Source organism: Mastigoproctus giganteus, chromosome 5 (assembly GCF_048544385.1).
Source record: "Mastigoproctus giganteus isolate SK-2022 chromosome 5, ASM4854438v1, whole genome shotgun sequence".
Lineage (NCBI taxonomy): Eukaryota > Metazoa > Arthropoda > Arachnida > Uropygi > Thelyphonidae > Mastigoproctus > Mastigoproctus giganteus.
Window position 1 is genome coordinate 94062651 of NC_143579.1, and position 144179 is coordinate 94206829.

At 39.3% G+C, this 144179-nt stretch overlaps 1 protein-coding gene across 1 annotated transcript; it reads left to right on the forward strand.

Moving 5' to 3' along the window:
• Positions 1–1937: 1937 nt before the first annotated feature.
• On the forward strand, positions 1938–108247 carry LOC150085572 (uncharacterized). The gene is made up of 2 exons (XM_090373352.1): positions 1938–2454; positions 107271–108247. The coding sequence occupies exons 1-2, from the start codon at positions 2022–2024 to the stop codon at positions 107858–107860; spliced, it is 1023 nt and encodes a 340-aa protein (XP_090229478.1). The 5' UTR covers positions 1938–2021; the 3' UTR covers positions 107861–108247.
• Positions 108248–144179: the final 35932 nt, after the last annotated feature.

Genomic DNA, 144179 nt, shown 5'->3' on the forward strand with positions numbered 1-144179 from the left:
TTTCTATGTAGTCTCACATCTGTACTCCAAAATATACTGGAGTTTCCCCATCAACGCTGCAATCACAGAACACTGATCCTGGGAACTCAGGCTGTTCGCCAGCGCTTGCGGAGCAAGCCTGAGTTCGAGAAATGTTTGAATTCAAACAGTCTCGGAGCGGATATGGATCATATGGAATGACGTCGTCAATTGCACCCAATGTGTTAATGTCCCCGTCGTATTTGATGTCGTTCCGTGTGTAATGCGAATCGCCACTGATAGACTTATTTTGCGTATTGTTCACTTTTAGAAAAGCGTTCCATTCTAAATCAGTTTTACAATTCCACTTGCATCCTAGCATTGACATCCTATAATAAACCTCTACCGACCACACTTTCTTTTTTTGTTCAGGAATCGAAGATAAGGATAAAGGTCAATGTACATTGTCTTATTCTTCAAAAAGTAAAACGTTATGAGGGCGCTAAATTTCATGCGTCATGAAAAGGGGAGTGGAGACAGGGTTTAACAGTAAGACTCGCAATGGCGACAACCTCACCTGTCCTTGATCAGTAATTTAAGAGGCAGTAGTCATGAGATGATATCCACACTTATATTTTTCCCTGCCACTTTTTCAAAGTTTATTTTGCGGAAGATAATGCCATCCCTCCAGGGTTCAAATCTAGTCCTGACGAAATGAACAATTTTTTTTTCAAACAAGCGTGTTTGAATTGACCGTGGGTCAATCTCGCGTGACTACTAAATACAGCGATGTTCTTGTATTCTATACATCTTGTTAATTATATACCGATGCCTCATGCCATTAGTTGCCTGCGCACGCATTCTTAATTTAGTGCTCGGGTGACGAAACTGTATATACAGAGCGAGGACACATCGAGCAGCGATTGGACCTTTATTTATTATAACCTTAATCAATAAATAAAAACTATTAAAAGGAGATAAAGAGACCTGCTGAAATTTTAAATGGGATGATCAATTTGAAGAATGGTTTTAATTAACGTATCTAATCCAGTTTTTCTATTTTAAAGTCACTGGAGAAGTTCATTTACTAATAGACTAAATAATATACATCAGTTTACTGGTGAGAAACTCTCACTGTTTGTTTATTTTTATTTTAAACTAGAAACGAATCGTCTACTCCTGTGCATGTCTATGACGTCATATCAATAGCAATGAGCAGTTATGAAATGAGATTAACGTGTGGGCCTCATTTATTGGTTTGAAACGCTATAAAGTGCCGCAGCAGCGCACTATTCCAACGCACTTATACACCTCCGCCCTTCGCATACATGTGCACAAAACCGACTATCTTTAATTGACGTTTAAATGGCATCGCGGGTCTGTGCGTTTATACTCCTTCAAGAGACCCGTAGTAAGACACACTTCCACTGCTCGCGAACAACCCTAACCACAAATAAAAACAACCCGCCGATTGCCTTAAGACGCAAACACGAATTCGATGGCGTCTATTTAAAGTTCGTCGAATATGCACGCGCAAAAGAAAACAGCAAAACATCTTTTAAGCGAATGTCGAGCAGAAGGAGCTGCACCAGTGAGCAAACAGAGCGTCTATGGGAACCTGGCGAGTGTTTTGTGTGAGAACGCAAGTTTCTCTGCCAACAGATGTGCCATTTAGGGGACTGTGTCTGCGCATCCTACACCCTTCCCCCCTCCTCCCGAAGCAGCGACGGAGGTGAACAATTAAAGCATCTTTTCCGTGGAAGGAGGCATCGCAGCCTGCGAAGTGCTAATTGCTGTAATTAGCAAAGCCCACTCATTGAGTTGTGGCAATGATTTAATTTAATGACCAATTACTAGTGTCGGAGCGTACCTCGGAGACGGCGTCATCACATTAGCTGCTCGCTCTGTCATTACGTATGCGGCGATGCGCGGCAGCTCTTCTCCACAACCAACCAGGAGTGGGCCGCCTCTCCCGCTGCAGTCAAAACGCTAGCGGTCATCTTCCGCAAGGGGCCACAGGCCAGTGGGCGGAGGGGATCCATTCTGTGACAACATCCGAAGCCATGCAGAGTGAGTGTTTCAAGATAGAAGCCCTCGTGCCGAGTTCTGGCTGCTGGAAAGGAAGTTCGCGACCTCTGGACTGCAACAGCGCCGTTCGCTACGGCCTCGACTCTGACTCCGACCCGGAGACGGACGCGGAACTGTCGGGGCAGGAGATGAATCCCGAAGACGCTGCTGGCCCCCGTGGTGGCAGCGGGTGCCCGTCAGCTCGGCATCATCCGGCGGCGGGAAAGAACTTGGAAAGAGACAGTGACGACGGAGATTCGAACAAAAGAAATGGCCCGGACCTGCACACGCCAAATTCGCACACCTCGTTCTCAGTGGATGACATTCTCGATCCTTCCAAATTTACGGGATCTTCTCGAATCCGGACGAGTTGGTCATCTCATCAAAGATGCTTAAGTGGTTCGGCGAAGTCCAAGGACTTGGAGAAGGGTGAGTACATCGACATCTTTCTTGTGCTCAGCCTTTGATAGTTGTATTGAGGAGTAAACACGTGGCTTTTAAGAGCCATATTAGCCGCTAACGCGCACATCTCCATAAAAGCACTCAAACATGTATTTGGAGATAGCAGCGTATTCATACAAATAAATGCGCGCATTTCCAGCAGAAGAATTCCAGTAGCTGACTTGGTTTGCATTGTATTTTCTGTTCAGGATTTAGTTGGTCATTCTTCCTCTTCTCTTTCAGACGTCAGATTATATCGGTGTGGGAAACAAAAGGGTGTGATGTACACAAGATGTAGTTGGGGTAGTTCATAGAAGCGCTGAATATGCGACTTGTCAATATTTCACATATCTCGGAAGAAAATAATGATACCAAAATGTTTTCTGAACACGATAATCAGAGGCTTAATCGATCGTCGTAGATTGCTTGAAACATGGCCACAGTAATTTCAACAAATATAGAAAGAAATCACTTTTTTTATTTCCTGGTTTAGCCTGTCCATGGTAGCAGAATCTTCAGCTGATTGTTGATAGTCTACAGGTAGGTTTTAATGAGATTAAGTGAAGACATATTGGAAGATTGAGTTTTGTAGAACTCAATGTCTCATAATGTGTATTTCAAGAAAATTTTAGTGGCAGAACAGAAACGCGATATTTCTAGGCGTTCTTGTTTGTTTACAGTCTTCTACAGACATCTACGATAACCCCAAAACAGGTGCACAGTACAGGGGGAGTGGCAGGTGATAAATGGAGAAGTGTCAAAGTCTCTCATGTTCTTAAAGCAACACAGACACACGGTCGTCAACCTTCATTAGAACTTCTTCAAATAGCAAATTCTTTCGGTGCATCCTCCCTGGTTAAGTGGAAATGTCTTAGTAATTTATCTACGGGATTGTCACAAGCGAGGACGCACACTTATATTTCAATAACTGACAGTATTTGAGGTACTGAGGAACATAATATTCAGCTTTCAGGGTTGAGAACAGTTGGCTTTTTGGTGCAAGAAGACCAATCAGCCGGGGACATTAAACACGTGTGTGACTTCTGTCATTTAAATGTGAGGGTTGACATCAACCTTCTCAATGTCTATAAAAACAGCTTTTAATTATTCTGGCCTGGAAAAATAACATCTTTTGCTTTATTAGTGAACAACAGCAGCCAGTGCGAAAATTTATTTAGTTTCGTTGGGTCAGTGAATCCAAGAATTTCTCTAAAGATTACAAGCTCCTTTGAGAGTTAATCTTCTAAAGTGAAACTCATCAAATATAAGGATTTCTGGTAGCTATGTACTCGAAATCATGATCACAAATATTTGACTTTAACTACATACGATCGTAGAAACAATTTCCAGAAACAACTGGTTGACAACAGGTCACACTGCTTTTAAATTGCGTGCATTGAATACAATACTTCGCAAAGATACACAGGCCAGAACAGTTCTATCCTAAATTGAAGTCTAGGTCTGCTTGTAGGAGTTTAACCATACCAAACTTCAGAGACTGAAGTGCTCAAAGCTATTTATCTGACAGGTATTAAATAATCAATCTGAAACAGATGAGCCCAAGTAATTTACAAGGTTTTCTGTTATGCATTCAAATTACTCCATTTAAGGTGGTTTGATATTAGGTATTTTTCACAACATCACAGCACGAAGACATTAATTTCACACCTCAAAAGGGACGCCTGTTTTATCCCTTTTGAAATTAATTAAGTGGGTCGATTTAAAGTTCCACAATGTTTAAATTTAAAAGTTTCCGATGTGTCTGTGTATTAGCTGTTGCTAAGGGACAACAAATGTTTATGTTGTCACTTAATAGCCGTGGTCTGAAGTAGTACGTTTGAGATAATCCTTTGGCGTCTTAATTCACATAATGTCAATGGATTAATAAGAAACTTATTTGAAAGAAAAGCATGTTTATATCATCAAGATCAATCAACAAAGTATGTTCAAAATTTTTCAGTGGTCCATTTTCCCACTCCAATTTATTTTCGTTGTTTATTCCTAATATAGTAGTTCTGAATGATTACAGTTTTCTGGTATGTAATAAAATAAAAGCAGAGGACAGAAAGCAAAGCTGATGACGTGATGTTTATAAAAAGTTATGGCAGTGGTCTCATTCCCTGTTTTGGAGTTCTTTTTTCGCTTTCCATATGTGCGCCCGCACAAATGGAACTGTGTAGGATGCGATTAGTGGCTGAAACGGATAAAAATAAAAATCAGAGAAATTGAATCTGCACGTAGTTATCTAGTTCAGGAAGCGTTGAAAAGAGACCGCAAAAATCACAAGCGAGTTCGACACGTAAATAAACAAAATATGCGAATGATCTACGAATGTTCGATTGTATCTGAAGAACAAAAAAACGAATCAAAGATCGCGCATAAAAGAAATGTTATGCACTTTGAAGCAATATCTATGGTAACAGTCGAATTAAATATCACACCGGATTTTCCGTAATATGCATGGAGACATAATTAAAGAGGAAATGATTGGGTATGAGGGACTTAAAAGATTCATCTCTCTTATCTTATTTGTGAAAGTTTAATGAAGCATATTTTTCATATCGGTTGTTTGATTTTGGTCTCCTCAAGCAGATCGGTGGTAGTGGCCAGAGGTGATCCTAGGATCTTCTAAAGGGAGGGCCTGAAGCAGCATTCCAAGGAATCATTAAGCTTTAAATCATGTATCAAGAAAGAAAATCCGCATTATTTTGATCATAGAGGACTTAGCCCCTACTTGGAACTGCCCCCCACTAGGGGGGGCCTGTCTCAGAACAAAGTCAAATTCAAGCCCTAGGAAATCTCACTAATTGCAGATTTGAAGATTACAGCAAAGGAAACTCAGGTCAGGAAGTAATGTGTTGAGTGTAACTGAATGAGCGTTATAAGACTGATTTCTCTATTTGAGGTATAATTAAATCAGACATATCCCTTAAGATTGGGAAAATACGAGGTGAATATGTAAATCTGGTTTAGTGGTACCAATATATTTAAAGATTCTATAATCAATAAATGAAACTAATTTGATGCGTAGTGGACCGTACCAAAATTTTTGATGAAATAGTCCCGGATAATGACACCTGTACATCTCGAGAAAAATAAATGAGTCCAATATTTCGAAATTCGAGAAGAATCGATGAACTGCTAGGATTTGGACGGCAGCTAATGAAACAAAGGTTGAAAACAGCAGAAAATATCTGAAGAAGAAACATGAAAAACAGAAGAAGAGAAACTGTCTTGTATATTCTTAATGATGTGCCTTGGTGTCTGTGTCCTTAATAGAAACTGTTCCTCTTTATCAGAATTAACTTCGTCGTGTCAGATCAACTGAACTACTACTTCGAAAACCATGGAATTCCTTGCGCCTTGAGAGGTCCGGACTAGTTTTTGTCTAAAAAGTTCAATTTTCAGACTTCAGTTCCAAAACTCACCGGACCATCTAAATCACAGAAAATAATAGAACATAGAACACCATATAATGAAGAGATCGTGCATTTCAGTTTATTTATTTGCTGAATTCACCATTCAAACACTGACTTCTAGAAAGGTGCCTCTTTACGCCCTTCCCTCAAAGAAACTTCACTTTCTTGAGATCCCATCATGACATTTTCATAAAATTGTCTGAGATTTAACTTGTTTTATTCAGCAGTTTTTCCTAGGCGAAGAACACGAGGAGGGTGCAATTTCAATTAATGTTTTTTAGACAAATTAGAAAGATTGTTTTTAATAATTTTAATTCTTATGCTGAATATGCACAGTACGCTTAAAATGTCAGCGACTTTTTTTCTGTAAATATATAACTCTGGAGGAAGTAATTGGTGTACTCCTCTGTACACATCAAATCACTTCTCTTCCTAAATATAATTAATTGTAGTCAGTTTCATGATTTCATCGGACTCAAAAAGCATCCACTCAACTTTTTGCTAATCGAACAAACCAAAACAATAACTGGTTGGCTCACTGATAACTGGCTTTGGTGCAACTGAAGTGACAAATCTAGCATCACAGTGATCATTTATCACTCAGTAAAAGTAGTTGGAAGTAGCAATATGAAACGGTTTGCCAGAATATACCTCTAAGTTTCTTATTACAGATGGCTGTTAAATGACACGATTTTTTTTAGCAGGTTCAAATAGTTCACTTCATAGGCTTCGTAAATGAATTATAAATACTTGTAACATTAGTACGTAACCTATCCAGTTCGGGTTATGAAGCTGTCAAATACCACATGAGTTCTGAGCGAGTAGTCAGTAAAGAATTAAAGCGAGAGTTCATATATTTACGAAGATTCACGTCCAAAACGAAATTCAAAACGTAGGAGTGTTTTATAAAGTTTTACATTATAAAGCACTCTCTTTTTCAAGCATACCACAGCGGTTGGTCACAGTCAGTTATCTGTTCGCAATTTCAACCATGGAAAATGTCTGAGAATGTGTGTTCTTCGTGAATTCAATTTTTCGCATGCGTTTCAAAACACGTTTTCGAATATTGGCAAATTCGTGGGCAGAAAGAGAATTTCAAAGATAAAGACCACCGCATATCCACTTCCTAATTAATACTTCACCACTTCTTCTAACAAAGTGTATCAAACAGCAAAAGAAAGTCGTGAGAACATTTTCTTTGATGATGTATCAGAATACCTCTACTAATGTGCAGCGAATGCAAACAAGAAGGACGTTTGAAATTTGAGTTGGACTATCTTAATTCAACTGCATCTCCGTCGCTCTGGCAAGAGCGGCTGATTGTCATTTTGACAGAAGCCCTGGGAAATCGCGTGTCATATAGAATTGATGTACAAACACTGGCAGCCTCGTTCCCAACATAACCGACAGGAAGCTCAGTTAGTTCCTTTTAACGGCATCATGTGCATCTGCAAGATGTGTCCATCTTGTGAACGACCCCGTTTGCACTTCTCACCTTCAACAAAACAAAAGGAGATACATCGTAAAACCACAGCTGAAGAAGTCTTAAACTTCTCTTTAATATGTTATCTTTTCCTGAGATAGTCATTTAAAAATGGCGCAATGGATTGGGGAATATTTATATGGTGACACAGGAAAGTTTAATTTATTTGGGGATAAACTCTAATCTGTTGAAATACTAATAAATGTACGATATATGGAGTGTTGTTCTATCGGCGAAAATAAATAGAGTGCCAATGACTTCGCTAATAGTTGCATAAATATTGGGACATTCAAGTACAAGCAGACAAAAGAGCTTAATCCGCAGTATTTCACTAAGGTTTGCCTAACAAAATCCTAGTTTACGCGGAGGAAAGACAAAATCCGTGTGGTGAAAATTTAGTTTATTTGATTCTTGCGTATTCTCATCGTCAGACCAATATTAGGGGCTAAATAATTCTTCAATATTCTTGTAAATAAATTGATAGTCATACATTTTAAAAACTTTATTTAATGAATACAAAGAAGGTTATTAACTTATATCCCCAATACCGTCCTCAGGAGGGATTTTGGATAGAATTCAAAAACGTAGCGAGAGTCAAAGTTAGTATTTTATGTACTTGATATTGCATTATATTGCTAAATTAGTCCTGAAATAAATTAAACTTTCATAAAGATGTGTACTTTAACCACACAATGATTGTGTTTTCCAAAAGGTGAAAACACAATCATTGTGTGGTTATCTGATCTGTATCAGAAGGAATTCAAATTATCCATTTGAAGCGCTAAAGAAGTTCACGGTTTGTTTGCTAACTAATATAATACCTGCTTGATTGTTCTAAAGATTTATAAGACGGGTGATAACTGGCATGCAACTGAATGAAGAATGAAAGACTGTGCCTACTGGTCCGCGAGTGTCACATTCTTAAGGTTTTTTACATCATCAGGCAGAAATGCCATTAAACCATTTGCAGAGATATGAATATAAGATTGGAATATCTCATCTTGACGCAAACTCCTTGAATCTCCGCAAACATATGGGTTTACATGCCATTATACTACGGCTTCTCCCTTTCATGATATATCGTGGTTTAAGGAAGGCTGAGGGTTCTTTGAGAATCAGTTCAGATTGTAGGTGAATTTAGATTCATCTGTGGATAGTAGACAATTCCATTTACTTTCAATTCGTGGTCGCTTATTAATCCTGGTCAGGTGCGCTTTTTTGATTTTATATTTTCACTGTTTTTAAAAGGAATAATAGGCTCCTCGTCGCTTTTCAAAGTTGTTAGGTTTAGACACTTCGGTTACTAAAACCATACTGAGCCGTTCTGCATCAGTGTCTGCTAAGGATGATTTGTATGTTGTATGCGCTGGAAAACCCAGAATAATCGAAGGCGGAACCCTACGCCCTTCGCCTCAAATTGGCTAGCTGCAATCTCCATTAAAGAGGACTTCAGAAATTAGTTGGCAGGAATCGAACACAAATCTCTCCAAGCGAATGATAAGTAGAGAAACCTCAATACTGTCACGAATGACATCTTTTATCAAAACTCCTGGTTTACATTAAATATCCAACGGTGTGCTCCTTGCGGGACGGGCAACTTTCAATACAAAGTGTTGCTCAATGTCATTGTGAGGTTTTTGCAATTAGGGTAATTTTTTGATGGGTGTCCTGTGACTAAGTGCACAAGACGGCTTTGAACAGATATTCGTGGCACATGTTTTCTTTTGGGATTGCAATCATAATATGTTTACCATGCTGTATCTGATATTTAATTCCAATAAATCTACTTCCATTTTCCCTAATGCTCTCCACTCCATTGAAGCGTAAACCGGAGATTTTTCGATAACTGTCGCATTTGTGAGCAGATTTCGAAGCGTTTTGATATGGCCACAGGCAGTCTCGGGAGGATGGAAGCCATTGGAGAACATTTCATTTTCAATATGTGAATCATCGACATAGAGATCATTCTGTCTCTGACAGGAGAATTCATTTCGAAAGGCAACCTCTAATACTTCAATTGCATAAGTTTCTTTATTTATTTATGAAAAGATAAGCTAAGGAAATAGCTTATCCTATACCAAATTTGAAATATGTGGTGTTTAATGGTAAGCCGAAATCCAAAAGGTTATTTGAACCTATAGTAAAATAAATTAATTTTTAGTTGACAGTCCCAAACGGCCAAATATGGTCAAAAGAGTTTAATGAAAAAAGTAAACAAGAATATTACCGTACTCAGCGGTCACGCAGGTTAGAACGGCGGTCAAATCAAATGCATATACTACTATACCCTCGCATTTGACTACTCGGCTAATGAAGACAAAATACTTTAAATTGTAATTTTTTGGAAATGCATGTGAAGGAACGTTATTGCACAGGACGAAAGTAGAAGGAATTAACGAGGAAGAGGAAAAGTTAGTTTTGTGTGTTTGAAATTTAAATTCGAACGGAAGTTGATTAGAAGAGGCATTCGAAATAGTTTGGAAGAGAGGTTGAATTTCAGAAGTTAATTCAGAGGAACAATACCCATGGAAATCTGTAGAAAAAAATTTCAGCAGAAACCCCTATGTCTATGAAGTGGAGTGAGTTCGTAATAGAAGGATTATTAACCAATTGTCTACTCTCTTTTGGAGAGAGCCGAGCAGATTTAGGTTTTTGGGACGCCATCCTACATGTGGGAACAGTCCATAGTAGGACGGATTTCTGATTTGTACAGTCAATAACTGCTTATGCAAAGAAAGAGTAGAAATTAGAGTTATCTAGTCTTTCTGAAGATGAGGTTGGTAGTAGCAGACTCTTCTTGCTAGAAATAAGACCAGGTCGAATTTTAAAACTAAAGTTAACTAAGAATTCTTCTCCCCATTGGACAAATGCCTGGAGATCAGCATTTAAGTAATTGGTCGCAGATATTCGAGAAATTGTAGCTGTTTGCGCAGAGCTGTATTTGACGAACTGTAAAGTAGTGTAAGGTGTAAAACTATGGATTTCCAATTAATGGGAGACGTTTATTAACATTCCGGAGTAAAAGAGTGGGTGAAAGAGTAGAACCTTGGGAACTTCCGCAGTAGTTGAGAGGTTAGAAGTTAAAACCATCATACACAGTGAGCAGTCAGAGACACAAACTGGCCAAGTTGCAAAAAGCAGAAGACAGACCATAAGATGGAAGCTTACGCAAATTTTTATGCCAAACATGATTGAAAGACTTAAACGTCGAGAGAAAATACTCGAGTTAATATAAAGCTTTCCATTCCACTAGTATCTCCAATGGATTGACACTAGGCAGATGTGGACAACTTCATTCTTTATATTTTAACGATAATCGAAAAACACGAAAGGTTGTTGATACTCCCAGCTCATTGAATAGAATGAAGGCCGGGGAATGAGAGAAGAAACGTCGTAACGTTCGATATTCAACTTCATCTAAAAGTTTTAGGTCATACCACATTCCCTCTCAACTTTTCAAGAAAAGTTAAACTAATCGACTGAGTTGAGATCTACAGTTTATAACTTTCGCCGAGGAACTAAGGCAAAGAGGCATAAATATATCGTGTTTAAGTTGCCTGTATTCTTCGTAATGTTTTGTCTTGAAAGATAAAAAAAAACCCATCTAAAATAATGCAAGATTATCTGAAACAATTTAAGCCTCAGAGAATTTTTTATTCACTTCAGAAATACACGCAGTCTCAATTCTAATCTGAAGAAGTCCATTTGCGCATACGAGAATCACTGAAGACGTTTCTTTTTCGATTATCGAGCAATTAAGATGATCTAATCCGTCTTTATTTTATACAGTGTTTGCTTGAAATTGTTTGCAAAATATTGACTGAACGAAAAAAAAAAAAAGTTTTTCTTCTGTTTCCCGAGAAGAAAAATCCCTTCCATCATCATGAATGAAACGTGATTTTTCTACTTTGGACCAAATGATAACACCTAGTTCACTTTGAATAATGAATTCTAGGAACAACGTGTTTTTAGTGGCATTTAAGCTTATTTCTTCGCATTAAAAATAAAACAAAATAACCGGATACAGTCTTTCGAACTCAAAATAAGAAATTTTAAAATGATTCTTGTGAAGTATTTTGTATCCTATTTTGATCAACCGCCAACTCATCTTACTTCTGCATAAGGCCGTTCTGATATTACTTGGGCAGAAGAAGATCGAAAGAACGATCTGTCTTTTTCAAGTCCCAATTCAAATGTAACTTCCATGTTGAATTTAATAATCAGAGTTCGCTTCTTTTTTCCAGAAGAATTCTGTCACCTCCGAAGGAAAAGAACGATGCAAGCTGAGGTACGCAGGCAAGAAATAGGTATAAAAGTGCGCAGGAAACAGAGATATTAGCAGCAGCTATTGACTCGTGGTAAAGAGGCCCAAGAAATATCATCTTCAGCTACATCAGACCACTTGGGCCTTTCAGAGTCAACAGGCCGGTATTACAAAAAGATGAAAGGCCGAGAATGATATAATAGTTAAATGGAGGTCCAGATTGAATATCGATCCATTATCAAATTCTTGTTTTTGCAAGGCAAACAGCCAAGGGCTATCCATGAAGAGATGTCTACGGTGTATGGTAATATCTATTTGTCGTAATACGTTTTAAAAGATTGGTGGAGACAGTTCAATTGCGGCCGAGAGCATGTCCATGAAGAGGAAAGAAGTGGGTTGTCATTACATCTCATACTACTGAATTCGGGGAGGAAACTAAAGAGCTGATTCGCAATGACTACCAGATAATTAAGCAGATAGTTGCTAAGAGCATAATTCACTATGATTTGAATAGGAATAAGGTGCCAGTACGATGGAATTCTCGCTTGCTGACATGTCTTAAGAAAGGGGGAGGAAAAGAAAAAAAAATAGAGGCCTGCTCTGCCGAATTGATCGCCATATGTGACAGCGATCCACACCTGTTTGTTGTGGTTTTTTCTGGTGACTATGGATGAATCGCGGGTAGATTCACATTGATTCAGAAACAAAGCAGGTATCAAACAATGGAAACATCCATCATCACCAAATTTCAAAAAGGACAGAGTGCAACCATCTGCAGGGAAGGTATTCTAGTCAGTTTTCCTGCATCAGTTGGGTACTATTCTCATAGATTATTCGAGAAGGGTAATCCACCATCACTGATCACCACCACAGAAATTTACTGAAGCAATTAGATGCGGCAATTAAGGAAAGCGATGCGGAATGATTAGCAAAGGCGTTCTGTTGCTTCGTGACAATACTGCTGTCGCACCTTCTGACTTCCTCTTTCCGCAGCTGAAATTGTTTTTGCGTGGAAAGCTTTTTTTTCTTTTGGCAATGCAGAGGTAATTTCTGAGACAGAAGCATGGTTTCAAAAGCAAAGTGAGAATTACAAAAAGGACATAAGCGAGCGCCGCAAAAGATGGTAGAAATGTGTCGCTTTGGGTGGCGATGACTACATAGAGAAGGAATAATATATATCAGATCTAATCCACCTGGGATATGTAGAACATGGTCACGGGAAAAACTTTTTGATAACCCCTGGTAGAAAGCAACAATCGCTATAGACCCACCAGCTCAACCAAGTTGTGAAAATAGCCCATAAAATTCCTCCCACAAGTGACGTGATTTCAACTAGGACCATTCCTATCCGATGTGGCAGGGCGGTGATTATAACCAATGTACGGCCTGAGAGGGTGTGGGAGTCTTAGATCACTAATTCATTCATGAATAAATGAAGCAGTGACCTAATGATTTAGTGAATGAATGAAGTTCGTTCGTCCATTGAATTCCATGTGGAAACGCTATTTTTCTACATGGTCTTCAGTGGACGACTTCCTTCGAAGTGAGGATAATCTTTGAATGGAGTGGAGCGGCCAGCAAGACCTTCTCACTTGACTGTATACGTTTAATATGCTTCGGAGAGAAAATCTGTTTGGCTCACAGGGGAATTATACTATTGTTTTTTTTTTTTTTCGCCAGAGATCGACTATGAAACTTCTCTATGAAACGTCTGAATAATGCAGGACTACCCTTGTATAGTCATAAATCCTCCAGGGGAAGCTCAGGTTTTGCATCCAGCAAAATGAACACTGATCACAGAATACACTAAATTTTTACTACAATAACTGTTTTTTTTTTAAGCTAAAGAAACTATGGCTCTAAAGCAAAACTGCACTCTTTCTGTAAATTGCGTGAATTTATGGTCAGTTTGCCTGTTGAAAAACAAATTTTCAGGAAAATGAGTGTCTAATTATAATGATCTCTCAGATTTTATGCTTGTAACTGAACGATTTTTTGTTCACCAATGTATTTTTCCTCCTTCATTTAATGTATGCTACAAGGTACTTGAAGGACACCATTAAATCATACATCATATTTCTCTTTCAGCTAAGACGTGCAAATTTAGTTGCAGGTTTCTTTTCGATCCGATCATTACCCAATTTGCAAAGGTTACTTTTTTTAAATTCTATAAGGTTCTCCAGCTGATGGGTTTTGTTAATGATATACAGGAATTTTTCCAGCAGAGAAAGTAACAGGTAATTTTTTCCGTTGTATAAGGGAATGGTAAAGAAACATCTTCAGTATTTCAAACTGGTTTCTAAGCCTTAGTTCAGGATGTATAGAACTGTTAGGTCTATACATCCCTTCGAAATAGATCAGTATAGATCTGTGGCAGAGAAGAGCAACAAGTTCTACACCCTTCCTGTTTTGGAGAAGGGTTTTAAATGATACATTGTGTGCGTGTGTTTGTGTGAGAGCGAGAATCTTTATTGGAAATGGGTTAAGTAAAGTTAATGCTGATGGTATCTTTATTTTTTTTCGACCGAATCACATAAGGAAAATTCACATAAGAGAACAAATTTAAATTGGAAAACGATGGCTGCAGGATTGATATGCGAAAGTTGGCTTTCAGCCGGAGAGCGTTTGATTGGAACAAACTTGCATCTGGTGTTGTGAAAGTGAGTAGTTTGAACTGGCTAAAGGAAGAATTAGATATATTATTAGAGGGAGGAACCAGCAAAGAGTGGGAATTTTTTTTCTTATGGCTGACGTTATATATAAGCGTGCTTCCTCTACTCTAACTCTCATACTTTTGTTAGTTTCTATTTTTAACTCCTAAAAACTATGAAAATGAACAGTATTTTGAATTATTGTACACCTCCCAGACCATCGTTGGCTTTCCAACAATTCTCACACCACTTTTTTTTCTGAACCGGATCGAAACTGATAAAGCAAGTGTGTACCCTCCCAATACTCAGCCGTCTTCTTACAACTATTAAGTCTGTGTATTCCAGTCCCTCTTCCAAAATCCTGCAATAAGGAACATCTAAACAATGTCCCAGGGAGAGTTTATTGCTGGATTTTGAAAAATAAGTGTCCCCAACTGCGCAGCCTCCCCGATTCTCTCTTTTTCTTACAAATCTTATGAAATAGATGTTTCACATTCCATTGGAACATTCTTATCTCATTGCAAGCAATAATTATGATATAGAACACTTAGCCCATCTTTTGCCCCACAAACAGTATGATCTCAGGGGAAATATCATGCCCCACAGTTTTCCAAAGAAATGTCTTTGGATTTCTGCCTCATTGGATATCTCAATATCTCTTTCCATGTATTGATTCTATGTTGGCCTAGCGGTTTCGTCATTCGTTTAGAACGATCTGAGTTCATATCCTGTGACGAATGGAGGAAATGACAAACTTGCATTTACTCTTTTTTTAGAGCCTACTCCCAAAAAGTCTGTCCACTCCCCGCATGAAAATAAGCCCACAAAAATGTCTGCTTTCATACACGGGACTCGAACCCTAGACCTTTTTCCATACTGTATAAAAGAGTAGTGATCTAACCACTGTACTAGCGGCGAGGAGATGGTACTATGGAACTACTCGTCAACTGCACTTACTCTATCACGAAGCGGAAAAACCCACATGAAAGTTCCCTTCGTAGAGAGAAGATTAGAACTCAGGTGTTTCTGTACATGGAGGGCGAGAACCGTCACCACTTTCCAACCACGAGAACTACAGAGGAAAGCAAATAGGAAAGTGAGAGCACCAATGTTGCAATTTAAAAACTAGATGTTGTGTAGAAATTACTGAACATTTAGAGAATGTGCTGATAAATTAGACGAAACTGATTTGATTTACTTCCTTCGGATGTGATTGTGTAGTATGTTGTGAAAGTGGCTAACCGCATGCGCGCGCACACACTAAAATTAAGTGAAGGAGAGAAACCAATAGGGATTTACAGAGAACTTTAATGGCTATACATTATAAAGCAGTAGTCTGCAAAAAATGTTTGCAAGTGATATCAACTGTTTAAGAAAAGGGAGAAGTAACTTGCAGGATGAAGAAGAAAAACATTTGCTTGATCGATTTCGCAAAACCTGGCTGCATTGTTAATGTCCAAACATATCTTGCCTAACTTTAAATGTATCAAGAAATGCCACGAGAAGAAAGCTTCTACTTCTTGATAATAGAATCATAAAGAAGAAAATCACCTTCATGGCAATACACGACCGGCGCAGTTGCCAGTAGATTTTGAGCAGATTGAAAGTAAAGTCCCACACAATACTTCAAACTCAAAGATGGGAACTGAACCCAGAGAAGAGATGGAATTCATTTCTGTTGTTCTAAAACCTGTGCTAGTCACAAAGACTATAATACCCTTGCCAAAACAGAACCCATTCCTATTTTGGGCAGCCGTTTTATGCTGCTTCTTCCACTGTATAGAGATCTTTCATCTCACTCGATTCCAAAGGAATCCTCTCCAATCAATTATCATCATATTGCTTCTTTTAACTTATTTTATCTAAAGTAATAGCGAAATCCATTGAGAGTCAACTTTCCAGGTAACGGGGAATATTTTGGCAAATCGCGGTTGTTCTTTTGCAACCAATCATTTGTTTTGTCGTTTAAGTTTGTACATAAACAGAAACCACTCTGTGCTATCACGCAGATGATTTTGATTAGGCAATGTGACACGCTGCTTCACTTACCGATGGACAAATGATCAAAACTGCATTCATACATGTTCGATTCCTTTCGAGAAATGGCATTATGACAAGATCTAAAACATCTCTACGTTCTATCCGTGAAAGGTAGCGTCACTGCTCTTCGACGCCAAACACTCGAGTTCAGGAATACTTCCAGAGAGGATGGGAAAAACATCTGTAGAAGATTTTTGTATTTCCCTTTCCACCACTGCCATTCTGTGGGTCTCAAGAGAAGAGTATTATTTTCTCTCGAAAACTATGGGGTTTCATCCCGCAAAATAGATAAAAGGGCAATAAAATACATGCAAATTTAGAAACAATATGATATTTCATGGCTGCCTCAGCTCAAATACTAAAACTTTAAAATGTGGTCTGCAGACTAATCTCTAAATAGCAAAGAGGAGCGCAATTAAAAGAGTATCTTGTTGTGCTGTTTGCTAATGGTGCAGTTTGAAAATATGTTGGGAGTCATTTGGTTACTCAGAGTTATTCGAATGCAGTTATATCTGTCGTTAGTAATTTGAAATCATCTCAAGTGTCAATTAATTAAATTCATGGCTCAAACTCAACCAAATCTTAGCATAGTGTTGTTGTCTAAAGACTAGATATCCTTTCGCATTTTCATAACGTACATAAATTTATTTTCAAATACGTTGAAGAATCAGTCTAATTACTTGCTACGTTCAAACAAAACTGAGTTTGGAGGTTAACTCCATTGACATCCTGACTTAAACTGAAATGCAGGGGTGAAATGGCGATTTATCGAATCAAAATTATTTCTTACATCTGTACCCATGACAGGATTGTAATTCTTATGGTAGAAGAACGTTCCATACAGTGGACGGACGCGATTTAAGGGGAAAAAATTGCACCAAGTAATTGTGGAGTTGATTTTTTTTTGCTTTGTTACATTCCTTCTAATACTCCAAAGGCAAACTGCAAAAATGCTTATTGAAAGGGTGTATTCTGGGATTAAAGTGAATGGAAAAGTCCATCCGGGTTTGGTTGCTAACTGCCATAGTTTCGTATTGGCAAACATTTGACCAGAGACGTATAATTTTTCTTCTTCAAGCCAGTGACCACAACCAGCCGCTGTTTGCAGGAGAATTATCTGTAGTAAGTAACCCTTATTTGCAGTTTGACGAAACAAAACTTCGTTATGATCCCTACAATAGCTATAAGAACTCGTTTTCGCCAGGTATCCGACATATGACCTGCGTTCACCCATGGAGTTTAGGTGAACGACTGAATATTGCTTTACTGCAATCTTTAAGTAAATATAATTTATTTGGGCGGTGTTCATTTAAAGCTTTTCCTTGTTAATACACTAAAGTGCATCTTATTATGCTCTTCGCTTTTATGCTGTCTCATTGAGAATACAAAGACAATTAATGGCTGTTTTTTTTAAGGTTTCATAAATTGATTTATTTATCAGTGAGGCGAAACGTAACTAAAGAAATAATAGACTTACAACAGTATAACTTCTCCATTACAGTTTGCACGCTTTCGTGGGAAAGAAACTCCGAGATTCAAATTGAATATCGTGAAAGGAATTACTATGAAAATGTAAAGTGTCTGGTTAAAAATGATCGTTGGGCATTTGTCCTCAGTTGCATTGTGGTCCAGCAACTTGTCACGCATTTGAAGAGCTCTGGGTTCAGGTTCGCCAGAGACTGAAGGGATTTTTAAAATCTTCCTTTCAGTGGGCTGAAAGGAAGAAACCCATAGGAATAGAGTTTCCCCGCGAGTTATTCTGCGTTTTGTTTATTTTTTTCGAGACTTACAACATCCAAATAGGCAAGACAGCACAAGCAATCTACAAATACGTTACATTGCGCCAAGTATATCGTTGGATTAGTCTTTCACTAACTATTGGTTCAGGTATTCCACTGAATAAACCAAACAAAAGCCTTAGGGCACCCCCTCCGATTGAAGGAAATTGTCTGACTACGATATATGCAAATACAAATAGAAATTATGTGTATATTCAAATAAAGCTATGGCGTACGCAATAACGAACATATATCTTACGTAGGGCGACTCTTGAATGTCAGTTCAACCCCGTCATAGATCTGTGTGATGTAAAAGGACCAAAATTGTGCAAAATTATGGATACCGCAGTTCCACGATCCTGCACTGTGCCAGCAAAAGTATCTGATGACATCTGAAGAAAAACAGCACAGATCAACATCGGGAATGAAACATCGAGGATGCAAAAGCAAGGCAACAGGAACTAGAAGAAGAAATCGAGTGTCAGGAACTCCAAGGCTCAAAAGATATGGCAGAACATAATAAGGACCAGAATTAGTAGGCATTGTTGGTTGTAGATTATCCGGGATCTCTGTTGCCACACATCAAACAAGAAAGTTCTAATACCTCTTCCTTTTCTTCGCAATGTCTGCAGAAATATAAACCAATAGAAGTCCTTCCTAAGGAAGAGTGTTCTGTAGCCTACAACTTAAGCTTATAAAGGACAAAGACGGTGCCTTGAGAAAGAGTTTAGCGAAATTTTTGAAAGGTGATAAAGATCTCTTCAGATGAAAGTAGTTGACTTTCGATTCTAGCAGAAAAGTTTGTTTTCACAGAGATGAGTCTCACGTGTTCCTAAAGTAGACAAACAGTAGGCGAGTTGATTCCTTTTCAGCGTTGCAAGTACATAATGAAGCGTAAAAATTAAGCGTAAACCATCTTCTAACAATTTTAATAGCGACATAATTGATGGCTGTAAGAATTTTTTGGTTACCGCTCCTTTAGAAGCAGCAGCTCGCCTCTGTTGCCAAACATCAAACAAGAAAGTTCCAATACTTCGACCTTTTCTTCCCAATGTTAATTTCAAACGCATCGCTATGTCTAATTTGGTAAGAGAATCCACGAAAAAGAACTAAAATCTAACGGACGAGTTCCTGCCAATACCTATAGAGCAGGGGTAGAAATAGAAAAGGGCTCTTGGTGTGATGAAAGTTCTACTTGAACAGTGAGAAGAGATTTAGCTCTTTTAAACCAGAGGCGGCCGCAAAAGTGAAATGGGAGCAATTATAGATCTGCAGGGCAATAAGGGATGTAAAGCTCTTAAATTTAGCCCCAGTCGAGTAATACGGAATAAGCATGGCTCTAATATTTTTTTCACTAACTGTTGAATATGAAGGCTGAAGGAAAAGCAGTAATCAGTGAGAACTGAAAGATAATTGATTAACATTATTGTCGGAAGGATTTCGCCATGTAATTTAATAATCGGAAGTCTGTTATATAAGTCAATCGGCATTTAAATATCATAAGTTGTTTTTAAGGGGATATTACGATCTTGTTTTCAAAAGACCAAGAAATGAGGCTGAACATTGTTGTATATGCGAGCAGCTCAAAGTCCACTCGCGAGTTCCCACTGACGAGGATGGTGAGATCGTCAATATATGCTAACTTTTGATTGTTATCGAAGTACTAGTCTTGGAAAGAGACCAATCAAGAACGAAGTTCCAGATCAAAGGGTCAAATATTAGCTCTTGAGGCAACCGCGAGTAACAGATCTTGAAATAGCTGATGTGTGAAATGAATAGCAAGAGAACGGTGGACAAAGTTACTACAAAGCAGAGTTGTTGTTGTAGGGTTTTAAGCACATAAGTGACTAAGATCATATTGCTCCGTGTATATATTCTGTAAATTGCATGTGTTCTGAGGTCAATTTTCTGTTTGCTAGAAGAAAAACTCGAATTTCCGGAAGAAAGAACAATGTTACTCTCGCATGAGACCAATTAACTCAGCCACGTTGTGAAAAAGTCCCATACAAATTCCTCCCATCTTCCACGTGACTTTTCCAAATGGTGTGGGGAGGACGGCGATCCTACCAACTGTGCTACCCACGAGGGAACAAAACAAAGAAAATAGATGCCAAGGTGTCCAAAATTTCAACCATAAGATATCAAAAACGCCCTCGAAATCTAGAAACAATACAAGAACGTACTTTGGAAGCAAAGTTGTAAAAAAGCTTTTGAAATTCTACAAGGACATCTTCACATCCTAAGTCGGGGACGAACTGTAATTTTGACAGCCTTTCTCAGTTAACAAGCTGTTGACGCGAAGAGCCACGAGAGGAAAGACATTGAGAAGAGCCACTGAAAGGAAAGATAACCATATGAAAGTTCTGTTTCTGTAAAAATCATTAAGCTGGCAATATCATATACTTAACAGGTTAAATTTGAATTTGTATTTCATGCTTTTACTGCATGCGTTCTGAATATCGTTGAGCAGAGAGAGAAAGAGAGAGAGAAAATAAAATTTAAGATGAACGCTGAAAGGGAAAATAGACAAGAAAATAAAACAGATAACGTACTGTTTCCAAGCAGAGCCTAGTGTAACAATGGAACGTTACGCTAGAGGGACCACAGAATCCTCAAATGGAAGAGACTTCTGTTTTGGATTCAACAAAGGAGAATACAATAAAATAGTTCAGTATAAGAATAAAGTAGCCAAACGTTCTCCGTGTTTGAATTAAGATCAGAAGTTGCTGATTAAAGTCAGAAATGATTATACCAACTATGCTACTCACGAGGACCAGACGCTATGAAACCCAGCTATACTGTAGGTTAGGGGAGAGTGATAACTTGAGAAGCAGTAAAGTAACGTAAATTTTTAGTGAACTTTGTAAAAGATGAAGTGTTGTAGTAAGAAAAGAGCATATATATAAAGGATCTAGTAAAGCCGAAAGTAATGAAGTAGACATCAGTGATGGCTCAGGTATGTCCGGAGTTGCGAGCCCTTTCATTTAGAGAGGACCTTGAACAGAATGTTCTGAGTACATAGCATGTAATCTTAAATGAGAGATATGGATGAACAATAAAAAAACACACAGAGCGTGTGTATACAGAACCTTAAATCCAAATATTATTAAAGTCAAAAAATGAGATAAAAATACAGTAGTCCCTCGATTTACGATCGTAATTGATTCCTCGAAAACGAAATTATCGTTAATCGAATATATCAGATTCGTGTTTAAGGCTTAATCCATTCCAAGACCACCAGAAGTTCACAGGAAAACCGTACTTCAAAATACAGTAGTTTATTTATTTCATATTATTAAATAAATATTTATGATAACATTGTTAAATGAGGACGAAATTAATTTTTCATGGCGTTAACACCGTTTTCGTATTTTGAAATAATTTCTTGCGTCGTTCGTATCAGGGCGCAGACTCCACGCTCTGATAAAAGCGGCCGCGTGACTTTAAAGAGTTGTGATTGGCCGAGAACGAAAGTGCGAACTTTAGAACTCGATTCGGGTTCATAATGCACGAGGAATATTGTTGCATTCGAAAGAGCGGGAGTAAAATATTTAACAGAAATATTTAGGAACTATGCAAATATTTAAATACAAGGACATCTTCACAGCAAACAAAAACAATATTCATTAATATACAAAAAAACGTTACAATGGAATATCAAATATTAGATGGTGAAGCTCGTGCACGAGGTTGGTGAACGTTATGGAGGCAGTTGTCAATAATTAATTGCATTTGTAGTGACGTAATTGCCTCGCGCTCTTCTCCCATTGGCTCGAATAACTATCACTAGGAGGAAAACTTTTTAACGTATAGAAATAATTTTATGGGTAGCTTACCTATATGGACAGAGCGTTGTCATTCATCTTTTAGATCCCTCAGGTGGAACAATCAGGATTTCAGAATAGAAAACTATTGTTTTCTTATCCACAAGCCGACCATTAGAATACTTAAAAATTATTCATTAAGACCAAAGTTTACTTTCTGATAATTCTACTCTACCAGTGAGCGAAAACTTCGTTAATGAACTTGAAATTTCATCATCAATAAAGGTTTCTTTTAGGATCTGGTCAATTTAGATCAAGGTAATGCTCAGAGTGCAGTCTATGCAGCCTATTCTATCGCCACCAAAATCTAAGCGAATCTTTCAATGCTTGATTTTAGTGAAGACATGTAGATTGGCCATAACATCAATAGTCTTGTAGATCAACGGTCAGCAGTCAGGTTGTTTGGTGTATACAATACCATGAAACGACCCCGTAAAATAAAATTCTCTAAAAGTTTATCTCTAAAATCCATAGCGCCATTATAAGTTTGTATGGCCCCAAAACTTTGTCAAGATAAACTGTGCAGGGTTCTAGTTAATTACATTAAAGTGACATTGTGTCCAGCTAAAATCACCAACAACATATGCACAAACTACGTGGGTAGTGCACAAGGCACTCGATACAATAACCTGAAGCTTCCTCACAACTATAGCGGCCAAACATTTCGCAACTTTAGTTTGTAGTGTCCAATAAAAGAGGGAAAACATTTCACCATTCCCCTAGAGTGGTATGGTGGCTGAATATATGCGGGATCCAAGCCTTTCTCTTCTATCTTTTCTGAGGATTTTGTCAGAGACAGGTAGGAATTCATGACTATTTATTGCAAGATTTTAAGGGGTGTAGTAGATAATGGACTGAATGTTAATTGTAACTAATTTGTAACCTTACCAACCGTTGAGCTCTTTTAAAGTCTGGGGAATCTTCACACAAAACCGAAGACGCAGTTTTTTTTTTCCCTCCCACAGTTGATACACTTTCAGAAAACCAACGATTTGAAGTCAACAAAAAGATGACGTGCACAAGCGCGGGGACCACAAATGGAATGTTCGAAATTGCGATTCACAGCAGAATGCTCGGAACTTGAAAATTTAACAACAGCTTTTGAAACAGTTCTAATTATTCTGGAGACTTCGAAAAGACATTTTGACTTAGATGCAGTGCAAAAGCGAAGTTATACCTCTGAAGGAATTTAATTTCAAGAGCGACCATGATACTTCAAAAGTTTATAATACAGTTCTCTATTAATTCATCTTTTCAAAATGTCCTTTGTGGCATCAAAAATCATTACTGTAGGCTCAGGTTTTTTTTTTTTTTTTTGGTGCATCCGGTTTTAATCCTCGGTCATTTAATTTGTAACATCTATTTTATCCAAATTACGAATGGAGGCAGTTTATATCAAAAATTCTTTTGATGTAACGTAATAAGGCTTTTGATATAAAAGCGAAACTTTTGGAATTTTTTTTTTTAATTCTAACCAATTTTAAGTCTGATTTAAGAGATTTGAGTATTTCATTTCTCACTGCCTCTCTAGAAGCCAATAAACTGTCTTGTTGCACTCTTATACTAATCGACTCAAGGGCTGAGGAGGGTTTCACATGAAATAAAGCAAATTGTATATTTCTGGGTTGGTTAAACCATCAATTTTTCATATTTAAGTTTTCGTTTCCAATTATTTGGGATGTAAATAACATCAAGCATATCTCAGCTGTTCCTAATCCGCTTTACACTGCTTCGTTAACTCTGCTTGCATTATTGCACAAAAATTCCTGTAATTCCTTTCAAAGATTCGAAGCTGCAGTTAAAGGGCCGAGATTCAGAGAGAATCTAGCATTGTCACCAGACAAAGTTTCCACAGTATCACTAGAGTGTGCACGTTTGGTACGTGATTTTGCGGGGCAATATCCTAAAGAAAACAACAGTGTCAAACATGATAGTGCTTAAAGCAATCTATAGACATTTTTCAGTCAAAACATTACGACCACCTACTTAACAGTGGGTATGTTCTCCTCTTGCTGCCAGTACTGCCGCCACACGGCGAGGCATGAACTCTACAACGCCTCTGAACGCTGCAGAGATATGTGGTATGATGTCACAGGATTGCGCCCATGATGCGATAGCCCGTGGTGGAGGATACAAACAATTGATCTATGGATTACTCAATCACAGAGATGTTCTGTGCGATTCATATCCGTCGAATTCGGTGACACCTCAAGTCACTTTCATGTTCGGCGAACCACTCTTGAACAATGCGGCAACATGGCACGGTGCATTATCCTGCTGGAACACACCTCTTTGTCATCCGGGAAGAGAGCCACCATGAAGGAGTATGACTGATCAGCCACAATGGACAGATAGTTTTGCCTATCTGTCGAATATTTCTGTCATTCAAAAAATATCCCCATTATTAAAAGTGTGCCGATACCTGCCTGTTTCTGTTGGACCAGGGCATCGGAGTAGTTCCTCTTGGAAGTTTATTGCCGTACTCCCCCATCTACCATCCACACGGCATAGCAGGAAATGTGATTCATCAATATGGCAACTTTTTCCCCCAGTCATCGATGGTCCAATCACGCCGTTCAGATGCAAATTTGAAGAGTCATTGGTGATGGGTGGCTGTAAGTATGGATAACCGTGACCGAACTCCTACTCCGGCGGCCCATACACAGGAGGTTTCATTGGATCGTGGTCTTGGAAGCCGCTAGTCGTCCCCTGGTAAGAATCCATTGTGTAAAAAAAAAAAAAAAAAAAAAAAAACTGTCGTATTAGGGCCACCAGAGAACCAACTCATCTGCCCACACGTAATATGTTCCATAAATTGCGTGTGTTCTCTGGTCGATTTGTCTGATTTGCTGGACGAAAAACTATAGTTTCTGGGGTGCTTGCTATCCACATCTAAGACCGACTAACTCAGCCACGGAACGAAAAAAAAAAACCTATTAAAGTTCCTCACATCACTGACGGGATTCGAACCCGGGCCTTTCCACTCGGTGCGGGGAGGACGGCGATTATAACTACTGTGCAAAGTCGATGGTATTGTATGTATGTGTATTTGCTAGGGCTGCACCTGCCTCCTCAACAAGTCATGTTGAGGGAATCGATCATAATCTGTCACGCTGGTCCAGTGCAGGTTGGCAGAACGACCGTATTTAGTAGTCAGGGGCTTGAATGCTCGGTATACTCAAAGGGAGTGTGCTAATGCATGCACTCCCGAGTCTGACGACTCGGCTACGGAGGTCACATGGTCTTAGATATTTATAATTACAGTATATACATATATATTACAACTGGGTACATTATCAACTATAAAGTATAAGTTCAGCAAATAATGGTTACAATATTTACAATCATTGGCAGCAATTTTTCTAAAAGACCAGCAGTCTTTTAGAAAAATAATCTTCTAGTCTTAACATTTTTCTTCCTGGAAGTTATCTTCAAATTTTTTTCATCTGCAGTCTGAACCATCAGGCATTCTTGGCCAGGAATGAAATCAATGAACTGTGATTTGTAAAGAAGTCTTAAGTCATTATAATATCGACAATCAAATAGTATATGCTTCCAACTTTCAGGAAGACCATACGAACACAGATCAGTATTGGAAAGTTCATGATGTTTATGCATTTTCTCACTTAAAGAGTCGTGGCTTGTAATTATATTGGATGTAAAAAGGCCCGTGGAAAACCTTTTCTGTATCGTAAAGTTAAGAAGAAAGGTCACTTAGGGAAAAATTGTCTAATCGAACAAGTTAGTGCACAGCACCATATTAGTTCATAGTAAATCACAAAAGTAGGTGAAATGCATCATTTTTGTTATATCTCATATTGTGAATGCCTTCACAACGAGTTGCCCTGATATTACACTACCTGAAATAAGCAACGCTTCGCCATCTCGGTGGATACCACCACCCAGACAGCCTCTTGGTCGTGTAAGATTTTTTGGTCTCTCATCGGTGGGCGGATACTTACCCTGGTTTTACAATATCAGGGCAACTCGTTGTGAAGGCATTCACAATATGAGATATAACAAATTTCACCTACTTCGATGGTTTACTACCAACTAACATGATGCTATGCACTAACTTGCTCGATTAGTGAACTTTCCGTAGTCTGTGGTTTTCAGCCCTAAAACTATTTTAAGAAAAAAATTGTCTTGTGGTGAGTGCAATTAGGTTGTGTTGCCCCATCGGATTTGCCATATGTTGATCGTATCATTCAAACACCTTGTTTTTCCTTCTTAATATCGGTCTGCAAATCAATATTGAAACCTAAGAAATCATGAAGAATTTGCTTTTTAACACGGTAGCAAACGCCTCTAAAACATGAAGAGCAGCAGTTGAGACAGTAGGACAAATTCGAAGATTGACCAGAATCATGGTTCTTTGAAGCAATGCTAATTTAGCTTGAAACTTTTAAGCTGTTCATCCTATGGAACCATGACCCAGAAGCATAAGTTGCCTTAGGGAGAAATACGGAATTATAATAAATTTGTAAAGTTCTTCTGGACAGACCCCAATCAGTTCTGGTAACTCTCTCAAATGCTTCAGTAAATTTCTTGATTTTTTTTTAGAAATATTATTAAGATGGGAAAAGAAGTTTAGTTTACTGTCAACAGTTACACCCAGATATTTAACCTCTGTTACCATAGGAAGCTGTTGGTTGTTGGTTTTTATTTGCGGAATCGGCCAAAAAAAAAAAAAAAAAAAAAAAAACAAAGAAACAAAAAAAAAAAAAAACCTCCCATTTCACCCCTCCATTCATTCCAAATGCCTGTCCAGCTCAACCTTAAATTTATTTAGGTTATCAACTTCCACAACAAAAGATGGAAGTCTCTTCCACCAATCAACTACCCGCTGGCTAAAGGCAAACTTCCGCACATCTATTCTACAACTGTCTTTCCTCAATTTGAACATATGTCCCCTCAGGTTCTTAATCTGAGCAAGAGGAAGAATCCCATCAGCATTCAGCTTGTTGAACCCATTCAAGGCCTTATACACCTCAATCAGATCACCTGGCAGGTGCCTACTCTCTCTAGGCACTGCAATTTGCAGATATTTTTTTTTTTGGTAGTTGTTGGCGCATCGGCTTCTGTGGCCATAGTGCACCTCCCAAGGTTTTTTTGCAGTACTTTGATCCAAGCCCGAGGCGGGATTCGAACCCGCGACCTTTGGGTTGCCAGGCAGGCACTTTACCCACCTGGCTAGCCCGGTCGGCGCAATTTGCAGAACTTAAGCCTCTCTTGGTAAGAGGATCCCTTCATTCCCCTCACCAATTGTGTTGCCCTTCTCTGTACACGCTCAAGCAAATCTACATCCTTCCTAAAATGAGGCCTCCAGACCTGTACGCAGTACTCAAGGCGTGGCCTGACCAGTGCATTGTATAACGGGATAATCACCTCCCTGTCCCTGCTACCAAAATTCCTATATATCGTTGTCTGAGTGCCCTCATTATTCATACAAATATTCATTCATATTTATATATATATTTTTTTTTCAGAGTCAAACCCTTAATAAAAGCAGTAATTATAGTCTACAGCAATAGATCACCATTATTAAACAGAAGCTTTAATAAATTTCTGTTTAATAATGGTGATACTTAAGGCATACTTATATAGACAGCGAGTTCGAAAAATATCCAATTTAGTTTTAAAGACAAGCATTTTATTTTTGAAGGACTAATCTTGTTCAGTTGTGCAAATCAGAGTGAACAACTTTGGCAGAGTTTTCTAATGCAGCTATAGATTATCCTCCGATAAGAACAGTCAAATCGTCCACGTACGCAATAATTTTAGTATTTTCGAACGAACTGGAAATGGAATCTTGCAAGACAACATTTCACACAAGGGACCCAAAAATAGATTCCTGAGGATACCCTCTTTTCACCATCCTGGTTGTGCTTGGATTTGTTTGGTTTTTAGGAGCAATAAGGCCGTATTGCTCCGGTGTGCTTGGATTTGACAATAATGCATCTCTCAGAGAAATAATTTCTAGGAAGTAGAAATAATTGTGGTGGACCAGAGCGAAACGTTCAGGGACACACTCCCCACCAAAGTCAGTCGAAAGGGCCCCTGAAATCCACCTAAATGGCTAAGACGTTCTCAATATGAAACCCACAAGCACATCTTCGCATGACCTACCCGGGCTAAAATCGTACTAGTTTGGTTAAAGGAGATTTAAGACACCAAAGGAGTTCCAGAAATCTAGCGGCCATAAGTCGTTCTAAAAGTTAACCAACTTTGCGAGAAGCGCATTAGGACTATATGCCTTTGGTTCTGTGGCTGGTTTGTGGTTGGCGGAAAGTCAATGGTTAGCCGTTCTACCGTTTTCTGTCTATCGACTCGCACAAGGCTGGACAGCTTTATCATGAATATCTATGAGGAGTTGGCGCTTGCCATTGGCCCGACCATCTGCTCTGTCCACTATCCATCCACTCTTGGAACACCTTAACTACAGCAATTCGCAACCAAACCATAAAATCAGCGGTTTCCAGAATACTGCCACCCTTCAACCGGTTCCCAAAAATCATCCCTTTTTCGAAGTCCGTCACATCACGTCCCTTGCCAATGTAGATTAAGCACTTCATATGAACGACATGGCACAAATCTGCAGTATCACATTTACAGGTTCTCACCGCGATGTTTCATTGATTTTGATTTGGTAGTTGTTGGCGCATCGGCTTCTGTAGCCATATTGCACCTCCCAAGGTTTTTGCAGTACTTTGATCCAAGCCCGAGGCGGGAATCGAACCCGCGACCTTTGGGTTGCCGGGCAGGTACTTTACCCACTCGGCTAGCCCGGTCGGCCACCGCGATGTGTCCTCGTGGGTAGCACATTTGGTAGAATCACCGTCCTCTCCACACCGGTTGGAAAAGACCCGAGTTCGAGTGTCGTCGATGACGTGAGGAATTTTTATGGGCCTTTTTCACAACGTGGCTGAGTTTTTGTCCAGCAAACAGAAAATCGAAAATTTTGTCCAGCAAACAGAAAATATACTGTACATGGAGCAATATGGCCTTAGTCGCCGATGCTCCTAAAACCAGCAGGCGCCTCCGTAGCCAGGTGGGAAGGAGCAGCAGTGCTTAGCACACGCTTCTTGATTAGACCGGGGTTGGAGCCCGTCACCACCAAATACGGAGGATGCGAAAAGGTCAGGGAATGACCACCGCATATCCCGGAGCAATATGGCCTTAGTTGCTAATGCTCCTAAAAACCAAACAAGAACAACAGCTCCTAAAACCCTACAACAACAACTGCGATACGCGTGTCATTGGGCGGTGAGGAACAGTCTGTTTGCTAAAACGGGTTAGTCATAATATTTTGGCTGAACAGTGTATATATATTGATATCTAGTTAAGCACCGGAAAGCTGAATATCAAACAATGCAGTTTATACTTACAGGCGTTCACAAAAGTTAAAAACAGTTCACAGGGTTAATAACAGCGTTTATAACAAAATTTAGCAGTTTCAAATCATTTGAAACTAGCCAATGCGAAGTTAGCCTAAAATGTACGTGTGGTAATAAATAGAAGCTGAAAACCCGAAATGCTAGATGACAATGGCGAAACCAAGCTAACGGAATGAACAGTAAAATACTGGCTTATTTCAAACGCAGAAAAGTATTTTCAAGTAGAAAGTTACTTCCGAAAGGCACTGAGAATATATTTTCCAAGAATTTCTGGCAGTTTTTCCCCATGAGAAAGATGAAAACTTACCCCATTACTATAATGTAAACCTATGGCCCAGTTTAGGCCTACTCTTAGATGTTAAAATATCATGGAAAAGCCATGGATTCAAGGCCGAAGATGTCAGAAATTAAAACGTTTATAACTCTGTAACTAAGCAACGAGAGAATACCAAATCATCAAACCTTTATGGTATTAATGAAACCAAAATTGTTTTCTATCTACTTCCGCCATCTCTAATTAGACGCTCTAAATATTCCAGTCCCGTAACAGTCCTTACACAGAGGGCTCCGCGAACACTGCGCTTGAGCTGGTCTTCGTCGTCGTCTGCAAAATGGGTTCCACGACGTGCATCCTTTAGCGGGCCGAAGAGATGATAGTCGGAAGGTCCAAGGTCCGGGGGTATTAGAGGGGTGAGGAAGAACAATACATCCCAGTTTTGCAATGGCCTCCTCCACCGTGCGCAGACTGTTGAGAGGTCGTGCGTTGTCATGGAGAAGAAGATCCTCATTAAAGTTTTGTCCGGTCGAACTCTACGGATGCGGGCTTTCAACTTTTTCAACGTTTCCACATATCGATCTGAGTTGATCGTGGTGCCACTCTCCAAGAAGTCCATAACCATGATCCCACCATTGTTCCAAAACACTGTCGCCATGACTTTACAGATAGAAGTCGGTCTTTTGAACTTCTTATTGCGCGATGAATTTTGATGTTCCACTCCGTCGACAGTCTCTTCGTTTCAGAGTCATATAATGGTGGACTCAGTTTTCGTCACCACCCATAAATTCAATCACCACTCTTTGCTTGTTAAGAGTATCTGTAACATCCACCATTTCGAACTATCCGCGTGCTGCACTCACGAGACCGATCACAGTGCCACTCAGTATGGTGAAACTAGAGACCTCTATTGACCACTCAGTGACACACGAAATGATCTAAGGTGCCACATTTGAAAGAAAAAATTAGGAGGCATTACTTTCGTGCCGGTCCTCGTACTTGTTTGTACTTTTTTTTTATGCCAGCGATATCACTTCTCAGGGCGATTTCAACCTTCTCATTGCTCATAGTTTGATCTCCTCCTTTGATTGCTTAAACTGTTTTCAGTCAGAGAGCTTTTGTTTGTATCATAAACTACTCCTCTTTCATCACAAGAGGACATTTTATTTCAACTTTTCTAGCTGGCAACTGATGAGAGATGTCGCAGGAAACAATCACGGGATATGAAGCATAATATCGTGCTTATCTTTTTTTTTTTTAGGCTCATCAGGCCATATTGCGTCGTATATAACACTGGGCAAGGCATAAAATGTTACGGAAACATCCAGTCTCGACTAATTTCATCTTGCTGAACACGAAAATCACATTAAAATTTGTCGATTGGCTCTTGTTTTCGAATTCCATTTGGAGTCTCAATGTCAGCAAGATACTTTACATTATCAACTACAGCTCTGAGCAAAAGGCATGGCATCGCCAAAGTTTGAGTACCACACGCTCTGTATCACGTGATAAGTTGTTCTCACCTCCAATGCGTCTTTAACTCTGTTGCAGTAATTCTCGAATACGGCTACGTACTGGCTGATTTGTTCTCAGTTAACGGTTGTTCTCTTGAGATTCCTACTTTTTGCGTAGTGTTTTTATCGTGTAAGATTAATATGCCCCGTAATAGCGTGAAAAGTCCGGATGACTTTGTTACGTATGTGGAGATGTCACGTTCAAGAAAGCGTCCCTTAACTCGAGCCATAAAAAAGGCCTACTTATTATTACTAGCCATATGGTGCTAGAAAGCCTGAGGCTTATGCTGCACCAGCCAAAAAATATATTTGAATTACCCTGTGAGAGAGAGAGAGAGAGAGAAGTAGAAGGGAATCACGAAGAAAGAGAAGAATGATGATATCCAGCTGAGGACCCTGAATGTACAAAGCCCATACTCACCAGATGTGAGTCTTGTACTTTGGGTGTAAAGTAGGCAACCAGGCCAAGAAATGGGCTCCACACATATGCTGCACTACTTGTTCATCAAAACTCAACGTGTGGGTGAATCGAAAGGGACGTTTTATGCCTTTCGCAGTGCCCATGATATGGAGCGGGAGAGCTAACAAATAATGTAACAGACTGTTGCTTCCGTATGGTGCCTTCTATTAGAAAAGGGACGATAATGAAGAAAAAGTGGACAGTGACGTATCCAAATTTACCATCTGCAATTCGTCCCGTGGCTCATGGTAAAGTACTACCTATTCCTGAACCACCCGACTTTTTTCTGTGCACTGAGGATACTGATGAACTTCAACTTGATATACACAAAGAAGTGCAGCAGTCGTCTACGTCAAGGATCCACCATTTTATCCAAACTTTTATCCTCCTGAATCACATAAGATCACAGAAAGTGAGCTTAATGACTTCATCAGGGATCTCGAACTGTCGAAGAATAAGGAAAAGCTTTTGGCCTCGAGGAATAACAGTGGAATCTTCTAGAATCTAGATCATTCTGTGAAAGTGACAACATTTCGTACTCAAAAGAAAGACTATGATAAATTCAATCAAACGAAGGTGAGCTCACTGTTTGTGAGGATGCTGATGGTCTAATGGCAGCAACGAACGTGAGACACGTTCCCGAAGAATGGCGACTATTTATAGACGCTTCTAAGGCTGTTTTATTGCGCAAAGTAAATATGCTGCCTTCAATATCTCTTGCGTATACCGTTCACAAAAAAGAAACATGAGAACATCCTCTTAGGAGTACACTATCAGAAGTATGAGTGGCACATATGTGGTGATTTATTAAGGCTACAAAAGGGTGACACTAACTATTGTTACTTTCTCTGCGAGTGGATAGTCGTGCCAAGGATATGTACTACGACAAGAGGAGTTGGCCTCAACAAAAATCATTAACACCTAGAATGAAAAGCGTAGCATTTCAAACTCTGATAGATCCAAATAAAGTTTTGCTTTCACCACTCCACATCAAACGAGGGCTCATTAAAAATTTCGGGAAGGCTTTGAAAGTGAACGGTCCTGCATTCACGTACTTGAAAGAGAAATTCACAAGACTTAGTACAGGGAAGATTAAGGCAGTCGTTTTCATTGGTCAACAAATAGTGCATATGAGTCTAGGCCCTGGAGGCACGTGTGGATGAAGCTGTTAATATATTGGTCAACAACGCGTACCCAAAGTGGCACGCGTACAAATTTTTGGGCACACGAATTCAGAGCGTCCCAAAAAAAATTTCAAACTTCATGCAGTGACTTGACGTAATGTCGAAATTATGAAAACAATTCGTCTATTTCACACGTTTATCCAGAACATAAGTTATTGGTAAAGTTATGTGAGATATATTACCACATTCAGTATTTAGTGTAGCCTCGTTCATTATCAATTATGGTTTGTACGTTGTTTGGAGATTGGAGATTATTCTTCATCAATTCCCATAAATATTTTAATTGCTATTTGCCCTTTGCCGATTGTTTTGAATGTCAGCTCAACCAGCAAAGAAACAAAAACGTTCAAATGAAGACGGGAGTAGCAGAGAATTTCAAGAAACCTTGGAGTGAAATATTTGGTATGATTAAGAAGGATAAAGCATTTTGTGTTCTGAAACGCTAGAGTAGTTTTTTTTTAAAACATTTAGCCACTTTTGGCATGCACCTTAAAAAGGTTACAGTAAACCAAATTTGAAATCATTCACCAAGTCATTATTGCCTTAATGAGACCAAAATTGTCAGATATATCGCCGTTCATCTGAAAATTTGATGGAGCGAGATGCGAAATAGAACAATGCAATAATTTATAATGATAAAATCCACAAATATTTATCTGTTAAAAAGTTATAAATTACAAACACCGCACAAAACATTGGTCACTTGTGGTATATTAGTATTATAATGGCTAAATGATGAAAGGAAGTGGGCTTTTTCTGCATTTGCCAAAAATAAATATCATTCGTACTTTCCCCATCGCCAAAATGTACATATCCAATGCCGCTGTGAATTGAGCCACACTATCAATCTCTACCAATGTGCGGCAAGCAATTCATTCCAATGAGGTACAACACGCTGTTCCAAAGTAAAATAGAGAGATCCAGCCTTCTGTTAGAAAGTTCTGTCTTTCTCCAAGTGTGGCCTCCACACCTAAACGGAATATTCTAAATGCCGTCTCACCATCTTCTGATACAAAGGGTTGATGACATCCTTTTCCCTACTTGCAAAAGTCCTATATAAAAAGAATTAACACATGTGCCTTTCTAGCCACCTATTTGCACTGGAAGGAAAATTTCATGTCTGGCTGAATCGTAACCTCTAAGTACTTTTCGTCCTGTACTATTTTTAACATTCTGCAAGCTTGTAATTCCAAGATTTTTGTTTCATAGGTGCCAAAACATTAAACATTTAGGAACATTAAACTTGAGTTGCCATTTTTTTAGACCATTTGTGCAACTGATCTAATCACTTTGAAGTAAATTGGCCAGGTATTGGTCGTTAAACATCTTTCCTCTAAATCATGAGCAAACTTTGAAACTTCCCTGCACTTCCTCATCAATGTTATTAAAGGAAGATAGAAAACAGAAGTGGTGGTCCAAACAATGATCCCTGAGAGAATCTTGCTATACTGGCTGAGAGTAGTCAAACTGACATACTGTAGTATGTCAGTTTATGACTACTCTCGGCCTTCTATTATTTAGCCAACACTACCTTCGATCAGATTCAATAGTTTCCTCCACATCTTCCTCTCCGAGACTGATGCATCACTTAATTTACAGCAGTTTCACTCCTTGTCACTGATCTCTCGTGATTCTAATGGTCTTTCAACTGACAAGATCGTTGAAAAGTACCTATTAAACTCGTCTGCCACTTCTGTAGGGCTTTCCATGAATTTTCTAGTTCAATCAAATAAGGGATCTATCTGATTTACTCTTTTCGGTTTTGTATTCAAATACGAAAAGAACTCTGTCTCCATTTTTAGGTCTCTTTGCTAGTGATTTCATGTACTGAGCTTTCGCCTGTAAAAGCTAATCAGTGGTTTGTTACGTGCACGCATAAAAATCCGTATCTCGCTATTGTCTGTAACTACTCCACGCATTTTTTAAAATTTTTCTCAGTTGAACACTTAACCTCTCTTGTCACCCTCTTTCTTGGCCATCTTCCTTTTGTAGAATATATGCACTGGAACAAATGCATTATTAGCTTCCAAAATAAATCCCTTAAATACTTCCCATAATGAACTCATATCCAACTGCTGACAGTTTTCTCTTCATTAATAGAGCCCAAAAAATACCACAATCCATTATAGTCTCCTCTTTTGAAATTGAAGTCCCCCCCCCCCTTGTCCCTTGACCACAGAAATCTTTGGACATTACCCATTTTGTGTCACTGTGGTCACTACCCCTATTGGTTCCTGCGCTATCAAATTTTGGATACAGTTTGAATCCATAGTGCGCACCAAGTCGAGGATATCAGGGCCCCTTGTACCTTTTTTGATATATTTGAAAAAAATAAGTCACCCAGATGGCTCAAAAATATGTTTCCACATGGAGGTATTGCCCATATGCCATTTCCAATCTTTAAATATAGATTGAGTTCGCTCATAACGAGACGATCACACGTGGGTGTTCATTCAAGTTGCCTATAGAGATATTTGTCATATTTCCACAGAATCGTGTGGTCAGTAATATAGCGGGATTATCATCTTCCTTTTACTGCATGTCCATCTTGCACCGTACAGCATTAACGCCCATTAGTACAGAACAAGATAAATAACTTTATAGTGAAAAAAACCGGAAATATTTATCCACGTTCGTTCAAAATTTATAATTAAACACTGGACAAAAGATTAGTCACCTGTGTTACTTTAGAGCATATAACAGAATGAATGTATATCTTCTAAGCTTGTTTACCTTCCTACAGTGAAACTAGAGTATAATATTAACCCATTTTCTCTATTTATAGGTGTACCAGTTCCGAATGAAAAAAACAAGGGTTTTCACCACGAAAGATGGGGGTGCAGAAAATATGTTAATGAATGGCAACAAAGAGTGACAGCATTTGGCAGGTCTAAAGGACATCCTCATAAAGAAGTAGTTAAATTTGCTAGTGCTTCAAGAAGTATTAAGACTTTTGAAAAATGATGCGAGTCGAAATTAATCAGAAATCAGCGGCAGAACTGTGGCGAAACAGTTAACCAAGGAACTCATCGGCCAGGTTCTGAGAAAACAATGCGAAGACAATTGCATTATAAGGATATCTGGAGTATGGTCCCCCAAAAGAGACCAGTGAAAAGCTGGTCTGACGAATCCAAATTTTGCTCGTACTCTGGAGAAATTTCATCCAGACTGTTCAAAATGGTGGTTGTTAGTGATGTTTTGGGGATGTTTTTACCATTACGAAGGTATCTCCGTTGTTTGTTTGTTGTTTGTTATTTGGTTTTTAGGAGCATTAGCAACTAAGGCCATATTGCTCCGGGATATGCGGTGGTCATTCCTTGACCTTTCCGCATACTCCGTATTTGGTGGTGACGGGCTCGAACCCCGGTCTAATCAAGAAGCATGTGCTACGCACTGCTGCTCCTTCCCACCTGGCTACGGAGGCGCCCAAGGTATCTCCGACTTGAGAATATCAACCGGGAGGACCTGGTTTTCTGAACATTCGAGGGACACTCATGATTTCGAAATCCCCTATGTTCCAGAACGATAACTATTGTTTTAAACTAACACCACGGACACGAGAGAATGGTCGGGCATTTAAATTAGCCAGCTAAGTCACCAGATTTAAATCCTACAGAGAACATATGGTATTACATTGAACGGAATGTGAAAACACAACAACAGCATTCATGAAACCTGAATGATTTTTAGCATGGCCTAATACTGATATAAACTATTAATGGGTCTAGTTGAACCCAACGGCGAGAATTCGTTAAGTTATCAGTGAAAAAGGAGAGGTTACACATAATTTACTGAAAATTGCATAGGTGACTAATTTTTTGTCCGATGTCTGCATGTTTTTTTTTCTTTTTTTACCGGACACTGTCTTACCTCTGAAAATTCTGTTGACAAACTACAAACAGCTTCTGGACCAACTTCATTTCATAAGAGCGATGGAAAAACTTTAATTCCTAGCTTTCTCGATGCACTGAAATGAATTGAAACGTGCATTTAGTTTAGGATTACGTTTAAGAAGTTACATAAGACCCCTCAAATATAAATATTTCGTGGCATTATCTTGGTGCTCAGAAACCCCTCTTCCTGGGTTTTCATTATCCTGCTCAACCAAGTGAAACACTATAAAAACTTTAAGTTCGAACGATTTGGTTAACATTTTTAAAAAGTTTAAGATTTAGCTTCAATAGAACCCAGTCAAAACGTTTCTTGTAACACTGATCCATATTTTATTCTTTTCTTTTTAATCGAAAGTAAAATGTGAATTCAGAATTAAGATTTCTGACGATTAACGTGATAACTCCGAATTCCCACTTCAAATCCTTTTTCATAATCGAAAACTACTGTATTAAAAATTCCATATCTTTGATTACAAATACGTCAGCCTCAACTTTTCCGCAATTAAATCTGGCTTGTGTTCACTAATAACGAAAAGAAAACTACGTTTGATGATACTTCGGATGTTCTCCAGACTGGAATTTAACAACTTAAGAATTTTAAGTTTTAAAATGTAGTCATACATACGATGGAAAAAGCTCTCCACTCACAGTCCGTTCTTCCTTACTCATATCCCTTAAAGATGTGTAGAAGAAACAGGGATAAGGTAAGAAGTCGTATTTTAACACTACAGCCACACTAGGGAATGTAGGATTCATCTAAGCACATAAGCTTCAGGCGACCATTTCCCCAAATCTCCAGGAAGGGGAATTTATAGTGCAGTAATGCGATTTTGAAGATATAGGGGCTAAGGAACGCAATATATCGAATAAAAGACAAAATCACTCGTGCTGCTCTGAATATATTTGCAGAACTCCCGCACGGTTGTCTGAACGCTCCCCAGATCACAACAGTAGTTGTCTGGAATATTCCTTGACCCCTTAAGCAGGCAAGTAGTACTCCACTATCGAATCCACATTTAATATGCTCAGTTGACTGGATAAACATTTCCCTGCAGCCTCCGTCTTGCTCGTCAATGAGTTTAACATAACTGGCGCTCTGTACCATCCTCTTCAAATTTTCGAAATCATCTATTTAATAGAAGTAAGTCAAAGAATATTGGAAAAGCCGATTATTAGAAATCCATAGCCTCCATCCAGTGATAAGCATTTTCATTTATATAATTTAATCTTTTGAAATTATATAAACTAAAATATAAAATAAAATAATTAATTTTTGGTTTTATACTCCGGGACGACTGCAAGGTCGAAGGAGTTCCCAAGATAAAGGGAATATATGAAACAGCACCGTACTTAGCAGTCACGGGTTTGAACCACGGTCACTCAAAGCACGTGCACTTATGCATCCTCGCGCTTGACCACTCGGCTATGGAGGTTTTATAAATGAAAAAAAAAATCAGAAAATGGGCAGACAAAAAACACGACAATGTACACTGCCAGATTTAATGTTGTGTACTAAGAAACACCAGCTACAAAGAAATTTGGTTCAATCACCATACCACACTACGCTAATATTAGTAAGCTAGTAGGAGGAGGATGCAATGTAGAATGAAAGAAGAATGAATGAGGGGAATGAATGAAAGAGGATGAAAGATTGAATGAATGGGCTGGGCGCTGAGTGAAAGAGAATTTGAAATATGGTAAAAGAGAATAAATGTTAGTTCTAGTGAAAGAGAATGACTCATTATGAGGGAAAGAGAGTGACTGAGTGTTATGGTAAAAGGGAATGAGTGAAAGAGCGAATGTAATTGGCCGAATGAATACAAACTTAATAATAACTTACATTACTTTATATATATACTAACAACACAAACCCACTCACTGTATTCTCCCTGGCCTGCAAAACTTGCAGCTGAAGAATAACAATAAGTTGAGGTGCCCAGAGAGTGCAGTGCACAAAGCAAGAGTCGAACAAATTTAATGAAAGTCAGAAGAGTAAATGCGTGAGAGAAAAAAAACACAAACCATAACTGTTACAGTTAAGTATACATTTGCCTTAGTTTTAATCTTTAATATTCTTACTTTTTAGATTAATTATTGTATATTGAATTACATTACACACCATTGCATTCCCCCCTCCCCGCCTGATGTGTGAGAAAGAAGAATGAGTGAGTGGGAAAAACGTAACAGAAAATGTAAGAAAAAAGTACAAAACAGAATGCAAGCAGAGTATAAATGTGGATATGAATTAAGCAAATGTGTGCTCCCCCCACGGACAGGATGATGGGTGGATAGCCTATGTCCCCTGCCCATCCAAGCAGACACAATGCTGTGGCTATTCAGCCAGCGTGGTGTGGGATGCTGACACTGGCTCGTGTGGCTTGCCCCTGGCCATTGTGGAATACAGCACCGATGCAGGCGCTCTTTCCCTGTTCTTTCATTCCTACCACCTGGGTTGGTTGATCTCTTACTCCTTCATCCCCTTCCCTCCAAATCTGGGTTGCACCCTCCTGGTCGGTTGCCCCACTGTCAGTTATCATACCCCCCCCAGAGCAGGATGGGCATCCTGACCTGGGAGATCCCCTTCTGTCCCCCATTTCACCTAGGTGCCGCCTCCACAACTGCCCCCCCTCTATCTTTCTACCGCTTTCCCCATCCCATTTTCTATCTCCCCACTACCATCTTCTAACTTTCACTTTTTTTTTATTGTCTGTAGCATTAGATCTGCCACAGGGTTTAACACTGCCAGTGCTTAACACTCCCTACTGCCCGGCAGCCACTTCGTGGCACTGAACAGTAAACTAGAGATTTTTGTGTAAAACCACAGGCCTTTAGGCTAAGAGACCGAATGAACAAAACCACCAACATGGATTGAAGAAGGGCAGCTGCACTGAGGACGCTCTGTTGATATTTACCACTGATCCATCCACAACTGATCAAAAATATTAGCTTGCTGTCTCCATAGACTTTGCGGGAGCCTTCGACGCCCTCTGGTGGCCTAACATCATGAGACGTTGTTGTTTGGTTTTTAGGAGCATTAGCAACTAAGGCCATATTGCTCCGGAATATGCGGTGGTCATTCCTTGACCTTTCCGCATCCTCCATATTTGGTGGTGACGGGCTCGAACCCCGGTCTAATCAAGAAGCGTGTGGTACGCACTGCTGCTCCTTCCCACCTGGCTACGGAGACGCCATCATGAGACGTCTGAAGCTTGTCGCCCTCCCAAAAAATCTCTACTCCTGCCTACAGAATTATATGACGAGTCGCACGGTCATGGTACGTACAAAATACAAAGAATCCTCCAGAGTTGTCACCAAAGGTTGCCCCCAGGGGTCTGTGCTTGGGCCAATGTTCTGGTCAATCGTACTAGATGAGTTCCCGAATACCAACATAGAGCATGCAAGACTTCTAGCCTTCGCGGACGACTTGATTATCATTACAGATGCAAATACATGTGTTCTGGTTGAGGAAAGGACAAATTTGGTCCTAAAAGCTATCCACGATTGGACTACCACACAAACTAAAAATACCAACAGAAAAGACTCAAGCAATTCTAATCAAAGGTAGCCTCAGTGCCATTAGATCACCAATAATCAGGATTGATGGCAGACCAGTAAAAATTGTAACCACATTCAAATATCTAGGAGTTATAGTTGACAGTAAACTTACCTTCCACCCGCATTTGCAACATCTTGCAGAAAAAGATCAGGAAATACACAATCACTTCCATAAGCACCTGCTCCATATGGAAGTGACTGCGAGATCACTTCCATATGGAAGCGATTGCGAGAGGGGTCTTATACCACCATAGGAAAACTCTGCCAATGGCAATAATGGACTATATTCTCAACATCAACAACCAGATTCAGGAAAGGAAAAGCATTGTATCCCACCTCCTCCATAGATGGCAGTCGTACTGGACTGCCTCAACCAAAGGACGAGTCACCCACAGATTTTTATCGGATATCTCAATGACCTATAGGAACCCACCACCTTGGTACGCTCCTGGCCTGCACGTTACATCTATATTAACCGGCCATGATTCCTTCAAAGCCAAGTTAACCGAACTAGGAATCGATGATAACCCTCTCTATGTTTGCGTAGAAGGCAAAAATTAGGAGCATATACTTTACGACTGCCACCTTTACCATGCCCCTAGAAGCCGCATGCTTACCTCTCTACTGTCTCTCCCTGTGGTGAGGAGTACTACTTCCTTGCTAACAAACACACCTGCAAACAGCTCTCGGCCTTCGCACAAGCCGCTTTTGAGATCATAAGGACAATTCCATCACGGTTCAGCCAGCGGCAAGACCACTAAGGCACACTAGCCTTGCAACTCTTTCGTCTACTGAGAGGGGCATCAGAACAGGGAAAAAACCCACTCTTCGCCCTCACCTACCTACCTCAACCGAAGGACGCCCTCCTTCTATCATCCTCCCCCCACTATGAATCTCACTCTCATGCTGTTTACCCACACTCATCCTCTTTTTTTCACTTGGTATCCGTCCAAAAAGCCCAGGCGGAGACCAGCCAGAGTATAATGGGCAGTCTGGCTCACCTCCCAGTGGTGTTCACTATATTGAAAGTTCCACCAAAGCTATCCATCGCAGCTCTTGAGAGCTGGAGTCCAGATGTGGTTGCTTACAGGCTTCCTTCTTACCTCAGCCCTGTACCTATCTGAGGACGGAGGACTTGTTATTTTGATTTATGTAGCTTATGCTGCACGGCTTGGAAAAAACGAGTGATTTTAGTTTTGACTAAGACTCACCGAAGTCAAATACTTAAAATATTAAAAGCAGCAGCAATCTACAAGTACAAAGAGTTAAAAACAAGTAAATTAAGGTAAAAACGTGTAAAGAAACAGAAGTATACACGATGACTATTAAAAGCATTTATATATGTAAACAAATTTACAGTTTCTAAAAATTTCGGACATACGTCTTCGTCAGATAAAATCTTACTAAGAGCATGAGGCTCAGAAATACGGGTGAAAGCGGTGAAATATGAACGCGTGCGTTTAAAAAATCCGTACATTCCATAAGAATAGGTTAAATAGTTAAAATAGTTTCACATTGCTCGCGCACAGGAAGGTTCATCAGCCTTCAACAGAAAAGCGTGTCTCAGACGACTGTGTCCTATGCGGAGCTGAGCCAGAACAACTTCCCCTTCATGGTTCCTACGAAGACTATATTACCAATTTTTGATTACAGGCTTAATCTCGTGAAATTTGTTTGTAGCCTGCCCATGCCACCAGTGGCATGGGCAGGTGCCACCAGTGGCATGGGCAATTTTCCCAATAGAAAATTGGGAAAACCTTTCGTATTACTTGTCTGTAGTAATACGAAATAGAGGACTATCGAGCAAGAATGATAAAGGGTCACTACAGATTTGGTTGCAGTGATCATTTCCCAAGATCTCATGTTGTTGAGAATCCAGCAAAACGAATAGCAAATTCAGATTCAGGAAGGAAGTGTAACCTCTGCTGCACCCGGACTGGATGAGGATTAAACCTTGTCGATAACAAGATCTGCAGTGAACTAAGAGAACTGGTATATATAATACTGTACATTATTATGTGAAACCAGACTAACTCAACTGCGTACAGCTGTTCAGGCTATTGTAGCTGGGTATAGAAAATCATCAGTCAAGGACTGATGAAGAGTGCGATGTACATTTTACCTTCATTTTCTGGATTTTATCCCAGACAACCTTACTGTCGTCAATTGGGTAATAATGGAAAGAAAACGGATCCACGATTCCTTTTGGCTCTGACGGCGAATATAGCTTACTTTGCCACATACACTTTTAAAGGTTAGAGATTAAACGCGCTGGGATGCGCGTTTAATCTTCAAAATATCCTCCAAGCTTTGTTTTGAGCTTTTATTCCTGCTGCGCATTCTACCAAGGCCTGAGAAATGGCAGAACCCGAGTAGATCTTTTCGGAAGTGTAATTGCAGCTGCGTGGACTAGGTTCTCTGTGATGTAAACGACTGCATCATTGATAGGCTCCTGACTAACTGCAGTGATGTCAAAATATGGCAGATGTTGGAAGGTATTCCAATCAGCTTGATCAATTAATGGGAGACCGTGTCTTTCTTTTAGGCTATCCTGTTGGATAGCCTAAAAGAAAGACACGGTCTCCCATTAATTGATCAAGCTGGTTATCACGTGGAATGATCACTTCCGCAGAGGTTCTCCACCTCCCAAGTGTGAGAAGGAAGGAGAAGCATATATAAAGGTCAATAGCAGAGAACGTACAGAAGCATATGGAAAAGGGTGTTAATTCCCACATTCAGAAGGGAGAAAAATAAATATATACATATTTATTAGGGTTACCCAGAATGTTAATTCAACTACCCTTGCGTATTGTCTGTAAATTGCGTGTGTTCTCTGGACGAAAAACCCCAGGTTTCGGGGAAAACCCTTGCTATCTACGCCTGAGACCAACTAACTTAGCCAACAGAGTGGAAAAAAGCCCATAAAAATTCCTCGCGTCAATGACGGTATTCGAACCCAGGCTTCTTCCACCCGGTGTAGAGAGGACGGTGACAATACCACTGTGCTAACCACGCAGACATTCAGAAGGGTTTGTTTGTTTGTTATTCGGTTTTTAGGAGCATTAGCAACTAAGGCCATATTGCTCCGGGATACGCGGTGGTCATTCCCTGACCTTTCCGCATCCTCAGTATTTGGTGGTGACGGGCTCGAACCCCGGTCTAATCAAGAAGCGTGTGCTACGCACTGCTACTCCTTCCCACCTGGCTACGGAGGCGCCCATTCAGAAGGGAGAGGTCCTTGCCAGTGCGTATATACTCTATGACACGTCTCTTTCCATTAACGACGGCATTACCCCACAAGGCCTTGTCCATTGAAATCGCCGAGGAGTAAGACAGCAGTGGGCAGCTGCGCAATGACATCATCAAGGTCTGTCAGGGAGATGTCAGTCCTAGGGGAAAATAAATCGAACAAACAATGAAAACCCTACCGTAAAGCGAATTGAAACCGCTTCTTCTGAAAAGTGGTACAAAATATTCTGGTTGCTTATAAAGATAGGCAATTCCTCCATGCATGGGCAGGTCCATCTCCAGTTCTGTCCTTACGTATGATAGCAGGATTATGAAAGGAACGGTTTTCATTTGCCTACAAACACGTCTCCCAAGAAAAAGCAAACTAGATCATGCTTTTGCGGGAGGGCCTTGATGTCATCAGTATTTTGCCGGAATCCATGACAATTCCACTGTATGAATTTATCCGTTATTTTGGCTTGGTGGATCCGTCGATGGGCTTCCGAAGTACTTAGGGCAGATCCCATTTCAATATTACGCCTCGGGATGAGTTCAGTGTCTTTTGGGTGTTACTACAATCGGTATCCCCAATGGATGCTGCTTGGAGGATGTGTTCTGAGTGCTAATCACTTTTTGTCTCAACAAGGATGTTGCCTGAACGAAACTGTTCGACCCATATGGCCGAAAGGAAGAACGAGCTACGTCCGAAAGATATATCTTTCGGTTCTGGGTCTTTTTTCTGTTGTTGTTATTTTGGTTTTTTTTTAGGAGCATTAGCAACTAAGGCCATATTGCTCCGTGAATATGCGGTGGTCATTCACTGACCTTTCCACATCCTCCGTATTTGGTGGTGACGGGCTCGAACCCCGGTCCGATCAAGAAGCGTGTGCTACGCACTGCTGCTCCTTCCCACCTGGCTACAGAGGCGCCTCTTTTTTCTGAGATAACCTTTTCCCTATCAGTTATATAATTTTCTGGCAGGAATCTTGTTGGGGTTCCAGAAGAAGAAGGGTTTAGAGTATCTGGATTCATAGTGGTTTTTTTTTGTTGTTGTTCAGTGCCCGGGTTCTCCACTCATCACGGAGCCCAAATGGGAGGCATACCCGGCAAGCAATAAATGCGGTAGGGACTGGGACGCCAAGTGCTACACACCGTACAACTTTTCAGTCAGTATTGTGAATATCAAATCACTTTTTAACAGTTTAAAATCAGAAATTGTCTCACTGGCTGTTCGTCCTTTCTAATTCGGTGACACTCGAGTACAGTAAAGTATTCTGTAAAAAGGATTACACAGTCCTTTATGTAATATTTTGTTCATTGATAAATGTATTAACATATTCAAATATGTGGTTAAATTATACTCCTCTGATATCCACCCTAACCTCCAGGTGTAACAGTTTGAGTAGAATGTCGAAATTCTGGAGGGAAAAAATGCTAAAAAATACGAAATATTGAAATTCTTCATTATGGAAACATTCATCGCTGCAGTTTTGCTTAATTCAAAAACCACGTTATTTTATGCCTGGGCCCTTTGGGTGACAACACAAAAAGATCTTCTCTGCTTTTCTTTTAGGCTGATACCTACATATTTGTGCATTTGCTACGGTTTATAAAAACTTGTTTACAATTTCACATATTTAACTTTATCCTCGTGAATGCAATTATAGAGAAGTATTAGTGACAAATGGGCCTGGAGTACTGGGGTCCATAGTTTAACAGATATTTATTTAAAGTATACCCAGTAAAATAAAATAAAATAAAATATTTCCAGAAGCTTTCGGAACTCGTGTCCCTTTCTCAACTGACAGAATTTTTGAATACATTACAAGCAAAGTGTGGCACGTTACTCATTCGTCATTGTTGTAGCACGGACGTGTGCTGCCTTGCGCCAGTGATCATCCATCAATAAAACGGTTGTCTCCAGGATTGGATGTATACGCATGCCTTTCTGGCGATTTAATGCCTTAGGGTTGTTCATTATGTTTAGTGACTCTAGCCATAGGCGGTGGCGAAAGTGTCGCGCGTGGTCCACTATCTCAAAGTCGCGCTTGGGGTCAAGATCGTGGTTGGTAGCCCAAAAATGTTCTGCAAGCGCGGACTGGTCAGTTTCGGCAAGCCGGATTGCTCTGTCGTGTTCCGTGAGGCGATCCTGGAGACGTCTCGATGTCTCACCTACGTAGCAACTGTTACAGGCCCTACAGGTGATACGGTACACTACATTGCTGCGTAAGACAGGTGTGACAGGGGTCTTCACACTGGAGACAAGTGAACGTAGGTTCCTACCTGGTAATTGTACACATTTTATGTTGTAACTTCTCAGGATCTTCGAGATACGTCCTGACACTCCTGGATAGTACGGAATGTAGGCGGATGATATGCCGACTTGCTTCGGAGGTCTTGGGTTGGAAGTAAGCTCTTGTGCCTGTAACAAGCATCTGTTTAGTACATGGGATGGATAACCGCATCTGGTTAAGTCCGCCTTCACACGGGAGATCTCGTTACGTCTAATTGTGTCGGTGCTGGAATGGCTCCAGGCCCTGGAGAACAGGGTGCGGGCAGTGCTATTGAGATGGCTTGGAGCGTGGCCGGACCCGTAGTTGGTGAATTGACCGCACCACATGGGTTTGCGGTATACTGAGGTCTCTAGATGTGGGCCTACGCGATGCACTAGCACGTCCAGAAACGGGAGCGAACCGTCCACCTCTGATTCTACGGTAAACTTGATGAAATTGGATAGAGAGTTGAGGTATTCTAGTAGTACCGTTTCAGAACCACGTGGTATTATGGTAAAAATATCGTCGACATATCTACACCACGTTGTAATAGGTGTAGGTGGGTTCTGGTGTATCTGCTTCTCCAGATCTTCCATGGCGATGTTAGCTACTACGGAACTGACAGGGGCACCCATAGCAGTGCCATGTACTTGTTTGTAGAGTGAGTCTTCAAAGGTGAAGATGCTGCTAGAGAGGCATAGGTTGAGGGCGGTACAGATGTCATCAGTGGATAGTGACGTCCTGGATTGGAGGCTTAAGTCGCTCTCAAGGAGCCTTCTGGCGCAGTGCACGGCCTGTTGGACGGGAATCGAGGTGAATAAAGAAACCACGTCAAATGATGCCATGACAGAGTTATCAGGGATTGAAATGTCCTTAATGGTGTTAATGAATTCACTGCTGTTTTTAACGGTGTGAGATGTATTACCTATAAGAGGCGAGAGGAGGCTCGCGATGTGTTTGGACAGTTCATACGTTGGGGCACTGCAGCAAGACACTATAGGTCTGAGAGGAATACCCGGTTTATGGATCTTTGGTAATCCGTAGAATTGTGGTAGTTGACAGCCAGTACCACGCAGAAGATGGTGAGTCGCGGTCGGGATCTTCTTATCTTTAAGCCATGCGTGGACAAGTTTATTAACATTTGCTTCCAGACGTTTCAAGACTTTAACGGGAGGATCAGGTAGAGGTTCATATACGTTAGGATCGAGTAATAGGGCCAAGGCTTTCTCTCGGTAGGCTGATCGGTCCAGCACAACAGTCCGGCGCCCTTTATCCGCAGGAAGTACAACGATGGAGTTGTCTTTTCTTATAGATGACAGGGCGGCACGTTGGCGGTGGTTGAGGTTTGAGCACGTTTTTCGAGTGTTGCGGAGGACTGCGGCAGTCTTGAATCGGATCTCGTTGGCAGTTTCTTCGGGAAGGTTGGTAATACTGGCTTCTATGCCCATAGCGAGCTGTGTGATGGGAGGTTTCGATGGTATAACGGCGAATTTCATACCGTTTGATAAAACACTCAGCTGCTCGTTGGACAGTTGTTTGTTACTTAGATTCAAGACGAAAGAAGTCGTGTCGTCTGAACGAGTGTTCGTCTTTAAGGAGTTAGTTTCTATGCTCAAGTTTATGAACTTGCGCTGTTGGCGTAAACGGTAGGTATCCGAGGTCTGACTAGCCCGATGGCAGATGGTATGTATAAGGTTTGTAAATACAATAGGCGAGACCTTACCTTGTATATGTTGTAACAGTCTGGACTTGTTGTAGTCAGCGTTCCTGATTTCATGGTGGAGATGGGATATCCATAAATTTAACGTGCGCAGGCTGAAGTTAAAGCAGGCACGATCCATATGAGAGTTGTGGAACGGGGCTTTGTATCGGAACCCTTTAGGTATAATTCGATTGCTTTTGCATCTGTGGGCGAAGCGTAAATGTTGCCTGTAGCGAGCTATTGAGAGGAAGCATTTTTGCAACTGTGCACAATCGTTGTAGGTATTATGGCCATAAAGTGATCGAATAGTGACAAATGGGCCTGGAGTACTGGGGTCCATAGTTTAACAGATATTTATTTAAAGTATACCCAGTAAAATAAAATAAAATAAAATATTTCCAGAAGCTTTCGGAACTCGTGTCCCTTTCTCAACTGACAGAATTTTTAAATACATTACAAGCAAACTGTGGCACGTTACTCATTCGTCATTGTTGTAGCACGGACGTGTGCTGCCTTGCGCCAGTGATCATCCATCAATAAAACGGTTGTCTCCAGGATTGGATGTATACGCATGCCTTTCTGGCGATTTAATGCCTTAGGGTTGTTCATTATGTTTAGTGACTCTAGCCATAGGCGGTGGCGAAAGTGTCGCGCGTGGTCCACTATCTCAAAGTCGCGCTTGGGGTCAAGATCGTGGTTGGTAGCCCAAAAATGTTCTGCAAGCGCGGACTGGTCAGTTTCGGCAAGCCGGATTGCTCTGTCGTGTTCCGTGAGGCGATCCTGGAGACGTCTCGATGTCTCACCTACGTAGCAACTGTTACAGGCCCTACAGGTGATACGGTACACTACATTGCTGCGTAAGACAGGTGTGACAGGGGTCTTCACACTGGAGACAAGTGAACGTAGGTTCCTACCTGGTAATTGTACACATTTTATGTTGTAACTTCTCAGGATCTTCGAGATACGTCCTGACACTCCTGGATAGTACGGAATGTAGGCGGATGATATGCCGACTTGCTTCGGAGGTCTTGGGTTGGAAGTAAGCTCTTGTGCCTGTAACAAGCATCTGTTTAGTACATGGGATGGATAACCGCATCTGGTTAAGTCCGCCTTCACACGGGAGATCTCGTTACGTCTAATTGTGTCGGTGCTGGAATGGCTCCAGGCCCTGGAGAACAGGGTGCGGGCAGTGCTATTGAGATGGCTTGGAGCGTGGCCGGACCCGTAGTTGGTGAATTGACCGCACCACATGGGTTTGCGGTATACTGAGGTCTCTAGATGTGGGCCTACGCGATGCACTAGCACGTCCAGAAACGGGAGCGAACCGTCCACCTCTGATTCTACGGTAAACTTGATGAAATTTCATCAAGTTTACCGTAGAATCAGAGGTGGACGGTTCGCTCCCGTTTCTGGACGTGCTAGTGCATCGCGTAGGCCCACATCTAGAGACCTCAGTATACCGCAAACCCATGTGGTGCGGTCAATTCACCAACTACGGGTCCGGCCACGCTCCAAGCCATCTCAATAGCACTGCCCGCACCCTGTTCTCCAGGGCCTGGAGCCATTCCAGCACCGACACAATTAGACGTAACGAGATCTCCCGTGTGAAGGCGGACTTAACCAGATGCGGTTATCCATCCCATGTACTAAACAGATGCTTGTTACAGGCACAAGAGCTTACTTCCAACCCAAGACCTCCGAAGCAAGTCGGCATATCATCCGCCTACATTCCGTACTATCCAGGAGTGTCAGGACGTATCTCGAAGATCCTGAGAAGTTACAACATAAAATGTGTACAATTACCAGGTAGGAACCTACGTTCACTTGTCTCCAGTGTGAAGACCCCTGTCACACCTGTCTTACGCAGCAATGTAGTGTACCGTATCACCTGTAGGGCCTGTAACAGTTGCTACGTAGGTGAGACATCGAGACGTCTCCAGGATCGCCTCACGGAACACGACAGAGCAATCCGGCTTGCCGAAACTGACCAGTCCGCGCTTGCAGAACATTTTTGGGCTACCAACCACGATCTTGACCCCAAGCGCGACTTTGAGATAGTGGACCACGCGCGACACTTTCGCCACCGCCTATGGCTAGAGTCACTAAACATAATGAACAACCCTAAGGCATTAAATCGCCAGAAAGGCATGCGTATACATCCAATCCTGGAGACAACCGTTTTATTGATGGATGATCACTGGCGCAAGGCAGCACACGTCCGTGCTACAACAATGACGAATGAGTAACGTGCCACAGTTTGCTTGTAATGTATTTAAAAATTCTGTCAGTTGAGAAAGGGACACGAGTTCCGAAAGCTTCTGGAAATATTTTATTTTATTTTATTTTACTGGGTATACTTTAAATAAATATCTGTTAAACTATGGACCCCAGTACTCCAGGCCCATTTGTCACTATTCGATCACTTTATGGCCATAATACCTACAACGATTGTGCACAGTTGCAAAAATGCTTCCTCTCAATAGCTCGCTACAGGCAACATTTACGCTTCGCCCACAGATGCAAAAGCAATCGAATTATACCTAAAGGGTTCCGATACAAAGCCCCGTTCCACAACTCTCATATGGATCGTGCCTGCTTTAACTTCAGCCTGCGCACGTTAAATTTATGGATATCCCATCTCCACCATGAAATCAGGAACGCTGACTACAACAAGTCCAGACTGTTACAACATATACAAGGTAAGGTCTCGCCTATTGTATTTACAAACCTTATACATACCATCTGCCATCGGGCTAGTCAGACCTCGGATACCTACCGTTTACGCCAACAGCGCAAGTTCATAAACTTGAGCATAGAAACTAACTCCTTAAAGACGAACACTCGTTCAGACGACACGACTTCTTTCGTCTTGAATCTAAGTAACAAACAACTGTCCAACGAGCAGCTGAGTGTTTTATCAAACGGTATGAAATTCGCCGTTATACCATCGAAACCTCCCATCACACAGCTCGCTATGGGCATAGAAGCCAGTATTACCAACCTTCCCGAAGAAACTGCCAACGAGATCCGATTCAAGACTGCCGCAGTCCTCCGCAACACTCGAAAAACGTGCTCAAACCTCAACCACCGCCAACGTGCCGCCCTGTCATCTATAAGAAAAGACAACTCCATCGTTGTACTTCCTGCGGATAAAGGGCGCCGGACTGTTGTGCTGGACCGATCAGCCTACCGAGAGAAAGCCTTGGCCCTATTACTCGATCCTAACGTATATGAACCTCTACCTGATCCTCCCGTTAAAGTCTTGAAACGTCTGGAAGCAAATGTTAATAAACTTGTCCACGCATGGCTTAAAGATAAGAAGATCCCGACCGCGACTCACCATCTTCTGCGTGGTACTGGCTGTCAACTACCACAATTCTACGGATTACCAAAGATCCATAAACCGGGTATTCCTCTCAGACCTATAGTGTCTTGCTGCAGTGCCCCAACGTATGAACTGTCCAAACACATCGCGAGCCTCCTCTCGCCTCTTATAGGTAATACATCTCACACCGTTAAAAACAGCAGTGAATTCATTAACACCATTAAGGACATTTCAATCCCTGATAACTCTGTCATGGCATCATTTGACGTGGTTTCTTTATTCACCTCGATTCCCGTCCAACAGGCCGTGCACTGCGCCAGAAGGCTCCTTGAGAGCGACTTAAGCCTCCAATCCAGGACGTCACTATCCACTGATGACATCTGTACCGCCCTCAACCTATGCCTCTCTAGCAGCATCTTCACCTTTGAAGACTCACTCTACAAACAAGTACATGGCACTGCTATGGGTGCCCCTGTCAGTTCCGTAGTAGCTAACATCGCCATGGAAGATCTGGAGAAGCAGATACACCAGAACCCACCTACACCTATTACAACGTGGTGTAGATATGTCGACGATATTTTTACCATAATACCACGTGGTTCTGAAACGGTACTACTAGAATACCTCAACTCTCTATCCAATTTCATCAAGTTTACCGTAGAATCAGAGGTGGACGGTTCGCTCCCGTTTCTGGACGTGCTAGTGCATCGCGTAGGCCCACATCTAGAGACCTCAGTATACCGCAAACCCATGTGGTGCGGTCAATTCACCAACTACGGGTCCGGCCACGCTCCAAGCCATCTCAATAGCACTGCCCGCACCCTGTTCTCCAGGGCCTGGAGCCATTCCAGCACCGACACAATTAGACGTAACGAGATCTCCCGTGTGAAGGCGGACTTAACCAGATGCGGTTATCCATCCCATGTACTAAACAGATGCTTGTTACAGGCACAAGAGCTTACTTCCAACCCAAGACCTCCGAAGCAAGTCGGCATATCATCCGCCTACATTCCGTACTATCCAGGAGTGTCAGGACGTATCTCGAAGATCCTGAGAAGTTACAACATAAAATGTGTACAATTACCAGGTAGGAACCTACGTTCACTTGTCTCCAGTGTGAAGACCCCTGTCACACCTGTCTTACGCAGCAATGTAGTGTACCGTATCACCTGTAGGGCCTGTAACAGTTGCTACGTAGGTGAGACATCGAGACGTCTCCAGGATCGCCTCACGGAACACGACAGAGCAATCCGGCTTGCCGAAACTGACCAGTCCGCGCTTGCAGAACATTTTTGGGCTACCAACCACGATCTTGACCCCAAGCGCGACTTTGAGATAGTGGACCACGCGCGACACTTTCGCCACCGCCTATGGCTAGAGTCACTAAACATAATGAACAACCCTAAGGCATTAAATCGCCAGAAAGGCATGCGTATACATCCAATCCTGGAGACAACCGTTTTATTGATGGATGATCACTGGCGCAAGGCAGCACACGTCCGTGCTACAACAATGACGAATGAGTAACGTGCCACAGTTTGCTTGTAATGTATTTAAAAATTCTGTCAGTTGAGAAAGGGACACGAGTTCCGAAAGCTTCTGGAAATATTTTATTTTATTTTATTTTACTGGGTATACTTTAAATAAATATCTGTTAGAGAAGTATTGTTTGTGCTTCTCTATATATTGTTATTTCCAGCTGATCAATAGAAATTTTAAAAATTCTTTAGGATCCAGGATAATTGTATCCTCAAGTGATAATGGCACATCTAAGTGTTTATGAACATCAACGTGCATCCTTCCACGAAAGATGCAGGAAATATTCCCTACTTGCGTTGCAGAACTAGGAAATCCAACTTTCAATCTTTCTATCCATAAAAGAAAAGTGTTTAAACAAACTTTTCAGGGGAGGAATTGAGAACTTCTGAACCTCCTCTGCCTACGCTAGTGGGTCTCAGCAGATGAACTTACAGTACCTTACAAAAAAAAGATAAACGCATGTTATAAAAACTCTGCTCACACTGTCTTCCCCCTTTTGAGGACAACAACTCACTAAAATTATCAGTTCTTTCGCTTTCGAAACAGCTCTCATCAAGAATAAAGGTCCGTTGCTCAATGGTCCGTTGACGTCTTTTGAAATGCGCTGGTTTGCATGCTGCATGGTAATGCAGCTAATTGACGAAGAATTTGCCATTGACACCCGAACCGAACGAATCATTCTCATGTATGATAATTGTTGTTTAAACGGATATGTGGGAACAGCGGATGGTTCACGTGATTGGCTTGAATCTTTTAAGGACTAAGTATTTTTTCACAATTCTGGTGATAGTAAACTTATTGTGACCTGATATTTTTTATAGAGAGGTTTTCTTTTGCAGGCTTTAGTTGGTTTCTTGTCACTTCTCGGATTGTGGCCTTTGGAAATGGTTCTTGTATGTACATATAAAAGGGAACTAAGAGAAACTTAGCATTTATTCCACAATAAGACATTATTGATAGTCAAACCGTTTAAAATGTAGAGGTATTACTGTAGGGATGGTTCCTCCATTGATAACATTTCTGTGCTACTGGATGCTTCCTTTCTTGACAGTAACTCAATTCACTACGAGAATATATTGATTTTCGAGAGATTTCGGCCGTTGTCTGTACTAATATAAGAGAAAATTGCAAACTCAGCAATTTCAAATACACACTGAATACATGGTTTTCAGAATTATATCCTCGCTGGACGATTCACTTCTGCGAGAACAAGTGCATTTAAAATCGGTGAGTTAAAGAACACGGCAGCTACAAGTTTCATTCAAGAATTTTCACTCGTTAAAGTTAAGCACAAAAGATGCTATTGAATGCTCAAAATGTAGTAAAGAAATCCTACTTTACTATAATCGCATTGTGTGCATGTGTGTTATTTTCTGGATAGTGGAGACAACCACTGCCATCTGTCGATAAACTGTATTTGGTCTATCTGTTTTAGTATTAGTATTAGTAACGGCCGTATGGTGCAAGAAAGCCTATGGCTTATGCTGCACCAGCCAAAAAAAAAAAAAAAAAAAAAAAAAAATCCGAACAAAACAATGATAAAAACAAAAATTAAATAAATAAATAATAATAATTAATAAAGAAATAAAAATAATAAAATGAAATTAAAAATTAAATAAAAAGGAAATTAATCCTATCATCCTATGCGCTTCCCTTACCCGAAAGTACTATCCAGATGACCTTTGAATTTCCCCAAACTGTCGGCCTCTACCACCCATGAAGGCAACGTATTCCAGTAATTTATAACTCGCTGGCTAAAATAAAACTTCCTGCAGTCCAATCTAAACATTTCCCCGCGTAACTTGAATTTATGTCCCCTAGTTCTAGCATCATTTATAATCTTGAAAATTTTGTTCTCATTCATTTTACTGATGCCTCTCAGAGCCTTAAACACCTCAATCAAATCTCCCCTAAGGTGTCTAGTTTCCAAACTCTGCAACCCACATATTCGAAGTCTTTCTTCATAAGGACGCCCTTTTGCCGATCTCACCAGGCGAGTTACCCTTCTTTGCACCCTTTCAAGAAGCTCGATGTCTTTCTTTAGGTGCGGTCTCCATACTTGAACACAGTATTCCAAGTGTGGTCTAACATAGGCCTTATATAATGGGATTATCACGTCCCTATCTCTACTTGCAAAAGTTCGATAGATCATCGATAGGACACCATGGGCCTTCCTTGCAACCTGTTTACAATGCTCAGAGAATTTCATGTCTGACCGTATCGTAACACCCAAGTCCCTTTCCTCCAGTACTGGGTTTAGTTGAACTCCACCAAGTGAATAAGTTATTTTGGGATTACTGTTTCCCAGGTGTAATACCTTACACTTTGTTGGATTAAAGCACAGCTGCCATTTTTCTGACCATTCTTGAAGTCTATCTAGGTCTCTCTGAAGAAGCTCAGCTTGACAGTGATCATTAACTACTCTACCAATTTTAACATCATCTGCAAATTTAGACATCACGCCCTCTATCCCTTCATCAATGTCGTTTATGAAAATTAAAAACAACAGTGGTCCTAATACTGATCCTTGGGGAACCCCACTTCTTACATCAACCCAATCTGAGGAATAGCCATTTATCACAACCCTCTGCCTCCTGCCCTGAAGCCATCCTTCTATCCATCTAAGGATTTTCCCAGTGATTCCGACCTGTTCCAGCTTATAAAGCAACCGCTCATGTGGGACTGAGTCAAAAGCTTTGCTGAAATCTAAATAAACAATGTCGAAATTATTCCCTAAATCCAGCTCGTGAGTGACCCTTTCGAAATAGCGAACCAGATTTGTTAAACATGATTTTCCCTTTACAAAACCATGCTGAGTATCCTTGAGAATTTCAATTCGATCCAAATGATCCTGAATTCCACCCTTGATCAATGCCTCCATGATTTTCCCTACTACTGAAGTCAGACTGACAGGTCGATAATTTCCCACTTCACTTTTAGAGCCACCCTTATGTATGGGAGATACATTTGCACTTTTCCAATCCAAGGGAATCTCCCCAGAGTCTAGTGATGCTCGCATAACCAGCCTCAGTGGTTCAATGCACTCGCTTGCCGCCTCTCTCAAGATTATAGGGTATATTCCATCAACTCCAGGAGCCTTACTAGTCTGTAGGCTTGAAAGTTTTTTCATTAAATAATCTTGCGAAATTTCAATATCATTAATTACATATTTTTTAACTTTGCTCCCACAATTTCCCATTGCCACAAAAGGCTTTTCATTTGTAAATATCGATGCAAAATAACTGTTGAGTTCATTTGCAACGGCAGCTGGTGTATTTATTACTATCCCCTTTCCCTTACGTAAAGGTCCGATCTGGTTTGTCCTGCTCTTCTTGGCATTTATATATGTGAAGAATTCCTTATCCCCCCTCTTTGCTCTGTTTGCTAGTGATTTCTCATAAACTGCCTTTGCCTGTCGAACCTTTTCTGTGGCTCTATTACACACCACCTTGTAGCTGTTATAGGCTTCAGTACTTTTTATTGCTCTGTACCGTTTCCATGCCACCTTTTTCTGCTCAAGTAATGTGGCAACTTCACTATTCATCCAACTTGGAACCCTTCTCGTGGAGTATTTTTTTAATGGTATATACGCATTCAAGGCATCGGTGATTAATGTTTTAAAAGCGTACCACAGTTCAAATGTATTCATTCTCTGCGCGATATCTACCCAGTTAATAGAGGCCATGTAGTACCTTAAGGCATCGTAATTTCCTTTTCTGAAATTAAAACCCATTCCTTTGCCTTTTACTTCTGCTACCTCTCTCGTCATCATCCACCGTAGAACTCCGTGATCACTTCCTGCTACTGGTTCCTCTACTGTCAGCCCTGTTATGTCATCTGATTCATGTGTGATGATGAGGTCTAGGATATTCTTTTCTCTAGTACTTTCCCTGACATGTTGATACAAATAACAGTCATCTAGTTGATTTAAAAATTTTGTTCCGCATGTCGAGTTTCCTTCCCATTTACTCCAATCAATTAGAGGTAAATTGAAATCACCCATAATAAGGCATTGACGCTTACTTGCCCATTCCATTTGCATGTAGAGGCTTTTGTCATAGTCTTCACAATCACCTGGTCTGTAGATTACGCCTACTCGCATTATACCTTTGTTTCCAACTATCTCACACCATACAGACTCTATACTAGCATGTGAAATGTCTGAATCTGGGAAAGCTATCGTCGCACTCAGGCTGCTTCTGATAAGAAGCATTACCCCACCACCCCTTCTATCTACTCTATCCTTCCTAAATACATTATACAAGCCGTACTGAAACTCATCATCCCCAATTTCCGGGTGGCACCACGTCTCCGTAAGCCCTATTATGTCCGCGTTACTTGTTTTAACCAGCAGTTCGAATTCGCTCATTTTATTGACGACACTTCTAACGTTACTGTATAAACAAACATTACAGCATGAAAAGCCCATAAAACCTGCTCTGGACCGACTAACTCGGCGCACAGTGCGAAGAAACACCCATACAAATTTCTCTTGTTCCGACGGGATTCGAATTCGGGCCTCTTTTTTACAGAATGTGAGAGGGCGATTATAACTTCTGTGCTACCAGCAAGGATGCAGAGGCAGCTAGAGGTATGGTCTGGAATCCTTCTTGATGGAGGTACAGACTTCATGCGTTCCCCGAAGAACTTTTGCTTGCGGCTGTGGGATATCGAGGTAAGATACTTGATCCTTAATTATATTCCCCTTTTTGATGGAGTAGATTGTTCAGACTTTATTTTAATGGACAGCAATGGATATTCTCACGGAGCTCTCCTAACCAACTTTCAGAGGGAGATTACAGCCTGTACAGAATAGCCAGCAAGATTCCTTGACTTCATTTCAATAGAGCGTGCCAGATACTCCTGGAAGGAGGATTGCTAATCACAAGGGATCTCCCAAAAACCTCACTGAAGCAATGGTTCCGAAAATTAGGCCTGGATATCATACTTGTATTACTAACCACGAACACTACGCCTTAGGGTATGCTATTGCTCATTATGATAAGCTATTTTTGCCGCTCATGTAGTCATACGCTATAACGCTCATATGCATATATGTACTAGTGTCTAATTTCAGAAAGAAATTTCTCCATGCTTTGTGCATTACTGAAACGCTAGAACGAAAGTCTTACCAGAGTTTTCTCATAATCTAATAAAAGGTTTCAATTTATTCTTTTTGTTTATTCAATACGTCTTATGATCAAAGGAAATATTTTAAAACAAGTTAGGAGGTAGCATTCTCCTTTCTGAGCTCTCTTTATTGTAACTTATATAACGTATAAGTTATATTATAACGTATATTATAACTTCATTTATCGACAGAATAATTTTATGAAATATGTGGAAGTTCCAACTGGCCCACAATATGAATTGTATTATTCGGCCCTCAATTTTAATTAAAGTACTTTATGCCAAAATATGTGAAAATGAACCATTCTGGTTACATGTAACTTAAAATAAAATAATAATGAATTAAAAGAAACAGTAATGAAAAGGTAATTTTCAATCCCTCCCTCCCTCATGAGATTTTGAACACAGCGCATGTGATGCAACAACTGAAAGCTGAGAAAGCTAAGCGTGCTGTGGTTTCATGAAAAGATTGTTTTTTTAATAGTCGCTAAATGCTGTTTTTTAATTCTTGTATGGTGTATAGATTGTTCGTACAAATGTGCTCCTTCAGCCAATCTCCACCCAGGACGATAGTGCAGTTCTGTAGATCGTGGAGGCCAAAGTCCCTTCGACGTTGCCCATACCCCGACACGTGGAGGCTAGCCAGGTGTTAGCAGTAAGTGATACTCTGGCAGGTCCTGCCACCTACTCTTTCCTGAGATTTCAGTGGCAAGGACCTAAAAAAAAAAAAAGGTTGAAGTGATCGCGGTTGATTTAGGTAAGATTTCGTTAAAGAGCGCTGGGCGGGGTTGTACGCTGAAAGGACGAGTTCTAGGAGCCTAAAAGTTCGGGCAAAATTTTGTTGTAATTTAAGTTTTGACGTGTGGGACGAACGCTATGTAAGAGAAAGTATTGGGAGGGGAGACTGAAGACTCGGGGAGTGAAGTAGGAAGGAGGGGTCGATAGTGAAGGTGACTCCCGTTTTTTTTTTTTTTTTTCCAGTGGGGCATGCCCATGCGGTACCAGAGTGAAAATTTGGGGATGTGAGAAGAGGGAACCCTCTCCTCCCACCCGGGGAAGTTGGAAGGAAAGATCCGCTCAAGGGAGAGCGGATTAGGAGTCGCGAATTGGCCGCCTCTATATCAGGGCCACCATAGTAATCCATGTCCAGGTCTTGTCCATTTTGGGGGGGGGAGAGACTAGGAGTCTCATCTGAGAGTCAATAGTAGTGAGGTTAGGTTCGGAGATAGTCCAGTATTCTATGGGAAAAAACAAAATTCTGTTCTTGGGTCCATTGCAGGAGTTTTCGTTGGTGGAGTGGGCCATTTGTTCCTTCAGGAGCAGAGACATCCTGTCTGTGCCTTCCTTTGGGACAAAGTCCCATCTTTGGTTCATGTTGTGATTTTTAAAATAGTTTACTCTTTAGTCTTTGGGGGGGGGGGGAACCAGAGGGAGCCCATCCCTGCATGCTTGACGACAGACACCAGTAGACGTTTGTCTGTTCCGATATGACGTTCATGGGATCAGGGGTCTCATGTTAGGGTTCTCGTATATGGAGAGACCTTTGTGTTGGTATTCGCTGTTGGGATTGTGCTCTGTCCTCAGTTCTGATGTACAGTGGTAATATAAGCCAAGATTATGGCGGTGGGAGGGTCCTTCGTCTGTAAAACTGTCCCTGTGCGAAGTTGGTAAAGGCATTATAGGCCTCGCTGGATTCCAGGAGGTAATGCTCTTGGCTTGGTCCTTTGAATTAAAGTGTATTTTGGTAATTAATACACATCTTAGGTCTTCGGTGATTGGGCAAGTATACATTAGGTGTTCCCAGGTTTCTGGCAGCCCACAGAAGCATAGGGGGTTGTCTGTTAATCTCATTGTTATTAACTTTCTTCTGATGGCCCCATGCCCAGTGAGCAGGTATGAGGAAAAGTATCTGGCCTAGGGAAAGCCAGACCGGCATTTCTGGATGAATTTTTCTGAGGTCAGGAATGAATTTTTTTTTTTTTTTTTGGTAATGGCGCCCTTTGTGCTGTCATTCCAGCGTTGCTGCCATAGGTCATGTCCGGTCAAACGTCGGTTTGTGATAGCCTTTCCTCTGGTCAGTTTGGTTAGGATGTAATGTATTGGCCCTTCTCCAATCCAGAAGAATCTCTTCCGAGTCCAACGATGCCTTCATAATTAACTTTAATATTTCAATGCACCCCTTGCCGCCCGCCTGCTTCCAGATTACTGAGTATGTGCCATCAACTCAAAAGCCTTACTTGCTTTTAAGCTTGAAAGTTTTTCTAATAGACAACTGTAGCTGTCATATTCTTTCTTTAGTACTTTTCATTGCCCTATAGCTTTCCCATGTCACACTTTGTTCTATTTAACTGGCAGTTTGTCTGCTGTAATTTCTTATTGGTATTGTATGCATTCGTGGCTTCTGTGATTATTGCTTAAGATATTCCATAATTTAATGTATTCATCTTCTCTATACCGCTTCCCAGTTGATTGAAGCCATGTATTATCTTAAACTGTCATCGCCACCTTTCGTGGAATTAAACACCATGCCGTTACATTAACAACTGTTTTCGTCATCTTCCAGAAAGTGATCATGCTAAGGACTGCATGATCACTTTCTGCTGATGCTCCTTGTTGTTCATTTTAGGAAGCCTAAGGTCACTTACGATAGAAGAGACTCTTAGAAATACTTCTAGTCATTGAGGGGATTGGAACCCAGTCCTCTCCAAACGAGTGACAAGTGGAAAAACCAGTATTGTGTCACCGAGGACAATGGCTCTTGTACTGTCAGGCCAATCATGCCATCTGGTTCGTGGGTATTGATCAAGTTCAGAATATTCTTACCCCTAGTATTTTCTGTAACATGTTCATGGAAATAATAACAGTCATCTAGTTTAGTTAAACATTTGGTCCTCCAAGGTGAGCTTCCATCTCACTTTCTCGAATCAGTTAGAGGCAAATTGAAATCACCCATAGTAAGACGTTACCATTTGCTTGTCCATTCCCATCTGTATGTGAAGACAGACCCTCGTCATGCTCTTCAGAGCCTTCTGATTTGTAGGCCCTTCCTCTTATTTTATGCATGCATCCAACCTTTCATTTCAGATCACACAAATGCTATGCTTGCGTGCAAAGTTCTGAATCTCTTATTAAGTATTCAAGCTATTTGTGATAAGAAGCATGATCTTCCACTCTTTATATATTGCTATTCTTCCTAAATAGATTATAAATAACACATCATCCCCTATTTCTGGATGACACCACATTTCTGTTATGACAGAGTTAGCTGTCCTAACCAGCAGTTCGAATTCACTTATTTTACTGAAGCGACTCCTGGCATTACTACAGACACAGCTATAAGACCTAACTGTTCCTATATAGTTTACTACCTTTAAGTTTGTTTCCCTAGCATGAACTGTTAAGTTCATTTGAAACATCGCTACTTTTGGCACCTATTGCCAATATCAGCTGGTCTTGAGAAGTGTGCAAGAATTACTTTGACCCATATTACATAAACGCGTATCTATATAATCACCCCAAACTAGCTGTTTCCCTGAATCCTTACAATATCTTTAATGAGTGTTTGAGGAAGGCGCCACCGGTGGTTTCTGTGGTTCCACATCTGCGCATCCTTAATGATACTGGCAAAAATCCTGCATCACCTTTGTTCAAATGTATTCCACCTGTGCAAAAAAATTCCTTCTACTTACAAGTGCGGGCCACGCTGACAAAATTTTGCCCCAAATCCTTGCAGATTTGAGCTAACTGGTGGCATGTTTTCAGCATGGTTCTGTATTTATCCAAAAATTCAAGTTGCATTGGTTTAATATCGTTGGTCCTCCATATGAATAATAATTTTTTCCACCCCCCCTTAAAATCTGACAACCTCTTGGTGATATTATGAATTATTTCTCCCGTAAACACGTCCTGGTTGTAGTTCAACCTATTCTTATAAAATTAAATCCTCTTAAGCAGGAGCATCATGGACTATTCTCTTCTGCACAAATCAGAGGAGGGAGGGATGTATCAACTGGCAGTCGCTAGGTACTTCAGTTCCTGACAGGCTCCCAGTTTTGTCTCTAGGGGGTGAGTACGCGTTTCTTCAGTGACTCAAATTCATTTAGTAATGCACCAAGTTTTAAGGAGAAATTGGCGCACTCATCGGGAACAAAGAAACTCAATTCTTCATTTGAGTCGACTGTCAACCAAACTGAGCAGTGAATATATGCCACAGGTTGTACAAGGGATGAACTCATCTGGTAGGATGAGTTCATTTTCTGTCGTACATTTTCTGAATCATGATATTCTCGAATCGAAGTGGATCTTATAACAGCCATTAAGATAAGAATTAAACTAACAAAACGTTACAGAACTTAAATCAGACCCAGTAACAAACCCAGTATACTCAGAGAAGCCTGTGCTCGAATGAGCATATCCGCCTTGGGTACGCCACATTAAGACTTAAGTAAAACCAAAAACCATAACTTGGGCTGAAAATGGATTAAACAACAAGTCTGTGGTAGCATCAGGAGAATGCATGAGTATATCTGAGCTCTGTCTGAGAAATCCATCGACGACCACGCGTATAGTGACCCCGATATAAGTTGCCTATGTGATATGCATTAAAAATAATAATAAAAATTGCCGTATGTCTATTGAGGCCTCTTTTAATGAAATTTAGGTAGGCTCGAGAAAACGTTCTAAAAGAGGCAAGTATAAAATTTCATGAAACTCTATCCATTGCGAGTCAAGCTATTAGATGCGGACGGGCAAATAAATAATAATTTCTGGATTTCTATTAGTCCGATTTTGATGAAATTTGGGAGGGCTCAACAAATTTATCTAAAAGAGCTAAATAAAACGTTTCACCAAAATTCATCCACTAGGACTGAAATTATTACATGCGGACAGACAGACATGGTGAAGACTATTCCATTACATGTATTCTTGTTGATTCTTCTATTTTCATCTATTGCGGATGAAAAAAAAGTTTCCGAGGGGAAAAAGAAGGCGTGCATCCTTGCCCAAGAGTATGAATCCATGCCTTTCCCCATGAATTAGAGGGGTCGTAACAACTACCCCGCGAGGGCCTTAATTTGGAGAATAAGAGGGTTTCAGACAACCAGAGTAAGTACTTTAAAATAGTGTACGTTTATAATCTTACTAATTTTTAAATTAAAATCAAAATATATAGTTCAAATTGCTATCTTTTATGGCATTCATATCTCAAATGGCATTCATAATTTGTGACGTATAAGGAAGCAGTCAGGGCTAAAAAATGAAGGGAATTCAACGCCCAAACTTATAAGTAGATCCAGTATGATCTATAGCGATAGAACTTGTGACTGGCTGGCTTTCAAGCGTAGGACATTTTAACACGGAAGTAGTTTCTTAATTGCAATAAACTTCAAGTGACAAACATTTGCTCGCTACAATAATTTAAATTTCTGATGAAATTCATGTGTCTCGTACTGCGCATGTTGCAGAGGAATATCAAAGCTCCTTACGTTAATTGGGTGACTTCAACCAGTGCTGACATCATAATCATTTAAATACTACCAGACTATTATAGTCTTTGACACTTGCCGCTAACTTTTCTACGAATTCACGCCCAGTTGTTCGGGCAGAAGGATTAACATCTGTCTTGGATCAAAGAAACTTTTCGTAATGTTAATTTACTAGATAATACGTAATATAATCCTGTTTCTTGTTTACAACGCAAAACAGGGAAAAAAACATTTTTTCAAATAAATATCCAGAAAACAAAATAGCTTTCTGCCACAGCGCATATGGAAAGCAATAAGTTGAAACTTTGTTTTGTGATAGTATGGAACAGAAGATTTTTTCCAAGTCACTACTACTTATTCCATGACACTCATGGAAACATAAGAAAAGGATTCTAATGATAACCGTGTCAGAGGTGAAGTAAGTTTGTTATTGATAACAAACAGGCAGTGAGTTTGTTATTACTAATTTCTGTTCTAGTTCAATGTTCTGTCAAATCTCTATCCACTCTCTGCTGATTTTATGGAGAGATGATTCAGTATAGTACCAGAGTTCTTGAACTTTTTTTATAGTCATCTGCCTTCCACTTTTGTCCAGTCACCTCGTTTCTCTTATTCTGGGTTAAATATATGGAAATAAGTCAGAAAATTCGATATTGAAAAGATCTTGTTGTTTTGGTGGGCAGTATGTGCCCATCAAAGCTAGTTGTAAATGAAGAGGTGACAATAATAATTTGGTGTGTATTTTTGGTTGGTCTTTTCACCTCCCATCGAGACGAGTCTTACTTATCCTAGAGAGGCAACCTTCTCCCCCGGTATAGTGGCCAAATCATTTGATGCCGAGATTCGAAATCATTTTGGTTTCGTGACACCGACCAAAGAAATTTCTGAAAGCTTTTTACTTGGTTTGAGTTAGCCTGTCTCAAGCGAAGATGCGAGGTTTTTCTCCATTTCCTGTGCATAAAGATACACAGGCGCGAAAACAGTCTTAAACCTGATGAATCGAATCCCTAACTGTCGACTTTAACAACAGAACTGGCCAAAAGTCAATCAGAGTAATAGTTTCAGAGTATTCCATTTATTTCTCTACTACTCTTTCGTATGTTCAGTGCTCCTGATTCTGGTTATCTGATTTTCCAGATTTACATACGATTGGTTTAACTCAAGAGTTTTTATGTCTGTTTGCTCGATTTACTACAAGTTTATTTTATTATCTTCGTGATAGATGTCGTCGATATGTACGAAGACATCACGTCTGTTTGCGTTGTCTAGGAGGAAGTTGGAGTTCCCCGCGTTACGGGACAGCATGCACGATTCCACAAAAATTCCAGTAGCAAAAAGTGCGGTTTAGATAGAAATAACCAATCTGGCCCGCTGTTTTGTACAGTCGAGTTTTTACTCTATACTGACGCTAAGTCTTACCGCTGCCTCGAGCCCAGCAGGCTGGATGAGTTGCGTGCGCCAGTGGTAAAGTGCCTACAGCTTGCGAGCTTGGAAAAATGCTATTGTAAACAACTAAGATGCCGTTCCGAGACGCCTTCCTATAATGCTGTCTCAAAGGCCAAAATAAAGAAATATCTCTTAATCGGAAAGTATTAGCATTTTTCGTATCAATAAACAAGTTGAGTGAGTTGGAATAGTTCCAGTCCTCTTGTTCTTGCGTCACACCTTGGTGCATTAAGGAATACGATCTCCTTTACCTGTTTCCTAACACTCTTATTTCCTTCAAACATCCCGATGTTCGTTCGTCACGTTTTTCTTTCCACTTGGTCTTGTTCTGTGACAGAAGTGATGAATGATCTGAATTACAAAGTGAAGTTGGGCCGATACCGGAGCTTCACGTGCCAAAAAGGCAAGTGGCATTAAACTATATGCGGAGGGGGCGACGAAAGGATAGTTAGTAATAAAGTGGTATGCTACGGTTATGTCGATGCTAAGCAGAAGGCAGTGAGTTTGTTATTACTAATTTCTGTTCGAGTTCAATGTTCTGTCAAATCTTTATCCACTCTCTGCTGATTTGATACATATATATATTATTGTCTTTGATTAAGCAGCCTTTTCCCTCCATCTGGGAATATTTCAAAGTTCCAGGTAAGATTTCAACTTCAGCATCTGTTCTATTTGCAAGTCAAACCATATTTACTGCTCTTCAGGGAAAATGAAAGTCGCAGAAAGATTAATCGGCTGTAACACATTAAAAATTCGATGATAATCTTCTATACCAGATTAATCCTTTCTATTAAATTTTAACTGGTTAGCGTTTAGGTGAAGTCATATTTTTAGTGATACAATATCAAAGCAACCATTGATAACACGAGGTCCATTTTGCTGTAAGCATTACGACTACATTTACGTGTCAATTTAAACCCAGCTGACCACAGAAATATAAGAGGATGCTTACTTTTCATAATTTTGGAAAGGTTACTCTTAACTATTTTATAAATTCGTGTCAAATGAGATAACATTACATCACTTCAAACTGACAGTTTCTCGGATTTATTTAAATTTTCCCGAGTGCTTTATACAATAAACAGCTAAAATCTAAAGGGAACAGACCAATTTCGATTTTAATTTATCAAATCAAGGATAATGAACAACAAGAATACATAGTCTGTCCAATGGATTTTTTTCCTCTTGGAACTCTACTTACTACCCAGAACTTCGAAGCAGAGAATCTCAATAATCTACCCAGGTATATGTCGCCCAAGGACTATTTGTCCATTTGCATACCCAACAAGAGAATCAACTACAAATTTCGATCTAACGACCAGACCAGAAATTTGTGGGTGGAAAGCGCAGACTTTCCCTTATTCACTAACGCTATCCCTTTCTTTGGGTACCCCCGAACTTTTAATGCCGTAAACGATACTCAGAATATAACTGACCCGGTAAGCACATTGTCTTAACTTCTCTGACGAAATATAATCCAATAGAGTTTCAGTTTTGTGAAGCTATATAATGACCTAGTTGTGTTTCAAGATGATGACATAACATCTAGATCGCTAAATGAATATTAAAACGTAACTGACACTTGACTCCAGGTAAGATTTCAACTTAAATTGAGATTTATTAGATACTGGCAATTTCCATTACACTTAAAGGCTAATGAATGAAGTAGCCTCTGTACGCAACCCTCTGATAATTTCAACCAAACAGTGACCACATTTCGAACTCGACTATGGAGTTTGTCAAAAAGTTTTGAAAAAGCACATACTGTCTTGCGAAGCTGGTGAGTACCTGGGTGTCCTAGGTCAGATAAATAATGGTGAAGCTAGTGGGTACCTAATATACCCAGGTATTCAATAAATCTCATAATTTAACTCAAACCTTGCGTGGAGTTGCGTGTCAATAACTTTGTAATTTTAATTCAGTGTATATCTCATGCATGCCTTTCATACAACGTTTAAGACCCAAGTAAAACTGTTCTTCCTGACTGTCAGTAGATGATCTAGGTTTCATTTATTGATAACACTACCGGACAAAGTTTTTTTTTTTTTTTTCGTCATACCTCTGGAACGAAAGTTGGTTATTCTGAACGACATTAATGTCCTGATTATGAAAATATCAATAATTTACATCTGTCACGTCTACATCAAAAGATATACGCATTTTTTAAAATTCTTTGTTTTTATACAATATCAGCATACATGGTTGTAATTATTACACACATATGTTACTTAGATATGTTTCCCACTCAATGATTTCCTTTTATACTCCAGATTGCGTTCTCGTTTAAGGAACCAACAGTAATCTCCCATCATGGCAGAGTCCCAGCGACCTTGGCATTGTTTTTCCATTGCAGATACGTCCTGGTGGAAGCGCTGTCCTTGTTGAACACTGACATCTGCTAAGTTCTCAGGAAAGAAATCCAAATGGTAATGAAGGAAATGCATTTTCAATGACATTCGGCACCCCATGTTCTTGTAACATTTCAGCAAGTTTGTCACCAATTGCTCATAGTTCTCTTCTTTTCTCTTTCCGAGAAATCCATGTACCACAGCCTTGAAAGATATCCATGCAGCCACAGTCCAATATCATTCAGGTTTCTTTGAAATTCTTCATCTTTTAGGAGCTTTCTTATTTGAGGACCTATGAAAATTCCTTTCTTCAGCTTTGCATGAGATAAATTTGGAAACATTTTCAGTAAATATGTGAATCCTCTGCTTTCTTTATCCAGTGCCTTATTGAAATTCTTAAGCAGTCCAAGCTTGATGTGTAAAGGGGGAAGAGAAACCTTTTGTGGATCAACCAACGTAAAGTATTGCGGGAATATATTCATCTCTCTTATCCCCGTGTTGTACGACGTAGTGTTTGGCTGTTGCACGACTATCCCACAAACACAGGAAACAACAGTATTTAGTGAAACCACCTTGCTACCCAACAAGCAGTCCAATCACTTCGGGATCACCACAAATATTAAAGCCATTATCATTTTAACGTATAGCAGCAAGAATCTGGGACATACTATCGTAAATTTCTTTCATTCTAACAGCATGAACAAGAGGAATTGATGGTAAAGTATTTCCATTATGAAGCAGTACTGCTTTCAAACTCAGCTTTGACGCATCAATGAACAAACGTCATTCAGAGGCATTGTGATCAACGTTCAGTTCGTGCATAAGACCAACGACGTCTTTGCAGACACACGTTGTGTTCCATTGCAAAATATCTTGAAAACTCTTCATTTCGCTTACGGTATATCATAATGTTTGTACCTTTGGCGAGTAAGTTCCACTGTTGTAGTCTGGATCCGAGTAATTCAGTCTTCTCTTTGGTTAAGCCCAAGTCTCTGACCAAGTCGCTTAATTCTTCTTGTTCGATGTAGTGTGGGGCCTTTTCTTTTTCTGGCTCGTAGTCCAAATTTTTATTTTATTTTTTTTTATTTTATTTTATTTTATTAATAAAAAGATACACAACAGGTAACCATTAACAGTGTATCTGAGATCAGATCAATAAACATAATAACAATAATGTGAAATCCTACAGGACGATAAACATTGATATAGATTCAAACAATAAAAGCATATGTACAAAAGAGGATTGTATTAAGTTAAGTTACCGGTAAAACAAGTAATAATTAATCCGTTAGAGAATAGAAAAATAATATAACAAATAATAAGCTACAATAATTAGATGTGAGCTAGTCACTTTGCAGTTTAAGTGAAGAGGCAAACTTGTGGATGGAGTTCATCAGTGATTGGGAGTTGTCAAAGAAGTCAATGCGAGAGTCATTTGCTGATTTGCTGATTCTGTTCAGTGGACTGAACTTCATTAAGTCCGTGTTGGCAGAGTCAAGGCGAAACGGTGTAAGGTTCCTGACTTGTCTACAGGGAGCATTGAAGTTTATTTTACTCAGGATATCAGATGCTTCATAAATTCCAGTGATTACTTTGGCTAGGAGGGCGATGTCAGCAGTAACTCTTCTGGTGCACAGAGGCCTTAGATGAAAGTAATCACACAGCGATTCATAATACACTGAGTGATAGAATAGAGGATTGCGGTACGTAAGGTAACGGATAAAGTTTTTTTGGACTGCTTCAATTTTGTTAGTTAAAGTCTTTGTGTGAGGATTCCAGATGGGTGAACTGAATTCAAGGATTGGCAGAACAATAGTTTTATAAAGGATAACCGCATATCTGTAGTTTTTGAACTTGTATGTGTTCCGTTTGATGAATCCCAGTGTTTTGAATGCTTTGCTGGTGATTTTAAGGACATGGGCATCGAATTTAGCACTGCTGGAAAAGAGAATCCCTAAGTCGTTAACTTGGTCACACCTTTCGATGATCACAGAGTTAATACTATACTCCGTATTCATTAGTTGTGGAGATCTGCAAGATGAGAAAGAGATAACTTTGCACTTCGAGGGGTTAGCAGACAAGCCATTCAGAGATAGCCACAGAGAGAATTTATTGAGAGCACATTGAAGTTGTTGAGAATCGGTAGTCTCCTTCACTGCTGAGTAGATCTTAAGATCATCTGCATAGAGAGCAACTTGAACATTGGAGGTGTAGATGAAAGAAGGAAGATCATTTACGAAAACAATGAAGAGAAGAGGACCTAAGGGAGAGCCTTGTGGTACTCCGCTTAGTGGTATAAAACAGTCTGAGTTCACTTGATCGATGATAACGCTCAAGGAACGATGCGTAATATAGCTGCGTAGCCATAAGAGCAAAGGGTCACGGATGCCATATAGCTTAAGTTTTTCCAGAAGTTGTTCGTGCGGGACTTTATCAAATGCCTTAGATATGTCTGTGTAGACTGCATCAACTTGTAGGTGGTTATCAAGAGCTTCAGAGGTGTATTGCCAGAAAGGAAGTAAATTTGTGACTACTGACTTGCCACTGCAGAAACCATGTTGATTCTGATCGATAAAAGGCTTGAAGAATTCGAAGAGATGTTTGTGCACTGCTGTGTCGAAGAGTTTAGCCAGGCTGTTTTGCAAGGTTATGGGTCTGTAATCGCATACGTCATTTTTATCACCTTTTTTGAAAATAGGAACTATATTGACCTGCTTAAAGTGCTTAGGATACTTCCCCAGCCTGAGAGACAGGTTGAAGATCCGCAGTATGAGGGGTTTCAATGTAGTGACAGTCCTTTTCCAAAATAGGCCTGGAATGTCATCTGGGCCTCTAGTATAGTCATTTTTCATGCTTTTTAATGCCGAGTTTAAATCTTCATCAGTGATAAAGAGGTTAATGAGGATATCATCTTTAACAGGTGTGAAGTCAGGAAATGAGGCAGGTCTCAATGTATCATTTGTTTGAATTCTAGAAAAGTGTTTGGCAAACTCTTGAGCAATACTGAATTCGTCAGATAAGAGAATTCCATCTGCGTTTCGGAGTTGTAACTTTCTACTGGTTATGTTCTTATGCTTCATGAAATTCCAGAATGGTTTGATATCTCTGTGAGTAAGCAGACTATCCTGAACTGACTCTGTATACATGTTGTAGGAGTTTAATATGAGAGTTTTCACTTCTTTGCGGAGTTGGCTGAATATTTCATAGTATTGACTGTCACCTGTTTGCTTATATTTGTTTCTGTAGAATTCTTTGGATTTAATTTTACGTATTAGTTCACTATTATACCAGTGCGGGTAGGTAGAGCGTGCGGTAAGATGGGATTGAGGAACAATGTCAGATATAACTGAATGGACACAGTTAATCAGGTTGTTGGTGAGCACATCGATGTCATCCATAGCGTCAGCGAGCTGCTTGTCTACGTTTCTTAGAGCTAGGTTGAGCAGAGGCCAGTCAGCCTTTCTGAAATTGAATCGAGGAGTACGGGAGCTGCATTTGAAGTTATGAGAAATCATGTGAAGTACATGGTTCCGCGACGTCTGGTAAAACGATTTCTTCTGTACCTTCATCACTACTTCCAATACCCCAAGATTTTAGTGGCACAGGTACTGGCAGTTCTTTACCATGTGGCACTGGCCTAATTTCTGATGGGATATTTGACGCAGTGCTTGCTCTTTTTGGAAATACCTTTTAGTTTTGTCACGCAGAAATAGCAGTCGTCGAAATGATTCTTGGGCTCGCGCCACAACATAGGGACGGCAAAAGGTAATGATCTCAGCTTGCCATATAACCACAGCCTTAAGTTCGTTGTACAACAGATATGCGGAGCCCAATTTTTTTCTTGGTCACCGATCTTGCAGCCGAAGTACAATGAATATGCAACTTTTGTGACTTTGTATATTTTCTTCCTCTCAGTTTTTGGGGTTATTATTTTGCAATAATAAAATTAATTAAAATACTACGACGTAGTATTTTAATTAATTTTATTATTGCAAGAACAGTAATGATGTACTTGCTTAACTTTTAATTTTTAAAATTTTTAAAATTAAAAGTTAATTTTAAAAATTGTATTTGAAACAGTAATGATATCTTTGTACTGAATCCAGTTATCTGTCTATATCTAAAAACTGAGACGTGATAGGAAATTTTTGATTGCTTTTAAATTCTATACATAAAACTTGAACAAAAACAATCATTGATTTTACGTAATTTTCCGTAAAATTCCAGAGACAATTGCTTACGCTTCACAAATCTATCTCTGTCTGGAGATCACCACGAGAGTGATCAGAATTAAAACTGGTCTACTACTCAGGAGGGTCAAAATGATCAGAATGTTAAATGAGTGTAATATTCACTCATTCAGTATTGACTATTCAGTACTGACATTACAATTAACTAGAAAGAGGATTAGTCAAAGTCTAGGACAACAAATCGTCATCATGATGTTCTACATGAGAAAAATTGTAATTGTTTTCCCCCAAGACGGGTATGAGGTTACTATAACTACCTTATGAAAGCTGAGCAGCCTTTTTATCAAACCGATGACTTGCGATCGAGCGAGAGAGAGTTTTAATTGTATTAAAAGAAGGCGCATAACTAGAACATAATGGCACAAAGTAGGACCTTTAAATTGCCTATAAAAAGCACTCAAGCATTCCAAAGAACAGGTGCTATGGATGTTGTGACATTTGGGATGTAGCTATCGAGAAGGCATCCAACATTAAATTTGTTAGTGACAGTGCCATTGTCGTGGACTGCCAGGATCGCCTGAGCTTCCTCAAAAGAGGGAGACAGGATGAGCCTTAAGGCCACAGCAAAGGTATCCTCAAGTGACATGGAGATGTCTCCATCAGCCGAAAGAGGGGAGGGAGAAGCGGAACAAAACTGACAGCGCAAGGGAGCACTGAGTAGATGGCCATTTGGCGAGTAGTCAAGTTCACGTTATTTTCTTTGAGTCAAATCCAAGCGATGTTTACATTTTTAGATCCAGTGATCGTCCGATTGTTAAAAGGTTATGTCCTAGACAGGGTTTTCCGCTTTTCGAACAGGTCCTGGGCGAAGCGGGTGAAGATAATTGGAATAAATAAGTACGTGCAGCTTTCAGACACAATACGCTGACACCACAGAGCCATAACTGCTTCGGCGCAAATGTAATAAGAAAGAAAAACTCCTTCGACTTCAAAAAATATACGTAAACTCTAATTTTATAAATATTGACAGAGCCAAGAAGTAATTTAAACAGAATAGCATTGTTTGCCCTTTTCAGAAGAACTCTGCCACTCGGGTTGTTACAAATAACGCACTTGCACCAGTTGCATTCGTATGTATTAAAATTATAACACACCACTATTGTTATTCGTCTTTCAGAAAACGTTTCTATTCATTTTCTTATAAGGAACTCTTTCGTACCATTTCCAGCACACGTCCTTGTAGGACACCTAGAGATCTGTCCAAATATGACACTGATTTGAAGTTCGTGGCACTCGAATATCATCAAACATCTATGCTTAATGAGAGGCTCATCAGCACTGATGCAAGATGACTTTGGAACTTTATCAACATATCTACATTTAAAATATTTTTATTACATCAAAATTCTTAGTCTTGATTAATCATCTCAATCTTAGTTTTATTTTATTATATTTCAATATCTTAGAATGTTTTTAAGGACGAAATAAAACAGTTCTTACTGGGAAGCCCATGTTTCATTATATCTTTTATATCATTTGAATATAAAGCATATATTCGGATGATAGAACAGATTAGTGATAGGACTGGAATGTTTCGTACACGGAATAAATGATATTTATCATCCCTATATCCACATTGGTGTAAAAATATTTAAATGTAAGTATTTTAATTTATATCCATCTTAATAATTCTCTTTCTTCTTTTGTCTGGGTCTCTTATATCCCGTATAACTTTCCAATTATTAAATGTTACAGGTTGGGTGTAATATCCCTACATTTTTGTCTCGGATTAAAGAAAATCAACGTTGTCACAACGTGACCAGAAGCTCCAAGTGCAAGAAAGCGAGTCTCGCATCTTCTGTGGCTACATTTCCGTATACACTTCCACATCCTTGGTACAAAATTAGGATCCGCTATTTCTTGAACAGGAAATGCTTCATTTTGCTTCACAAGAGTTCGACCGCGATAGAACCCTCCCATATCACTACCAGTTCTTCAGAGGTCAGCGGATTTTCCAAGGTGAGAATCAAATCCACTCGGTAGTGCTGAAAGGGAGCCCAGCTACGTTTGCAATGAGGTGTATGGGCACAGTTTGAAGATATTCAACGCAAATTTAATATTTTTGTGCAGTAACAGAGCAACTCTGAGTTAACGTGGATCCATATGTGTCAGCTTAATTTTCCTTTCCAGCAATACATCTGATCCTTAATTAAATATTTTAATTCACTTAATTTCTCTACGTCACCAAGACCAGATCATCCAAGGTAGAGACAAAGGGATTTTTGTCTTTACCTTGGATGATCCACCAAACAATTTCGCTCCACATAATCTTCATGATACGAACAGTCCGACCTACACTTGTAATGTCTGTCATTAGCGCAGATTAAGCAGAAATTTTCGAATTCTTCAAACTAATCAGGAATTTATTTTTCATTTTCCAACCCTTCGAATATTCTTTTACAGGTGCACTGGGTAATATTTGTTAAAAAGCATTTTTTTCTTAAACTCAAAGAAAACACCATAACGATTTTGATGGTCCAAGATTTTCATAAAAGCGTATAGATTTTCCACCTGTTACAAAGTCCAATAAGGCCTCAACAGTTTTCCTCAGTGGAACCTCGAACAGGTTTGGCTTCCAGACTACTTGCAAATTTAATCGGATCGCCATTTGTTATTCACTTTTTCATGCTCTCAGTATTAAACGAACGGCTTATATACATCATCAATTCTGGTTTGAACCCTTTGGAGATAAAGCTCTGTTAAAAGGAAGTCTCAGTCAGCTTGAATCCAGCTACGATTATTCTGATGTCGAAGATGGATTGTTTGGAGCCAAAGTTGTCTGTCATGGAGAAATCACACGCAATGTTCACAATATTTTCGAAACACTTCTATCAACTGTCTGCTGTTGATATCAGATAGTCTTAAACTGAGTTCCCTCACATTTATAATATCATATTTAATATAAATATGAGCAAACAATTAATAAACTACTGTTCGGTCCCTTACGTGGATGTTAGTCAAGTTTCTCTCCATACAAGTGTTATCGGGGTTGTCTTTAGAAGAAAGAAGGCTAAAAGAAACCTCCTCAAAATGTAGGAAGTTATTAATTATCTCAAATAAAAGATTAATTATAATTACCAATTTCTTTTTGGGATTAAAATCTGAAATTCTTCGGTCTTTCAAAAACCCAACCACAACGATCGCATTAACGCAGCATATTACGAATGCGCCAACTAAATAGCGCTACTAACTTCAAACGAACAAAAATATTTTGCACGCAATATCTTTACCTGACACAACCGACCCCTGTATACTTCACTGGACTGGTTTACCCTGGCAGAAAAACAGATATTTATTATCTATTATAGCTGCCACATAAGGTTAAACGCTATATTTACAACGTACAACTAAGATCTCAGTCTCCGATTAGCAGCGGCATTCTGCAGAGAAATAAGCGATATGCGGTGTTTTTATGGCGGCAGTAAGTTCAGGACGCCATGATACACATCACCCTCGTTCCAGCGAGATTTCCTGTGGGTGTACACTGACTAAAGATGTTGCGTTGTTCTCTCCAATTCAAATAAGGAACTCGGCAACCTTCTGCACTCAATGAATTGTTGTAACGCGACAAGGAATATTTTTAAGAAAATGATCATGCCATCTTATGTGTGGCTTTGAATGTTGGCAGAATGGGAAGGGGCGGGCAGAAATCTACGCAACCTTCGCCTCGAAGGGAAATGAACCCAGGAGGGTCTGGGTTTAGTTCTTTCCAGCGTTACAGATTAGTTTATTTCTAAATAAACATCCGGACAGTATATATCTAAGGAAATGAGGTTTAAGCTGTCAGTAAGTTGGAGCAACAGTTGGTTAAGTAGGATTCACCTTCGCAATATGCACATTTCTCATCCACAAATGTTCTTCGGATACACAAATTGCTTAATTACGATGCAACCAATCTACAACTTCGATTCTTTCGACAACAAAGCAAGCACTTTGTTCTCCTTCTTCATTTTGTCTTTTTGTTCCATAAACGTGCATAACATCTTTAATAGATAGATACAGTTAGTATTGTGTCTAAGAAGGGTAAGCTGACGTAATCCTCCATGGTAGATTACGTCAAGTTTAGCCTTCAGTGGATCGAGTGTACCAAAGCGAGCAACAGAAATGAGGAGTCTGGTGTTCGGTATATTGCTGCTGACAGAGTTAACGCTGCTCGAAACATATAACGTACGGAGTTAGATAAACTGTTCATACCACATCGGGTTGACTTATTCTGTTATACAAAATTCTCCACGCGAAATATTCCTGAGGAATAAAGTGCACGCTCGCCAATAAAATAGAGGACAAAAGTGATTCCGGCACCGCCCCATCAGCTCGCGGATAGTAGGCATCAAAGATGTTCAGCTACTCTCAAACGGCAGGGGCTGCCGATCCGTGTAACACCAGCTCGGTACGGCGTATTAGGACCCTTCTCCCCCCCCACCTTTCTTCCTGCTTGACCTTTTCTTCTTTAGTGTGTAATCCTCGCTGTTGTAAGCTGAATATCGTCCCCTCTTTTACCAATTCTCATCTTTTCTTTGTTTAAAAATGGCGCCCGGTGAGAAAGTTCGGATTATCAATTTCGTCGCCACGAATCAAGTCGCGTTAGTGTTTATAATAACGGGAATTAGTGGATACTGCTATCATCAATGAAACACGTGTGAGAGTCGAAATATTGAAATTAGCAGTTCTGAAGTGGTCTAGTATGAAATATTGAAATTAGCAGTTCTGAAGTGGTCCGAGATTTAATACCACAGCTCTATCATACCGCAAATACCATAACGAGGCAATCATTTCATTAAATTATTTAATTAAAGAATCATTTGGTAAAATTATTTCAAAATAAAGAAATAATACAGCGCGAATGCAATATCAACATTTTTTTGTTACTTTTTGGCAGGCCCTTTTCTTTCCAATTCCAAATCCAATTCTAAAAATGGTCGTATAAAGAAGGAGTGTTTGGTAAATAAAGGTGCGAAAGCGAAAAGCAATTTTAGAAAGTTTAATCCACGCATGACGCATTCATTGGTAAGGTAACAAAGGGCGTGTGTTTCAAGCGTTCACCCCAAATGTCTTGCGGTAGAAACCAAACAGGATTCCAAATGTCCTCTGTTCAAGCATCAATAAATGGATCGCAATTATTGATGCGTAAAAACTGTAGATGGTGGCAGGGAATTATCTTTGAACGCAAACATTCCGGCAAAGACTCTCATTATCAACAAATCCCCCCAAAGGCAAGCAAGCAAACAAATGTCGGGTTTCTAATAATTTTCCTAAAACTTTACAACAAGAATATGTCGGGTTTTTGTTTAAATAGGAAACAGCGTGGACATTAAAGGATGGGTCTGAAGTGGTGGAGAGCAAACCTAATACTCGACCCCATTACGATAACGTCAATTCGTAAAGATCTGACATAACATTCCCTTCCACGGCGAGTAATATTTAAAAGAAGCAATATCTGGTGGTCCAATCAGCATACAGTCGAAAAAATACGCTAAAACAAAATTCCATTCGGAGCGAAGTGATATCAAACCCCCGTCCACTCATCCCACCCCCCACTCGGCGTGCCTAATTCGTCTAATGGTCTTTCCAAGTGTTGCTTTCGTGACAAATGAACGGCGAAAGATAGATGATCACCAACTATATATTATGCTGCCTCTAAATAACCATTGTATCGATCAGATTTGCACGGATGTCTTATATCCCCGGCCGTTCTCTGGAAATATCATTTTTCGCAACCTGAGAAAATAGCGGTCCCGCCATGCAATAAACATGCCAAGCCTTCACATACAGTCGCGGGGCATTGGGCGCATTATGCAAATGACTTCAGTAGTATTTCAACGGTAAAAACACGATCCTTATCGGCTAGAGAATGCAACAAAGTTAAGAACTCCCCCTTCGATTGTTTCTTTGTTTGGAAATAAGCGTATCAAATTATATTCTTTCCGTTCGACATAAAAATATGGAAACTATTTTCGAAATGTTTTTATATTTTCGGAGGGTGAAAGAAGAAGAGCAATAGGAATAAATTCCAAATAGTAGTGGTTAAATGGTGGAGTAATTTATATCCCGAATCCTTGAATGGTGGTTCGTATCTCATTCTGACAGCAACATTCCACAAATGCGTCATATGTAAAAAGCCAGGAAGACTGACTGCGCAAGGATCCATTTTGATTCTCCTGTCGTTATAAAGTTAGACGAAAAGCCGGTTTTATTTTCGGCTTTTAATCAGATGCAGTTCTTAACTATTAAAGGTTGATTAATGCAGTTTTAAACTTTGAAAATCCCAAATTTTGTGACACCGCGCAAAAAAAATATATGATGCCTTTATTACGGATAAGGTAAGACATAAAATTATTCTCCAATTACTGTTTAAAAGCGCCATTCCTTAGGAATATTTGTACAACCTGTAATAATGATGGTGGATTTTTGTTGTGGATGTTTTAGTTTTCGCAGTCTCCTACAGTCTTTCCTCAATGAAAGGCAGTAGTAGAACTTGTGAGAGCTCAGAGTTAATGTGTGATTTCCATCTATCTAACATTATACGGTATTTACAGCATTCTCACAGCAGAATAACGAAAACAGTACAAGCATAGAAGCATCATCTAAGCAAGCAACCACACTCAGTAAACGCATAATAAAAATTCAGCTTCAGCATCTCGGCTTTGGTGAACACCTGGCCTGTAGGAAGCCATTATTGAAATTAACAAATATTGAACTCTGATGATAAAATACGGCTGAAAACTCCACAGTCAAGAGAAATTGGAGGGAGAAGCAATGACTCTCTGGTTGCCCAATGATGTGCCATTTCAATGAACGTTCAAGAACAAATTCCCTATTCCTTCAACCAAGTCGACAGAGGTCAACTGTTTGCTGGAAAAGTTGAATTTAATATCTGGTGCATCTTCTACAGTGCTTTGTGAGGGCGCATTGGTTGGGTTAGATAAGGAGTAAAAGTTTCCTGCTTACTACCCCTTGCACTGGTATTAGCACCTCCCAATTTAGCATAATTTCTTGCTGGGTTTACCCTCCTGCAATTCTATGGGATGGGCATTCACTGAATCAAAGATTCACAGGCGTAAAAAACCTGTCTTTAACGAAAGTGTCCAGACTAACTCACTGGGGGGAGTGATGACGGGGTCCTCTCAGTCCTTGAGCACAGGATATGTGCAATGTCGAAGAACAGCCGTAGTAGGTTTATTTTTAATTTATTCATTTTCTTTTTCCTTTTTTTTTTTGCATTCAAAGCGTTTTGCATTGAAGAAGGAGTAGCGAAACTTTCCTAGGAAAATATGCTCATTCCTACTCGAGCGGCTTTGTCTTTTCTTGCCGCCTACTAAACAAAAGAAACTTCGATGCACTATCGCGTTCTTAGGTTAGTAGTGATGAACGATCGCCACTCCGTCCCAACCCCATACAGGAAGCGAAGATATTGCTGTGGCCTGGTCTCCTTGGGCATTGTGGCACGGATCTCCAGGAGTCCAAATTTGCGGAATTTAGGCAGACACAGCAGGAGTTTTCTTCTGGGGACTCCGGTTTCTTCTTTCACCTTGAAAACTCTTCCCGTGTTTTATGGTTATCCTCAGTAGGAAGCCCGATATTCCTGCAGGCTTCTTCCCGCGGCTGTAAATGCTTCACAGTGCAAGGCCCTCATAGTCTGGATACCGCTTGGATGGAATGGCAGAAAAAGAAAACCACACGGAGAAATTTTGAAATGGGAAGTCCAAGAATGAGTGGTTGATTTTCCTTTTTAGAATATCATACGAGATCTGAAATCCCTCACGAATAACGCACATGGTATGGCACTAAAGACCTTCCCAGATCTTGCTTATTTAGCAAATAATGGCCATCAGCTAACATTATGGGTACAAACTACGTATGTATATAGCCAGATCCGTGTTGTATAGATGACAGAAGCCGGAATTATATGTATACTAGCACGAGACCAGCTAGTTGTCCACCTCGCTTTGTCACACAGCGATTAGCATACACAGAGAGAGAGAGAGTAGTGACTTATCGTACAACGGTAATACAATCTGGGAAAGGACAGGGTAGGCGCTTGTGTGTATCGGATGGTGCCGTGTGTGGTGTATTCCAGCTTATTGCCGTATCAAGTTCTGGCTAATCTGTCCATAAATATGAGTCCCGCATTCGCTGCTCTTAATGCCGTATTCGGTTATTACTTTGTCACTTGGCTACTCCCGGTTATACCTACACAATCCCTCATTCCTATTTAAAGGGACTACTAAAGCGTTTCAAAGCCGACACCGTAACTCGTATTACGTTTGCGAGCTCAGAGTTTACGACCTGGAAGGTGCTGTAGATTATCTTAACTTGGCTGCCCGAATAGAGCGCAGAACCACATTTAGGCAGACACATCGCAGCGATCTTACTAATCGTGGCCGTAATTATCACTCTTTAGAAATTCGAGGGTTTACTCGCTGCTCGAGGCTTTCAAGTAAATGGCATAACGTCAGTTGGACAGGTCGCTGCACACAATGCGAGCAACTAGAATACCCCTTCCCCCACCTACCAACATCGGTACAATACGCAGGTATTGGAAATAGCGCATTACAGACATCGATGGCTTTGATAAGGCGGTTGAATTTTAAACACTTGAACAAGATTTACAATTCTATCTAAAACTATTTCTGTTTATGAAATTAAGAACAAACGGCAAAGCATTTTAAACGACCAAGACACAATCTGTGTCGCGGTCGTTAAACATATGGAAGTCCTAAGATTTCCACTGGTATTTTATCTCGTTAGGGGGTTTCGTATAGCAAAATGGCTGTGGGAGGATCTGGATTTAATTTCCGACTGTGATGGCATTAACTTTTTAACAAACTGTTCAAGCACCCGAAAAAACAAACAAACAGACCACAGCATGCGCTCAATTTACAAAAAACAATTAAAATATACTAATGCCTCGTGGCCGCTTCTGCTCTAAATCCTTAAAGAACGGAAACAGCTTTTTACTTTCCTGTAAAATAGTTTCCCTGCAGAAGAAACTGATCAAGGAAGAGGGATATTACTCGTACAATACAGAGAGAGAGATGTAAATTAAGCGAGGTTAATCAAATGATGATTTTCAAAATTAAACAGCGACCTTTAACATTGTATTTTAATGTGCAATTCAGTAGACCATTAAGTGTTCTTTAAAAGATCGCGATTAGCCATAAAAAGCGCTATTTGAATTTTTAAGGATGTATTTATGGTAGCCATGATAATAAGCCAGAGGTTCACAAATTTTTAATCCTTAGACATACTTTAAAATATTTGATATTTCACATCACTAATCTTTCAGAAAAATTGCAAATAAACAGATTTGACGTAAAATTTAGCTTATGAGTATACTTTTATAAATTAATATATATATATCAATATATTTAATCTCAAAGACTGAAATAAAATAAGCATAATGCCCGGATTAGTGGGATGGTTTCTTCAAACTTCATTAAAAAGCGCTTCATAAAAACAACACACGCCCACAAAAAAAGCAAATGTCCGCGTGTGGGCGCCCCACATTTTCTGAATTTCTGTAATAACCAAATACAGAGGGGAAACTTGAATGTAGTACCAACCTAAAACTTGGTTATTTATGTTGTTACTACATTAGATTTGGTCATCGCATTCACAGCATGATTTCCATTCGAAAAGGCAAGGACAGGTTTCCAATCGTCACTTTAACCTCCTAGTACATAGCCATCCGGGAATGGTTCCTTTTGTGGAATACAGTAATAAACTACCAGAGCTTAATATTGATTCCAATTACTGTGGTTTTAAGTGTTTAATGAGAGCATCAAATACGCCACACTGCTTAACTCGTAATGAAATAATTTATTTTTGACATCCAAGAAAAGGAAAACTGATTTTCTGTAATTGAACACGAACCCCATTCCTCTCCAAGCTGAATAGAATTATTTAAGTAGATACCATTCATTTTTAAGTTGATTCCCTCGACTTTTATACATTAATTATCAGAAATAATGCACGTGTCATCTGTATATCGCGATGGCACGTGTAAATGATCAAATATGGTATAAGATGGAACTGAAACGAGTGTAATAAAGAGTCACAACAGTGATCAGTGTGATACGTTATTATTAGATGCAAAAGAAGACCGAATGTTAGTGAGTTGTTGATCACCACCTTTATCATCATAAGTTCTCTGCCACTTGCTGATCTATGGTTGACTTGGCGCATTATAGCCTTAGATGCTAATGCGCCATAAAACTCCAAAAACAAACAAACAAGCTGATCTATGGAAGCAACAATTCAATCTCATCTCCATCTCTCCGGTCGTTTCCTTCAGCCCACGATATACTACAGTCCATCAAATCATACAACGTTCCAATTTCTTCTTCCTGTCGGTCTCTTGTCCGTCGTTTTCCCTTCAGTTATACTCTTAAACCCTTCCTTCTCTCAATACATATCCAATAAAAGCTCCAATTTTTCTTGGAGCTTTTATCATATTTCGTTTTTCTACCCACCTCAATATTTATTCATATCTTCTTCGCGACACTTATTTTTGAGATCTTTAAACTTAGTCAGACTCTCTTACAGCACATTGAGAGGCAACTTTTCCAAAATTTGATAATCCGCTGTCCAGAGGTGAACTTTGAGTACAAATCGACTATTATTTCCTGGTATTTTATATCTGTGTTCCCTAGTTCGTGTCTCGCACATGAGGGGGGAACAGCCAATCATATAGAATTTTCATAACTTGCTCAAAAGTTGAACAAACACAGACGCGAACAAGTTTTTAAATACAAATAAAAATAAATTGTCGTAATTTATGAAACAAAACTAACTCGTCTGTCATCTTCATCCCCTTCAGTTTTCTTCCAAACCAAAATGGGTCAGAATGAGACGAGATGATTTCGTATCCCTTGATAATCGGTACTCTCCCACGCACTTTATTTTCTGCTTGCGCTCATAAATTTCACCGATCAGCATTCAGGGCACTGCCTCGAACTACCTTTTCATTGGTACAAAGTGGTCAATAGTCTCTATACCACCATCTTGGACAATTCAAGAATGTGGTGTAGAGGCTAATATTAATCAGCCATTTTCGTTGTTATGCGTGTCTTTTGGCAAATCAATTACTGTGTCTTTTGGCAAATCAATTGCCAAAAGACACAGTAATTAATATCTCAGAATAAAAAAGCAATTGGTGCCACTAACGAGCATATTCTTCGTAGAGTTATGAATCGGTTTGTTTTTAACACTGTTTTACACGTTAAAGAAGCTCCAATGCTCTGCACCATTTATTACTCAACATCTGGTCACATTACTAATACAATCGCCTCAGAATCTAAACCAGAACTAAACTTTGAATACTGTTACGAATGACATTCTAAGAATTGCGTAATAATACCTACTGGATGCTTTCTCAAAAACTTTTCAGAGAAATATAAACCACGAATGTAGCAAAAGTTCGTAGTGTAAAAAAGGTTGCTGTCGTTCATGAAGAAAAATGAAAGAAAAGTGGGTAGCCATAATACAATCATAAATATATAAATTGGCATTCCAGTTTATTCTACTTTTCTATCCATTACCGATAAAGATAAATATGGGTAAACGAAATGATAATTAATAAGTTGTTTGTTTGAGAACCTCTCGATAAACGTGAATTCTGAATTCTTTCGCTGCAGGCATAAAGTTGCATATAAAATACCAGAAAATCATTTTGATCCGCTGCCTGAACATATTTAATGCAAACATATCTTACTGAAATTACGAAATTTATTGTTCATCCTGAACGTTTCTACTTTTAATGAATATTGCGTAAAAAAAACTGAAATTTTAGTGTATTCAAGACTCAAAAGTAGTACACGATTTTGAAAGCGCAGTAACAAATCCCAACAGACTTTTTCAGTAATAAAAAATAAAGCCACACCTTCGTAAAAAAGGTGGTCTAGAATACAACTGGAGAAAGAAAATCCAATTACGGATGACATGTTTGTTTCTCTTATCAAGGTACGTGAACTTCTTAATATAATATATATATATCGCGAGGGATTCATTGTCAATGTTCCATAATGCTGTTGACGCACATCATCCGGCGTTCTAATTGCGGATCAATAGATGTTGACTTCCGAGACCTGAAAAACACAATTAAGAGTAATTGGGTGCATTTAATTAACTTAATGAGATCCAATTTCGGAAAACAAAATCACTTTAATTTTTGCCTAATCTAGCCACGAATGAATTAACGTAGTGCAAAGCGAACAGCATGGGATGTAATATCTGGAAGATAATTAGCTTAACAGCCATAAACGGAAGCTGAATACGTGAAAGTGAGCTACCTTAACCAGCACGTGCGCTGTATTGGATGTCATCATTGTGACTGAGCTATTCGATATTATTTTCTTTACCTACATTCAAGGAGGGGGAAGGAGTGTCCTATGACACCGCATCCTACCGACATCCGATGGGAGCTCTTTTCGAAGTGGGTGGGTTGGTGGTGGGGGGAGACGACGTAACGGAAGCAGATGATATCGGGTGCAGTTGATGAGCGACTCCTTTGAATAGGCATATCGCCTCGTGGATGTTGTTACGCCATCGCCGTGAGTTGAAGAAGAAGAACCAGTCGGCTTGTTGGTTGGTTGGTTGGTTGGTTGGATTGGTGCCACTTTCGATAGGTGTCGCCTTCTTAAACAGGGTGATGGATATTTGCGATGGAATAGCGAAGTGTCGAATGTCCCATTAGTTGTGGTCATTGCCTGTTATGTTAGAGTGCTTCCACACTAATTACAGTCATTCTTCGCTCGCTTTATCATAATTGTGCAACACGGAAGTCTGAGAAAACGATTGAAGAGGACAGATAGCCATTGCACTGCACTTAATAAATTAAATATTTCGACTGTACAACACAAGTGAGCTTGCTTGTTGGTCTTATTTATGATTCTTAAGATCAAGCAGGCGCTAATTAAGAAATGAACACTAAAAAGCATGAATAGGCTCCACAATGCCCTTTTATTGAAATGCTTCAAGGAAAAGTTGAGTAGATGTCGATCATCGATATTTCAGTTCAAAATCAGACAGATAAATGCACCCTTAACCATTCCCTTATAAAAAAAAAAAAACAAATATTTCTCGATCCATAGCTGGATGACTAGGTTGGTTAATGTTGTCTGTAAATTGCCGTTCTAAAGCTGGTTTCGTTTGTTTGCTGGCTTTAAAAAAAATTAAAACGTGTCTATATGTCCCAATTTTCATCTGTGAGCGCTTATGAACTGGACTATACTGCTAAAAATAAACATTTACTGCGTGTGGATCACATAGCTTTTAATCTAAATTAACTGATCTAATTAAGAAAGGCAGGGGGATTAAAAGAAAGGAGGATTAATAGCAATTCTGTCCTTTTCTAAACAAAGTTCTTTATAATGATTTTTGTCCATCATACGGCAGGCATTAATACTATTACTAGTTCAATAATAACAGCGGCGTGTTTTTACTTTCTTTTTTAATATTAAAGAGCGAAATTTAAGACTCGCTCAATTTGGCCCCTTAATATCATGTAGAATTTATAGCCTTTCAGATGCTGGTGTGTGTTTCCAAAGTGGAGGGAAGGAAGTGCACTGAACCTGACACGGCATTTCACAGGAAAGCTGATTCATCAGAAGACAATATGTTTCTGTGTCAACATGATTAGGTGTCAACTGAACAACATCCCCAGATAGCTGGATCAATGAAGACCTGGCAACGTGATTTAGTTTTTTCACTTTTGATGCAGAAAATTAAGAGTAAAAAAATCAATACGGTGACTTAGAATCCACTGGAGGGGAGAAAATTTATGCTTGCTGATAATCACTTATAAATTTCCAAGGAAGCTCAGCAAGTTTCGCTGTTGGTTAGTGATGGTTTCCAAATGAGGGAGTTCTCATTTGTTTCTGGTTGTTTCATCATTCGAATTGTACGGGATCAATTTTTAATGCGTACTAGATTTAGGCTTAAAAAGTTGAGACAGTCTGAAGAGGAAGGACTGTGCAATGCGTCAGTTTTATTAACGTCTTTCAACAGGAAATGGAAATTGCATAATTTGAAACACAAGCCCAATAATTGAATTGCATGAAAGAGATCTTTGTTCACAAGGCAAAATGGGATAGACGGTATTCCCAATTCATATATTATTTCTGTAAGAATGTTATAGCGAGGAATTCATAAATACTCTTAATAGAAAGACTGGGATCGGTTCATTTTTATTAAAATGGAATGTACTGTCGTGTTTTATAACCGTGCTTGTCAGCTGACATATCCCGCAGTCATTTTTAGATATTTTACGATGCTAAGAACTGATTCGCTCAATCTAATGGCGCTATTAAATTTTTTGTTCTGCAATTTCCCATATTTCATTTTATAAAATAAAAAGTAGACAAAGCGTTGCGATTTTTAATAAACACGATGGTGACTATACAAAAGAAAACTATTTTTAAAAACTATTGATGTGTCTTACTGCCGAGCACCCCCTCACGAATTTACAAGGATTCAATTTAAAGAACACGGATCTAATCAATTTCAAACGTGGAATGAGCGTAGCAGGGGACCTGCGGGGAGGATGGTCGTATTTTATCAACAGTGACTGTGGTCAATCATCTTTCCGCATGGGCCGGGTAGAATTGTCGATAGGAAAGGCCTTTAGAAATTCTCCCAAAAAAGTAGTTATTGTAGATGTCTAAGCAGGTTAGTCTAGCGATGGTCCGAAGGGTAGGCGCTTTGAGGGACCGTTAGCTGAAATACATATATTTCATTTTAATGTTATTAGAGATTATTATAAGAAATTATGTTTATTAAACAAAAAGCAGCCTGTTCAGACTTCTTCCTCTTCCCCCGGGTACATTCCCAAATGAAATCAATCAGATCTTTTTAGATATTCTGTATATGCACATTAAACAAGTTTTAATGTCTCTTATAATTATTATGATTATAATTAAAAATAATGCATACATACAAACGAAATAAAAATATTAATTAAAAACAAGCTGGTATCCTCAAAGGCGTGGAGTGCCCAGATCCCTCAATGAGATGAAATTGGCCCTGACTATAGTGATGCTTTTATGCGCAACGCTATCAATGGGATATCAGCAATGCCTTGAGAAAATGAGCAAAACATATGGGCAGAAAGGAGTGGTCAGCGCCCAAGGACGTGGAGGAACTCGGGAATGTAAACGCGAACATATGGTCTCAAGTAAACTGCAGTACAGTTGTGGACTACAGTGACGGCTATCCCAATGCGTCGAACGTTGCCTGTTCCACGCTTTTGCGGTGAGATCTTCTGCTGTAACAGATCTCACCGCAAACCACTACAGTGTGGAACAGAACAGATAGAAATGCCTCTTGGTGGCCCAAGGATTACTGAAACGGACGCTGAAGAAATAGAAAAAGGCTTGGCCCATCGAATTCCGATTTCCAACGTGGTATGCAAATTGATGGATGAGTTTTATTTATTTATTTTTTTAATAGTAAAATCTATGGATATGTGTGCGCTATGTGAAAGCGTATGCATAATACAGTTTCAGGAACCAAGGCCTGTCTTCTGAAATGAATGAAAACTAGAATATTAAATACCATATGAAGTGTATAATATACACATATGATTAAAACTGTATATTCTTTCTAAAAAGGTAAGTTACAAGCGTCAAGCAAGAATTTCCCATAACCTCCTATATCTGCATTATTATTAAGCAAAAAAAAAAAAAAAAAGTAAGACAAACCGGTTCCACATAAAATTCAGGAAATAAATCAGGGAATTGTTTAATTGAAAAATTTAATAAACTCGATCTTGTAACTACAGTGGGCAGTGCTGAACGATGTGGGAGCTTCTATCAAACTTCAAAAGTTTTAAGAAAATTAAATAAATGAGAAAAAAAAACTGAGATAACATATATAAGTCACGCTTGGAAGTATTATGTTTATAGAAGTATGTTCAAGAGCCCATTAGCATATTTTGCGAATTGAAAAAACCTGGGAAAATTCTACTCCCTGTGCCTGAGATTGGCTGAGTACAAAACCCGATTGAAGAGGCCTTTAGGAATTCTTCCAGCCGCTGACGGGAATCGGATCAGACCTCTCCAAAAGAGTAATAAGTGGCGAAACCGCTAGGCTTTCCCTGCCAAAAACTGGCATCCCCACCATAATGGCAAATAATGGGCTTCTAAACCTGTTTTAAAGAATTGGGCAACTTGAATGACCAAACGTGTGGTGACAGCCGCACAACAGAAATTGAAACAGAAATTATTGTAGCTAGATATTAAACTGATAAGGAAAATAATATGAGAAATGAAATTTCTAAATTTCTAAAAGTATGAGGAGGATTTCTTTCTCCTTTTTTTTTTGTTTGGGTGGTACATAAGTTTTCCGGTGTCTAGTGAACGCAACAACCTCAGAAATAGTGAACTCGTGTTTTCACGAGTTCCCATGGGACTGAAATATTTAAACACACGAGTAGGGGGTGCCGTCATCTTTTAAATGAACAGAAAATTTCGGGAATCCTTCTCTTTCACCGTGAGAAAGACAAGATCGAGTATATGATAAATATACTGCACGAAACAATACATTTCAGAACAGAAATACAAATCATATTATGGACAGTAAAGTGAGCTTTTAGTACTCACGTAATAATTCACGTAAAGTGTGAAGTTCAACGGTAATAGCTGCGACGTATGACAGTAACTCCCCCCCCACTCCAACACACATAAAGCCTGTTGCCTACTATATGTGCGAGAGCGTATTATCCTACCTAATAATTGAGTGTGCATAACTAGCTAATTAGATCACTGCGCAGCGATTTGGAGGGAACGGGTAGTTAGATGATTGATCATCTCGAAGCTCCAATCGCCTTGAATCTTACCGTGATCCCTCGGCGAGGGTCTCTCGCCGAGTCACATATTACAAATAAGCGGGTCATAATACGGTTAACAAACAGTAGTACAATCAATGAGGCTTCAATTCTAGATCACCCCTGTCTGGAATTGTAACGTAGCATATCTACTACGATTCATAAATATAGTTAACTTCTGATTATGCGATTGCTGATTATCCGTGCGTGATTTTTCCCAATTCCTTTTCCTTTAATTTTCATCATTTGACAAACTAACTGAAGGCTTATTGAAAATGCATGTATGGACAGCAATTTCGGAATAAACTGAACTGAGCGTTCATTTCTTTTCTCTCCTCCTCCCTCCCCCATCAGAATTTGGCCGAACGATCAACGTGGTAGCCCGCAGTAAATTACCTATAGATGGGAAGTAATTGCCAGTTCATTCCCTGCTCAAAAACGTCCAGCTAAAAACTACAGGAATTTGTCTGCATCATGGAACAGGTGTACGTATAGTATAACGGATGCGTGCACAGGCTTTTTAAATAAAAAAAATATCTTTTAATCTTGGAACAATAAAAACTGCTGTTAAAAATCAAATATGGCGTCGCTAGGAAAGGGTTTTTGCCAGCTAATCAATATCCGTTAGGTAGAGAGAGAACTACTTTCATATTCTACAGCAATTCTCCTGTTGCATACAGTCGTAACTGTCACCGCTTGCAGCATCCGGGCACCTACTCCTCCAGGACCCGACCGAACCGCAGAGAGCAGTGAGAGAGCATCGTCAGTGTGCACGCTGTTGCCGATCACAGTGGCAAAGTAAGGTTCCCACTGTGCACTGATTGGTCCTGAGGGCAGATTGATTGCCATATGCTTCTCTTGTCTCCTCGCTCACTGCATATGTACTCGAAGATCGCTTGTCGACCTCTCAGCTAATGCAAAGGTTCCCTTCGTTCACGGAACGCTGCGGTATTTTCACTTTGCTCTTTTCCGACATTTCAGGTAGAAATTGATTTAAGAACGAAGTGAAGCGGTCTTCTTTTCTTACAGAAGATAGGAATCTTTTCTTCCATTTCTTCAACAGAAGAACCAAAAGGAAGAATTTTTCAACATCCTTCGTTCACTTTTGGACACCAGAATATACCCCAAACCGCAGAAGGTTTCTCCATCCTAGAGACCCCACGCAACATTCTTTTTACTTCGAGGATTCCGGAGACTGAATCCTCAGCATGATGTAATCATTTTGAAAAATAAGATCCTCTTAAGAAATGATTTGTAAACATTTCACTGTCTGCCTTGCATCCTCTCAGAAAGGATGTAATGAAGAACACAAAAGGCACGAGGATGATGCCGTTAGGAATCAGTAAAAATAAGAAATAAACTGTAACTGGCCCTTACTAACATGGAGTTTTCAACGAGTTCTTATTTCTGGAATACAAAAACAAGCAGATTATTTTACATTTCATTAAACTTTTCAAATTCGCATTGTGAAGCACTGGCACGCTTTTGCAGATAATCATTTATTTATTTAAATACATTTATTAATAAATGTTATTTATTTATTAATTATAAATAAGTTCCCAACCTTTTTTTTTGTACGAGGACCCAAAATGGGCAGACCTATTTGTTGTTACCCTTTCTTCGAGGATGTGACTGTTTAAATGGAGTTAATTAAAGTTAATATAAAAGTTGAAACTGATTTTGCCATTTGATGGCGCCAATACTTTCACTAGCGTTTCATTTACGTATGTGATAACTCAATTTTTTCGTAATCCCTCGAAACTAGACTTCGACCCAATTTTGATTGGTTCACCACCGGCTTGGAAAACCAGTTTTGTTTCTAACATTGATTCATTCTTTGCACTCTCAAATAAAATTTAAGTTCAAGAATGGGTTGTGTTCGGAATGTATCGGTTGGTCTTCTTAAAGGATGACAAATACCAGTTGCCAGGTGAAGAACAGTCGTTTAACAGCGGCTAACTCGGCCACAAATGGAGGAAAAAGTTCTTTATAAGATCTGAACCCCAGCTTCTCCTATATGGTGTGGAAGAACGGGGATCGTATCCACTCTTCTAGCCCCCGAGGGTTTTAATTATTAGCGGTGCATATTAGTTTGCCCTTCTCAGTTATTCTACAAAGATTTGATATTTATTTTTATAGTAAACTGTAAGCAGAAACACTTCCCGACTGCTTTTAATTTTAAGATGAATTTAAAGAATCGAAATGGCTTAGAGAAACTTCCCTCTTTTTTATTCCCCTAATCATTTGGGCAATGTCTTTCAAATTTTGTTTTCCCTTCATAAAACACACTAATCACAGGACGCAATGATTCTCATTCTTGTTTTTTTATCCTTAAGATTATCAAGAAAGAATATCTTATAAAATAGCAAAACATATCAAGAACATAAGAAAACTAGTGAATTTCACGGAAAAAAATCACCAGAAAAAATTAATAAAAATTAAGATGCGTGCAGAAGAAAAGATAACATATGGATTACGTCGTCCCTTGTGTATATGCACGCGCTGAAGCTATTGCCCTCTGGTGTAGTCACTGCCTTTGAATTTACATTCTATTTTTGAGTGTTTATAACACACGCATATCAACCTAAATTCGATATGTGCGTGTAACAAATTTGAAAATTTTTCCAAGATATATAAAAAATAAAGTAATTAAATGTCAAAATTTTAAATATTAATGAAACTGGATTTAATAAAAGAAATCCCACTGAAGAATCGAACCCGCAAACGTAATATAAAAAAATCTTACAATTCTACAAAGAAAATACTCTTTTTATAAAATACTTAAGTTTTTTATGAGTTCCTATTTTTGTGAATATTACAAAAAATCTCTAATTCGTTACTATATAAAAGTGTACCAAACATAGCCTTAAAAAAAAACAGCCTGCACACTTATCTAAGAGTGCTGCCATTTTTTTTTTCCAAGCCATTCATATAGTATATAAGATTAAAAATAAAAACTGATCTTCGGTTCTATACAACTGGACAATTCTCCAGAAATCCAAGTTTACAACATGTACCGGCTACGAGGTACAGTTGAAATTAGTGGGATGGATCCGTCATGCGTATTTTAGACTCCAAAGGACACATGGCGAACTCCTATAGCACCTTTCATTTTTGTGACGTTAATACACGTTTCGATTTTTTTTTTTTTTTTTTTCAGGCAATGTTTTCAATTCACATCAACTGGACTTACTTTGGTCTTTAACTCACAGGTTAGGAAACGCTAGTGAACTTTTACAGGATTTTTGCTGGGAGTTGTGTGGTGGACGAGATTTTTGCTGGGAGTTGTGTGGTGGACGAGATAGACGAATCATTGGCAGAGGCATATGATGCAAGAAAGCAAGCTTATATAGCATCAGCCAAAATAAAAAAATAAAAAAATAACTTCCCATTTAACGAATTGAAAAGTTTGTCCAGTTCCTCTTTGAATTTATTTAAACTATCAACTTCCACAACGACCGATGGAAGTTTGTTCCAGCAATCAACTACCCGCTGGCTAAAGGCAAACTTCCACACATCTATTCTACAACTGTCTTTCCTCAATTTGAAACCCTCTGTGCCCCCCTCAGGTTCTTAATCTGAGCAAGAGGAAGAATCCCATGAGCATTGAGAGCTTGCTCAAACCATTCAAGGCCTTATACAAAACTCAATCAGAGGTGTATAAGACCTTGAATCATAGTTTCCACTGTAGGAGAAACAGAAAAATAAAACTATTTCCCCTCAAAGATATAAACACAGCATTCTAAATCCAATAGTTTTTAAACTCCATTTTTGTATGCAGAGAAACCTGTCGTTATTCAAAACCTTTCCAAAACACCATCTGGAAGCTTTCAGATTTAATACTTCGAGGCATTTTTCAAAGCTTTCGTCCTGCAGCATCTCTCTGATTTGAAGATATTCCTTCCATCTCTTCACATTAAACTTAACCTAATGGGCAGTTTTGTGAAAGCGATGGGTAAGTTGAATTCGAGAGGATTTCATTACTTAAATGAGAAATTTCCAAATATCAGTCCCGCAAAGGTGAAAGAGGGAAATCTTCATGGGGCCTCAAAATCAGAGAACTTTTGCAGGACCATTCTGAAGTAATCGCAAATATTCCATCGATAGGTGGTGAATTTAATTGCTTCACGTAGTGTCTTCATGCTACAATGTCTCATTCAGATGAACAAATTGAGCAATGGAAATGGATGGCTTTCAGTACCCCTTTATGCAAGAGAACAGCTTTTATACTTCGCTGTGAGGAATCGATGATCAGATGTCGTTCGGATGGTCTTGTGATATTCCCTAAAAGCTCCATTGATATCATGACCGAAGTAGAACAGACTGTTTACTGTAAGGAATTTCGTCAAAATCTGTTTTTTTTTTTCCAATAGTAAGAAATTTTGATGTTCTTTTTAATCAAATCATTCTGCTTTAGACTCGAGGCAAGAAGTTTAGCTTTTGTAGATGGCTAGATATTTTAATGAGTTCATCGAACTCATCTTGGACAAACAGCTCCGTCTCCGGTGTCTCTTCGTTCGGTGTGTACTCAAGACCGGCTGAAGTTCTCAGTTCTTCTCCAATCCCACCTTCATCGCATTCCATTTGGCCTTCTAAAGAATTTAGTTCATGCTGTAGAATTATCGGAATTAGCATACTGTTACCGTGAGGGATTGATCTCATCGCTGAATCTTGCGAATGGAAAACGGCATCGACTTTTCCTTTTGCTCAACCAGTCACGTAATCCTTTCGAACAGGCTGTTCAAGCCTTCTGGTCACCTAGAGTAACCTTTGACGAGGTAACCTTTAAAAAGGTTACCTCGTCAAATTGTTATATATATAAGTTACATTTTCGAGCCATGCCAATGGATGTGTTTCGGTAATTCACAGGATCTTACTTGAAATAATAAATAATCAAATTATGAAATAACAAGGATTCAGATATATTCAAATAATTACATAAATATGAATGCATAAATAATCATCATAAATAAATAATTATATTCACGCAGGTTGACTGACTAGGTAATGTGAATGGTATAATCAGTCTCATTGTGTTCATGTAGCCGGTGTCATCACAAAAACTAGACGTTCCGGAATAAAACCAAAAAACGGATTTGGATTCAGCGTCCAAATATCTATCTATTCCACATATTTTTTCCTGATGAAAATTGCTTGTTTACTTGTGTAATCAAATACAGTCTCCGCATCTTGGGAGCTCTCTTCCTTATATGAGGTACCTTGCTTGAAAAAGTTCATTTTTAACCTGAACATTAATTGCAGCGTCTGTGATAGTAAAGTCATCGGAATGAGTACACCAACTGTGCTGTCAGTATTGAGTTAAAGTTGGCTTTTCGAGTTTATTCGAAGAGTAGACGTACAAATCTTTCTTGGAATGAGTATCTTGATTTAGAAACACTTCATATGAAGTGTTGATAAATCACTCGCACTTTAGACGTAAATCAACACATGAACAGGGTTGTGTACGCAAAATTCTAACTCACTTTAACTTCGGAAATTATGTTTAGGACACTAACAGTTCTATGAAAAACATTGGTACCAGCGCCGTTAAGGTCATATTTTCTCAACCCCCCCCAATCAGAGTGTTTACTCTTAAGGTTTTATCAAAAGCAACTAAGTTAGTTCCTTATCTTCTTTTCAGACACCCCACTTTAAACCGGTGGCAGTATTTTCTGGAATGTTTCATGTCTTGTAGATGCAGTACATATTAGTTCCACGAAAATAATTTGGATGATTCATTAAGTGAAAATAAGGTAACGATTTTTTCTCACCGAGAAGATGGAGATCAAAGCGTTTCTCACTATCGGCCTTGACAATGTTTTGAAGTCCGTATCTCAATCATAGTATAGTAATTGTTGAAATACTTGATTTTTTTTTTAACTTCTTATTTTTTTCGAAATATAAAGATTTATATTCTGAAATAAAATATAAGTTTATTACAAGTACAATAGAAGCTCGATTATCCGAACTTCTATTAACCGAGTCGTCCTGCCAAAAAATAAATAAATAGTGGATAGACTGTACGTAAAGTTAACTAATGTTTGGCAACAAAAAACATGATAAATATATATTTACGCACCAGTTCTAACATTCGGGACGAATAATTACAAATATTGTTCAAACTCATAATCGACAATGACCATCTCAGCTTCTCAGAAAAAAAATTATGTAGAAGGAATGCTGGAAAGTTGAGAAAGCCCATTTATTTTTCAACATTGTCCCCTTCAAGTCAACACTTTCTGGCACGATCCACGCTTTCTAACCCACTCAAATAAAATTCAGAAGATTCGACTCAAACCAGTTATTCACTGCATCCATCAATAGCATTGTCACTGCCGAACTTCTGTTGTTTCAAGTCTTTCTTTTGAGATTTGGAAATATAAAATAGTCCGATGGAGCTAAATACGGTGAGTAGGGCAGATGCTGCAATATCTCGAACCCACAGTCATGCAGTGTTGCCTGAGTAGCAGGCGCTGTACCCGCTGGTGCATTGTCTCGATGCAAGATGACTCCTTTGGCCAATTAACGGCGTCTCTTGAGCTTCCATTCTTCACAGAAAAGTCCTCAATATGTTAGACCGTTAGACTAATACTCGGCATTGATAGTGGTGCCTCGTTCCAGGAAACCAACCATGATCACTCCTCCTGCATCTCAAACGACGGATGTCATGATTTTCACAGCCGATTTAAGCACTCGAAACTTTTTAGGAGAGAGAGAAGAGGGATGCTTATATTATTTCGCTTGTTCTTTTGTTTAAAGATCGAAATGGTGCACCCATGTTTCGTCCATAGTGACATACCACCCCCAAAACTGAGCTTCATTACCTTCAAAATGAAGGTAACCTGCACAATATCATGACAACACCTTACTCTTTCTCGCTTCTGATCTGCATTCGGTGTTTTAGGGACTGACGTCAAAGAAACCTTCATTCCTAGAACATTCACCATAACATAGTTAGCTCGCTCATGGGAGATGTTGAATGTTATCACAATATGGGGCCAACGTTATTCTGCAGTCTTGTATAATCAGGTCATGAATGGTATCCACATTCAACACTGTCTCGTCCATGCTTAAATTCTGCAACCCAGTTTCTGACCGTATCGTGTGAAGGACAAGATTCCCCATAAGGTTTGTTGCATGTCCTTATGAATTTCTTTCTGCAACATTCCTTTTAGATAAAGGTACTCAATGACTGCATGGTGCTTGATTCTCCAAACTTCATTCACCTGCCACACTTTAACGCCCGCTGTAAAGGAGAAGAATATAGTTACAAACCTGAAATTTTCTGTGAACACGCAAGAAGTCACAGTAGAGATTAGCAATATTATCTTTCTCTAAAACTTTGGCGAACTATATTGGGTTTAAAAGGCGCAAATGTTGGGTCTCGGTCCAGTTCACCTCGGAAAAACGAAATGTCACTGTAAGAACCTCGGTCATTTCTATTACAAACATCATCCTCTGATTGTACACTGAACGTAGAATACGCAAATATTCGCAGCCTTTTAATAAAAATAATTTTTATAAAAATGGCATCTAATGATGATGTGATTTTAATCGGTAGTTAGACAATATTTATTTTATATTGAAACTGCAAATTAACAAAAACTGTCTTTATATTTCCAACAGGGAATTTCGTATTTGGAACAAGAGAAACCTTTTTAAGCCAATCTCAGCTTATATTATGACGATGGTGGCACAAGTGTTTTTCTTAGCGTCCTAAACATAATTCCAACATCAGCGTGCGCGGATTTCGCAATCACATCTGTACTCATGGCTTGATCCAACAAGTGTGTAGCCTTGTTGTACACTACAATGAACCTTTCGTGTTTTTATAATAACGTAAACGTGCCTTCAAGTAGAAAGATGACGTATCCACAGGTTAAACACAAAAATTCGGGTATCGCGACATTCAGCCCCGCAGACAACTTTCTTGGTGTGAGTGCCGTTTCTTACTTTAATAAGCCGATGATGCGTCAGTTGAAGATGCCGCAGTTCTGAGTATGTGAGGATTCTCCTGACAAATATTATCCTGAAGATTACACGCGATTGCAGGTGGATAGCACACAAACAGGGCAGAAATGATGCAAACTTATTTCTTGTTCGAAATATGTTTCAAAACATGTTTTCAACTGAGTGCATAGTGAAGTCAATTGGCTTTCTGTTCGTTAAGATTGCTAAGCCCCCCTTTTCCCAGCGAGCTTCGTCAACTTTAAAAGAACAAATATTCGGTCCCGCGATGGTATATCTTCGTGCGATAATTGCGAATGGATAAAATCAAGTGAATATACACTGCGTTTCACATTTCTGCGCATTTCTACGTCACCCCATAGTGTGGAGTTCTGGCGTAGAAATTGCCCAAGTGCCAAGCGAAATATTATAATAGGGATAGGGAAAGGAACCTTTATTTCACAAGTCTTTGTCACCATCCCTTTTCCATAACTTCTGTAAGCGGTTGTAGAACAGAACGAAGAAACCACAGTATTGTGGAAGATGATTTTCTCCATCGTAAGTGAAGAAATACATTATCCTCCGTTGAAAGCAAACTTAGAAACGGTCATCCAAGTACTGACGACATTTAAAGTTAGTGTTAATGTAATGAGCGCGAGTAATGTGTTTGAAAGCTAAGGCTAATCACCGGAGGAGGTAATCAGCTCGTGCACTGACTTAATAGCATTGCTTAGATTGGCATCATTACGACCAACAGGAAGAGAACGCAGTTTGGAAACTTTTTGTGTGAAACTCTCGACAAGAACAATAACAAGGATTAGCTTGTATAATCGGTGGCAGAGAGAAAAAGGGTATTTCAGTATGCGGCCTTGGTAATAACAGTGCCACCTACTGGAATCGCCAGCATCATTATTATACTTGGTGGGAGAGAACACGTACAAACTCCATTGCCATCAGTTAAATTACAAATGTTCCACTATTACATTCTCCCGTTTTTTATCCGCTGATGAGTCTCGTGCTCTTAATCTTCTCCTACTTTTTTTGTTTGTTTTTGTCTGGACCATTAAGGATTACAAAACTGCCTAAACCGAAGTAACTTTTTCCAGTTTCCCCCCTTTTCTTCCTCATATGCATTTCCATCGGTCTGCTGGTAAATTACATATGTCCCTTCTTCCATTAATTGCTCAATCTCAATACATCCTCCTGTTCTACATCTGCTAATATCACTGACAACACCGTCACACAAACAGCTTGGCATTTGTCATTCCACTTGGGAAATTTGTTAAGACTATCACAAATAAACCACGTGTCAAGCAAAACTGGCTCTATATCGTCCACTTTGACACTAACTCAAGGTTTCTTTAACTATTATGTGTACCCGATGATGCAGAAATCTGCCATAATCTGGAGTTACACAAATGCCCTCTATTGGCATACCATTAAAAAAAAAACAGAGTTCTCCATGCATCGAAAAGAAACTACTTCGGGGGCGTCCAACTCTTTTCGATAGGGCAGACACTGCAGTTATAATTATTAGCTACATTAATACTAGTCCCTTGACAGCTAAAAGTGAAAAAAGAAGGAACTCTGCGTGTTTTTTATCTACTCGGACTCCATAGGACTACTGCAAATAAAAAATAAACTTGACATGGCTTTCCTCGTCTCATGTTTTGAATATTTGGATCGAAATTCTTTTTTAGAGATATTGCACGGGTATCGGATATTGCAATCCGATTTCATCAAAAATATATTTAAAATCGATAAAAACATTTTATCAAGAAGTTTTTTTGAACTTCAATATAATCTAGAAATTATTGATATATTTTACAATATGTTACCAAGAGTACCGGGACACTAAGAAATTTCCTGGTGATCACTTGTTCGTTTTGGGGTTTTGTTGGCACATCGACTTCTTTGGCCATAGTGCACCGCTTCATTTGGTATAACTATGCTGCACGTCCTCCATGGGTATGCAGTTGTTTCACCAATTGTCACTCTTTTGAAGAAGTCTGGTTTAAATGGCGATGAAGACCGGAAATATTGTCAAATGAGGAACATGCTTTAAAGATATTCTTCTTCCTGGTTAGTTATAAGTTAATACACGTATGACAAAACCGGTGCTATGTCATTAGGAAGGACAACGTGCAGTAGATATCGAGCTTCTCGCATACCAAACTCCTTCGCCTGAAAACATCATACCCATGCCAAGGAAGGTCATGCCAAAGTTAAAAATACAATAACAGTTGCGCATTTTCAAAAGATGCAATCTCTCACCATTTCTTGAAGATAACGATGGTGCCGTATCTTGTTCGCGAGCATAGTGGATCATTTAAGGTAGTATCACTGTTCATGAACAAGATGGGAGCTTTAAAGGTTTTCGATTTATCACGTGACTTGTGGCGAGACTGGGTAGAATATTTACAAGTTGTATAGTAACGGATTTTAACATTAATGTTAACTTTCAATTTGATTCAGCTCATTTATCTTTGCCCAAATATGCTAATATTAACAATGCCACTTTTATATTTGATTTTTTTCCCCTTTCAACGCACTACTTAACCTTAGATTCCATTTATTGCTCGTATATCAATATTGAAATTACGTATACAATTTCCCAGTATTCCAAATTCTAATGGTCGCGTGACGCATCGATGTTATCAAATCTTCGTAATAAATTTCGTTCGGTTAGTACTATGCGTCTCTCTTAAGGTTTACGCCAGATCCATTTCAGCCTGCAAGACAGGAACAGAAAAAAAAATGATCACGAGCAAATTTCAGATGGTATGTTCAGTTCAAACCGAGTTATTGGATCCAAGTGCAGGAACTGATCATTGTTAGATTTTAGAGCTTAAACTGCAGCCATTATCAACCCACTGCAGGATGGAAACCTCCTCAACAATTCATGCTGAGGGAAATGGACCATAATCTGCCACGCTGGTCCAGTGCGGGTTGGCAGATCGACCGTATTTAGCAGTCAGGGGCTTGAACCCCGCTTTATTCAAACAGCGTGTGCTACTGCACTCCCGCTCCTGACCACTCGGCCATGGAGGACGTCATTTTAGAGTTTACCTTACCGGATTTTAGAGTTTACCTGTTTTTAACTAATGACATAAATTTGAGCGACCATTTTAAAACGACTTTGTCGATAGATACATTATCTTGAGCTTGTTGGATTATAACAACAAGCTCAAGTAGTTGTATTATTTCTCAGATAATACAACTACTCCATGTTTTATTTTTTTTTTCCAATAAATGAGAAATTAACGCGGTGTAAAGGTTTGGATTTGACAGCATATATATGCAAATTTAAAACATACAAAAGAAATGAAGTATACAAAGAAATTAAAATCGAAAAGGAATCAAGTAACGAGTTTGAATGTTCTTTTTCTTTATCCTCTTGCCCATACGGTAGCAGTGGCGTTAAACTTGTGTACAAAGTGAAAAGAGTATTTGGAAAAAGGCCACATTTTGGATGAAAGACAGAATCACCCTTGCAACAGAGAAGCTGGCGGCTGCGCTGCTCGTGTGTGGGCCGTAATGATGAGATTCGGAGGGAATCTACGCAAATGGAGAATGGTAAAGAAGAGGACTACTGAGCAGAGAGAGAGTGATATAAAATATTTAGTTTGATTCGGTAGAGAGCAGATGCAAATAAACAGAGAGGTGAGGGAAAACGAGTTGTCTGATGGGCAAACAACTCCGTTGGCTTTGATTGTAACAGAAACGGTTATTCTCGGATGTTCTTAGTTGGCTGGAAAATACCAGCTGACATCCTGAAGCTGCAAACTTGATTTCCTTTAAAGACTTTCAGTAGACTGTTGCTTTTTGCAACTATTGTGAACCTTCTCCTTGTGGGGAGTCAGGGGAAGAGAAAGAAATCCAATATATTTGAGAAACCCAGACAGCCAAGATTTACTTTTCTGAGGAGCACTTCAATAACAACCGATAAGTATTCGATGTTGTAATCTTTATTTTCGGAAACAAACATCAACACGGCACAGACCGTGTATTTATTGGGACTGGAAAGGTTTCAGGATTCCGTTTACATAACATTATTATAGTCTGCGTATTTTTATATAAATCAAATAGGCTTCTCTTTAGTATCACATTACTTTCGCCTCGGTGTTACTATAATAACTCTTTTGAATCCATTTCGACCTTGTACTCGGATTTTCAGATCATCCTTAGTCTTTGAATACTTGTCTACAATAATCGTGCAAAGGCGGCACAATACTTTGCAACGTGCTGTCACTATTTATCAGCGTATATTTCCTTTACCATTTCTTTATACTGTATTACCGTATGTTTAATTTGTGCCTTTTTCTTATATCCTTATACGAATTTCTTAAATATTTTAATTGAGTTGTATTTCAGGAAACATGAGTTCATCATTTTATATCCATCTGTTTTTATTATTACTATTCTTTCTGCTTTTTGTTTCTTGTATATAAATATAATGCCATTAAGATCAGGTGCGTCAGTTTCTTCTTTGATTAATTATGTAACCGCACTTAGTTTTTATCCGTGATTTACTTTTTCATGATTTAAATTTCAGGTATATAAGAATTATCTGAGCGGTGGTGTGCAGTTATATGTAAATATCTCTCTCTAAGTATGGCAGGGGATCGGCACTGTCTTGTTTGAATGTTTAAATGAAATTGGCAGCACCACGAGAGGATTTCATTTAATCATCATCCTAACAAGATTGCTATGTATCCAATGAATTAAATTCAAAGTAACGTGAAACCCTAAATTTCTTTAAAGTGTCTGCTCGCGGCATTAAGTTTTACACTTAGTTCCTGACCCTGATTTCAAAAATTGCCATTGACGCCAAAAATATCCCTGACCAGAGTGAATCTGACGCACTACCCCTGAACTATGGGGTAGTGCGTCAGATTCACTCTAGTCAAAACTCTGTTGACTATCAAGTTGTATATATATATATATATATATATCTCTTAAGTTGTTATATGATCTTAATTCTTCACGTGTTTTTGAACGCGAGCTTAAGTCCAAGATCCTTATGGTATCCAACATTATTTTTTCAGTTACACCACATTTGTGTCTGCTTTCAGTATTATTGGGGTTTGTAGAAAGCTATTTGCACTGAATTATGCACATACACTTCCGCTATATCAAGAAACACCTTAAAAATATGCTTCATTGTATAGCGAAATTTGTATAAACTTGAACGTTGAGGGTTGTTATTGTGGACCTGCCTGCAGTTAGGAATGGTGCATGTTCAGAGGTATTGAAATTAAACGTTTTGTGTACTATTGCACTTAACTAATTGAATTAATTGAAGGAAGAGAGGTAGAATGCTTGCTTTTAGATGGTGATTTCAAAACTAAGATATTAGGATGATTGTTTCATTTTCTTAACTTTTGACTCCATACAGTGGAAACAAAAGAGAAGAGAATGCCGCCATTTTCGATTGACCAACTGTAAGGAGCTTTCTCTAGAGGGTTCCCTTGGAGTACCTAATAAAAAGTTTGGTAAGCAATGGAATTAAGTGTCACACTACCTGTGAGTTTCTGCGTGATCTCTCGAAGAAGGTGCGTATTACACATTCAGGTATTTGCATCTGGAGGAAGATAAGTAAAACTGATGAAAAGTTACCATCTGAATTATATAATAATCTTCCCCCAATATCAACCATAACAGCTCAAAAAATAATCATAATAAAAGGCGGTGGATCTCAGCAGCAAAGACTGGAGAAAGATCGTTTTAAAAAGCTGGAAACGTTTTCATATTTGAAAATTAATTTTTCAAATAAATGCAGCTTCCAGTTCCTTACATATATCTGTGTTCGTGCTGCGTTCATTCGACTGTTTTATTTATTTATTAATTAACTGTGTTTCAAATCTATTCATCGTTCCCATGCTCAATCTGAGCATGATTCCAACTTCATTACCCTCAAAACTAATTTTGAAATTAATGAAATCTTCTTGATTTACTTTTTTTGTCTAGAAAAACGTACTGCCTATCATTATTACCCGGATGTCGTCTTTATTATTTCGACGGAATCCTTTCTCGTGGTTCATTAATAAGTTCTCTTCCTTTACGGCTTTCTTTGTTCTTGTTTCGGGACATTTCTGTAATTACAACACTTCTGGAAGCCACAAGCGTATCAGAAACGTGGACAACATTTCTTCCATGTCTGAATCCTCCCCGTCTCGAGCTCACTTCCTCTGTCCTCTTAATTCCAATTATATCTGTCTGTTTAATTTTTCGTATCGTTATTATGTCTGCCAAGAAACTCATTTCTCAATTTTTTCTTGTTTGTCTGACATTAGTTTTGCTTCGTTTTTCCTGTTTTGCTGCACTCGTATGAGGATGTTGGGGAATAGGGAAAAAACATCTTAAAATTAAGCGTTGTTTTAACAGTTAATACCGGTTCAAGTCCCTTATTATTTTAATTAGTTAGGCGCCTTTTCTTGACAGCTTATACCCACAATATCCTTTCGAACTTCTGCTTAAATCAGATTTTGAGAGCGTTTAAGATGTAAGAACGTAGACATAATTAAAAAAGAAGATGTAAGTCTTGCTCACAGCGGCATCTGACATCTGCTGTCACCAAGAAAGAAAATCAGAACGCCCACTTGAACATAGACCGTGACTACAATGCTAACGTCTAAAATATTATATTTTGCATATTACTTCAGAACAGAATATAGCCTGATACGTTTGCACTTTCCCTCCACAAAGAAAATTTTACCCATACATATCCCGAAACATCATTTAATGAAGGCCTACCTCTGTAATATACAGAATCTTATTTATAGGAAAACATTATATAATATAAACTTGTATTATCAGAAAGCGGAGGAGTGAGAGAAGTGGGATGAAAGTTATGAACAAAAGCGAAGATTGCTTCTTGTGAATACCGGAATCATATCACATTTGGAATTGGTTCATGGATTCGTGGACCAGGTGAGACCGCAATAACTGGTACGAGGCAGACAGATGTACCCTGAGAGACAGAAAGATAGATCCTCTCGACCATGTTACCGATCTTAATTCTAAACCGTGACCGCTAGGATGCATCACGGGTGAGAAGAAAGAACAACCACAAGCTGCAATAGGCTTGACACGAAGATTTGTTGTTCTAGGTGCACCAGCGACTTAGGCCATATACAATATGACTGTAAATTGTGTGTATTCGATTTGCCTGTTTGCTGGACGAAAAATCAAAGTTTTCGGAAGAAAGAACCATGTAACCTTCTCATAAGACGGAATAATCCAGACAATTTGCGAAAAAAAGCCCATAAAAATTCCTTGCGTCATGGACGGATTGGAACCTAGGCCCATTCCACCCAGTGTCCGTGGAATGGTGATTATATGCACTGTGCTACGCGCGAGGGCTTGACACGAAGAGATGTTTGTTGAATTACTGTGTTTATATTAGCCTTATCTTTGCATATCCGCTCAAAGGCAATTTCCAGCTCATCGCAGAAAAAGTGTGTGATGTTCTCTGAAAACATCCTTTGAAGGCTCTTAAACCACGCTGCTGGGACTGGAGTTCCAGCAGCGTGGTTCATTTCCATGCTTGTGCCTTTGATTCTATGTGAATACCAGACTAGCAAGGGTGAAAATCCTTGTTCTAATGAAATTTAACTGGCAAGGAGTCCATCCAAGGAAGATGTGGAGAGCTGCTGGCGATAAAAGGCTTTCCTAGAATGCGTTTGTGCCACTGAAGGATCCAGTACTCGATTCCAAGGATGACTGTAAATTGTGACTGCGTGCAGCAGAGAATCGCAATAACAGAGACACAGGAGACCAGTGGAGATGTGCATCGCATATCGGATGATAAATACTAGTCAGTTCCTCTTTAGCTTTCCTTCGTTTCACTGTTACCATTATCCAACGTGGTTGTCCATTTCATGCACGCCACTCACGCTTTTGACCTTTTAAAAGTTATGGAAATTTTGTATTAATCATGTAGCCGTGTTCAACGCGGAAATATAGCGATAGTTTCGGGAAAAAAAAAAAGAATTGGAATACCTTATGGTTTCGGAATATAAAACGGAGCTACTGGTAAATGAGCAGCCTACTTTCAGCTTTTCATCCTTGGCTCATACAACAAGATAGCATTTTAGCCTACAGGTGGAAGCTGAATGAGGTAATTGCCGCTGTTGTTAAACTAATAAATATTATTAGCGTGTTTTTCATTCTTCAAATTTTGCCATAACTGAAATTTGAATAAGGAGATCTGATAGTGTGGGACATCCACCGATTTAGTTGAGCAAAGAAATGCTCAGGTCTGATGCCATCGGAAGTTTTCTGGGTGGAATTAGGTATGGTTATTCCATTGTGGTAATAAAGGACCGCCCATTAATTTCATATTCTTGGCAGATATTATAGAAATCTTTATTGCAATAATAATAATAATAGTAATACAATGGATACATTGCAATAAACCCTTCACGGCCACAAGGCCAGGGGTTACCCTCATCTGAAAAAATTTAGTAACCGACTTCAAAGCAAGAAACAAATTTGTTCCATTATTATAGTGGAATTTTGTTCGCAAAAAATTAATAAGGAGAATTCAAATACAGTATGTAATTGCTCGCCTATTTCTCAACAATTCGTAGATTAATATATGAAAAGTTAAATGACAAATAAATTATCAACATTTACTCAGCACCACGAAGGCTAACGAAAAATTTTGACATATCCAATTTTGTCTCAAAAGGAACTGAAATTTAGAGTTGCATTCCTTCTAACATGTATTGATACGTTTTTATATTTATATGGTAGTTTTAGTAGGTCCAAGTAGTTGACAGGAGTTATACGTTGCAGAATTAGAACTAAACTAATACTTCCTTTGCCATTAACAGAACCTATCTCTTGTTTACTAACCTGATTGCTTATTGAATATCATTATTTTCTGGTAACAGATCAAGTAGGTAATCAAAAATTAAGAAAAAAATCGTAAAGTAATGAAAGATGCGTAAGAAGCAGAGCCTGTAGCCAGTTGAAACAAGAAATGTCAAAGCCATCATTGTCCATAGGGATGGCAAATAATGAGGATAGCTGTTGGACCAGCTACTCGCACTGCGGAGAATGACCATGCAGCTGCCCATAAACTGTCATCTCGCAACTCTGACCAATGCATCCAGCCAGCGTCTCAAAAACTTTTCGAGGATTATATACTACTAGCCTGGGCCCATTTTCTGTATATGGTTCTGTGAATGTTGGCACCTACCGTGACATCCTGGATGATTTTCTCCTCTTTGAATTGTCTTTTCCAACCAACGGCTAGTTCAGAAATGTGACGATTTGAGGAAGAACAATATCAGAAGAAGTGGCGCAAAGTTCTGTTGTGCAGAAATATTGCTGTGAGTCCATCAATTTTAACTTTTCTTTATGATTTTACTATACATGACTAAAATAAACAGATTCTGAGTAGATTCAGGATGGAGGATCGAAATAAAAACTTGTAGTCAGCATATCAACTTTAGGAAATCCTCTTCCTTCCATCCATCATTTATACTATAAATGTAGTGTTTTTCAAATGGCGATCTCATAAACTAGCTTAACATTTTTCAAAAATAAGCTAAAAACATGATATTACCGCTAAACACTAAACATTTTAAAACAGATTAATCTTTGTAGTGTGGACTGTATCCTGTACAGTCCACAGAGCATAGCACTCCTAACTCTCTTTAGCAGTAGTACAAGAGTGAAGAGCATTCTTGGGTAAATTTTATAAAGATCACGCGTTATTAGAAGACAACATGAAAAGAAGTTATGGAATAACACAGGTTATTAGAAAAATGTTATCATATCACTATACAAAATATTGCATATTGAGTAGTTCCTCAAAAATTAGATTGTTGTATAAAGATACGGTGTTCTTTTGAACACCTTACCTTTAGCATTGAGTCCTAATGTGAACCCATAAGGTACGCTTTAACCAAATGAAGCTCCTGGAGCAAATTTCTGAATATTTTAAAAAGATCAACTTCTATTTCATTTTCTAATGGGAACTTGAAAGACATGTATAATAAAATGTGATTACTGTTATATTTAATAAATAAACCACATATTGTTATAAATGTAACTCAATCTTTTGACTTCGTTATTATGAAATATGCTTTATCTTATTATTATTGTTTTTGTCTATTGATATACAACTTGAAGTTTCTAACTTTGAATCTTGATCAAATGAAAAGTTAAGCATAAGATGCTGATATCTGATTTCTGCTGATTAAAATATCGGCTCTGCCATTCGTGATAATTTCCGTTCATTAAAGGTAGTTGCAGTCAGCCTGTTGATCTCTTTAGCTGCCATGTGTTAAATGGATATAGACTTTAGAGATGGTCCGAAAGAAGGCAATTAAATTGGTCGGGAGTGCTTTATGGAGAAAGTCTTTGGAAATGCTTACTGCAGAGCATAGCACTCCTAACTCTCTTTAGCAAATTTACAGTAAATCTATTATAAATTGACAAAAATTTACTTAGAACTGAGAATGCTCCCAAAGGAAAAACCTGCACAGTTTAAGCAGGACTTGATAGCATATAAAGCTATCAGCTCTGGCTTAAACTTTTAGAATAAAGTGAAGCATTTTTATCTTGAAACAAAGACTCACCTATTAAGCAAACAGGAATTACCATCCTCCACCATGTCAATGCTGGTCGCTGGTGAAACGTAAGAAATTTGATTTCCAAATTAGAGCAGCTTATTACAGAATCTTATTAACTCTTTATTCTTCGGAGTTTCCAAATTATTCTTAGTCTTTCTGAATAAACGGACTGATACACCGTGTTGTCTGAGAATAACAAGAAAACAAACTTTTATATTTTGCGAAGGTTATATTTTCAAAAATTACTCTCTTAAGTCATTTTTCCGGTGTAGCGAAAATTACGTTTTAAGTGGCAGCGAAAATCGTTTCTAGAAAAGTATTCCAACTCCAGTGACAGTTCAAGTTTATTATCATTAAATTAAATCACAATGACTTGGTCACACTAGTTCTTACCTGTAACACAATGTTCTAAATTAACTCTTCTGAAACTTTATTAAGATGTGCGTGGAGTAGAAGGGGGGGGGGAGATAACATTTTAGAAACAATTTTAGTTGCCAACGTTAGAAAACACAATTTGTCACTGAAACTACTACTGCACAGAGCCCAGACTTTCTTCATTCGAAAAATAAAGTAACTGATGTTTGTTATAAAAGTTTCGAAACACCTTCCGATCGTTTTTTCAAATATTTCTGAATTTTTGTTGAACGACGAATAGTTCAAAGGAAGGAGAAAGGCTTCCTATTGAAATTTGATAAACATAACTTAAATTTACAATAGGATCATTAATTGACTCGCTTATTTTATAATATAATAGCATATATGTATTAAAATAAACTCTTTCCCCCTCCTCTCCCACCAACAAATTTATTGTTCTCTGGCTAAAATTTTATGTATGCAAAGGAAGTAAGTGTTGTTATGCTGTAGTTCTATATGTTGGTTTTTTGTTGTTGTTTTTTTTTGTGATTAAGGAAATCCTGTCGTTTGTGATAAGGTGACAAAACTAACAGAAGCTTATTCTTGTTTTTTTCTCTTCCATTTTCCAGTAGACATAAATGGAGCCGATTCCACAACTGAAGATCTCCTGGATGTTACCAATGCCAGTACAGCTACCAAAGACGACAGATCACTGGACAGTCGACCTGAGGCGACAGTCACGGGTGAAGATAAGGATGCGGGAAAAGGAGGAAGCGGTAAAAAGAAGAAATCGGCCAACGACAGCAAAGGCGGAAAGCCTCGTCGTGCCCGGACTGCTTTCACGTACGAACAACTAGTAGCCCTTGAGAACAAATTCAAGACAACCCGTTATCTATCAGTGTGCGAACGTCTGAACCTTGCCCTTTCCCTAAGACTTACGGAGACTCAGGTGAAAATCTGGTTCCAGAACAGACGGACGAAGTGGAAGAAACAGAATCCAGGGATGGATGCTAACAGTCCCACCATTCCACCTGCGCAGACATCAAGTCTAACGAGTAGCTACCCTACATCTGCGGCATATCCAGCTACCACAAGTCTCCTGTACAGTGCTCAGCTTCCTTATCTGTCTGCGGCGGCTGCTCTTCCCTACCAAGTTCTCACCCCCTCCCAGGCATTCGGATCTTCGCATCCCTACTTCCACCACATCGGACATACGTGATTCTGCGAGTGGCCAGGTAGGAACCCGTTATTTTCAGTGCCAATATTACATGCCCCCTCAGACAGGGCAAGAAGTGGGACTTAAGGTCGGGCGCTTTTTGTTTTTTACCCTGCGTTTAACGCAGCAGCAGCAGCGTCCATTGCCGAACCAACGAGTAGTCCCCGCACGTTGTGCTGATTAACGCGAGTTAATCCTATGATTAAAAGTACTCACCCACGTTACAATGAAGCAGGCTGTGTAATTCCAGTAAACTAGTCCTAGGCTAAAGACTTCGTGGACAATGTTAAAACTTTTAAGGCCAAAGTTCAAGACTACCATTACGACGGTGCTTCGAATATCCAGTTCAAACACGAACTCTGATAAGTCCCCTGTACAAATAGCCGTTTGATCCCAGCATTTTCCTTTGTGCCATTGAACATTTCTTGTACAGATTTCGTTGTTTTCTAAAATGTTAGTTATGATTCCATTTTGCCCAATCTCATCAAATTGGTGTGCTGTCTGCAAGTGTAAGAAAACATGGACTTCCTGTAAAAATTTAAACTATTCCGAATAAATTCTCTTTACGTCAAAACCTTTCGTTTTGGTTCTCTTATTTTGAAGCTCTGAAGTGAAAACTAAATGTTTCATGCAAGGAGGAGGAGGGTAAGCCCAGAGGAACTCTATACATTTTTAAATTAATTCACTAAACAGCAATTTCGTAAATTAAGGATCAACTTCGGATTCGGAACATACCTCCAACACACGTAGTCTTACGTTGAAGTGTTCTTTTCGGTTATTCGCATTTCTCCACATCCTTATTTCTGTAGTTCTCCCTCTTGACGCAGACAGTCAATCTTTAAAACTGGTAAATCTTATAACGGTTTGTATGATAAATAGAAGTTGCGTTCAGTTCAAGTAAATAATATAAAGATTCCAATAAATTGAAATAATTCAATTTTCCAACCTATTAAGGTTTTGTTAGAAATGGATATGCTTTATTAGTATGGAGGTATTTCTTAAACTCGACGTCTTGCTGAGATAATTTTATGCACTTCTTAGATGTCTTAATATTAACTAAGACTGGCTCGTTAATCAGTTTTAGAAAATATAAGATAGGACTATATTTATCACATGCTGCAAGTTTTATGAAATGGGGTGATTTATAGGAACACAACAAAACGTACTGAAGTTGTTTAAGATTTAATATTTGGTATGCACCATAATTTTCCATTCCAAATTCGAAAATTTATATCATTAATAGAATAGTTTGCTGGGTTTAGAGTTCAATATAGGTTTGTAGGGTTTTTCATTTGGGGGAGGGGTGATATCGTATTGCGCTTGATTTTATGCATTATTAAATAGTTGATTATTCAAGAAAAGTGAATATCTGAGGACTGTGAAATCACGCACCTTAATCTAGCAAACTCAGAGTACGGTCTGAACCAGATCGCGGGTGGTACCTTGGACCACAAGAAGTAAACCAACCCCTGTCATAACAAAGTATTATTTTTTTTAGTAACATTTTCCTACCTATCTTTATTTTATCTTTCAGAAGATAAATTGATACTGTGCGGTATTTAAAGTGTTCGGTTTTTTTTTATTATACAGAAATATCCAATTAAAATGCAACCCACTTTCTAAAACAATATTATTAAAAACGAATATAGAATTTAATTAAAACTTATGTGCTGGAAGTGTTTATTTTGTAGACGTTTATTCACTCTTATTAGCCCGTTTAGTGCGATAGATGCTTGTCTTATTTGATGCTGAATGTATTTTTTTTTTAATTTATTATACTAGGCGGCCCCGCCATATCATACAATGCCGTACTTAGAGACACAGATACATGAATCCACTTGTACAACAGACATAAATACATATATTAAAAAAAACGCAGATCCAGTAAAAGACTCCCAGAAACTACAACCCCATTAGATAGGAAGCTCACTAAAACTTCATCAGTCGATCGATTATAGAGAGTGCACACTGATGAAGTCCAGACTTAACGAAGATGCTACCAGAAGGAAGAATACACGTTAGTTGACTTAATTCAATTAAGTCCAAAAGAAGTGATGGGTTCACCAAACATGTGCTGTCCGCATGAAGTACATCTTGGCAGACTGCAAACACTGTTTGCAGTAAGTCCGGATAAACCAAATTAAGTTCACCTATCATCAGCAGTCCATCATATGGTCACTAAATCAGAATACAGACCAAGCTGAAACTCTTGGCAACACAGCTCAACAGAGGAGATGCAACTAGATGAATAGCACACATTGCGAGTTGAGGAAGATATAGCAGAGCAGACTCCCGCCAGTAACCAGAACAGTACCAACATCCTACGTGTACTCTGCTAATAAATAGGTATAGGTATGTTGAGGGTCTGACGGTTCCGGGGATTTCTCCCATCTCCGCGTATGTTCTATGTATCGAGTGACAGTACCCTGTCTATGCCAGAGGTTTAAAAATAATGTATGGGTCATGTGGTATGTAGTTTGTTGTGCCCATTGCTCATCCGGCCTGTTGGCCGTCGGGCCCCCAGTGGGACCCGGCGTTACCATACCTAGCGACGGGGACGCCGGCCGGGTGTACCAAGAGACTAATTATACTCTGGCAGGTCCTGCCACTTACTTTCCTGGGATTTCGGTGACTAGGACCTAAAATAAAGGTTGGAGTTATCGCTGTTGATTTAAGTAAAATTGCATTTAGAAAGCGCTGCGTGGGGTTTACGCTGAAAGAACAATTTCTAGAGAGCCTAAAAGGTCGGGCAAAATTTGATGTGATTTAAATTTGGACATGTGGGGCAGTCGCTGTACAAGAGAAAGTAATGGGAGGGAGGGTGTAGATGGGGGATGAAATAGGAAGAAGCGGGGTCGGATAGGAAGGTGGTCCCCCATTTTCAGTGGGGCATGCCCATACCCCACGACATGGGGAGGAGAGGAGAGGAGAGAAAAAAAAATAAAAAAATAAAAAAATAAATAAATAAATAAAATAATAATAAAAAAAAAATATGGGAAGGAGAGGAGAAGAGCAAATACACCCTCCCCATGAGGACAGTAGGCCATCCAAATCATCCTAAAGTCTTGTCTTTCTGTGGTATGCTGAGTTTTTTTTTTTTTTTTTTTACTTGTTTGACCTCCTGCATTCTTTCTAGTCGGGTTGCCTTTGGTATATTTCTATCATTGTTTTCCTTCTAGAAAATAGATCCCGGGCATATTGACTGAGTGCCTTGTAGTCCTCTTGAGTGTCTAGCAGTCTGGGTTCTTGGTTTCTGGGATATATTGGATTGCCGTTATTAGGCATAGTCGTAGGTCATCATACAAATCGCACTCAAACATTAAGTGTCTCCAGGACTCCGGGTTGCCACAGGAACAGTCCGCGTTATTTATGATGCCAAGTTGGTGAAGTTTAGCTTTAAATGGGCCGTGCCCTGTAAGGAGGAAGGTGGTATTTCGACCAGGGTGAAACCATGCTGGCGCCTTAGGTTACAGCTTGGTGACAGTGGGGAGGAATCTTCTGGTCACTGCACCTTTTTCTGTGTTGCTCCATCTCCTCTGCCAAATCTGGACGAGGTGGTCGGTGATTCTTCTTTTCTCATAGTTGCGGTCATTAGTGATGTCAGTGGTGAGGTCATACATTGTAGCCAATGTGTTTCTGGCAAGATGGTAGAGCAGACCACAGCGGATAGCTTCGAGATCCAGGGGCAGAACTCCTACCAGGACTTGGAGGGCAGCAGTGCTAGTCGTTCTAGTTGCTCTCGACATAGTAAGGAGGATGGTCCTCTGAATGGTTTCGAGGATCCGTTTATTCACTTCTAGTGCCACCCTCGCGTACCAGACAGGGGAGCCATATGTGATGGCAGGGATGAAGAGAGCTTTGTAGTACAGAGACAGGGTAGTACGTCTGAGTCCCCAGTCTCTGCGAGTGACTCTGGCGACGAGGGCCGCGTATCTTATCTTTTGTTTAATATATTCTAGGTGTGGCTTGAAATTTAATTTTATGTCCAGGATTATTCCTAGGTATTTAATCTGTTCACACAGCTTAACTGTTTTGTTCTCAATCTTAATTTGTGGTGGTCTCCTTAAGTCTAGCGTACCTTTTAGCAGCACCGATTTTGTCTTATCGGGTGCTAGTTTGAGTAAGTGTAGCTTCGTGTAGCTAATAAATATTGATCTCTTCTGATATACAGCCTGCGAGACCTACACAGATTACAAGCCAGTGTGCCCTTGTGAGTAGCACAGTTGGTAGGATCGCCGTCCTTCCTACACCGAGTGGAAAACACCCGAGTTCGAATCCCATTGATGACTGGAGGAATTTTTATGGGCCTTTTTCACAACGTGGCTGAGTTAGTCGGTCTCAGACGAGCGTAGGTTGATTTTTTTTTTCTCCCGGAAACTCGTATTTTTCGTCCAGCAAACGAAAATCGACCTCAGAACACACGCGATTTACAGAAAATATATACGGAGCAACATAGTCTTAGTTGCCGATGCTCCTAGAAAACCCAATAACAACAAGCCAGTGTGCTGCTTCAATTGGAGTTTTTTTTTTTTTGTTTTGTTTTTTTTTTTTACCAGGCGGACCCTGCCAAATTTGGGAAACCTAACCGTATATTTTAAATACCATACATACAGTATTGCAGATAAAATTCATAGTATCGTACAGAGAATGAAGTACATCCATTCGAAGTAGGCGACAATATATAAAGTCCATCCGCACAAGAACCCTCCAAGATGTCTTTCTCTCTGAAACGAATTGGCCGTTATACTCTGTTGAAATATTGAAATCCGTTCTAATGTTCAGCCAACCTGGTTGTTTTCCAGTCAGTCACAAGACCTCATTACACGATACAACAATTAATTTCTTTGATCCTCTATTTGCAATAAGATTAACCGTCTTCGAAATACCAGCAAACTCTTGGACGGATTTGAAATCTGCCTCGTGTAGGAACAGACTAACAAGTTGTTCACATCCAGGATTCAACACATGTAGATTTAGCGACTCTGCTATTAATTTCTACCTAAGATCGAAGTACTCGTAACAGTCATGTATGTTCCGAAGTTTCATTTTTCCCACAGACCGGTCGACAATACCTAACTTACGTAACTTGGGGGAAAAAATGATCCATATTCTGTCAAGAAGAAGGTGGCGTGTAAATTTGGACTAAACCATCTGGACCAAGCTTTACTATTAATATTTAGACGCGAAAAGAATTTATTTGTAATGCGACCTTTAGTACTATCATTCATCTCTCTTGCCATTGACCAACCAACCAAGGGAGCCCAGATACGGTTGCTCTCTTCTTTATATGCACCAGCGCAATAAATTTCAATTGATAAACGTCTATATGGTACTCTATGCCTTAAGTGAAAACATATTGACGTGAAAACCAAATGTATGTCTAGAGGCAGCCATCCAGTAACGACCTGCAATGTTCGAAACAGTTCTGCAGGCCACACTCAGCTTCAATAATTGTACGCTGTATTGCAAACAGCTTCTTGATTCTCACCTTTTGCAACCCAGTCTAACCATACATGTACACCATAACTAACAACTGGAAAGGTGGTGCAGTCACAGAACAAATTCGGTGTTCTTTCTTTTATTCCCCATTTCTTCCTCATTACCCTTTCAATCGTTCCAACAAATTTCCGGATCTTATCTGCTATGTAAGTAATATGGGAAAATAAGCGTAGCTGCCTATCAAATAGGATCCCTAAGTATTTTATTGTTTTCACAGACTGGAAATGAGCTCCACCTACCTAAATAAACCACCGGATCCCTAGTCATTGACAAGGGCCCTTTCAACAACAGTTTAATTTCTTGCTGTGGACACTGTCAGTTTGCACCACTGATGTAGTTCTGACAGAATCGAGTTTGAACGCAAGATTGCAAAAATCATTTCGATGAAAGGTAAATATTATAAAATAAACACGTGATTCTCAAGAAAAACTCATTTTGAACACCACCCTAATAAATGCTGCATTGCTCCTCACACACCACTGTTAATGAAATTGTAGTATATATTAGATACTTTGGCATATACCATTGAACAAGAGGCTGGGTGATGAACGGATACTCTAGATAAGTAGGTAATTAAGGTGATAACTTGGTGATTAACCGATGATAATTTAGAAAAATACTTATATTGCACATAAAGCACAATTCACTGATATACCTACATCAAGTAACTTAACAATTCCGCTTCTTCCTGAAGTGAATGGTAATTATATGGCTTTGCTGATTCCCTATCACCAGAACAGCCTCTTAATCGATATGGTTAAGAATAAATAAGCTACAATGACTGCACCCCAAGGATCTTCACTAATCAAACTTGACCGTTAACTGAAACTTTTAAACAAGTTTGTGATTCAATGAGATTCTAGATCTAGCTCAGAACACTAACAAACCGAAGTGGTCAATACCATAGCGAATCAAGAATTTGCCCTGATCAGCTTTTGGAGATTTTTTCAAGACCATGGAATGCCACAGTAGGGTGCTGAAATGTATTGCTTAAAAATAAATGGTCAGAACATTCCCTGACAGAATTAAAAAGTCTTCGTAGAAAAATAATCAACTCCAGGTAAATGACTACATTCGAAAGCAGTCCAGCAATCTAAAAGTGCGTACTCTATTCCTCCCCAACTCCAAACCTCGACTGATCGCTAACTCGAAGTTGTCTGAAAGGTCACGGGCCATAAACTCTGTCCTCCGGCTTTAAAACTGAAAAATAAAATTCGCCATGAATGGACTATTCTTCTCAATCAGAATAGTCTCGTCTCGAATAATAAAAAAAATAAAAAGAGAAATTAAGTGGTTAATTGAATTATTGTAATGCATTCGCTGATATTGGTACTTCTCATAATTATTTTTCTTTACGTGATGATATATATATATATATATATAATCATTCGTCTGTCATTAGAGAAAGGTCAGGAGATTTTAGTGAGTACACGCGTAGGAGCGTTTCTGTATGGTTCTCTACAAGTTGGCCTGAATAGCCTTTAAACCAACACATATTTGAACACGCAGTACTTACAACATGCGGTTGTCAAAATTTATCAACAACTTCTGTTCCGTTTCAAGCGTGAATCATTGATGCACAACTACGATCCGAAAAACGCAAGACAGTCCAAGGGATTTCGCTGAAAACATGTGGAAAAAAAAAATGTTTGGTCCAGGCATCAGCAAACAACGTGATATTGATTGTGGTTTTTTTTTTTTTTGGAACTCTGTGAGGCTTTATGCACACCGAATTTTTGTAAAAAGGAACTACAGTTAATAACTCCAGTCCAGTACATTGATACATTGTACAAGATCGAGCTCAAATTTGAATCAAAGCAGTAAGACTTGGTAATATAGCAACCTCAGTAGCATTGCGTCGCTGGAAATTAAAGTTGTTTTGCGTCCTTTCTAGACTCCATATTTGGCTTTAAGAGACTTGTTTTCGTCCCCAAAGTTTAAGGAATATATCTGGGGCACAGTTATGACTCCAATGAAAAAGTTAAAACAGCCTTCAAGAGATAGTTGGTCTCTCAGCCGAAAGAATTTTAGTTGCGCAATATACAAAACAATAAAGAAAACCCTCCCCTTTAAGTGAAGCGGATAGGTGGACGAATGTGGCCGGTGCTACTACTGAAGTCCACGTGGCAAAGGACATCTGACTTAACAAATCTTCCGGACTATGTGCACAAACAAAAAAATTCCTAATCAAATCTCGCGATTTCTTCTACTAAATTCATTCTTCTGGAAATCTCTACTTGCGAACATTCGAACCACCAACAGTTTTACTCTCTATCACCGCAAGTTATTTTGTTTTCGAGTAAAAATGTATTTTAACAAAGAATTTTCAAATGTTTTCGAAACTAGAGTGGCAACTAATAACAGAACTTTGTCATCTCCATCCATTAAAAACGAGATGACATTTGAGTGATCAAACTGCAATTCAGATTTAAACTACCTCCTGATGGAACAATTCATTTTGAATCCGAACTCAATCAGCATTCCAAAAGAAAGTGGTCGTTATCTGGTCAAAACCGAGCACTAAAATTCCCTAGTAAAAGAGTTGGAGATGCAGGATATAATAAATATTTAGGGAAAAAACTTTGAGCAAGAGTTCAAAGTATGAGAAAGAAAAATTAACATCTTAAGAATAAACTGGTATAACAAAATGATCAGTGGACGACTTAAATTTTAAATGCGCTTAATGCAAAATCATTTAAAGATTTTGTAATTAATTTTCTCGGTTAAATTAACTAACTAGAAGTTGTAAAAAAAGTTACATATCACTCGACAATAAAATACATTTGTGGAAGAGGAATGGTATTAGTTTCCAACAGTGAATGTCCCCACTTTATTGATGATCACAGCATGGGTAAGAAGTTTTTCTACACCAAAATTAAAACGTGTTGAAGGTTGAATATGGCTCAACGACGTGTAAGTGGTTTATCTCTGATATCCACTCAACTGTTGTTAATTCTTTGGTCATGTAGCCAACTAATTTTGATTACAGTTTTTTGTTAATTTTATTTATATTATGCGATAATAAAAGTTTGTTCTTTTGCGCCATCTTTCTCTCGAATACGTTCAAACCCCAAATAATTCCAAACTTTACTTTTCACTTTACAGTACACAAGGTGGTATATTTATGCATCTGAAATTGTTTCTTTATATCTACCGAAGGAAACAACGAGATTTTGATGTTCGTGGGTTGGGCGGTATAGTGAGAATTTGGATACGCATCACTGAAGGACATTTTGCTGGTTGCTGTTAGTAGTACTCGGTGGTATTTAGTCATTATTTTAGCCGCATCTGCTTTGATGCGATGATCATTACGAATGAGGCTGTTCAATAGCTAGGATTCGTTGATGACGTAGTTAAAAAGTAATAGGTTTAACTTAACGCGTTTTCTCTCCACTGCTCTTCTTATTTTTATTAATTTATCTATTTGTTTTTTGTTATTAAAATACTCAGTTTAAATGGTTGGAAACGTAATTAAGAGGACACATAAAATCCCAAAAGTTTTTAGTACGTGGAGTAAGGATACCACAGAAATACTTTAAGAAATGGCCATAGATTCTAGAGTTAAAAAACATTTAAGAAACCTGAGCAAAAACTCATTAAATCATCCAAAATCATGTTAGATGGAAAATTCATCAGTAATCCGACGAGTTCCACGCATATTTCGAATAACTTAGCATTCACTTTTGTCGCAGGTGTGGAAGTGCGCTATTTGTTAAAAATTAAACAACGATATGCCTTGGGGACATTCACACCTCATCACATAACAAAGGAAGAATATTACTGACTGCGAACACGCTGTAGTTCGCTCTTAAAGTATGCGATGATTTTTTTTAAAGGTTTAGATTCTTTTGACTGTGGAGAACTAATTACTATATTTTTACCTTTTAATTTTACTAAATGGTTATGGAAACAGAGCTCTAATTTAAGTTCACGTAAATTAGAATTTAAGTGACGAATTTAAGTAATCAAAAGGGTACCCACCGTACCTTTTTGATTATGAGATGCTTTTGTTTGCACATTAATACAGAAGGAATTTGTTTATAGTTTAAAACAAAACAGTTACACAAAATGAACATCAATAATTTAAGTTTTCTTATCGCGTTATCTTTTCTGTTTCACGATTTGTTGTTTTTTTTCTGAGCCTCGTTTTTTATTAATTATTTCGTATTTTAAAAAGCGCACTGTTACAGAGATTGTATAATATAAGAGCCACTTCTTTCATAACTCACACCTACGCCATTTCTCGATTTTATTTTAAAGTACCCACAATAAACAACTTGTAATCCATAACAGGAGATAAATCCACAACGTACGCGGATTAACAAAAGCATTGGATAATGTACAGCAATAACGCGCTTCAAATTACGTCGATATCTATTAAATCTCGAGCGTAATAGATTAAAAACGGCAACCGCAACAAGAGAGCGAATAAAGCTCACAAAACACTAACATCGATAACCGCTTAAAGCTCCGAAGACGGGGGAGGTTCACTTGACAAACAAACAAACAAAAAGAGCAAATCAATAATGTCAGAAAATTTGTTGGAATCCTCATCAGTGGAAAACATGGCGTGAGTGAATGCAATGTGGCTAAATTCGATCCACACCTACTGAAGGATTCCCGTTTAGAGAGAGCTTTTTTCGGGTAGCAACATGTACTCCCTAAAAAAGTGAGAAAACTGGGAATCACTCTTTGATTTTATTCTTTATTTAACAACGCCATTGGGAACGGTGAGCTTCAGGGAGGGAGGCTACACGAACGCATTTTATCCGGAACGCCGTGCATCCAGGTTTGGCTTTGATTGCTGAGCGATGGCCGGACGCGTATAAATGTTGAATGTCATAATTCGGCATGGTATTGCCTCGCGAGACCTACCATACATCAAGACAAATTGCCTTTCTCTGTAAAGAACTTTGCACCCCTTAAAACGCCCCTGTTTTTTCGCACATTTCCTCGGATGAGCATTACCTTTCCACCGTTGCCGGAATGGAAAGATAAAATAACAAAAGAAAAGAAAGCGAGAGAGAGAGAGCGAGAGAGAGAAGAAAAAAAAAAAAAAAAAGGCCATAAGAGCCAAGCTATGCAGTCGCACCAAGACGATTCCAGCTTAAAAACTGCAGCGGCTAGTAACAGGCTTAGTCTAGGTCAAATTGCGGACCACATCGTATGATTTCCGGCAAGTACAAGCGATGTATTGGAAAGACGTGATTCAGCGGACGCCTAAAATTGCAGTGTGTCTTTCGGAGCGCGAGGGCGAGAAAGGGATGACATGGCTGGAACGGGGACACACGGGCGACATCGGCTGACCGACGAGCAAGGCGTGCACGCCGTCAGCTCTTCAGTCGATACAAAAGCAAAGCATATAATACGCAGGCCCGAATAATCTCCGTGATGAATAGACATCGCGAGCAAATTGGCTATTGTATCGAGCGCACGCCTTGCAATCTGACACGGCGCGTGCTTCCTAAATGATTGGCTTCCTCGCTCCCCTGCCTGAAGTGGTCTTTTATTTCTAAGCGCAATGCCTCTATAACCCTAGTAATCTAACGCAATTTGTCACCAAAACCCTGGCGCAATAAGCGGAACAGAAGTCTCATTAATTGGCCCATGGTGCTCTGTAATTTGAAAATCAAATATGCGGGTGAGACGGGAGCTGTAATGGGCTTAAAACTGCGCATTAGGAGACATTTCTAGCCTGGCCGGGCGCTCGCCTTGCACGCTCAACTTTTAAGCTCTTCCAAAGATCTGACAGTCACTTTCCGAAGAACTGCAAATGTGAACTTTTCAAAGGACGAAAGAAAAAAATAAAAAGGGGAAAAAAAAAAAGAAGAAAGAGAAGAAAAAAAAAAGGCTTTTAAAGCTCTTTTATGGGTCGATGTACCTGGGACGGATTTGATTACGCATACGAACAGCGCGGAATGATCTTTTCTCCTGCAACTCCGGAAAGCGAGTCAAAGTTTTAGATTTCACTGCACGGCCGTAATAAACTGGAAGCTTAACTGATACACCTAATGTGATGAGTCACGTGATCGGAGGTTCTCCGGAGCCCGTTCGTTAATTTAGCGAGAACTGCGCTGATAAAGAGAATCGGGCCGATAGAGGTAGGATAAAAAATAACTAGCGGCCCCTTTTATGATGTATGGACGTCATTTAACTATATCTGTTTGTCGGCAAGGTGACTGGCTGTTGTATCTGGCTCCGAACAGTGACATTTATTATTAGAGAGGAACGAAGAGGACGTTAATGGATTAATCCTTTGCCTCTGTGGAAGAAACACAACATCCATTTCTCCAAATGAAAACTCAACGGCGATAACAGATGCGATGATTTACGTCTCTCACACTTCCTTCCTCCTCTCTCTCGTTCTTTCTTCTATCTCACATTTTAATTTTTTTTTTCTCTTTCGTTTCTTTTCATCTCCATCTTCATCTAATACTTCTCATAAGAAACAACGAATGGGTAGGATCGGATTGCGCAGTTGCTTCTTTCCAAAATGGAGGAACAAAGTACAGCACAAAATGCTTGGATTTCCAACCGGCGGTTGGAAATCCATTATTCGTGGATCAGTGGATGGCCCACGAGTGGTTGACTGCCTAATTAAACGCTAAAAAATAAATAAAAACTTTAAATATTTAAAAAATAAATAAATAACCTACACTGTCCTTAAGAAGCTTGCAACGAATTTCCTGTAAGAGAAATGTTGATTATCCGAAACTCCATTGACTGCGAGTGGATGGTTATGACAGAAGTATGGTACTATCGCAAAGTAACTTATGCAAATATATAAACCTGGAGCGGCAAACATATGACCTGCGAAGGTTCTATTATTCATTTTCATGCAAAACTTTGAATTTACTCGTCATACATTGCAGACATCTACTGACCCGCGGTCAAAAAAATAAATAAAATAATAATGATCACACGAATAGCCTTCGTCAATGCTTTAGTGGTTGCATTTTTTAAGTACTAGACAATTCCATGCGCATCAAATGACAAAACCTTCGTTATCTCTGTCTTAAAATAAAATTTAACTCAAATTATGTTGTTGCAGCAATCCTTTAATGCAGTGGTTCTCAACCTTTTTTGCCCCATGCACCCTTTTCACCATGTCAGAATACCATCCCCCCTTTCCAAGATTGTCTGACTCAAAAAGTGCATTCCAAAAAGATAAAGTGAAATATTTATCTTTATTTTTAATTTAATATGTGACATCAAATAAAGTGATGTCCTGTAGATTATGTACAATCTGTGGAACTGGAGTTTGTAGAAAGATCTGTGGTCGGTCCTAATCCCCCACCCCACCCCTGAAACCTTAAAATTCCGCCCCTAGTTGAGAACCCTGCTCTGATAGATTCAGATTATCTGGACGTATCTGGATGTACAGACTAATTTTTGCTAGCTCTGATGAGACTTGAGTCGGAAATCTTTACTAAATTATTCCATAAAACAAGTGGAGAAACAACGTATTCCGCGAGGTATAGTAGTTTCGGAAAGGGAATCCGAGTTGGTTCACTATGGCCATTGAAAAGTAGCACAGGAAGGGAAAGGCGAAAATTTGTAATTTTCTTTTCCTCTGCCTGAAATTTGGGTTTTTTATTCACCAAACAGGCAAAGCAACGCCCGATACCTTTAGTTTCCTTGTCGCAAAATCAATCGACCAATATTTAATTTTATTTTTTATTTCATTAATATCAAGATACACGAGTAACCATTTTTTTATTTCATTAATAAAGATACACGAGTAAACATTAACAGGATATCTGAAAGCAGAACAATGAATAGAGTCGATAACTATTATAAGGGAGGAAATCCAACAGTAAAATCAACTACTCGCTGAGGTTCAAACATTAAAATCGTATGTACAAAATAAACATGCATTAAGTTACCGGTAAAAAATAAATAAATTATTTAATTTAAAAATAATAATAATAATAAATGAGAGCTAGTCACTTTGCAGTTCAAAAGAGGAAAACTTGTGGTCGGAGTTCATCGGTGATTGAGAATTGTCAAAAGAGTCACTGAGACAGTCATTTGCTAATTCTGTTTAGTGGACTGAACTTCAAGTCAAATCACTTAGTCAAGGCGAAACGGCGTAGGATTCCCAACTTGTCTACGAGGAGCGTGTTGATTTTACTAAGGATATCAGTTGCTTCCAGTAATTACTTTGGCCAGAAGGGTGATGTCAGCAATAACTCTTCTGGTGTTTAGAGGCTTCAGATGAAAGCAGTCAACACTGCGATTCATAATATACTGAGCGATAAAAAAGAAGAGGGTTACGGAAAGTGAGATATCGGACAAAAGTCTTTTGGACTGCTTCAGTTTTGTTAATTAAACCGTTGGTGTGAGGATTCCAGAACTTCAACATTTTTTCTTCCACTTTCCTCTCAATTATCAGAAAATCATTCAGCTCCCTGTTAGAGCTTGATAAATTTCAGGTACCTACCTCCTTAAAGAATTCCTCATGTGCGAATGTAGATGCAATGTAACCTATTCAGCCTGCCAGCAACCTGAGCAAGTTCATCAACAGTTCTGTCATTATCATCAAGTGAACAATTATTTAACCGATGTGATTCAACTCCTTCCTTCTACTGTTAATATAATTAAAGAAGTCTTTGCTACTTTTCTTGGCTTTCTTCTTCAGAGACTTCTTGTAATCTGCCTTGGTTTGCCTAATCTCCTTTGAGACTTGATTGCAGACCAGTTTATATCTGAATTATGCTTCTATATCACCCGATAATTTATATGCATACCATGCACTTTTTTTCTCTTCCACGTGTCTCAACAGTTCATCTGATATCCATTCAGGTCTATGCCTTGAGTTTTCTTGGTTGGTATGAAAAGCCTAGTAGCGTCTATGATTATTTTTCTGAATGCTTCCCATTTAGAATTTGTTGTTGGTAACATCAATAGTTGGTCTCACTGTATTCTCCTTTAAATGCATGAAGAATCACTGCTGATAACCAGATCAAAAGTGTTGCTCTCTCTCTCTCTCTCTCGTTGCTTAGCTGAATTCAAGGATTGGCAGAACAATGATTTTATAAAAGATAACAGCATATCTATAGTTTTTGAACTTATAGGTGTACCTTTTGACAAATCCCGGTGTTTTTAATGCCTTGCAAGTTATTTTAAGGAAATGGGCATTAATAATGAATTACTCATCTCACACGGTACATTCTTTACGAACATTCGTTGAATGTTCATAAAAACAGGTTAAGTAGCGTTGTCTACACTGACTATATCAATTAAGAATTTTAAATATGTCCGCAATCAGTCCTTAATTAGTCAAAAAAAAAAAAAAAACTGGCCAAAAACAAAAAAAAAAAAAACAATTTTAGGGCCACATGGAACTAATTCATCTGCTGGTGTGTAATATATCTATAAATTGGATGTGTTCTCTGATTGGTTTTGCCTGTTTTGCTGGATAAAAAAAACAGAGTTTCTGACTAACCCGACTAACTCAGTCACCAAGTGAAAAATAAAAGGTCATTGATGGGATTCGGTGATTATATCAACTGCGATGGCTAATGAGACAATGACACAGAGTGTCATTATTAAAAATAGAATTAAAAAAATTAGTTAAGGCAAGAGGGAAATGAAATTTTACCCCTTAAGTTTGTGTTGACTCAGTGGAGTCACTTCGCATCAGGAAGCTGATTCCACCGAGCAGTTTGCAATCCACGTAACAAGACAGATCAGTCAACGCGCCCACCGGCTGAAAGTATCAACTGTAACTTTTGTGGTGTAATGTAAGCTAGACCTTGCGACACCCGAACACGTGTCGCAAATGCTAACCATTAAGCAAATTCCGAGTTAAGGTGAATGAAGGTTATACAAGGGTTGGCAAAAACCTCGCATGACGTATCAAAGACCAAACTGCGTTTGCTACAAAAATGCAACTAATTCATACTGAGAAGCAAATCATCACGAGCTGCCTCCGTGTTGTACCATCCCACGATGGGTATGGGAGATATAAAAATGACGCCTATACAGTAGCATCCCCAGAGTTTTTTCGTTTGTAAGCTATACTTTTTATTTTTAACGTATCGACCACTTTGCTCATAAGGTGCTAATTACTATTGCAATCTGGTTCTTACTTTCTTTCATATATTATGTCATAAGCGTGTGTTAACAAGCTCATTGTGAGGGATTGATGACCTGCAACATATTCAGTCTCAGGATCTTGCCACAGACTCAAATGTCTGAAATTATATCACGCGACGTAATATAGCAGAAGAAATGGATCAACCGGCACGGAATGCTTTGGTTTTGCAGGAGGTAGTCTTAATTGGGACCCAACTGTAAGGGCCAGGGAACATATCCTGTAATTAAAAAAAAAAAAAAAGATGGCACAGAAACAGAGTATAACTACTGGGTGCAAAAACTGACGAAGCAACAAAATATTATCAGATCGTTATGGTTCTAGTGGGTGCATGACAATACATGCACAGAATTCATTCTGTAAAGACTGTAATCAAAAACCCTTGCATAGAGGAGGTTGAAGGAATTTTGGTAGGGCCATTAGGAGGCATTAAGGGTTCGGTTAGGGAAGTTGGCTTATGACTGGCTCAGGTCACTCAGGCCAAGGCATGGAATAAAATTACCCTGATCTGAAAGAGAAGCTATAATAAAAGCAAATTCCATCAGCAATGGACCACATGGAAAATCGTTTTAAATAACTCTAAGAGGTGTGCAAGATTGTAAGAAGCAATAAAATATTAAACTTAAATTGTGTATACAGCAGTGTCAGGGGTTTTGTAAACAAATGAAATGAAATTGAGCTTTTTATCAAGTCAACGCATGCTGAGACACGATGCTACCTAGAGATACGAGACGGAGCATCTTCTTCTGAACAAAAATTACTTGAAGGTGGCAATTATATTATATTAGGTCCACCCATTATTTCTAATACATATCCATATATGTATTTTGTCTGTAAATTGCATGGTTCTCTGGTCGATTTGCTGGACGAAAAACCTCCAGTATCTGGGGGGGGGAGAGAAGAACCTTGCAATCTACGCCTGAGACCGACTAACTTTAAGGCGGTAAGAATATTCCCCGAGTCGGATGTTGAATCAGTGTGGTTTGAAATGCTTGCAATAAGAGAAGATAACAATGGTCGAATATGTTGCAAGCCAAATGAATCCGAAGAGTATGAAAGAAAAAAAAAAAAAAATCCCTTAAGACCGATTGGATGCGGAAGTAAGTACGATTGTCTCATTATGGACGACTTTAACCTACCTCAGAGTGAAAACGTGGACCGGAATGCACCATATAGTAATAGTTTTTGAACAAACTGGATGGCTGCTTCTTATCCCATCATGCCAGAGAGAGAGAGAGAGAGTACAAGGAGGCTGTAATATTCAACATCCACCAAGGAACCTTACAAAACTCGGCATTATACAGAAAGAATAGATGGTAGTGACCACAATACCATAAAATGAGTTGCATCTAAAGAAGCTTATGTGCTGAAAGGTAAAGGCGAGAATTTCTAGAAAGGAGACTGTGGAACATTTCCTGAGCTCTATTAACTGGGTAGATTACTTGTATGCAGTTGCATACAAATATGCTATGGGAAATATTCAAGGGAAATCTCACAGCCCAAAACATATTCATACCAGTGATCATGTTCCGTAAAATTAAGGTGCCAAAATAATAATAGAAACAGTCAGAGGGCAACATGAAATAGAGCTTCAAGACAACACACATTCGTCCTCCTAAATTAAACAAACGCCTGTTTCGTTCGTTATAGTCAATCTGTAATACACTTTCATAATGAAATGGTGGTAGTTGACTCTGCATAACAGACTGGATAATATTAGTAATGACAGATTTCCAAGTTCCTATCTGTGAGGAAGAAAGGAAGAAAATTCTCAATGATATTTTACTTTAATATTTGTCGAATATGAAAAACCATCTAATCGTGTCATTTTAATTCCAATATTTAAATTTCCGTTTATACTCCACTATGACCACAAGGGACCAAAGGAGTTCCCAACTACTTTATTATTTTTGTTTTGGCTAATGGGGCTTCCAGGAATCACATGGCTCGTAGTAATATTAAGGCTATGAAATGCCAGCGTGTTTTGTTTTTTGTAAAGTGCATGTTTTTTCTTGGATGAAAAACATGAGCTTCGATGGGAAAAAAAGACCACTAAAACCAGATAAAACTCCAACCGATTGACGGAATTCGAACCTGGACCTATTCGAAATATGGTATAGATAGCAATATGGTAGGAGTTCATGGTAGAAGACAGCCATTGTGAATCTAGACCAAGACTTGATTCTTGCTTAGCGACGGATCTAGAATTTTCGTGGTACAAGCGAGAATGCTTTATTAGGGTGTATTAAGTATAAAATAGAATTAAATTCACATTCGTTCATCGTTTAATACGACTAATATTTTATGCACACATTTGAACAAAACATAGTGAAAGGTTTTAATGAATTAATTGATTCAGAAGTAGATAGAACGCAAAGTTTTACATAAAAAGATTTTAATTAAAGGGCGGTTAAAAATGACTTACCTTTATATGCTTATTTTGTTTTATAAAATCTCTCGATTAATTCATCGCAACTTATTTTGTAAATTTATTCCAATTCTACTTGTAAACGATCTTTCAGCAACTGTCCACTTTGTTCTGACTCAGTTATTTTACTTTCTTGTTTACTTTGGAATCATTTTTTCCAGTAATTCTTTATTAAAGAAATAAAGCATATATACCTGACTTAAGAAAAAATACGTTTTTAATAATTATTCTTCCTTTCTGTTTCCAATTTTCGGCTCTTGATTCATAAAGAACAGAAAGGTTAAATGGGGAATAAAAAAAGCCAGTGCGATGAGTTTGGAGTTGAACTACGATCGGATATTGCAAGCACGTGTTCGGACTAGTTTGGAAGAAAAATAACGCGGTTTTATAAATTTTTATCGGTTACGAAGGGTTATTCATCTATGGCTTAACCAATTAGTCAATAGCGTGTACCCAAGTAACTATCGCAATATGTAGTGAGGTATTTTTATACACGGGCATAAAGCACTTTGTGTTCGCAAAGGAACTGGAAGCAAAAAAATAATTTTGATATCATTTTCCTGAAATTAGTTCAGTGTTGCTAGCCAATGCACTTGTTCGGACTGCTTTGGAAGAACGAGATGGAATTATAGAGGGTTCATTCAGAACAAACGAGTCCCATGGAATTATCCATAGAAAAGCATGCTACAGTAACTGAATCTTTGTGGTAAAAGATTGGAGCCCTCGCTTTCGAATTCACTAAGTTTTAGTGAGGCATGGGGGAAAATAATCGATAGGTGGTAACAATATTACCTGGTAAGGCTGATTTCAAATTTACAATTAACAGCTATTAATGGTTAATCCGTGGTAAGACGGATTAACCGTTACCACCTATTCAGAAGGATGTTAACGCGCAGACTGAATAAATTCAAAATAAGCGCCCGGGCACTTATTTTAAACGGAGCTTACGTTATATTATACCGTTTGTATAATATAATTTGTGGGATGAAAAATACAAGTTTTGAGTATAAAAGCATGCAATCTTTGTCTAAACTCTATTAACTTGACCATGACGTGGGGGGAGAAGGTCATGAGAGTTACTCTTGTTGAGATGGGAGTCGAACCTACGACCTTTATCACAGAATGTGAAATGTCATCGATAGTAACCACGTGCTAGCCGCAAGAGCCAGAAAAAAAAAAATTGATGATAGAACAGAACAAACTTGAGATACTTCACGATGAGTTGAGCAGCTGCAAGACAGAAATCCATCTACGAATCGCATGCTACAAGAAAATGACTATACCCTTGCAAAAAATAGACCATTAGGATAATGTATCTTTCTTGCAACCAAAAAAAAAAAAGCAATCTGATCAATTACGTTTTTTTTTTTTCGGATATATTTGGAATAAATATCAGTTTCTCCAAACAGTTCCTCAAAATCTGTTCAAAACTGAGTGACACAAGCCAAACTATCTTTGAGTAACGACAGGGACTCCAGATGAACGACCATTAATCAGAAGATCGAAAAATTCCAGAATGGAGAGGTAAAGCAGAGCCTGGACATAGGTGATTACAGAAGAAGTGGAGAAATGCTGTCTTCGGTATGTCAGTAAGAAATTTATCAAAATAGCAGGTTTTTTTTATTGTACAATTCAGTAACTACGCTGATTATTTCTGTTTGCAATGTTTATTATTAAAAACAACAATAAATATGCGCATCGGTGAATTTAAGGTGTTTGTGGTAAAAGGTTGCGTTTAAAGCCTGATGGGTTTAAAGCTACTTTTTATTATTTAAAATTTTGGCATTGCCCTAAAATCAAGAATTTATTTTGTGATTTAGATTGACAAAGACTGCTGTAGTCGAGTAGTAAAAGGTGAGAGTACAGTTTCACACGCGTCACCTTATTCTTCTGAATGAGATGACAGCAGTTGAGTGACATTTTCCTTCCAAGATTTTCCTTTGTAATACATCCATCTAGGTTTCTGGTTACTTTTGCTTGATTGATAACTGAGCCTTTAACCTTTTCTAAAAAATTGGAGCCTTGTCTATGACAACTGTTACCACAGTTGTACGAGGTGCATCCAAATCTCAACCAATTACAGTAGCCATCTTAGAATGCTCGATTATATTTAATTTCGAGAGCAAGAGGCTTTCTCGTAAGTTTCTTACCAAAAGAAGCATCACTGGCGCTTAAGAAGCATTACCTTAAGGTGTCCGGACCAGAAAGAAGTAGAGTACTCTTAATGCAGGCCACGTGGGATAACTGGATATCAATATCAGTAATTTTGGAGGGCCGGCTATTCAACTCATTAGAAAGCGAACCATTGTATTCATCACTCCAGCACATTACATTAATGTTATAATTGAAACGGGGTTTTACTTTCTTACGCCTTTTCCCTCTGTCTCCTCCCACTCAAAAAAAACGAGAGAATGCTTATATTCTGGAACAGAGTTTATCATATTAATCAGAATTAAATTAAGTTAGTTTTAATCGCAAACTAATGTGACTGAATCAGAAGACGCTCCATAACTGAGTGGTCAAAGACGAAGGTTGAGTTGACTGTGATTCTAGCGTGTGATTGCTAAATGCGGTGATGTTCCTATATTCTTTATCTCGTGAATTGCCTCTGACCTTGTATAGTCATTCCGGGGTATAAACAAAAATATTTTATTTATTTATTTTATTTGTTAGTGTTTCAGAAGTCGGCCGCATCACTGTTTTGACATAAAAGTACGAATATCCACATGCAATAGAATAATAGTGAGAAATCTCAGTTACGTACTACATGGGGATTAAAACAATAGCAGTTTTTATTAATAATTCATTAAAATAAATAATATAAATTATGCAAATGATAGAGAAGAAATACGCATATAACTATTGAAAACTCGTATTACAGTTTCTAATTTATTCAGTTGCAACTTTTTTTCAAGTACCAGTGCTGTGTGGTTTCGTTTATAGTTAAGACAAAAGCAATAGGTAGCTCAAGGTCAGTAATTAGCTCGCTCACTCCATAGTTTGAGAGTATAAAGTGGACAGACTTAGGGAATGACCTTGAACCATCTATCGTTTTTCTCCTTATTATAGTTACAAGTCCCCCTGTGTAATGGATGTCCCTGGCCTTCAACATCAGTTTGTTTGAAATATTGCTTCGAGTACAGAGGTTCCCAATTTTTTATATCTTACGTACTACATGGGGTGCAAATGTGTGCAAATAAACAGATTTGACAAAATTTAACAATTAATATACATACTTTTATAAATTAGTATACACTTTAATACATTTAATCTCAAAGAAATAAAATACGAATAATTTTCCTTCCAATATTACGATGCGTCTTATCGTCCAAAAAATACGGTAATTCATTTCAGTTTTATCACGCATAGATAAACAGTATACTCCAATTCCACTATTAAGTATAATGCTAATGCATCCATCTGCTTCAATGATAGCGTTGAATCGTTGACCATGTCCCTGTCCAATACCCCTGAACAGACTCTTAAAAATATGTAATGGAAATTCATTCGCTTGTCAACTCTCATAATGTAAAACAGTACATATCAATACAGTACCTCTCACCACAAAACTAGGGATAATACCGCGAAAGTTACCAGTCAGTGCATCATCATTAATCTCACAAAAGTCCCAAAGTTTTCATCAAAGCTTGATTCTGGAATCTTATGTTTTCCTTACATAAGCAAGGAAAACGAGATTTTGACTTGGAGTGCATGCCAGTTCTTCAGTACGAACTCATGCAATGAGAGTAAGGGAATGATCTAACGGATGAAGCGTGTTTAGGGTCAAACAGCACCAGGGGTTCCCCCCATCTCCGCGTAGTTTTCATTGTCATGTGATACAGTTCACTGTAAAGGTCAGAGATTTAAATGTGTGTGATTTTGTGGTGTGTCATGTTGTGTACCGTTGTTCTTCTTGCCTATTAGCCGCTGGGCCCCTGATGGTGCCCAACGTTGCCCACAGTTAACCTTGGGGAGGTTGACCAGGTACACCAGTTTTAAATTTTTACCCTGGCAGGTCCAGCCACCTAATTTCTTGAGATTTCAGTGGTTAGGATCAAAAAAAAAAAAAAAAAAATATATATATATATATTGTACAGGTGAGCGCTAAAATTGGAAAAGCCAAATGTTTATAAACGCGGTTTAATTTAGACGAGATTAAGTTTGAACTTTGTGTGGGGTATACGCTAGCTGTAGATAGAGTAGGGGAAGAGGCTGAAGACTGGGGTGGTGATAGATAGAAATATGGGGACGATAGAGAAGACGGCCCCAATACGTCAGTGAGGCCGGTCCAGACCCTCACCAGGAGAGAAGGGGAGGGGGAGACATTCTTTCGTCTCCTCCCTCTCCTATCGGGGAAGGGAGTAAAAAAAACCAGGCATGAGTGCCCGGTTTAGATCGCCAAGATGGCGTAGGAGCAATGATTCTGCATGGCACTTTAACATCCAGTGTGATCGCACATGGGGCAGTATCCCCATCCAGAAGTGGTTGTCCAATTGATGCATGATGCAGTCACTGACAATGGTCAGGTGTCATGTCCAGTATAGCTCGATTTAGAGCGTTGAATGTGCCAGGCATTGTCCATGAGGATGGTTCTTCTGTTAAGGATACAGTGGCTCTGTTTCAGCTTGGTTGCTTCTTGCAGTGACGACGGATCGTTGACGGCGTGTAGTGTGGTTGGAAACTCATCTCCATCTTTGTTAGCACTTTCGGTTGATCATAGGGACTTGGAGTAGAGTTATAGTTTGGTTGCGATTCCAGGCATGTTTTGTGTTGGGTATAATGGTGGAAAGACAGTCTATAGTCTATTATGGCGGTGGTGGAAAGGTCTCTCGTCTCACAAAGATATCCTGAGTAAATTTGGAGAAGGCACGGTATGTTTCTTCTGATTCCAGTAGATGGTGTACTTGATTCTTCGGGGTGAAGTGGATCTTGGAAATTAGTAAGCAGGGGAGATCTTCAAAGAGTGGGCAGTGGTACGTGATATCCTCCCAGGATTCCAGGAGGCCGCAGGAGCAAAGTGGGTTATCTGTTAGGCCAAACGTGATTAGTTTCCCTCTGATGGTTCTGTGCCCCGTAAAAATGTATGTGGTTAGTAGCCCGGAGAGAGCCAGGCTGGTGATCTCGGGAATCTCTTCTGGAAGTCTGGGATAAATTTCTCTGTGATGGCCCCAACATTAGGATGTTCTCAGTGTGATGTTCCTTTGTGACAAGTAGTGATTGATGAAGTTGTAAAGGTTGCCAGAAAGGTTTGCTTTCCTGAGACTGCCGAGGACGCTTGGCCACCATAGGGTGTCAAACGCCCAGGAAAAATTAATGGATATGACCAAGAAGTATTTTTGGTCACATCCTCTGGAGGCGATTACAAATGTTTTCTAAGGCATCATTGGTTGATTTGCCTTTCCTGAAGCCAAATTGGTTATCGGAGGGCAGTCCTGCTGTGTTATAATGTTGTTTTATCCTCTGATGCAGTAAGTGCTGGTAAATCTTGTTGATTACAGAGAGGAGTGCAATCGGGCAATAAGTTCGGGGAGGTCTTGCCGTTTCTTTGGTTTCTTTAGTATAAGGCGGACCCCGGCAGTCTTCCAGTCAGTGGGGAACCAGCTGGGGTGCAGGCAGTGGTTGAACAGATTTAGGAATATGTCAGGAATGTGTTCTATGGACTTCTTAATAATCTCTGGTTCAAGGAGGTCGAGGCCTGGAGATTTCCTGTTTCTGATTTTCTGCGCAGTAGTAAGGAGTTCTGCTTCTGTGAGGGAATGCTCAATGTGATCAGGACTGTAGTTGTCATTCTCCCTGCAGAGCTGTATTTGCTCCGGGGTGGTGGTGGTGGTGGTGGTGGTAGACTGCTTGGTTGAAGGTGGTATCCAGAATAGTATCTATGGATTCTTGCCATGTAATAGTCATTCCATTCTCTGAGGTTTTTGTAGAGGATATGACCTCTCTCTCCTCGGGAGCCTGTTAGTGGTGATCCAGTAGACCCCACCCCATGGGTCTTTGTTGTCTGTAGTGGTGACAAAGCGCTCCCAGCACAGCTCTTTCACTGCCTGATCAATGCGGTGTACTGGTTCCTGGGAATGATTTGCGGCCCAAGGAAGGCGGGGGCCAGCATCTCAGCAAACTGCAGGTATTATCGACTGTTCAAGGGCTGCCATACTGAAGGTGTAACGGGAATGGTGCGAAGAGGACCACACAACCATCCGATGTGCCAGGAAGGGGAAACCACCACTGGTTGACAGTCGAGGTGAGCGTCGGTTGGCAAGTGCTGCCCGAGACAACTGACGGCTCACGATCTCTCAGTTAACGCCAGACTACAACAAGGGCACACAGAGAAATGTTTCCGAGCACACTGGCAGACACTCTTGTGGATAGGCCTACGGAGCAGACGATCTGTTCAGGTGCCTGTGTTGACAGACCGTCAGCGATGTCTCTGACTGCAGTGGGCACCAGCGGCCATTTCTGGACATTGGACTACTAGAAAAGGGTTGCCTGGTCTGGTGAATCAAAGTTCCAGCTCCGTCATGCCGATGAGCGGCTGCGTATTCGACGGCGGGCAGACAAAAAGCTGAAACCAGATTGCAGGTTGGACGAAAAACAGACCGCTGACGGTGGTGGTATCATGGTTTGGGAGATGTTTTCATGGACGTCACTGTGTCCCCTCATTCCCATTGAATACACCCTCACCGCCAGATCCTATCTCGGCATTGTTTTGGATAAAGTTTGCCCTACATGGTGACTGTGTATGCAGATGGCACTGGACTCTTTCAGCAAGACAACGCCCCATGTTACGAGACCCGCTGTGCAGGAATGGTTCGAGGAATACTGTCTAAGAATTTCGAGTACTCCCGCGGACGGTAAATTCCGGTGACATCAATCCTATCGAACATTTGTTGGACGCAGTGGAACGAAGCATTTCAAGGGCAACAAGAAAACCATGTTACCTTTGCTTGAAACCAACTAATCAAGCCACGTTGTGAAAACGCCCATAAAATTCCTCATCATTGACGGGATTCAAACTTAGTTCTTTTCCACTTGGCCTGGGCGGGACGAAAATTTTACCCGCGGTGCTACCGCGAAGGCCTAAAAAAGACCACGTGGAACAGTGGTTAACACTGGAATACAGTAATACACGTCTTTGAATTTACCACGGTTGGAGCCCATATGACCACGAAATACGGTAATCTTCTTTGTTCTCTAACTTATAAACAGAACTCATCTACCGTACGTGGCAGTCCTGGAGTACAAACAGAAAATGTATTTGATTATTAATCTTTTTATACTACACAAAGAACAATAGCGTTGTAAATTGTATAAAAGAAAGTTTTTCATATATTTTTAGAGTTATAAGAAGATCTATAGACACAAAGGACCTCTTGAAGCGATGCAATTCGATCAAGTTAGGATAATGATTTAAAAAATACACTGGTGTGCAAAACTTAAGGACCAGTCAGATTTTCACCTGTAGCTTCTCATAGGAATGGCCTGGATTTGGGAAAAGCATACCAAAGGAACCTCGTGAGGTACAGCAATGATGAAGAAAACAACACTGACAATACAACGGAAACAAAACGGTACAGAGGGACTTTATTCAAAAATGGCAACATAGCACTGGCTGCCATGATACAGATGCATCACTGCCAAAGATGGAACAACGGGAAGGAAGCGGTCCTTAGTAGGAGATATGGTCACCCCTAATGTAGATGCAGGCTTTGCACCGCCTGTCCATATTTAGAACAATGTTATTGATAAGTTCTTGCGGTAACATTGTCCATTCTTCTGTCAGCGCCATCTTCAGATAGTGAACATTTTCTGGTGGTTGTGGACGTGCCGCTAGGCATCTCCCCAGAGCGTCCCATATATGTTCGATGGGATTTAGATCGGTCAGACGGGCAGGCCAGTCCATACGAACAATGTTCTCACTTTCCAAAAGCATATCAACAGCTGCAGTGCGATGGGGTGTGGCGTTATCATCCATAAACACGAACTCGGGGCCAATGGCACCTCTGAACAGACGCACATGAGGAAAGGATTACCTGTACAGTACCGCCTTCCAGTATCTGGAGTTGTGTACATCCATCCAAGATAACGCCTCCCCAGACGAGAACACCTCGACCGCCATATCGATCCCTTTCAGTGATGTTTGCGGGGTGATACCGTGTGCCAACCTCTCGCCAGATTAGCTGACGTCCAGAATCGCTGCTGAGACTGAATCTGCTCTCATCAGTAAAGAGTATCTTACCCCATTGCGCTGCTGTCCAGTCCTTGTGTTCGATGCACCACTGTAAATGGTGTCTCCAATGGGCAGGTGTTAAAGGGACATGGCCGTCGGGCAAACAGTCCACCATTGTGGAGTCGCCTGGCCACAGTAAACCGCGATATCCTGCGTCCTGTGCAGCTAGTTTGCAATGGATCCCGCTGTCTGGTGTCGATCCCTCTTGGCCTGTAGGAGTATATAGCAGTCATCATTGGGCGTTGTTTTTCGTGGACGATCACCACTGGTTCTTCGAACAGCTGTACCTGTTGTTCTGAAGGCCGACCACGCACGTGAGACGATTATATGGGCGATACCGAACTCTGTAGCCACACTCCTCGACCTTCCCAATTATTCAACCCCGGGTAAAGTCATCCAGATGTTGACTACTGGCCATTTCGTTGTCTTTAGCACTGTATGAAACCAATCGAACGTCTGTAACAATCGTGCTCACCATTCGGTAATTTGCACAGAACTGCTGAAATGCTGCTTTTATGTGAGTCCTCTCGTCACGATTCAAAGTTTTGCACGTGCACCATCTTTCTACTGAACGGCCATAGTTATGTAAATCGCCACAGGCTGTTTCGTTTGATTTTGTGGTTGTAACCTTTAGAAATAGTGTTGGTCCTTAAGTTCTGCACACGAAACCAAGGAAAGATGAATACAAATTATATAGATGGTACTGTTATAATACCAAAAAATGTTGGGAAAGGCCCTGAAGTCATTTAGTGAAGGAAAGTGATTGGAAACCTAGATTTTTCTTAAAGTGCTTAAGTTCACTGGTGGTCTTTTCCGCTGCCCAGAAATGAAGGTAGGTGTGTGTGTGTGTGTGCGTGAAATAAGTATATTGGGTTAAAAAGTGGCAACGGAGAGATAAAAATAATAATAAATAAATAATAAAGATAAAGATGACATGACAAATGCACCTGAGCGCGCAATGCATCAGAAGGATATAAAAGTTTATATATGTAAGGTGGTCTGTTAAAAAATGTGAAGATGGAAGCGTAAATTACAAAGAGGATAGCAGGAAAAGGAACTACTGTAAAAAGAGAAATAATGTGAAAATCCTATTTGCTATAATGAATAAAGCAAAATTATAGAACCGAAAAGCCAATTAGAGAGAAGGTAACTGTAAAGCAAACAATGATTAAGTAAAAATGGTAACACGAACAAGGGTAATTTATTTGTTTGTTTGTTTGTTATTTGGTTTTTAGGAGCATTAGCAACTAAGACCATATTGCTCCGGGATATGCGGTGGTCATTCCCTGACCTTTCCGCATCCTCCGTATTTGGTGGTGACGGGCTCGAACCCCGGTCTAACCAAGAAGCGTGTGTTATGCACTGCTGCTCCTTCCCACCTGGCTACGGAGGCGCCTTGAACAAGGGTAACATGAAAACCATGTTACACTTGCGTGAAACCAACCAATCAAGCCACGTTGTCAAAAACGCCCGTAAAATTCCTTATCATTGACGGGTTGATTATAAATTAAAATAAGGACTGATAGCCAGCATCAGATATGGGTGGGTAATTTTGGTTATAAGTAAAAAAAAAAAAAAAAAAGCAGAGCAAATATAAAATTCGAATCTGATGTTAGCTAAAAGTAAAAATTGATAATGATCAGGTACTTCGTCAGGGGACTACACCCGATCATGTATCAAGGACTGCGTTTCTATACTTATCCATACCTATAGACAAGAAGCAATTTAAGAATAAAACTGAGTGAGATCAAAATAGGGGTAAATTAGTATATCTCTCACAAAATATGGACAAGGTAATTTTATTCACCCAGTTTCATTCTTAAATTTGCTTATTCTCCACAGGTAATGGACAAGTATAGAAACGCAGTCCTTGGTACCTGATCATATATCAATTTTTACTTTTAGCTAACATCACTCGGATTTAAATTTTATGTTTGTTCTACCCCTTTTTTGGACCTTAATCAAAATTATCCACCCATATCTGATACTGGCTATCACTCCTTATTTTAATTTAATCATTTTTGCTTATTCACTTTTTGCTTTGCAGTTTCCCTCTCTCTAATTGGATTTCCAATTCGGCCTACAATTTTGCTTAATTCATTACAATAAATAGGATTTTTACACTTTTTTTTTTTCACGCCTACAATACTTTCTTTTCTGCTATTCCTCTCCTATTAGTTATGGCATTTTGTGTAATTTATGCTTCCATCACATTTTTTAACAGACCTTTTAATTCCACCTTGATATATATCAGAGTCCCTCTTTTATCAATTAGCTATGATTCTATCAGAAAACAATATTGAAATGATTTTTTTACAAATTACGAAATTCATTACATTAAATTCAGTTTTTATATGAATTTAGAGTTAATAAGCTTCAAGCTACAGAGCCATTAAGCTCAAGAGGAGGTGTCACAGCATCATTCGGTGCTTAACACGTTGATATAATTGAATTCCTTCTTATACGTTGAAGGAATTTTAATGGAGAAGATAACCACGTAGTTGTGATACGCAATACCTCGTGGACAGATTAAAAAAAGTTGCAGAGTGCCGTAGATCTTATCATCAGTCGACAATGCGCAAGAGGACGTCGATTCTAACAAGGTTCTTCGCTGATGGCTCTACGGATAAAATACAGTGCCCACCAGCTAACTTGGACACGTGAAGAACGTTAAACCCTTCATTGATATACTATACAGCGTATGAAGTTGCAAAGGAAGAATATTACAAGTACCATTATAAGATGCACAACGTGCCCACACAGAAAACTATTTTGGATTCATTGCCGATGAACAAACAAATTGAAAAAAAATATCCCCATAGACAGATACTTCCAAGAAGCGATAATAATTTTGCTCTCTAATGCAGAGAATAAGTCCATGTGCAAATTAAGTGGTTTCAATTTTTTTTTTTCAAAGCACAGAAGTTCTCAGAGCAGCCTTTCATTCAGGCTACAATGCATCTCAATTTAAGATTGCACTTTACACTATTTGGCATCTTTCGCGATTTAAATTACCATTATTCGGACCGTTGTACTGATGGGGTACCAGGCTTCTAACCAGTGAGGTGACTATAATCCCCAAAAAGGGTCGTCCGGGGGGGGGGGGGGGATAGCACCGAATTAGAAATACAGAGAGAGAGAGAGAGAGAGAGACTACTTGGCGGAATTATGGCTTTCATACAAAAGGCAAATCTTGCACGTGGCTTACGATCTGCATTGGAACGAGCCTGAACTGGTAAAGACGATAATTTTCAGAAGAAGAGGAGCTAACAGTAAACGAAGAACGATCAAAACCCTACACGTGATGGAAAATTGTTGCAGGAGATTTTCCTTCTGAAGAGGCAGAGAGCAGAAATAAGAGAGGAAATTGGATTCTCTTCGGGTAAACCAAATATATAACAAGCGTCGCGACATTACTAAACTGAGGTATTTTTGGAGGTTTCTCCAAACCGTTGCAGATATGCCACAGTTAAACATCTCTCCTGTGGCAACTTCAGGACACAAACGTTTCATTCTTGAATTATTTTACAAATAAAATATGCAACGTCCAAACTTGGAATGTTAGCTTTGTTTCCTTCTCCTCTTTGGAGTGGTCGATGTATTTTCGGTCCACTTTTTCGATATCATTTCAATGGCGTATACTGCATTTGGAAGTAAATGGATTACCTGCATCGTATCGGGTGCTCGCCTGGAAGTTGCCATTTTTCATTAGACAATCCCTTGCAAGTTGCCAACGTGACCTTTCCTCGAGGGGCACCTATTATGGATATACACGTAAGAAGAAGCTCTTTACAGTAATCCCTCCATCAATCACGTTCACCTTCAGCGTTAGAAAGTTGCTGACATTACAAAGGACAAAAAAAGACAAAAACAAAAAGACAAAAAATAAATAAATAAATAAAAACAGTGAAGCAATTGATAAAGGCAATATTAAACTGCAACAATCCCCGAAGTGAATGACAGATTCATTCTAATATCGTAAGAGACAATGAATGGTATCGCACCTTTTACTTCACCATGAAAGACACTGCGATCTACTTATGACTGCAAAAGAATGCGCCGAGTCACAAAAGAAGAAAGTGGAACGAAATGCAGAAATATGAATCAAGTTTCTCTCCATCCCCAATCTCCCTCTCTGTATGCGCGCATCTTTTTCCTTTGAAGCAAATGCACGAATAGAATAAAAGGAAAAAAAAAAAAAGAAGAAACAACAACAAAGGCTTCCAGAAGCCACGTGACTTGATGTCGCGGAGTTACTTGAAACTATTAATTCCCTCTAATCTCGAGCATCGAGATTTCCGAGCCCCGTATCGGTCTCTACGAGCGCTACCGGTAGAAGCAGGACTCCGTCACCCTTCATTAAGAGTGATTGTCCGTCCCATTGGTGGTAGACTGCCAATAATTGGCTGCACACACCTCGCGCTTCCGGCATGCCCGGTCGCTCCTCGGGGACGGCTCGCTAGCCCGTAATAGCCACTATTTTTCACTTGATCCGCGTAAAGTGTCAAGGAAAATCGGATCCATTGTCCAAATGAGATCCCCAAGCACATAATGCCACGTAACGCCTGCCGCCAACCGCGCTGTTTTGAGGATGTCTCTGATTCGCGCGAGCTCAAGCGACGGCCTGGCCGCCAACCATTTGCAAGCTTCACTTATCTTGCTCGGGCAACAAAGCGATTCACCCTGACGAGGGTCGCGTAGAGCCGGCTGTTAAAGCCGGAAGCTGCGGAGCTTAGCGAATGATATTATTTATTAAAAGATTAACGGACAATTTTAAATAATGTATGGAGTGGACCGAGAAGCGCGCGGCAATCACTGCTACGTCAGAGGTTATCAGAAGTGTCAGCTCACGAGCACATGCCATCGAAACATATGTGAAACACATGTGTCTGCCAAGAGTTGCATCTTGTGTAAACACCTCGCCACTGAGACGACACAAAAGGGCGAGGAGGGATCATGAGGTTTTATGACACTTTGAGCTCTCCACGATTACCATTATCGCTTACAACAGATTTTTATTTATCTTTTTTTTTTTTGTGGGGGGTGAAAGGAAACCGTCGGAAAGCAGAAAAGACCAACCAGAAAGAATTAACCGTCTCTGGTTGACCCGTAGGTGCTTATGATTTTTATGCTTCCCTATTAAGTATCTCGAAACACCATATGGCACTTTAATTAGCTGACATCCTTTCGCGCGCATTCCCATGTCACACGTACCTAGCAATTCAAAACATTTAACAAATGGATTGAGAGCCACAGCGTGCGAATCCTCTCTAAATGGCACGAATCCACTCTGAGGTTATCAATCTTTGCAGAAGTAACATATCAGGGACAATACAAAAAAAAAGAAATCACTCAGCTTGAATTTGATTGGTGATGTTTACTGTTTGCTTTTGAAATACCATCTTTCGATGTTTTATCGCGATACGTTTGGTCCTCTGTCCACTCCATAAAGAGTGGAATCATATTTAGCGAAAATGGCGAACGTGCAAGAAACAGCTGGACACCAAACTCAGGTACCAGGGACCAAGAAATCCACCGGGCAGGTGTCGATGATAGTCGCTTTCTACAAGTTGAATTTGAATAACTCAACTCCACGAAGATTTTCGAAGTCAGAAAATCGGACAGAAAATTACAGCAAATGTTGTCACATGTTTATATTCCTGGACGATTATATAGGGATGGCCACGCTGATTTACAATAGCGAGACAACAATTTAAAACAGAAGAGACAATCCATTGGTATGTCTGTAGGACTCTCACAGAGGGACACCGCGTTAAATAAGGACAATGACCTTAATGAGTGCAGAGTACGAGACAATTCTTCCGAATAAAGAAAATCGTTCTCGTAAATATGTATGTAATGAGTAACATACATAATCAGAACGTGGCAGCCATTGTCTGTGCCTAATGAAATTTTGTCTAATTAATAAAGATGGATACGAGCGCACAATTTGAATAAGCTGTAAAATTAAAGACGTGCGCTGTTCTAAGAATGCAGCTAAATTGGGGACTGCGACTGAACAAATCTTGTCGAGCATAACCAAGGACTGAAGTGTGAATATACAGAGAGATTACCTCAATATTCGTGAATTATCTGCCCTTAATGAAATCACAATCAGATCGCTGGGGTTATTTGTTTTGAGGACAGGAACATCTTCGCAAACTCACGTAAATAAACCAAGATGGCACAATTTTGTTATCAGCCATAGAAGGAACACAATTTACAGTTTATTTAGTATGAAAATTGATTCATTATAATGGAAGGGCCAGAGATAATTGTAGCTCGTGGAAATTTGCAAATCTGGGATGAACAATCCAGATAATTGCATATCTATGATTGCCTTCACACACAAAACTCTGTAAAATGATCAATTATAGGCTTCGGAAAATCGGAGAGAGGAAAAAAAGTATTTATTTATTTATTAAATCAATAAATAAATATATTTTTGTTCTTTTTGGTGACGCTTAGATGCTGCTGAAATGTGAGGCCCTCATACCACGTTAAGCCTAATTCCTTATGCGTAATGACTTTTCCTACAGGTTCCCCTGCCACATAGATTTCCATGTTGCTCCTTAACCTTTTGCTTGCAAAGGTCATTTAAGCTGATTTAGCGTGATTGAATCTAGATACATTTCTAGTTGTATTTTTTGATTGGCCAGTTGATTGATGGTAGCTGCTCGATTAGGATTAAAATGAGGATGACTTGAAAATCTGTTCTTGAATGTAAAGGATGGTCTGGATGCCCCTTTTGCAAACAAAAATGTATCTTTATGTAGCTGCGTGTTGAAAGGCGATTTATTACACTGTATTATATATTTTTACAGTGATTTTCTGTATGTTGATTGTTTGTTTTGAGCGAAAAATATGCAGTATTTGTCGAGTCCCTCTTTCCTACTATTCAGGGACCTTGCTAGTTTATTTTATTTTTGTGTATTTGTGTAAATGAGAATGAAAAGAATTCATTATCAATCAATATTCCTTAGAACCATCGAAAGTCAGAAGGGAACATTGCTCAGAATTAGATGGGACGTATTATTACAGGTTAAAGGTAAACTCATTTCTCTTATTGAAGACTAACATTCTTATGTGGGAAAAGGAATAAATTGGAATCAGCTTTCAGATAGTGGCAACGAAGCTGCTTAATGAAACAGTTGAAGGAACAGATGGACAAGTGAAAATGCATCAAAACTGGCCTTCCACAGATTAACAGGGAGAACTTCAGTTGTAAAGCAGACAGGTTACAATTCAAAAATCTGATCATTATGTGGGAAAAGACAGATAACCGCCGGATTACGCTGATCGAATCAAAATACGTGTGGTGTTTTGATTCAATCTCAAAAACATTCCATTAAGCACTTATCCAAAATTCAAGAGGCAGCCACCAAAAATTCTTACGCGGACCCATTCCCCGTTTTTCTTAAACAGTTCTTGTGACGTTCATTCTATTATTTTGGTAAGGCTGGTCTCTAATTTTAATCCGGGACCAATATTCTTTTTCCTTCTTTCTTTTATCGAATTAGTTTATTCAAGCTGAGATACTGCGAATAGATCTATGCAGGAAGTCATGTTTGGAAATGGAAATCGTTATGCAGTTGAAGCTCTTTATAGCGACCCTCTTTTTAACGTCCCATGTGGTTGGTCCGGGCCATTTTCTCTAATGCTATTTTAGGAACAATCGATATAACGCCCTTTGGATATAACGACCGTTTTCTCGATCGGGGTCGTTATATAGAGCTTAGACTGTAATAAAATGCCCTTTTATAACGTAAAAGATAAACCTGAGATCGGATTAGTATAAGAGGTTAGACAAACCTCTTATACTAATCCTATACAAACAGTTAGACAAACGCATTCATTTTGTACAGCGTACAAAATCACGTTAACGAATAGATGCTGTGCGGTTATGTTTGTTATGGGAATTTCGGGCTCAAGCGCTACTTAGGCCATATTGCTGCTTCCCTGTGGTTAAAGATCAAACCAAAACGGTCGCAAGAATCATATACATAACAACGGAACTATTTCCACTGCGAGCGGCATTGCTAAGCGGAAGATATTCACGTTGAAAGGTTATATTTAGAAAGTGGCTAAATTTTTGATCAGTTTGGGATTGCAGCTCTTGATAGCCATCGTTGATGTTCGTGCGTGTTGTCTGAGCGCGAGCTCCTATGGTAGCTCTGAGCCAACCGGTATTTACCATTGGCTGTCGGTCTACGTTTATTTGCTATGATAGTAATGCAAGTATACCATTGGTAGTTGATAAAATCAAATTTAAATAGTTATTACATATTTGTAAGGGAGTGGGGTGTTGTCCGATAAAGAAGCTGAGAGAAAGGTTAGAAAATACTGTGCCATAAACTCAAAATCATTTATCCATTATTCATATTTATAAAATTCTCCATCACATCCAATGATTATTTACCACCAACGTTACAGCAAGTCCATTAAATATTGGGGTGTAGTTTCAGCCGTTGTACAGAGGGTTAAGATTAAAAATAAGTAAAGGGATTTTTATGTTACTGATTCCGACTCCGTATGGAAACCAACTCTGAAGTGAGAGTTTAAAGTGCAAAGTTAAAAAAGAAATTTTCATTGTGAGGAGGGTTAGGGCGGTGATGATCAGGTTGGTACTTGGAGCATCACTCGTCTTTACTCTATGCATTGCATGTGTGTATTTTAGCTCCACGATATCCTCAAGGTTATTCTAAAATCCTTGGGATGTACAGGGAGATTTAAAAGCCTCCCTGCATAGGGAAACTGGTCACTTTTTTTTTTTTTTAACAAACTCACTTTATTCACAAAATATGCTCTACTTGGTTACCATTCCTTTGAAAACACATACGGATGCATCTCTCCAACTCATGTTGAGCTTCTCGATTGTTGAACGACTACTTCTCGATTGGTCAGTAACAATCCAGTCTTTCTGAACTTCTCAATAAGTTTGGCAACGGTGTCGTGTGTGATGTGCTTGCCATGTCTCCTATTAAAAACAGCTGGCTTCAAAAAGCGTTGCTTAAAAGATCCAAATAATGTATTCAATTTAATTTCCTCTTGAAATATGAAAATTGTGGTTAAATCCAGAAGTCACATGACAAGTGACGTTAATATCGGTCAAAAGTAGGACATAACATTCATGCACGGTCAGTGACAGCAAGGAGGAACGTGTGGACTAGAAACGGACCCGGGTCCCTTCATGATAGACTGTCACATAGCGGCGTGCCCATTTTTCAAGATAGCAGAAAGAGGGGATACCATAATCAACTATTAAAAGCATCGTACACTAACAGCAGGTGACGCAACCATTCATCCTAAGCCAGAAAGACCACCGTTAATTACCACTAGAGCATGTTTTACAGTTAAAACGTAGAGTGGGGAAATTTCAGAGACATCCTAAATGAGCTGAGATAAATGTAGGACCGACCAAATTCGGAAGAAATGGACTGTCATGGTTGCACCGGTGCTCGTGAGCCGAAGCAGTGTCCTAGCAATGTCACCATACTCGTTGAAAGAACATAAGAATTGTACAAAGCAGTTGAAACGCGTGGAATGATGAATCACGCTATACAGTTCAATCACCTGGGCATTGATTATGCCAAAAAACAGTTTTTAACTCTGATTTTATTGAATCTTAAATGAAATCCGTTGTTATTAATAGTGGTGGTGTAATGATTTGGACCTGGAAAAGTGAGTCGATAAAACCGTGAATCTATTTATGATATTGTCTTAACTGTAGTGTGGCAATTCTTTAGTGAGGAGCTCAATCCAACTGGACAACTTTCAGATATTAGAATAACAGTTTAGAGCCAAAACATAAACACGGCGTCCTAGTTCAAGCGGTGAACTAGGTGCAGTTTTAAGGGAGGAGTAGAACAAGAGACAGGTCTCTGCCTACCAAAAAATTGAAGAGATTATCTTCCAGAAGATTATTAATGTCATTAAAGCCCATGGAAGTCACATTCGATATTTTTTTTCCCTACCAGCTGTTTTCATTTAGTATCCCAGTCTATCTTGAGGACAATGTAAAAAACATATTTAAAAATAGTAATAAAATTTAACATTGATTTATCTCTCA

Coding starts and splice junctions, on each gene's coding strand:
- LOC150085572 (XM_090373352.1), top strand. CDS start 2,022: ATGCAGAGTGAGTGTTTCAAGATAGAAGCCCTCGTGCCGAGTTCTGGC. Junction 2,455..107,270: donor GTCCAAGGACTTGGAGAAGG/GTGAGTACATCG, acceptor TCCATTTTCCAG/TAGACATAAATGGAGCCGAT.